The sequence below is a fragment of the Pelecanus crispus genome, chromosome 2 (assembly GCF_030463565.1).
Source record: "Pelecanus crispus isolate bPelCri1 chromosome 2, bPelCri1.pri, whole genome shotgun sequence".
NCBI lineage: Eukaryota > Metazoa > Chordata > Aves > Pelecaniformes > Pelecanidae > Pelecanus > Pelecanus crispus.
In genome coordinates this window covers 171,309,155-171,453,333 of record NC_134644.1, presented here as the reverse complement: position 1 = coordinate 171,453,333, position 144,179 = coordinate 171,309,155, and the positions used below count along the sequence as shown (strand labels likewise).

At 42.4% G+C, this 144,179-nt stretch overlaps 2 protein-coding genes across 3 annotated transcripts; one reads left to right on the top strand and one right to left on the bottom strand.

The window, feature by feature from the left end:
• The first annotated feature begins 28,986 nt into the window (after positions 1-28,986).
• SLC45A4 (solute carrier family 45 member 4) lies at positions 28,987-94,658 on the top strand. 2 transcript variants are annotated; one of them, XM_075704808.1, is made up of 8 exons: positions 28,987-29,017; positions 57,515-58,135; positions 84,471-84,659; positions 87,707-87,886; positions 87,996-89,071; positions 89,170-89,269; positions 90,244-90,455; positions 91,311-94,658. In XM_075704808.1, the coding sequence occupies exons 2-8, from the start codon at positions 57,892-57,894 to the stop codon at positions 91,671-91,673; spliced, it is 2,364 nt and encodes a 787-aa protein (XP_075560923.1). In that variant the 5' UTR covers positions 28,987-29,017; positions 57,515-57,891; the 3' UTR covers positions 91,674-94,658. The 2 variants fall into 2 exon arrangements, with proteins under 2 accessions (XP_075560923.1, XP_075560924.1); XM_075704809.1 differs by lacking the exon at positions 84,471-84,659.
• Positions 94,659-101,142: 6,484 nt separating this feature from the next.
• Positions 101,143-141,209, bottom strand: DENND3 (DENN domain containing 3). The gene is made up of 23 exons (XM_075704534.1): positions 141,126-141,209; positions 135,811-136,084; positions 134,992-135,107; positions 134,337-134,476; positions 128,640-128,751; positions 126,891-127,010; positions 125,181-125,399; positions 123,664-123,785; positions 123,037-123,192; positions 120,178-120,274; positions 116,364-116,467; positions 115,864-116,045; positions 114,757-115,278; positions 113,249-113,511; positions 112,523-112,693; positions 111,449-111,578; positions 110,856-110,963; positions 108,952-109,091; positions 107,826-107,986; positions 106,094-106,227; positions 104,874-104,989; positions 104,607-104,744; positions 101,143-102,093 (listed from the first exon to the last, which is right to left on the bottom strand). The coding sequence occupies exons 1-23, from the start codon at positions 141,207-141,209 to the stop codon at positions 101,893-101,895; spliced, it is 3,810 nt and encodes a 1,269-aa protein (XP_075560649.1). The 3' UTR covers positions 101,143-101,892.
• Positions 141,210-144,179: the final 2,970 nt, after the last annotated feature.

Here is a 144,179-nt window from a genome sequence, read left to right as displayed (position 1 = left end):
TCTGGGAGCAGAGTTAATGACATATATGGGTCACTCCCACATGGAGAGAAGCAGAGGGCAAAGCTCAGGAGGAAGGGTAGGGGCAAATGGAGACACTGTGAAAGCTGGAATTTGCTAGCACAGAAACAGGAACATGGGTCCGGGTCTGAAACCCACTACTGAGTGATGGGACACGCTGTGTGGTGGCAGGAGAAGAGAGGTCTCAGGCTGGTGGATGGACCGTACTGCACCAATGTTCCCGTTAGGAGCCCTTGGCCTCTTGGCTTGTATTGCTGCATGGACTGACCTGCAGGACACAAGTCAGTCCTTCATCAGCAGCCTGATGGCCCACCCAAGCCTATAATATGGAGCCAGTCCCTGCAGGGAGGACAGCAAGTCCATGGCATGTAAGTGCTCCCCATTTCACCCAAATCAGTCTCACATCCCCTACAGCATTTCAGTTCAGCCCCAAACCCACCTCTTTCATGGTGGCGTGGCCACAACAAGCCTGAAGAGCTCAAAGAAGCTCCTCATGGTCTTTTTAGCTCTTTCTGCTATGAATTCATTGCCTTCCCCTTCTCCTCTCACCACCATAGCCTAAGAAAGCCCTGCTTCCCTCAGAGCAGGCTGCTCTGCACAGGATCTGACCTCTCTTTTATGTATTTCTGAATGCTCTGAATCCCAGCGGCCTCAGTAATTCCTGCTGTCCCCTAACCTACCCATCGTCCTGTCAACCAGCCTTGGAAAGTTTTCTCCCTCCTTACTTTGCACTTGCCAGAGACCAGCTGATTCATCCACTATCTGCCTCAGGCAACCCACGCAGCCGCTGATGATTGAGTTACTTAACAATTAAGCAGAACCTTAAACCTTTGCAGCACTTAACATGTATTGACTAATTAATCCAAGCACCTATCTGAGGTAGGTTAGTTCAGTCTTGCGTGTAGCTTCCAAACATGTCCACAGCTGCCTCGCGGGTCAAAGGCAGAGGCAGTTCTGTGGAGGTGAGAGGAGGTCCACCATCCCCATTGCCCACACCTCCAAGGGACCCATGCAGCACTGCCCCTCTCCATTGTAGGACCTGCTGCGACTTCAGAGGTCACTGGGCCCAGGGCACCATGTCCCCAGCCCAGGACTCTTGCAAATCTTGCCCTTGAATGGGCTTTGCTCCTGCACCTTTGGCCCTGCATGGTTGCTTTGTTCTCCAGCTCTCCCCCTCTCCCACCACCAGCGGGGCACCCTGCACGTCCAACAGCTGAAGCCAACTCACTCGGACAAGCAAGGAGCTGCCTGAGGCTCTGCCAGACCTTGAGCGCAGGTGGGGAAACCTTCCCCTGGGGTCCCGCTGGCAGCCAGCCATGAGCCCTGCCGATGCAGGAGAACAAACCTGGCCTTCAGGACGGTGACAGGAGAGCACAGCACGCTGCCCCGCTGCATTCTGCTGCAAGTGCTATCCAGAAGGAGCCAGGCTTTCCCCGCAGCCCACCATATTAAGCCTATTCACATAGGCTGTCTCAGCCACATCAAAACCCACATCCCAGTCTCGGCTGTCAGCAAGGAACGAGGCCAGGCGTGGGAGGGAGGGAACCCGCTCCTGGTGTGGATGAGCTGCAAAGGAGCTTTGTGCAGATGAGCAGGCTGGGCAGATGCAGAGACGTACCCAAGGTTACACAGAGTCCGTGGCAGAAGTCAGTACCTAGGTGACTCCCAGCCATGGGACTCAGGAGAGGGAAAGGGAGGAGGTTTGCCATAGCTACAGCTATGGGTAGGGACTCGGAGAGCTGAGCTGGGTTCCCAGCCACACAAGCCTTGGGGCCTGATCCTGTGAAAATCATCTAATTGTCCCTTTTTCCTCCAACGCAGTCACTTTTCACTAGCCAAGACTAAAGGAAAATGCCACATACTTGTGCCACACAGGTTCCCAACCATTAGCTAAGGCCAAGGCAGACAGGAAAACTCCTGGCCATGCCATGGTCCTCTTGCACTAAAGAGTACAGGATCATCATAGAATCATAGAATGCTTTGTGTTGGAAGGGGCCTTTAGAGCTCATCTAGCCCAACCCCCCTGCAGTGAGCAGGGACAGCTTTAACCAGATCAGGGTGCTCAGAGCCCCGTCCAACCTGACCTGGAATGTTGCCAGGGATGGGGCCTCTACCACCTCTCTGGGCAACCTGTGCCAGTGCTTGGCCACCCTCACTGTAAAAAATCTCTTTCTAATGTCTAGTCTAAATCTATTCTTCTTTAGTTTAAAACCGTTACTCCTTGAAGGATAGCCCCAGCACAAGGACAGAGACCCCAGAGGTACATGATGCTGTTTGACTCCCTGCCACCAAAGGGTTTCAGCCCATCGGAGTCCTCCGAGCAGCTCCTGCCCTTTCCCTGCCCCTCTGTCACCCCCGGGTTTCAGCACAGTGACACATCCCCCTCCCCAGCAGGCAGATGATGAGGCTTGAGAAATGCTTGATGCGAAGGACCTGGCAGCAGAAAGGCAATCTGCCGACCTGGGGAGCTGCGAAGCAGCCAGCCGGAAGAGACCTTACTCTGAACAACCTTGCTCAGAAAAGCCAGCACCAGCAGAGTCAGGATCTGCTCAAACCAGGTGGTGTCTGTAACAGCAAGGTACCAGCTTGAGTCAAAAAGCATCACCGTGCACGTTGTAAAAGCATCTCTGTTGCTCATAATGGTACCTACCCTTCATGTGCCCTCCAGCTCATGCTGCTGAGGACGGGGTTCCTGCCTACCCTGTGGATAGACCATTTGCTTGCTTTTTAACATACGTCTAACAACACCAAAGGGAGAAACTTCCTCAACCTGCAAAATTCACCCCAGAAAGTCCTGAGTTGTAAAGCAGAGGAACTTGCAGAGCAAGACTTTACCTCTGGGTCATAAACCATCACATATATTAGGAGTGAATTCTTTTTTTCTTCCTTGCCTGCATATGTGCTGATCTCATTCATCCTGGGAAAAGCACGGGGTGTTCTCATCCAGGCTATACCTGGCAAGCTGCATACACTGTGACAGAGGGAGCGAACTTCTGAGCAAGCTCTGCAGTGGCTGCTGCCGGGCTTCTTGTGGTTTATTTCTTGAGCGAGAGGCCGGCTTCTTCACCTGGCATTCTTGAGAGAGATGAAGGGTAAGTCAGCAAATCAGCTTCATGCACTGCAAACATCCTCTGCTTTCAGCCATGGCAGAATTAGCTTAGGTTGGGATTTGCTGGTAGCTGGGTGAGAAGCGTCTGCAGGGCTTTCTCCCCGCCACTTCCCCTGGAGGGAGAAAGCAAGCAAATATTTGTAACGTGCTGTGTGGAGGCAGGTTGCAGGAGCTGTGGTACCCGGCACGGCTCAGCAAGCACTGCCGGGGAAATCAACAGGGAACGTTCCTGATGCTATTTTAAACATTGGCAGAAAACGCTAGCTAGCAACACTGAATTTGACGGGGCTGCATAAAGCAAAGAGCAGCGACAGAGGCATGAGCTGCCTGCCCATATAGCAGGGATTCCACACACCGCAGAGCAAGCTGTTCACACCTACGTGTGGGCTGCCCGGTCGGTCGGTTTGTTGATGTATTTGCTAACTACGACATTGCTTTGACATGTCAACTGGCAAGCCGGCGTCTGGATGCCTCGGTGTCACGCAGGCACCTCCATTTCAGCCCTGGGGAGAGCAGCTTAGATCCTCTGGACGGGGTTAAAAATGAATCGCAGCTAAGCTGTTCCAAGGGATCCGCGCTGCCGCCAATGTGAGTGCTCCGCGCCCGCCAGTGCAGGTGGAAGTTGCATGCCTGTCTCCAAGGGGGGATGCAGCTCTTGCCGGGTGACTGCTGAAAAACACCCCTGCTCTGCCGGCTCTCTCTGGAGCCTCTTGCCTTGCTTGCCTGGGAGAGGATGGAAAGAGGGCACGTTGCAGGATTGCTGCAGCCGGTGGGTGCTGCTAAAGGCACTATGTGAGATTAAAGGTGGTATCTGAGAATAAAGATACTGCAGCAACTCCTAGCTTAAGAATAATGAATATTGCAGGTCTGGCTACTGCAGGAAATGTCCCCTTTGTAAATCGTGCTGTTTGGAGAGAGACGAGCAATTATGCGGATTCTGCTGCAGCTCATTTTGGTCGGGTTAATTTGGGAAGAGGATGTTTGCTGGCAGCTAAAGGGGCTGGTTAAGATGCAGAATCACCAGACCAGGCTAGTGTTTGGAAATGGTATAATAATCTCAAGGCAGGGGAACACGGTTCGGTACGATTTACCTTCTGAGATCGTCAAGAGGGGAGACATCTTAGTTTAGAGGACTCCTCTTGTCTTAATTAAAAAAAAAAAAAAATATTTTCAAAGATAGAGCCTATTTTGCAAAGCCCAGACACCACAATGATGGGCATCAGCTGTCTTGCCTGCCGGCTGAATGCCAGCCCTTTCCAGACACCCTGTTTGTGCAAGCAGAACGGCTCTGAGAGAAAACATTCAGTTGCAGGGGAGTTTTTTCACACCCTGGTTTTGTGCATGGGTGCGTGTGTTTGGGGGGCAGAGGCGTGAACTGCTGGTTGTACCCCAGGTCTGACTTTGCAGCCATGGTATTACTGTAGCTGTGACAATGGGTATTACACAGGGCCGTGCTTTTAACAGGAGAGCCCTGGCTGCGTTTAACGTGACGATCGTTCCTGGTGCTTTCAGTGCTCACAGTCTTGGGCATCTCATAGCTAAAGCTGGTGCCTGTTTCTCAAAAGCTGGTGTCAAATGCCCAATGCTACCGGGGGACGTCCTGCGTGGATGCAGCAAGGACGCGAGGTCTGAGACGACAGCAGCTCCAGCTGGGGTGACGTAACGAAAATGCTGAGGAGGGGAAGCTGGCAGTGTTGATTTTGGACAGAATAGAGATCGGAAAGGGGGCAAATAGCAGCGAATCCTCCCAGAGAGGAGACGACCAGGGACGAAAGGGGAGAGATGGCGTTTCTGCATGCTGGGACGGTTCCTGGGGTGTGAAGGGGGAAAGGGGTATGTAAGGACACACACCCACGGGCATGTGACAGCAGGGACTGCTCCCCAGGCTAACTCATCGGTGTCTGTGCTCACCAGCAAGAGCACAAAGCCACAACTGAGAGATTTTGTGCACTTGCAAGAAAAGGGACCTTTGCTCCTTCCCCACTTCTCTATTAAAGTTCGCATTGCAAACTCTGCTTTAGCTCTCCTTCCAGAGGGAAAAGAACAGTTGCTGTGAAGGCTGATTTTTTAAAGGCAGTAGCACAAGGAACCTAAAGCACAACCTTCCTCCTTCATAACTTTACTGTGTTCTAAGTTCCCAGTGGCTGCTTCAGGACTGATCATAACCAAACTATTCAGCAGCGTAGGGGCACTTCCTCTGCAGAAGTAGCAGTCTGCCATGGATCGCTACTTCATTTTCTTTCACTACAGTTTTTGCCCTAAATTTACAGTCTGTATTATTTTGTTTAATGCTGTTGAGGACAAAGGGCCCTCTGTACTGAGCAACCATATTAAAACATGCCTATTAAACCTCGCCCTGTGAAACCACAGGGGCTGACTGCTGCAGGCTTTGGTGGCAGTCATGCTGACGTTTCTAGTCTTGAAGATTGCAGGAACCCAGCGTAGGACAACGTCGCTATTGTAGGAAAGGCTGGAGGTCTGGTGGTAGGAGAACAAGACCGGTGCATGAGGAAAGGCTTGCAGATCTCTGGCTTGCAGAAGACCATCCAGTTGCCTTCACCTAGGGTGGAAAAGGAGACGGAGTGAGGGCTGTCCCTCCACGGCTTGTTGATAGTTTGTCAAGCAGTGGTTGGAAGGAGGCTCCAGCAAATAACTGGGCATTCCTGTCAATTCTTTCCTCCAGCACCTAACGCTGATTCATAATCTGGATCTCCAGATTTTCCTTCATCCATCTCTGAAGCATGGTCACTGCTTTACCTTGCAGGGATCGGAAACCTAGTTATGATCTGCTATAGAAGCCGGTGTAGCATTTTAGCCCTCCCACCTTCCCACCATGGAGGGACTGAACACCACTAGCAAACTGATCTTGGCTGAGCTTCTATCCCGGACTGACACCCCACAGCATGCCTCTCTCTGCCATGAAGCCGTGTGTCACTGCAAGCTGCTCTGAGAAGATGGATCCAGACCCAAAACTAGATGAGGGCAAAGATCTCCAACATCCCAGAGCAAGGGGGATTAGATCACATGCAAAGCAAACACCTTGCCAGCAGCTGCACGCATATGCTGAAGCAACCACATATCCCACAGCTCCAACACAAAAACACTGACCTGAACAGCAGCCAGATAAGTTTTTATGAGAATACACTGTTCTTGAGCAATTTTTCCAGCACATCCCACGCAAACAGGTTTTCCTTGAACACCGCACAGCAGCATTTACCATCTCATGCCAGCTTTTTTTTTCTAACTGTAAGGGGTGGGAGGGCTCTCACATATCACTTAGTGTCTCTATGCTGGTGAGCGCAGAGTGTGAATGGTATATCCTCACAGACACAAAATCCAGCACCACACCATTTCATGTGACCAGTTCTGCCAAAATCAGACAAGATCCCACCTTTCCGTGGAAATCTGAGGCCTTTGACTTGGCACATATATACCAGTATAATAACACGTCCTTCCTCTAGTCATCGCCACAACAGCCCTCCCAGTAAGGGCACATTGCCTCTTCCTAGTTTGCATGCAGTGGGCTGCGCTGCAGAAGCAGCATTGATCCTTCCACACTGGCACTAGCTATTGAGGTCCATGATATTTTGCTAAATTAGCTAAATTCTTGGTGGTAAAAAAGGGACATGGAGGGAAAATGGTACCATCTGTAAAGTCATGGGCATAGCTCACATCCCACACATTTCTGGCCCAACGTAGCCTGTGCCCACTCTGACCTGGAGTTTGAGCTACTGTGAGGACTGGGAGGTTTTAAGCCCTTATTTGGCCCAATTTATCAACTTCCACCACAGCACAGTACCTTGGGGCTGTATCGCCAGACACATTAATTGTACTTCTTGGTTAGTGGTGAGTGATAAGCACATGCTATTTGTTCCTAATTAAGAGAATGAAGTGGTTGGAGTCTCTCCCTTCCCACATGGGACAGCTGGAGGGATGTTTTTAGGGGAGAAGCTCTGCTCCTTGGCGGACACCCCTCTTTGATCCAAGCTTGCAATCTCAACAGGTCCCTCATTTCTGCATGCAGGATGGATCAGGAAGCAAAAGCAGCACTGCCTCTCCGGCTCATTCACCCCTTCGTACCTTGTATATTGGCCTGATTTGAAGAGCAGCAGAAAAATTGGATTTATTCCAGACAATCTAACAAAAATTTCCCATGTTGTCTCATTCAGTAGAAAACTGATATTCTAGTTCTTCCTTGATCAAATTTGATCACCCTGAAAAGTCCATTAATTTTAACCCGCCAAAAAAGGACTGGGGGATATAAAACTTCAGCCCCAAACAAACAACAAATTAGTAGAAATTGAGAATTTTCCTTTATTTGCAATGCGACACACTAAATAATGCTCAGAAGTGGCAAATGCCTAGGGAAAACTGTTTCATCACACAGTTTTACAAGGGAGAGAAGCAGCAAATCCTATAGTCATGCAAAGGTGGATTGAGCCCTGTCCCTGTGCAATGCTGGAGGCTGACTAAGTAACCTGCTAGGTCTCCTGTACTTATCCTGTCAGACCTATTTCAGGGTATTTGACATAATTCTTAGCTAATTGTCAGGCACAGGAGCAGCTTCTGTCTGGGATCACGACTGTGTCATTAGCTGGGACTCCTGTGTTTGATTGCTGTATTTAAGAACATCAAGCAAATACCTATTAAGAGAGAGAGCGGATGAGCCGGGTTCTTCTCAGTTTGTAGTCTGCGGGCCACTCATCACTGCCAGAGGACTCACTGTGCTTTGGCAGGGAGGAGAGGGAGTTTCAGATAACAATTCTCACACACACAAGCCAACAGAAAAAACAATGATAAACACACAGAGAAAAACGCAGCTTAACTTTGCTTTAGCGACCCATGAAAACCACAGCAGTGGAGCTGCGCAAGGGAGGATTTGCACGCTTAAGTCCAAAGATTAAGTGGCCGCGGGAGTGAAAAAACATTGACAACTGCTAATGTATTATGCAGTTCTTGTCTGAACATCCTAAGCATCTGAATTTTCCCCTCAGTGAGCTGCATTAGGCTGCAGAGCAGCCTGCTATCAGGAAGCTTTGGCAGTAACGGCGGAGAGGCTGGATGCTCTTGGCATCCATTTTGACAAGTCTATTGAGCAGAAGGGTTTGCAGAGCCGCGCTGGGTACCGAGGAGAACAGTGGCCTCTTCTGCAACCGGGCAAGAGCTGTGGCTCTCCACACGTTGTGCGGTATCCGCTTCGGCCTCTGGCACAAAGCCCTGTGAGCAACGGAGCCGGGACCACGTTTCCTCTTTGTATGAAGTCTGGGCAGACACATCCAGGTCACTCACTCCAGACAGCATTCACGACCTGCGTTTTTGCCGTCTTCCAGTTGCCCGGAGGGGAGCTCGGTGCCTTGGCAGCAGCCCTGCCTCTGTCCCCAGGGTCCCTGGGCTGCGCTGCCTGCTGGAGCATGGCCGGAGCGTGTGGCAGCTCAGGCGCTTGGGAAGAGGCCACCACGTCCTGCTTGGATGTGATGTGCCTCACGCCATGGTGCCTTTTGGGTTCATTTAGGCAAACAGCTCATTCTTCACTGGCTGAAGGGAGATCCAAGAACAGGATTTAACTGTAGCTCACCCTCCCCTTCCTTCTCCTCCTTGATCAGCTAGGAGGAATAAATGCAAAAGAGAATGAAGGTCATCCACGGCCAAGGCAAGTCCACGCTAATCTCTCTCTGGAGCCTTGGTGGATTCCAGCATTCAAGCTCTGGGAAGTATTGGGAAACTGATAATTGAACAGGGAAGGCCAGATTTTGGTAGCTGTGAAAAGGAGAGGCATGCTTTACCCACACCACAGAGAGAAAGGTGAGGGTTTCTGTCTGCTGCTGGGCTTTGGACACTAAGGTACATGAGTTGGCAGACTGGAAGACGAAAGACTGTGCCACACTTCTTGTCAGACAAACAGGGAGGGACCACACTGGAGAAAACACAATGGTTCGAGGATGACTTTCACTCACGGGGCAGCTCACTTCTGAGCATACCCCTCCTGTGCTTGCTCCTGTGGCATTTTTAGTAGATGCCCTTGTATGCATTTGAGAGGGAAAGAAATTCTGTCTGATAGTCCATTCTTCTAGCAGATCTTCCCTTCTGTTTCTGAGGCCAGCTGTCCATCTCAAAAAAGACTTTTCTCTGCCATCCCAGAGAGAGAACTGAAAGTGCAGGATCAGCTAAAAAGGATGAACTTGCTGCAAGCAAACCCGACACCCTCTGCAACATCCGAGAGACCGGAAACTTTGTTTGCTTTGTTGCTACACGACTGATCAATTGAAACCAATCAATGAAACACTATGGGTTAGCATGTTCCTCTTCCACCCCGCAGGCTCGTGGTGCTGCCTGATCTGAACAGCAGATCGGAGTTAGCACACACGCTAACACACACACAAGCACACTCTCCTCCAGTGAGATCCCAAGTCTTCCTGCAGGCTTGTTCTGGCTCTTAGTGACGAAAGGCCAGATCGAAGCAATCATCCCAGGTGACGGGACACCTCACAGATGTCTAACTATTATCACAGAATCATACAATATCATAGAATCACAGAACATCATAGAATCATAGAATCATAGAACGGTTTGCATTGGAAGGGACCATTAAACGTCACCCAGTCCAAACCCCCTGCAATGAACAGGGACATCTTCAACTAGACCAGGGTACTCAGAGCCCCCGTCCAGCCTGACCTTGAACAGTTCCAGGGATGGGGCATCTACCACCTCTCTGGGCAACCTGCGCTAGTGCTTGACCACCCTCATTGTAAAAAATTTCTTCTTTATCTCCAGTCTGAATCTCCCCTCTTTTAGTTTAAAACCATTACTACTTGTTCTATCACAACAAGCCCTGCTAAAATGTTTGTCCCCATCTTTCGTATAAGCCCCCTTTAAGTACTGAAAGGCCGCAATAAGGTCTTCCCGCAGCCTTCTCTTCTCCAGGTTGAACAACCCCAACTCTCTCAGCCTGGCCTCATAGGAGAAGGGCTCCAGCCCTCGGATCATTTTTGTGGCCCTTCTCTGGACCCGCTCCAACAGGTCCATGTCCTTCTGGTGCTGAGGGCCCCAGAGCTGGATGCAGTGCTGCAGCTGAGGTCTCACCAGAGCAGAGCAGAGGGGCAGAATCACCTCCCTCAACCTGCTGGCCACGCTGCTTTTGATGCAGCCCAGGATACGGTTGGCTTTCTGGGCTGCGAGCACACATTGCTGGCTCATGTCCAGCTTTTCACCCACCAGTACCCCCAAGTCCTTCTCCACAGGGCTGTTCTCAATCCCTTCATCCCCCAACCTGTACTGATACTGGGTGTTGCCCCAACCGAGGTGCAGGACCCTGCACTTGGCCTTGTTGAACCTCATGAGGTTCACACAGGCCCACCTCTCCAGCTTGTCCAGGTCCCTCTGGATGGCATCCCATCCCTCAGGCGTGTCAGCTGCACCACACAGCTTGGTGTTGTCTGCAAACTTGCTGAGGGTGCACTCAGTCCCACTGCCTATGTCACTGATGAAGATTTTAAACAGTACTGGTCCCAGTACAGACCCCTGAGGGACACTGCTTGTCACCGATCTCCATCTGGACATTGAGCCACTAACCACTACCCTCTGGATGTGACCATCCAACCAATTCCTCATCCACCAAACAGTCCACCCATCAAATCCATATCTCTCCACTTTAGAGAGAAGGATGTTGTGGGGGACTGTGAGAAAGGCCTTACAGAAGTCCCAATAGATGACATCCATAGCTCTTCCCTTGTCCACTGATGTAGTTAACTCCATCACAGAAGGCCATTAGGTTGGTCAGGTAGGACTTGCCCTTGGTGAAGCCGTGCTGGCTGTCTCGAATCACCTCCCTGTCCTCCATGTGCTTGAGCATATCTTCTAGGAGGATCTGTTCCATGATCTTCCCAGGCACAGAGGTGAGGCTGACAGGTCGATAGTTCCCAGGGTCCTCCTTTCTTCACTTTTTAAAAATGGGCACAACATTCCCCTTTTTCCAGTCAGCAGGGACTTCACCTGACTGCCATGACTTTTCAAATATCATGGAGAGTGGCTTGGCAACTACATCAGACAATTCCCTCAGGACTCTGGGATGCATCTCATCAGGTCCCATGGACTTCTGTATGTTCAGGTTCCTCAGGTGGCCATGAACTTGATCTTCTCTTAGAGTGGGAGGGACTTTGCTCCTCCAGTCCCCATCTTGCGGTCCATCCACTCGAGAGGTGTGGGAAGAGAGGTTGCCAGTGAAGACTGAGGCAATGAAGTTGTTGGGTACCTCAGCCGCCTTCTCATCTGTTGTCACCAAGTTTGCCAGTCTTGCTCATTGTTGGGGGTACACTTTATTTGACCTTCCTTTTCTGGCTGACATACCTGTAGAAACCCTTCTTATTATTCTTTGTGTCCCTTGCCAAGTTCAGCTCCAGCTGCACCTTGGCCTTCCTGATCCCATCCCTACACAACCGGCACTGTCCCTATACTCTTCCCGGGATACCTGTCCCTGCTTCCACTGCCTGTGCATTTCCTTCTTGCCCTTTAGTTTACCAGCAGGTCTCAACTCATCCATGCCTGTTTCTTGCCTTCCTTTCCTGATTTCTTACACCTGGGGATCAAGCACTCTTGCTCTCTATGGAAAGTGTCCATAAAGATCTGCCAGCTCTGTTCTGCTCCCTTGTCCCTGAGGGCACTTTCCCAGGGGGTCCTATTGACTAACTCCTTGAAGAGCTGCAAGTTTACTTTCCTAAAATTTTTTGCTCTTCGCCTGACCTATATCCCTCAGGACTGTGAACTCCACCAGTGCGTGATCACTGCAGCCCAGGCTGCCTCCAATCTTGATGCCACCGATTAGCTCACTTGCGTTGGTGACCATCAGGTCCCGTATCGCATCCCCTCTGGTAGGGCTGTCTGTTACCTGGCTTAAGAAGCTATCCTCAGCGCACTCCAGGAGTCTCCTGGATTGCCTACAGCTGCCGTGCTACTTTTCCAGCAGATGTCGGGGTGGTTGAAATCCCCCAGCAGGACGAGAGCCTGCGAGCGTGATGCCTCCTGTAGCTGGAGTAAGAAGGTTTCATCAGTAGGCTCCCCTTGATCGGGGGGCCTGCAGTAGACACCAACCACAAGGTTCCCTTTGTTGCAACCATCTCCAATTATTACCTGTAAGCTTTCAACCTGCTTGTGGCTATTCTTCAAAGACAGCTCTTCACACTAGCCATTTCTTGATGTAGAGGGAAATGCCTCCACCCCTCCTTCCTCACCTGTCCCTTCTGAACAGGCCCTTCTGAACAGCCTGTAGCCATCGATAGCTGCACGCCAGTCATGGGATTCATCTCACCAAGTTACAGTAATAGCAACTAGGTCACAGCTTTCTAGCAGCACAGTGGCTTCCGGCTCCTCCTGTTTGTTGCCCTACCTAAAGCTCAGCCTGGATAAAACAGAGTTTTTGACATCCCTTTCCTCCCAAGCCTTCTCCCTAAATCTTCTAACACAGTGACCAACATGATGTGTTACCTGCCATGCAGACAGAGCTCCCGAATGCCACCTCACACCTCTTTTTCAAGGTCCATGAATTTAGCCTGCAGTTAAACCTTGTGGATTTTTTCAAGCGCAGTTTCTGCAGCCCTGCAGGTAAATCTGTTGCATACCTCTTCCTTCCTCTGTTACTAAAGTACCTTCCATGTGCCCTGTTCACGCTTCACTCTTACCCATTCAGGATACTACCATGGAGATTTTTCTCTTAACCTCTCCCTTTTGTCTTGCTTCCCAGTCTGTATCCCTCCACTGGCTCCTCCCTTCCCATAACATCAAACTCAGGCCTTCACTCTCAAAGCCCTGTGACTTCTCTGACCATGGTGATTCCCAACAAGAAGCCCACGATGGCAACCTCTGTGGCCAACCTCCTCGTACCTTCTGCCATGTGTCTTTGGAACAGCTCCTCAGAAACATCCACAAATCAACACCATAACAGCCCCCCCAGTCCCTGACAGAAACCCATCTTTGCCCTCGCTACAACGCCCAGGTTGCCACACAACATACTGACAAATATCGCTTTCCTTCCCTGTGTTCCCTTGTTTGGCTGAGCCCACCTATTTTCCTATGTCTCAATCTTGGAATAGCAAACATAAGGGTTTGTTGCGTAGCACAGCTTAGCCCAGCTGCAGCTTCTCGTCCTATGGCAACAGAAATCAGCAATAATAATAATAGCAAGGTGGTGACTCATTAAAACCAATAACCTCAATAATTAAGCTTACTTAACTTTTCCAATCATATAAACAACTGAGAAAAAAAAAAAGATCTTAAGCTTTTCCAATATTTTTCCCAATTTATTCCAATTTTTTTACTTTTCCAGTTTCTCACACAGAAATTGTGGGTATCGGGCACTTGTCTCAAGTCAAATTTCCTCTCTTCCCAACAGTAAATTCATAGAGTGAGGTGAAACGTTTGCTTTGCCCATATTCTGTTAGAGCTAAAGACTCTTCAGCACCAATTTGCTTCTGAGCAAGGAGGAGCCCAGCTGCAGCCCTGCCTTGGTGTGGACACTGTTCCAGCTGCAGCTGCTATAGGGAAAAAAACAAAGGCAGAACTGTCCAAGTTTTGAGTTCCTGAAAAATCTGCTTAAATCAGCAGGGACAGAGTCTGTATGCAAATTTCTCTCCAGATCTGATGCTCGGTGGGTGCATCTCTGCCATCCACCGCTACATTCAGCTGCTGCTGGTTGAAGTTGTACCCTGGGTACAGCCTCTTCTCTGCTACCCCTGCTACCTGCCCCTCTCTAAATAACCCTTACCTGCCCATTGCCTCTTGCCAGAAGCAGAGAAGGAGGCACGGACCAAGACAAGAGCTGCCGGTGGGATTAGGAGAGGGTGTTTGTGGGACAAGGAGCCATCAGAAGGAGGAGAGCACTTGGCAGAAGGCACCTGAGGGACAGACGGGATGGCAGCCTGGGGGCAAGTGGGGCAAAGAGACTGGGACAAGGTGGCTGGTGACATAAGGAGAAGTCCTGATGGAAGAGGGTGGAACAAAGGAGACAAGGAGCCAGGGAGGAGGAGATGAGAGAACTGGGCTGAAAAGGGGACAAGACTGGGAAGAGAGGTGGGCATCAGATCCCCAAGCAGAGCCTCACGCTCCACTCCCCTTCTCCATCCTTCTCCCTGCATTTTGGGCTCACCAGGACCTTGTGTTCAACTGTGCCTTATTTTTAACTGCAGATCTCAGTACCCTGCTGCTCCCAGGCAGACCGGCAGCAGGAGTGGCTACTGAACCAGCGCTGCCCTGGAAATGGCTGCTTAGACCCCAGCAGGACAATTGCCCTGATGCCAGCACTGGGGAAGCCTTAGTGTAGACAAGACCTCAAAAACTTGACCCTCCAGGCTGTCAAACCTGCCTCATAGCCCTCACCCTCCCCCCGAATTAACCACCCAATGAGTACAATAATACGGTGTTAAAAATGGAAAGTGCTTATGGAGAGAGATCAGCTTGCTTTGTTATGCAGTTTTATGTCCCGGAGTTCCTTTTGATGTAAATGTGTGAAATTACACATTTATTGCAAGATTCAAATGTAGCCATGGCAAAGTGTTTATCAAACAGTTGCATATGGAAGTGTAAATCCATACAGGTTTCTGGCTGGCGAGATTAAACTGCCCAGGGATAGGACTCAATGTACACCAAGCCCAGGCCCTCCGTGTCCAAAAGGAATCAGCTCTGGCTTCTGTGCCTGGAAAAATTTCATTTCTTTGCATCCAAACTGTCTCCATTCAGCTGGACTCACCACCAAGCAGATGCAGAAGGGCAGCTAAAGAAGCTGGTGCCCACAGCAGACGCAGCATCATGCACCTCCCTGCACATCGCTACACCGGGCAAGGCTGGTTTAAACAAAATCCTTTGCTCAGCCTTGCAAGGGACAAGGAGAGTTCAGCCAGGAGCTGTGTAGTAGGTTTAAGTTACACCTCGAGCGATCGTCAGGCTGTATTCATAGTTACCGTGCAAGAAAACAGGCTGGGCAGCCAATGGCACCGTGCTCAGAGCAGCCAGGGCATTCCCCCACCCACGGATCGCTCATGTGACAGCGATCTGGTGACATCTGAAGAGGGGACGAGCGAAGCCGGCACGCGTCCTGGCTGCAAGTAGGAAAAGGCTGTGCCCTTACAGCCTCAAAAGTGTGACCTTGCCAGCCATTCCTCGGAAACAGAGCCCATCAATTAATTGTCCACAGCCACCAGTTACAGGCTAAGCCACAGTATCGCAGCCAAGGGAAGTCGGTCGCAGTCTTCTGCCTTCTCCCCTGGACACGAGGCAGGCTCCAAACCTCACGTAGCGGTGTTTGCACGTAGACTGTGCTCAGCTCAGAGTCCTATTGTGTCCAGACTGACGAAGGTATCATCAGGTAGACTGCAAAACAATCGCAAAACTGTTACTAAAAGAAAAAGGAAAAGAAAAAAAAAAAAAAAAAGGAACATGCACCCCAGCATGGAAACAGGCCAGTGGGGAGGAAATAAGTTTTAAATAGACACTGAAAGTTTGACTGAATTTGGCTGTAAATGAAAACAGAGTAGCGCAAGTGCACAAATTTGTCCTTGTTTCGCTTTTTTCTACAGACTTGAGGTGACTTTTTCACTGAGAAACACCAAAGTAGGGCACAGTCCTCCAGCAGGCACCCGGGAGGTATTCACAGCCCTGAGGCTTGGGTACCTGAGGCAGGAGCCCTGGCACCCCTCTGTAATCAGCAGAAAAGCAGGTTATCTCCACGACAACGTGGGGAGCAGCTTAGTCGGACACCTAAAACATCTGATGGTAATGCCCCCAAGCTGTCATATAGGAATTGACGGGATGGCTTCCTCAGCAGGATGTTCCTATAGTTAATTAACCTCTGATCCTTATTTCCAGCAGGAACATCTCTTGTTTCTGTCTCCAGCAAATGGCTCTTGTAGGGCTTTGCCTAATACATTACAGCCTGCTCAAACCTGGCACCTTCTTCTGCCGCGGGTATTTCTGGGGACCGATCAAATCCCTTTCAACCTTCCCTCCTGCAAGGAAAACGTACCAGAGCTCCACCACGCTCTTATTTCCAAACCTTCCCAGTAGGTGAAGTCCCAGATCACCCGTCCTCCTCTGTTTCTTCCTCTGCATCATGAAGTTTTATAGCAGAACCTCTTTACTTTTACTCAGAGACCATTTTAAATTGCACTGTTTCACAGGAAATTTTTGGCTTGAATAAAATATAGGCTGTCATCACTAAAGACAGCCCTTTCTCAGTAAACACGAGGCTTTTGATCTTAAAAGTGACAAATATTGTTTCTTAATTTAAAAAAAAAACAAGATTAATTTCCCCAAGCCGTTTTAGAAAATGAATAAAAACTATTGCTGTGCTAATTGCTATTACCCAAACAATTTTCACATCAGCTCCTGCCTGTGGCCACGCAGATATGGGTCATTCTGCATACGGACCTGCCACTCCTGGCTGCAGCAGATTAAGTATCTGATTGTTGGTTAACCATGAATTATCGCTAAAATAAGGGCACCACAGCCCTGCCGTTAAAGCTGCCTGATGCAATGCCCAGACTCCTGCAATGTGGGAGTGCCGGTGTGCGGCCGAACCGTCCAAGCCATGCTGCCGCCGCATCTGCTCCCCAAATTTGGTCTCTGCTGCTTGAGGTATTGGACCGAACCTCTCGAAGAGGGGAGGTGAAGCTGTTGCCTGTATCCCCTCGATTCCGCTTGCTGCACTGCCCTTTGTAGTGCTTTGATCTCCGTAACCAGAGAATACTAATGGGAGCACTAGAGGCTGAAGTGGCTTAAAGCCATTTTCTTTATTGGTGGATTAGTGCTGGGAGGGTATGAAATCTGCCGGCGCTCAGCTCAGAGCAAATCAAGAGCTTTCTGCTTCTCGCAGACACGAGTACGCGAAGCGTACCAGCCTGCCTCGCTACAGCACAGCTAACTGCTTTTATGAATGGAGTTAAAAACAACAGATGCTGTGAAGCTGTTGCTAAGAAGCTTTTTTTTTTTTTTTCCTGGTGTCCTGACTGCTCCGGCCAATATAAGCCACCACGCTCCCGAGCACCGTACAGCTCTGAAATCAAGGAAGTAGGCAGGAAAAGAAAAGCACAGGTTCCCTATCTGTTCTCAGCCTGTGTTTAGTTGAGCAATTATACAATTCCAGATTTGCGATTATTCCTGGCAAGGTTTATTCATCTCATGGGAGACTTTTGGAATAACATGGTGCTTTTGTAGGGAGTGTCAACCACCAGGCAAACGTGCCTTCCAGATCTGATTTTTTTTTTTTTTTAAATATGTAAGTAATTGTTTCTTTACAGTTTGGTCTTTGCCTTTTAATGACTCACATTTCTACCTTGTCAGCTTTCAACACAGGCCCTGCCCTCCCTCCCAGTACTACAATCCTCCCAGATCTCACCCACTGTGCCAGGTCACCCAGGGTAAAATCATGAAAGGCGAGAATCCATTTTGTCAGCGCCCTGTCCAGATGTTCTGCTTACGGAGGCTGCTTTTAGGGGGCTGCAGAGACTACAGGCACAGCAGTCAGAAGGCATAAAAACCGAGGTGCAAGCCTGCCTCTAACACATTCAAAGAGAGGTTTGTCTGTGCTTTATTATTTGGACAAATCCAGATGCATTTTCACGGAGACAGCGACAGACTCCGATCCCCAGCACTGCTTCTGTGCCAAGTGTCTCATTCCCATTCCAGCCTCCTGCGGTGCAAAAGTGCTCTTCAAAATAGAGAGGGAGAAAGCTTAAACATTCATAAAACTAATTCTTTAGTTTTAATCTCAGTGAAATATGACTGCACCTTTTTTAGAGGTTTTTTTGTGTGTAACTTTTCCCCCTTCATTCCTCTCCGAAAAATGTATTCAACTTGAGGCAAGGAGCAATTATGGAAAATTTCAGGCTGAATGGTTAAACCATGGCCAACTTGTAAAGTAATTGGAAACATAAGGATAGAAAGGAAAGTGTTTGGCAACACAGGATGAAAGGTGCTATGTAAGTGGAGGATTCTTTTTTATTGCAAGCTCTCCTCTCTCTGATACATTAATTGTGTTTTGCCTGATCCCTTGACAGTTCATTAATTTCTTGTCCAATTGCAGGCTGTTGAGTGCAGATAAATTTCAGGCTATTATGGGAACACCCTAGAAGTTTGTATAGAAAGGAAACTCTCTGTTTCCTGTATCATCCTTCTGGGGATCTTGAAAGAGTTCACAAAAGCCACTTAAGCAAACTTTCTTCGCTGGGTAACGGAAGGAAAGGAAACTGTGAACAAGCAAACAACATTCAATTCCATGAGACAAGAGATACTCATAGGTCATTAGAGAGAAAGTAAAGTCAATGAATGCCACACACACACACACACACACAAACTATCTCGTACTCTGAAAATAATGGGAATTTCTGCACCTGCGCACTATCTATAAAAAGGTAAATCATGCAAAGCGCCAGTGAGACGAGTGGTGGAATATCTGTCCCTGCAATGCGTGAAAAAGTTTTTTGCTGTTCAAATAATATATTGCGGGCCGAGTTGGAAATGCTCATGGATCAGCTGAACAGCTTCACTTTCTTCCTGTCATTAACAGCACGGTTGCCAGAGGTCTGCTACAACCAGCTCTGTATTTTTTGTCACGTACAGATCGAAAGCAAAGATCCAAACAGCTGTAAGTTTTCCTGGGGCTGGCTTCAAGCACAGAATTCAGATGGAGCTCAGAGGGCTGGGGCAAAACACAGCTTCAGGTGTGAAAATGCAGCCTCTGCCTCCAAGCTCTGGAAATATTGGGGACTCCAATTCATAGGCTTGTCCCTGTCTCTGAATTTTATGCCAGTTTTCTAAGGATGTGAGGTTGGCCCAACAGTATGCCCCCTTTCCTGACAACTTTTGGCTTCAGCTGCATTCCAGAGGGAGATCAAAATCACAGAGTGGATGAAATGCTGCAAGTTTGTTAAAATAAGTGCTTAGAGGAGGAGATTTGCAAGAGGCTTCTCTGGAACATGGATTTTGTGGCATTTGATATGAGTAAATCCACACGATGGAGAGACCTTGTATCTGCTTAAACCACAGGAAAACCTCTGGTTGATGTTTGCAGTCAACAGCAAGGCACAGACCTGTAAGAAGAAATGGTTTACAGGAATCCTTGGCTAGTGGCAAGCAGAGCAGGGAGGGAGGAAGGGAGTGAAAGGGAAGCAGTACAGCAGCATCTCTCATTTCTGGGAAGTTCAAAACAAGCCAGAAGGGATGATACAAAGCTGACATCCCCTACAAAACACACTTGTCCCTCTCAGAAGAGGAAGAGTTTGTGCAGCAGGGTGACTTAAGATCAGTATGAAAGGACCAGGCCATCTGTCAGGTCATTTTCAGGACTATCTATTAGGAGAAAATGATCTAAATTTCAGGTCAGTTCAGTGCCCCGTAGTCCCTGAACACTCCTCTGAACTTCTCCAGCCACACTCCAAGCACAGCCTCACCAGACCACACCGAGAGATCGTGGGGAACAGTGTTGCTCGGCAGAGGTTGAAAAATAAACCTCTAAAGGCAATGCATGGGCTTGTTGGGCATCTCAGAAGGAAGAAGAAAGGCAGAGTGAACTATGGAGCCAGCACCAGCAGGTCCCCAGTTCGGGCCTGATAGATGATAAGAAAAAATGGGAGGTGGCTGGTGTCTGCTCTGTACCTGTGGTGTCGTTGAAGAGAGGATTTCTGTCTCCAAGGGTGCTGACTAGCAATTTTTGAAAGGCATTTAAGAAAATATCAATTGTGAAAACATTTTTTCTGGCAGATTCTGCAACATATGCTTCTGGTCTGACCAAAACCACTAACAGGGAAAAAAAACAGAGCGAGGAAAATACATCAAACTTTTGCCAGATGGAAAAAAAAAAAAAATCATTCAAATTTGGATTAATCCATTCAGGCCAGTTCTTGTTTAACTGGGACTAGGGAGGGCCTTTTTTTTGCAGAAATACAAGTGATTACTTGACAGGAAAAATCCAAACTCCTCAAAAACATTTCTCCTGGTCTCGTCTCAAAGTTCTCTGCAGCAACAGTGCTTCCCTGGGGAGCTTGCTAAACCTCCCAAATAACCTCATTGCTAGGAACTTTCTCTCCTCTCAGTTTTATTAACTTCTTTATCTTAAGCCGTAATCTCTCGAGTCTGCTCTCGAGGCTGCAGATAATCTCCGTTCAAATAGTCACCTTCTGAGCTTCTGTCGTCTTTCTGGGCTCTGGCCCAGGTGAGTGCTAAGACATCCTTATGGAGAGCATCTGTCTGCACCCAGCATAAGTGCATTGCCAGTTCAGAAAAATGGGCTGAGACCCATTTAAGAAGAAAGGATCTTTATTTTGATTATTTCTATTCTGACATATTCAGAATTTCTGCATTTTATTCACTAATAATAGGAGGAAAAAAAACAGTAATACAAAACTTTTGGTCCTACCAAAGCAGCCCTGGCTCTTTGAGGTACTTAAGTTAGGAGCTTAGTTGCCAGGCTTCCTTTAAAAATAAGAAAAGAAGCTGCTGAACTGATAGGATTGCCCAAGTAAGAAGAGCAGCAGGAAAGCACGTCTCTATTACCTTCCCGGTTTGTTTGCTGTTGGCACAGTGCTCATACACACAGCTCTACAAACCTCCAGGTTGTGCCGTAGCCTTGGGAAGATCTGGGAAGTGTTTCGGGAAGATGAAGAAATTGCTTGGTAAGAAACTGGAAGTGCAGCTGCTTTTATAGCGGTCAGAAAGTGAGAACTGGAGGGTGACTTACCCTTGAGTACTGCGTCCAGCTCTGGAGTCCCCAGCACAAGAAGGACATGGACCTGTTGGAGCGGGTCCAGAGGAGGCCACAAAAATGATCCAAGGGCTGGAGCACCTCTCCTACGAGGAAAGGCTGAGAGAGTTGGGGTTGTTCAGCCTGGAGAAGAGAAGGCTGCGGGGAGACCTTATTGTGGCCTTTCAGTACTTAAAGGGGGCTTATATGAAAGATGGGGACAGGTGTTTTAGAAGGGCCTGTTGCAATAGGATGGGGTAATGATTTTAAACTAAAAGACAGAAGACTTAGACTGGCTATAAAGAAGAAATTTTTTACAATGAGGGTGGTGAAACACTGGCACAGGTTGCCCAGAGAGGTGGTAGATGCCCCATCCCTGGAAACATTCAAGACCAGGTTGGATGGGGCTCTGAGCACCCTGATCTGGTTGAAGCTGTCCCTGCTCACTGCAGGGGGGTTGCACTAGGTGACCTTTAAAGATCCCTTCCAACCCAAACCATTTGATGATTCTATGATACCCTGGGAGACACAATATTATGTGAAAGGGCCTGACCATTACCTGCCAGCCTCTGCAAGCTGAAACAAGATTTAGGACTGTCGCATGAGTCAATGTGCATTGTTTATCCAGCAGAAAACTATTCCTTTTTTTATGTAGGGTTTCCCACCAAAGCAGCTAGATGAACTGACTCATCCTGAGCATACACAATCAGCAGATGAAAAGGAAAGGAAAAGTTTCTCCTTTTGGGATAAACTAGCTTTTAAATCATTTCATCTGTAAAGTGAAACTAGACCCCAAGAACGGCAGCGTGCACTATCCAACACTGTGCTTCAGGTAGAGGGACTTCCCCAAATCAAACACTGTATGAAAACTGATGGCTGGGGCAATATTCAGTTCTAGGAAAAGGGAATAATTGTTGAACACAACTGTTTTGAGTTAATTCCAAAAACTGTGAATTTGTCAGTTTTCACCCAACTTTTAGGGAGAGAAGCGATTAGAAGAACCCTAAAAAAATCTCAGTATTTTGCTGGGGATTTTAATTTCCACTCCAATCAACTTTGGACTCTAGAAATGCATTTTATTTTTTTCCTCAAAGTTTAAAATTACATTCACATGAAACACTTTGGGGTCTGCAGTTGTTGGTTGTGTTTGGAAATTCAAGCAATTAGAATAAAAAGTATTCACCCAATTCAGTTTCTCGGTCACAAATACAACAGTCTGCTCGGGGTTATTCTTGAAACTTGGGTTGCTTAAGTCATTTAAATAGATTTCTATTTCAGAAACAAAATGAGAGCCAACAATTTCACAATTAAAAGCTCGAGGGCTACAAAACTTGGCTTCACCTAAGACTTTTAACATTGTTTTTATTATCTTAATCACTAGGTTCTTTACATACTAATTTTCCATCCCATTGCCAACCAGTGCCAATCCAACTCGCTTTTCCATCACCCAGGTGAGTGTTACTCATGTTTTCAGGTGAATGTAAAAAAACCCCTGAATACAGTCAGCACAACAGTGTCTATTTTTGCGACGGCTCGTGGACCTCTGCTAATACTGAGTCATAGCAGCAGAAGTCGCTAGCTTAGGTGTAGCTCTTTCTGAGTTGTTTCCTAGGGTTTTCCAAAAATAAAGAGAACGCCGCCGGTTTTCCAGATGCAGTTTTGATGACACAGGGCTAAACAATTTTAAATCCTGTCTATGCTGGGACCTAGAATATTGCAAACACCAATTAGGCATGTTACCGATTAGGCAAGGGGAGAGATGAGATAAATCACAACACGTGGTTGTAACAGGCCTTAGCAGAGCAAAGAGTAAAGCGAGTCCTCCAGGAAGGCTACAGAGGCTTCAGGTCCCACCTGGGTGATCAAAACAGACGTGCACAATAACACCTGCATAGTTTAAATCCAGCTGTAGCTAAAAGGCTGCAAAACAAGAAGGCAGAGTGAATAGGGATAAATGCTCAGCTAACTAGAGGTCATGGTTTAGTGTCTAGAGCTATAGACTAAGCATTTGTGTTTTGACCAGATAAAATACGGTATTTTATTCTGCACTGGACTAGCCCAGCTGGTGATCATCTATAAATTAACCCATGAAACGTCGTGTTGTTATGAGAAAGCATTAAGGAACCAAGATCTCTCCCAGGTGAAATTTCAGTAAAGTTGGCTTTCCGGCAGGCTGCAAGAGTCTGTGCAGCCAGAAAACTAACTGGTCTTTTTTCTGTATTCACCAGCGTCAACTGGCAGTAATACTGGCCAGCTTTCACCAGGGTAAGGCTAATGTGAATAAAGTCACTTGAAAATCATCTCAGACTTAAACAGCCTCCTCTACTTCAGGCTTTGGTTCAGGATTTTGGTTCTTTGCAAACCCAATATGATGAAAAAGTATCCATTTTTCAATTTGACTTTGAGTAAAAATAGAGAGACCAAAGTACAAATATCCTTGTGCAGCAATGGAAACCTCATAAACATCATAGTCATGGTTTAATGTGAGGCAGCTTGGAAGGAAAACTGACTAATGTCAGCTCATTGCCCAAGCGGAGAGAAACAGAAAGAGTAAATAGCATTAAAAAAAAAAAGAGAGGTTCTGATCTCTCCATTGCAACGGAAGAAGTGACTGAACTGAACAAGCCCTGCAGTTCTCGAATGCTGTCTAGCAGCATTTTAACTGCTCTTGGTGCTTAAGTGAGAACTGAAAGCCGCTGTTCTTGAAGGCCTGGCAACTCACCCCTTGTCAACTATAAACTGCACTGGAGCTTAATTCCTCGCAGTTTTATTGTGAAGATAATTATAGACCACATCAATTCAAGAGGCTGGATAATTTTGCAGCCATTAATACCACTTTTTAGCTGTGCAAACCAGGAAAACAATGGTAGGGAACTCTTATTCTTCAAGGCATGAACTCACAATGAGACCTCACAAGCGGCAGCAGCAGCAAACGCATCTTACAGCCTGCATTAGCATCTTGCCAAGGTAACTGCTATCAGCTTGAGTCTCCACCATGAGCCATTTATTTTCCACATGGGGATGGTGTGGGAAGGTGTAGCTACTGCTTTTATTCCAGGTTTCAGCCCAGGAGAGAGGCAGAGACCCTACGCCTGCACCACCCTGTCTGCTTAGGACTGTTGACACTGCTCTAGGGTGACACAAGCCAAATGGCTCCAGATGGAAAAATTTGGGCATGAGACAGGGCAAAGGGCTGGGTCATGCTCTATACCTGCAGGTCCTGTCTGAAGCTATTTGCCTCTCAGAATTCAAAGTCCATTTTGGCTACCACAGGCAACCTAAAGTGACCAGCAAATCTGGCTGGCTGGCTCCCAGTCACAAACTCGCACGCAGTACCCTGCTGTCCATGACCCGCCTGCGTCCAGACAAAATATCTTTGATTGGCTTGCTGCAAGTCTACAGCCCTCATCTGACAGGCAGAAACCAGAAGCATCCCAACGCTTTTTTTTTTGGGGGGGGGAAGACAAGGGCCGTTTTACACAGCCATTAAAGCTCCAGTTTAATGACAGCTTATGCTGGGGGAGGGTGGGAAGAAGGATAAACAGCAGTTTGAAGCCCAGAGCACTGGTTTCCCATCAGATATCTCACCTTTTGTGCGAGATACCCTGGGGATAAGTTACAGGCCAAACATGTAAAAGTTGAGACTCATTTTTCATGTCCTTGTTTACAAGTGTCCTGGCTGGGAGACCTCACCTAGGCTTCTGGGTGCTCAGATTTGCTTCAAGCCTAGCCTCAGGCTTCCCAAACCCATGGCCACTCCCCATTAGGAGACACCTCTAAGAGTTGGCTGGTCAAATCATTAAGTCTGAAAGCAAGTCAAAACAATTCCATGGGCTTTTGTCCATCCAGATGAAGAATTACCTTTTTGTTCTTAAAGTCACAGCTTTCAAGGGTTTAGGAGCAGCAGCAGTCTCATGAGGTTTGGATAATCTAGGAATCCCCATGTTTCATATAAAGCAATTCACACTAGATCTGAACATTGGCAAACAGTCAGCTAAATCCATTATCGCATGATAATGCTCGAACATTTCATTAATTCCTAACCAGCTGTCCTCTGCTCCCTTACCCCTTTCATCATACAAACACTTCTTTAACTGTCTGAGGGAGGGGAGAGGGAGGATCAGACGCAGCCTCGTAAAATTCCTTCACCCGCTTTGCCTGCGGCAAGTTATTTCTTTTGACACGCATGTAAAATAATATTGGGGGTGTTGTTTGTTTGGCTTGGCTGGATGGTAGATTTTCATAACAATTTTGTAAGCCAAGTACCTGTGAAATGGAGTAGAGAGAACTCACGGCAGCTTGTTGATGATCCTGCCATCTGGTTAATTAATGTATCTCATTAAACACGGAAGACCCCTTGCTCCAATTTCTATGCCAAGACAGAGGGCGAGGCTTAGATCACCGTGTTGCTCTCCAGTGTTCAGAGGTCCAGTAGATTTTTTTTTTTTAAAAGTCCTTGGGTACTGCATGCCAAACAAACCAGTGGAAACGAGGACAAGCGAGGGATCAGTACCTTGGGGGTTTCTCCAACTACACGGCTCACAAAATGGAAACATGCATCGTAAGAGTCACAGAGAGATTTTAAGGTGACTTCTGGATGCTTTCTTTAGGGAAAGCTCTCGCTGAAGCGCCTCAACTCGCTACACATTGCCTAGGGTCACAGCGAGGAACAGGACCGCTGAGCGGGGACCTGCTAAAGGCAGACAGAGCCTCCGAAACGCCGGGAAGGAGAGTGTGCCTCCAAACTCGCCCTCAACCGCAGCTGAGGGGCTTTTCTCCCAGTCCCACAAACGTCAGTCCTTCTGCCGGGCAAGCGTAGCGCACGTCTGGACAGCACATCAGTCTCTTGACTGACACTTGTTTCTCCCCTGCCAAGACTCGAGGATGCATTTATTTATTATGGGTTAAATATTTGGAGTTGAGTAAGAACCTCAGAGGGAAAAGGTGGGTCTGCTTCCCTGGATTTTTTTTTTCCCACTCCCTCCCTCTCATTATAAAAAATTGGATTTTTTAAACTGTTTGTTTTATGGAAAATTACCCTTTCTGACTCTAGGCTCAGCTAAGGGCCGACACTTAACAACTCTCAAGCAAGAATCACACAAGGAAATACAATGGAGAAATATCTGGACACGTCTGGACATGTCTGGACATTGCCAGAACAGGTCTAAAATGTCAGGGCGAGGTAAGGAGCACGCTTCACCACAACAGCAGGCAACAAAAGGACAAAAAAAAAAAAAAAAAAAAAAGTAATTTTTTTCAGTTATTTCAAAGCGAGGTGTCAAAAAATCAGGTAGCCCAGGCTGCCACAAATCTATGGGTAACAAGAAGCACATCCTAGAAGTTGTAACTACACCTACATCTTGAGATCCCTTCTTGGTGTTTGCAGTTGTGTGAGGGTCCAATATAACTTCCACGGAAGTCACTGAAATCTCTTCTCTTCATTAGACTTTTCTACTACTATAAATATAGGTATATTTTGTTTCTTCTGTGAAAAAAACTTTAACATTTTATTAAGCTGTTACCACATACATTCAGTTGTGATACAATGGATGTTGTTTTACTGTCAAGAGTAGGTGTTACACTGGGCTGTCATCAGTATGGTAGCTTTATCTTTACCATTTGGCTAATTAAGATAATTATTTTGCCACTTTTTTTTAAAGCTAGCAATATTGTTACAGTATTTATAAACATCAGTAGCATGTCAAAAACCCCATCATTCTTTGAACAGACTTTGGGAATCCTCACCAGAGGATGGTTAATTTAGTGAGTTGTGCATGATTGTGGTCATGCATGCTTTTCAGTCCTTGGTCTGAATTAGCCTAAAAACAAAGACATATTGAGAACAGCGTTCTAGAATGAAACATTAATGCCATTTTTTTGTTGTTTCTTGCAATCGCAGTATTTTTGCTAGACTCAAGCTTCATATTGCTTTTTAATAGCGTGTAGATGTGTACAGTTCTTCCATTTTGCATCCTGTGGTTTTCCTTTTTCTTAAGTCTGGAATGCTTCGTGGTTTATTTATTCATGAGCTGCAGAGAAAGAAGTTTGCAATTAAAAAAAAATTGTTTTGGAATATATAGTTAACGGTGTGTCAAGAAACAGAAAACAATTACACTTATGCAACATAACGTGCATTTTTGCATAAGAAACAGAAAACAATTACACTTATGCAACACAACGTGCATTTTTACATGCCACTCGCACGCTACTTTATGCATCCCCAGTTTACGTAAGTAATGAAAATTAAATATTATGCTACCCTGCCCAATGAAGTCAGCACAATTAAGGCTGGGAGACGTAAGTAATTGGGAATAAAAAAAGACGCATGCCTGTGCTAAAAAAATATGGTCTTTTATCGCAGGTTTGCAGGGGGTGCTTACAACGCGGCAGGACTATGGCTGCAAATGGGACCGAAGGGTTTTAATTGCCTGGGGGTCGCTGCATGTTGTATATTGAGCGTTGTATGTTGAGCGTTGTGTATCGAGCCTTGTGTATTGAGCGTTGTGTATCGAGTGTTGTATGTCGAGTGTTTTATGTCGAGCGTTGTGTATCGAGCATTGTGTATTGAGCGTTGTGTTATCGAGCGTTGTATGTCGAGTGTTGTGTATTGAGCATTGTGTATCGAGCGTTCTGTATCAAGCGTTGTGTATCAAGCGTTGTATGTCAAGCGTTGTATGTCGAGCATTGTATGTAGTGTTGTTATGTCGAGCATTGTGTATCGAGCATTGTATGTCCAGTGTTACATGTCGAGCATTGTGTATCGAGCATTGTATGTCCAGTGTTACATGTCGAGCATTGTGTATCGAGCGTTGTGTGTCGAGTGTTTTATGTCAAGCATTGTGTATCAAGCGTTCTATGTCGAGCGCTGTGTATCGAGCGTTGCATGTCGAGCACTGTGTATCGAGCGTTGCATGTCGAGCGTTGTGTATCGAGCGTTGCATGTCGAGCGCTGTGTATCGAGCGTTGCATGTCGAGCATTGTGTATCGAGTGTTGCATGTCGAGCGTTGTGTATCGAGTGTTGCATGTCGAGCGCTGTGTATCGAGCGTTGTGTATCGAGCGCTGTGTATCGAGCGTTGTGTATCGAGCATTGTGTATCGAGCGTTGCATGTCGAGTGTTGTGTATCGAGCGTTGCATGTCGAGCGCTGTGTATCGAGCGTTGCATGTCGAGCATTGTGTATCGAGCGTTGCCTGTCGAGCGCTGTGTATCGAGCGTTGTGTATCGAGCGTTGCGTATCGCAGACGTGCCCGGTGCCCGTAGCGCCCTGGCACGGAGCAGGCGATGCGGCTTGGCACGGCACAGCCAGCAAAGCGCTGGGCTGGACGAAAAATCGAGGCGGCTTGCGGCCTCGATGGGTGCTGGAGCAGAGAGGCGAGGTGGGGTGGCAGGACGGCACCTCGCGTGTGGCCAGACCGAGGAAAAGGCGTTATTTTTCCTCACGACGAAGGAAAACTTTGACAACTGGTCCGCCGCCTTTGCAGTATCTGACGTACGGAAGGGCGTCCGCCCCAGCGCTTTCCAAGCTGTTACATTTGGAGCTGTACTTGGCGCAACTTTTTCGGAGCGGGGAGAGGGGCTCCCCGCCATGCCGCCACCGAGTTTCTGCGGAAAAGCGCTGCCTCGGCGGGGGCTCGTCAGGTGGCCGCCTCCAACCGCCCTCGGGTCTGCGCTCGGCGGACTCACCGGGCTCCCTTTCCGCCCGCAAAGCCCCCCCGGCCCGGGGCGAGGTGCCGGCGGGCTCGTCCCTCCCCGCCCCGGCAGCGGGACCGACCGCTGCACCTGACCCCGCCGCCGCCCCGGCCCCCTCAGGTGGGCCCCTGGGGGGCCGCCCCGGCGCCCCCGTAGCCCGCCCCCCCGTCGCCCTAGCAACGCCCCCCGCCCGCCCGCGGCCGCCCCCCCGCGCCACGCCCCCTCGCTGCATATTCATGACCCCCGGCGCGGGGAGGGGGCGGAAGCGGAAGCGGGAGACGTTTCCGAGGAGCCCCGGTATAAAGCGGCCGCCGGTGCCCGCTGTCGCCCGCCGCGCTCCTGCCGCCGTGAGTGACCTCGCCCCTCCCTCCCTCCTTCCCCCCCCCACCCTCCCCGCCGGCCGCCGCGGCCACCTCCCGGCACCGCCGCCTCCCCCGCCGCACGGAGCAGGTCCCGGGTGCAGGGGGAGACCCGGGGGCAGGTAAGGGGGGGGGGGGGTCCGGGGTGGGGGCGGTTGGGCTGTGAGGGGGGGTCTGGAGTGAGGAGGCGGGGGGTGAAGGTAAAGAGCGGGTGGGGAGCTGTGGGGTGGGGGAGATGAGGGGCTGGTGAAGGTGAGGAAGGGTTTGGGGCGAGGGGGAGGCGAGGGGCTGAGGAAGGGTTTGGGGCGAGGGGGAGGCGAGGGGCTGCGGAAGGGTTTGGGGCGAGGGGGAGGCGAGGGGCTGCGGAAGGGTTTGGGGCGAGGGGGAGGCGAAGGGCTGAGGAAGGGTTTGGGGCGAGGGGGAGGCGAAGGGCTGAGGAAGGGTTTGGGGCGAGGGGCTGAGGAAGGGTTTGGGGCGAGGGGGAGGCGAAGGGCTGAGGAAGGGTTTGGGGCGAGGGGGAGGCGAAGGGCTGAGGAAGGGTTTGGGGCGAGGGGGAGGCGAGGGGCTGAGGAAGGGTTTGGGGCGAGGGGCTGAGGAAGGGTTTGGGGCGAGGGGGAGGCGAGGGGCTGGTGAAGGGTTTGGGGCGAGGGGCTGGTGAAGGTGAGGAAGGGTTGGAGAGCTGTGGGAGAGAGATGGGGGTGGGACTGATGGTAAGGAAGGGCTGAGAAGCTTTTGGGTAGAAGGAGTTCTGGGGCTGGAGAGGTGAGAAGGGCATGAGGAGCTTTGGGGTGAGGGGTATGTGAGGCTGTCAAGATGGGAAGGGCATGAGGAGCTTTGGGGTGATGGGTATGTGAGGCTGCAGAGGGGGGGAAAGGGATGAGAAATGAGGAGTGAGGTGAGGGAGATATGGGGCTGCAGAGATGAAGATTCGAAAGGGTTGAGCTCTATGGTGAGGAATTGGGCTGAGGGAGATGTGGGGCTGCAGAGGCTGGGAAGGGATAAGGAAGGAATGGTAGGATGAGTAAGGAGGAGTTGGAGAGGCTTGATCCGGGTGTCTGGGGTAGTGAGTCCTAATGAGGTGAAGATGGGATGAGAAAGAGGTGGCTGAGTGCCCCTTTGGTATTATGTTGGGTGGTGAGTATGCTGGAAGAGGATTTGACAAAGGGACCAAAGATGGAAATTAGTGTAGCTTTTCAGACGATTAAACTTCACTAGTCTGCCATTTGAATAATTCCACACTTAATCTGTAACCTGATCTCAGTGCTTTACAATAAAACAGTTGAGTCTCACCTCATCTGATATGATGGTGAGAGAGTACTGGGGGGATAAATTACTTGGCACTTAACTCTTAAATCTCCTGTGAAAGCTGCAGTTTTCCTTAAGATCATGTTATTGGTGATTTGCAACTCTGAGATGCCCTAATTTACCATCTTTAGCAGGTGCCAAAACTGTTTGACCCTGAAAAATATTCTCCCTGTGGGGCAGTTTTCTGTTGTAATGACTGGCCTCCAGTATTCTCTATGTATAGAGGAAAGGAGGGGAGGGAGAGATTTAGCCAAGGCTCCGACTTGGCACTGGGTGCAGTGAGTGAATCAGTGTTGCTAAAGCTTGGCTAATGCAGTGAATTACAAATGGGAAAGGATAGGAAAGATTGCAGGCTGTTGAATGTTGGACAGAGGAGGTGGTTTCTCCTTCGAGAGAGATGTTCAAGAAGTGGACCTACAGGGATAGGCAGCACTGTAAGTGCAGAGCACCTTATGGGGACTCATGAGAACAAATTGCACTGTTACAGCATGTATCCTTACTGCTCTGTAAAAACTGCTCCAGCATGATATGCGTCATGTTCCACTGCCTTGATCAGACAGTGCTACTAAAATATTTAATGAAATATGGCTTGAGCAGGCACTTGAGCTCAAAGAAAGAGCGAGCTTGTGAATATTTCTGTTTCCCTCTAGAAGTCAAGCTTTTTCATAAGTATCTGGCAGAAGTGGTTGCTGATGTAATTGCACTGACATAGCTTGTGTATGCCTTCCTCCCTCACACCAGTGTTGCCAAAGATAAGGTCTTCCTCGCTTGGTTTGTTTAATGATTATACTGGATTGGTGAAAAGTTCAACAGGCCTAATTTTTCCCTTCCTAAATAAGGAAAAGGGCTTCAGATAAGACACTAAGGTATTTAGTTAACACTCTGGCTATAAATGCTTCCAGAAGTACTTTTTACTGTAAGTTTGAAAAGCTGGTACTACCTTAAGCTCCTAAAACTGCATCCAGTAGTCTCTGAGGCATCCAAAAACCTCTGTGAGTTCCTGTGCCTGTCAAAGGTAGTGGCAGCTGCTGTCTTGGAAGTGAGAGCTTCATTCCTGTATTAATGAGATTAAATTGGGTATTTAAGGGAGTTTTCATGACAAAATAACAATTTCCATGATGTAATGGATGGGATCAGTGGAACAACTTCTATTTTAGTTAGCTATTTGTAATATTGGAGGCCAGTTTACATGGCTCACGCTTCTCTGAGCAAGGAAATGATAGTGGTTCTTGCACTCAAATTATGTACAACTGAAGCATCTTTAGTAAAATTGGAAACGTATGGTTCTATAGATCATGCTGTTGTGTAATGCGTGTTAACTCCTGTGGGAACCTCCTGCTCTCTGGGAGTCTGTCATTGAGAAAGGAATGAGCAGTATCTGCTGATGTGACCTTGGTTGGATGCTATGGGGACTGCTTGCAATCGAAAGCAGTCCTCTCCATCAAAGCTGAAATGTCTTAGCAATTCAGTCTGTTTTAAATATGCTTGCTTGTACTGCCTTAAGCTGACATGGGAGGATGTCTTCTGCTGGAGGTGTCCTTCATTAGTGGTGAGAAAGTGGTTGGAAGACTGACATAGCTGGTGAAGTTGCTGTGCCTTCTGTGCCATGTGACAACAAAATAAATGAAGTGCAACTTTGTTCATGTGCCTTTTCCGTGGAATATTTACACGGCTCCCAGTGAAGGATGGTGTAGCCCTGACTGAAACAATATGCATGCTTGTATGTCTAAGTACATGTAACCTAAATTTTTCAAACTGAATCAAATATGTAGCCTATTTGAGGAGCCTTCTGAAGCAACTGCCTTTATTCTGCCATGTGGAAATACAGGCTCTGAGGAGCTTAGAGAAAGCAGGCTGAATTTGGACCCATCTCATAAGGCTGTGACCTCAGAGGTTAACTACCTTTAAACTCATGCCAGTCCTGGATTCACTGACAGCTAGAAAGTTAGGCCTTAATAATTTAATATTGCTCTGCTTGTGTGCTAAGGCTGGAATGTGTGGACTCTACCGCTATCCCTGTATAAACTTGTTTTAGATGGATCATTCCTAAAAGCTATGAGACTACTAACATTGGATGGTACCTGCAGAATATTTCTCTGGTGAAACTGCATCTAACCTTTGACAAACCACCTTGAAGTCAAAATGTGTTGCCAACTGAGTAGCTTAGAAAAGATGCTTAAGCTTTGAGAGGCATCTTATAAATGCCTAGGTGGGAAGCTGATGGCTGAAATGACCTCCTAGCTGCTAGATAATGCCTGCAGTTGTGAATACAGTTGCATGTAACACTTCTGTACTTTCAGCAGACACTGATTTAAGCAATAAACAGTTCCTTTGCACAGTAGCATTTGACCTTGCCTAGCTTAATCCATAAAGTCTGCCTGCGATGTACTGCTGTCGTTCTTAGTTGCACACCTCATGACTTCAAGCTTCAATTCCTAGAGAAGGGAGCCAATTTTGCCCACAGTACGTGGGCACCTCTACTTGTGCTAGGCAAAAGCAGTGAAATCCTTTCACATCACCCACCACAAGAAGCTGCAGCTGGCCGTTCTTTCTGAGCTTAACTAGCAGTCTGTACCTCTGCTCTTACTCCTAACAGTAGAAGCCACCCTGAAATACTTGCATCCAATCATCAAGCAGTGTGTGTTGAGCAACAGTCCACATGCAGCGGTGTCACGCTTGAGAAAAACAAGCTTTGCTTGCACTCCAGACTGACTAAATGTGATTGTTACTGTAAAAGCATGCTGAACAGAGGCAAAGCTACTAGAGTTGAATGGGGCTTTCCAGCTGATCTGCAAGGAGAGCTGCTGTGGAAGTGATGAGGCTGTTGTGGTGGCAGGGGAAGCTTTAGCAGCTCGCACAGTAACTGGTAACATGAACTGTTGTGCTGCATTTTAGTTTTGCAGGGGTCACTCCTGTCACCTTTACCTGTAATACTTGCAAGATCCCAGGCTGTGACCTATTCCAGCTATAGGTATAAGATTCATCAAAACTATGTGGACAATGACATAGCCTTGTGCGTGGTTGTTTCCATTACAGAATGCTTAACTGATTTGATAACTATTCTGTTAGAGCTCCAGGTTCTTCAACTTGCAGCACATTGTCAGCTTTACTAAACAGCTTCAATTCAACAGTGTGGTTAACTCGGAGTACAGAGTGCAATGATTGTCACTTGGCTTAATAGACCAGTGCTAAACTGATATGAGTGTTTGAAACAATACTTTTCTGACACAGCATTACTCCTGCCTAGTAACTGCTTTAACAAGTCAATAAACTTTCTAGCAGAGCTGTGTATTTAAGTTGCCATACAGAAGCAGAAAATACAAATGATTCTGGCAAATCCAGTTGCCAGGAAGTTGGAGCAGAATGCCTGCTGTTAGGATGAGTGACACCATGTGTGTAGCTTGACAGATAGCTGGTGTTTCAGCTTGAGAGTCACCTTGCAGGTGGGAGATCCTGGACAGCCCAGAAACCAAGCCTGGAAGAAGACACTGTTAAGCTGTGGAGCTCTGTGCTGTGAACTAAAGGCTTTATGTGCTTTTGGTAAGCTGCTGCTGGTCAGGTGACTGTTTCATGGTCAGCAGCTTATCAGTTACCCACACATCTTGCATTTGGGTCACAGCCCTACTCTGAGTAACCACCCAAAACTTCCACTGGTAAAGGATATTATGTCCTCCAGCTGGGACTGTGAGGGTCTCTTGAATTCTAGCACTGAATAGTTATTGCTATCTGAATAAACTGGTTATTCTGTTGTGCTTCTGTATCACAGTTCACTCCTTGGAGTGGAATAAGATACTCTGCATGAAAAAGAGCTGAGTTCATACTATTAAATCTAGATCTCCGATGGAGTTGCTGGAGACTGAATTTGCCTCAAGTTAAAAGCTGAACTTTAGGCATCTCAGCAATGGATTCACAACACTGCAGTGTCTGAGTCACTGAGTGGTTTGTGTGCTGTGAACTGCCATCTTAGGGAAACTGGCACACAGTAGCTTAACTAAAGCCCCTTAGTGCTGGTATTTCCAACAAGTGCTGTAAAGTCATTTAGACTGCAGCTGGCATGCTGCACTATAACAACTCAGGAGAAGCAGCCAGGTTTTCTCATCAAACTTGCTCTTGGCAAGTGACTGTGGCAAGCATCAGGATGCAAAGCTTTCATTGGGTAATGATTTGGTTTGGCTTAGGAGCTGCTTCTGACCTTGGTCTGGCTCTTACTGGCATGTAGTCTGCTCAAATGTGAATCTTAGTCTATAGATGATGGGAAGCTGGTCTCCATGACATGAACAACTAATAAAACTCTTAAAACCCAGTTAAAGCTGGGGAAGACTTTGTTTCTGGGACTCCCATCTATGAAGGATATTAAACTAGTCTCTTTAGCTGTAGGACACCTGGCGGGCCTGACACTTCAGGCTTGACTAGCAGTCTCTTTTTCAGTGTTTATATGAAGACTGACTAATCTGGGAGTGGACTGAGACCTACTTGCCTTGCAAGACTGAAATTGTCAGTCAATAGCTGCTACTCATGGAGCAAGCATAAAAGGGTAGTAGGCAAACAGAGCTTAGCCCTAAGGAATAGACGGAAGGTGCTTTAAAAATTGTAATGTGTAAACAGCAGCAGGAAAGCATTGCCCCTGAATTGTTTTGCTAAACTGTGTCTGAGGTGGATTTTATCAATGTTCAGGGGGGAGCAAGACTGGTGCTCTTAGAGTGGAGAGAGAACCTAGTTTCCTCATCTTGTTTTAAATGAGACCTCTAATGTTTTTGTAACTGAAATTGAAACCAGTGTTATGCTGACCCTGCATATTTTCTATCCTCTGCTGGCTGGCCTGGACTACTTCTGCATGCAGTATAGTTCGTTTATTTTGGAGACTTGAAAACAAGCCATTATCACCCTTTGGTGCCAGATAAATAAATGATCTAACTGGGGGCTGAACCCAAAGCACTCTTACAAAAGCCCAATTGCATGTCACACTTATCTTCTTCATTCTGTCCTTGAATATATGATCAGTCTTCCTGGGCCACATCCAGAAACCAGTGGCTTAGCCCAACAAGCAATGACTACAGAACAGTCAGATTTTTATGCCACTTAATTTCCTACCATCACTTATATGCAGCAAGTGGTCTTCCAGAGTACACTTAATCTGAGCACTGTTTAACCTACAACTTGCTTATCCATCATATGGGAGTACAAATAGGAAGAACAGGAATCAACTACTAAAGTAGTGTTGATGCTGGATCTTTGCTTCCAAGTAACAAGAGCTTCAGTTTGGGGTTTTTTTTTGTGGGGAAGGCACGCATGCAGGGTAAAAATACTCCTCCCCTTTTACGAGGGGAATATCTGAGCAAGTACACTGGCCTGTGCAGTCTGGCTCTGGGTAATCCCAGAGGAGTGATTTGACAGCCTGAACTATTGCTCCTTAGAGTAGTGTGGCTGGCCAGCTAACTCCCAAGGGTTCAAAAAATAACCCAAAACAAATGCACAACTTAAACGCTAACACATCTAGTGCACATGTCCTGTTTGTCTGAAATGTATCTGGGGGAATTGGCTAGTGAAGTAGGTTTGTTCTTTTTCTTGGCTCTTGTTCTGCTTTGAACTTCAGTGTAGAGAGAGAGAAAAGGCTTACACTTCTCAGTGCAGGAGCTACCCTGATTGTTTCCAGCATCACAGCATTTGCGTGGCTCTGGCTGCCATTCACATTGGTGATCACTGCCTAAAAGTCAAAACATTTAGCCCCTTCAGTGGGCTGAAAAGGGGAGTGACTTGACAGTTATCTGTATCCTTCATGTTCCTACAGTTACTGCTAGCCTTATAGTTGGAGCTTTTTCTACTGCTTTGCTTTCAAATCACCTTTCCAATATGTCATCTTCCAGTTAGGGTCTGTTCAAAACTATTAATATGCAGCTGCACAGTAGTAGATATCTCGGTCTACTGGAGAGATGTCATTGAACCAGATAACATGTGTCCTCTTCCAGATGGTCACTCTGGGATAGTTTGTGTGACAATTCACTTTTGAAAATAAGCCTTTTGACCCTGTAGTACTAGTGGGATCTCTAATCTTCTTTGTATGCATATGAGCTGGACTGGAGTGCTAGATAAAAGTATATCTACCACGGCCTTTCAGCTGTGTAGTAGTCCCCAGTTAAGCTGTGTATAAAAGGGCTTGGGTTCTCATCCAGTGAATCTCGTGCTAGCATCTTCCATAGATGCCTATTCGTCTAGTGGGCTTGATATTAAATTGTTAGTACCATTCTTTCACTAGTTAGGAATGGTGGAATATACTTGTGGGCAAGTAATAGTCTTTGGTGTAATGACTTAAGATAGAGCCTTACTGCTCTGTCTCAGGGTATTCTTAGCCTGTTCATGGCTAGATCTAATTAACATCACTTTGTCTATGTAAAACCTAATGTGTCTCAGATATGTTCAGTATAAACTTGACTCTGTAATCCTTGAATGAATTTCTTTGCATCTTCCTACCACTGCACAAGTCACTTCATGAAAGCTACACTCACACAAAGTGCTCAATAACTGCAAACTACTGAACATGTATGTTCATCAGACTACAAACTTACAGCTCATTCCAGCAGCCCAACACTGCACAGTATTTCCCTGAGCTGCACTTAGAAGCTTTCTCTTCGTCATTAACTATGGTCCTAAATTAACACTCTTTCCAAGAAATCAGTTCCAGTTCTGTTAAGGCTGGTTACTGAATAACTGGTTGTAATGAATGCCTAAATTTATCATTGGTACAATAATAGCTACCCTGTTCCCTTAGCTTCAGCCTCTTTCAGAAGCTTTTGGTCAACAGACTCACTGTCTGGGTGGTTTTGTAAGGAGTCTGTGTAGGTATTTCTAAATATCGCGCTTGCAGGATCCATCAATGAACTTGACAACAAGTTGCCTTAAGTGTGGATGACAACCTTATTCTGCCTACTTGGAATTTAGTAATTGATGTGTCCCTGATAGCATTCACTAATCTTTCAAGTTTTAGGGGCTTTTCCACTGACAAAGCCACAGGCTGGTAGGTGGCCTATGGTCAAACATTCCTACTAGACAAAGCTTTAAGTCCCTACATAGCAATTACTGTATTAAGACGGAATATGCACCACAGCGTACAAAAGACAAATTCTTTGAGTAGGGAATAAGACTTCACATTACATGCAGGAAGTGCTGCAGACCAAATGATTTGGAGATCCTGCCTCTAGGTAATGGAATAAGAAAGCTGCTGCAGTTCTGTGCTTCAGGCATTCTCAGTAAAATTGCTTTGTGGTTGAAAAAAAGAGTCCGATCTAGAGAGATGTTCTAGGAGTGCTGTTGGTAATAGTTTCCCAAGCTTTAATACTAAGGGTATATTGTCTGATAAGGGCAGAGTCTAATGTTAATGTGTTTAAATACACACCTCCACCATCCAATCTAATGTCCATCTTGCATCTCAGGGTGGAAGTACTGTGCAAATGAAAGCAACATTTTCTTTATCTCCAGTAGCAGCATTCAGTTTATTAATATTGCATCTACCTGTAAGCTGGAAAATGAGTGGAAGCCTGCCAGTGACAAATATTTAATAAAAATGGGTCCCTTCTTTTTTGCTTCAATGACTGTCCGGCATCCTTTCTAATTCTTACCTGGTCTGGTTATGCTAGTGCCATTACAATGCTTCATTTTCTTGTTCACTATTGATGTAGGGATTAAATAACTTCCTCTTTAATTGTCTGGGTAATAGTGACATCTTTTCAAATAACAGTAAGAATACGGGCCAATTCTTGGCTTTCACCGAAGAAATTTCTAAAATATTGGGCTAGACTGAGAGCAAACCAGGAAGCCAAGGCTGGAAACTTCTTGGCTCCATCGTATCTGATAAAGCAAGCAAGAGCCCAGAACTTTCCGTCATTAATTTGTTAGCCTTGCAGGACAAACTAGCTCTACAAGTCATTTGATGTGAGCAGCTAAGACTAAAGCTACACAAGTCTGTATATCTGAAAGGGTTTAGCCTTGTAATAATGCTGTCAACCTTCCAACCTTGCAGGAAAGAATGAAAATATAGGAAGCTTACATGACTGACTACATCGCAAATTGTTTATATCTGGGCTTGTAGTTTTAATATTAGATCTGCATTCCCCAGACTTCTAAGTAGAAGGTTAGACACAGGCTTAAACTGCAGACTGTGCAGTGCAAGCCTGGAAGTCTGGGTAGCTTTTCTTGTAAGTTAGGTGCACAGTTTCACTCAAGGCGTATGTGGGGTGGATGCATCCAAAGTGGCAGGCAAGTGTCACTGTTCACGATCTAGTGGGATTTGGAACATGGCATTAATGTGTAACTGCCAACACTTCTGAAATGAGTTTAATCACAGCAAATGGTAGTCACACCTGCTCCTCATGGTTGGAAGTGTTTAATAGAAAGCATGTGAGAAGGCACATACATGTGTTCAGTTTATTTTCCATCCAGCAAAGAAATCTGGGATCAGGCCACTCAAGATCTTACCCAGATGGCTGGGTATGTTACCCCACGTGTGTCCTAAAGTAAACCAGAGCCTGTTTTGATTGCACTGTGTTCTTCAGTAGGAATTTACATTTTGTACTGAACCTGGGAAACTTGTGTCTATGCTAATTTCAGTTCCATGTTTTGAAACCTGATAATTCTTTATTTGCAGAGTTTTGCACTCCATGCCAGCAGAGGTTTAAGTCTGGCTGAAGCTTATTGTTACAGGACAAGTATTCTTTCATCGGGGAAAATACAGGATATAGTTTCATATTTTATATTCAACCTTTCTCCAGACTTCATGTATGATGAGTGGTGAGCAAGGGCATACTAAATCCTCAAAGGAAGGTGAGCCGAGAGTTCTTCCTAGCCAAACATTTTTTGGGTTATCTGCAGTCAATGCAAACTGCAGTGTTGTAAATAGGAAGAACTTTATGGTAACACCATGTGAGTAGACACCACATGAATTCTTTTCCTGCAGGTTTTATTTTTTTGTAACAAATCAATAATTTGTTATCCCCTAACTGTCTACCCCAATTGTAGAATCATAGAATGTTTTGGGTTGGAAGGGACCTTTAAAGGTCACCTAGTCCAACCCCCCTGCAATGAGCAGGGACATCTTCAACCAGATCAGGTTGCTCAGAGCCCCATCCAACCTTGAATGCTTCCAGGGATGGGGCATCTACCACCTCTCTGGGCAACCTGCACCAGTGCTTCACCACCCACATTGCAGAAAGTTTCTTCCTTATATCTAGTCTGAATCTACCCTCTTTTAGTTTAAAACCAGTACCCCCATCCTATCGCAACAAGCCCTGCTAAAATGTTTGTCCCTATCTTTCTTATAAGCCCCCTTTAAGTACTGAAAGGCTGCAATAAGGTCTCCCTGGAGCCTCCTCTTCTCCAGGCTGAACATGCCCAAGTCTCTCAGCCTTTCTTCATAGTTAACTTAAACTCACTGCAGCTTGATTGAAAACCAGAATGCAAGCTAAGGATAGTAATTTGTCACATCATGGCTGTTTTAATGTGGAATTGCAACTTAAATTTAAGTATCGTTTGGCTTAAAAATAAAGGTTTAAAACAAAATGGAAGTGACCTTGTGAGCTATGGCTGTTCTACTATACAGTGATAGGAAATACATCAAACTTAGAAATTTGCTACTGGAAGAACAAAAACTTAAAGTTCTTACAGGATAATACATGCATTTCACTTAAATGAGATAACAGGCATGTGGTGTCCCTGTTTTGTCTATTAAATCTTGACTGCTACACAAAGCAACAGTAAGATATTTCAAGTCTATTTAGGGTCTTAAAACCTAAAACATTTAAGTATGTTATGCTTACCCACTCATTGCTTTAATCAAATCTTGTTCTTCCCAAAAATCTGGCAGGTGATTGTTCAAATGGTAAACACATTAGTTTATTGCATAAGCTGGTACTGTAATTGGAAAAGTAAAATGACTAAGCACAGCATTCTCAGTAAAGCTGCCAAAATAAAATGCAGCCCAGAAGGGCAAGCTACACTTTTCATTAAAATAAGCTTCAACAACCATGAAATTTTTCACTGTAAGGGCTTCCTTACTCTGACAGGTGACTAAAATGTAAGATGTCAAATACCTCCATGTGCTGACCAGTAACTTGCATCAGCTTTAAGATCTTTGTTAGTAAAATACTAAATGTACTTTCTTGTTCACAAGTGACAAGAATCAAATAGTTTTCTTTGTCAGCTTCCTGTGTTATCGCTGAAGGCACACGACTACACTTGTAGCATATATAAATGTCTGTGCCTTTGTGGGACCTGGTAGCTAGGCAGTTGTGTGTATGTGTGCACGTGTGCTCAGTTGAAGATGTGAGAATTGCAAGGAGCAACCTCAGCTTGTAGAGCCATGAGAAAGTTACCAATGAGTGTGGCAAGGAAGGAGTGAACCCACTTTTTGTCTTTCACGACGGATAATAACATTTCTGTTACTGACAGCATGTAGAGAATATGCTATCATCCTGGTTACAACTTGAGTCAGTCATTACTTGTCTGGCAAAGGAGAGATCGCTTCTTGTTGTTTCAACAGCTTTTACATTTGAAACCCACTGTCAAGCCTTTGTTTAAATAAGTAGAATATCTCATGCCCTTTGGACTTGTAGGCATGTCTGCTGGCTCTTGTCCTTTCTATTATTTCCTCCCCCAGCTTTTTCTAGTTGGCTGGATCTGTTTATGTACATCATGCTTTGCTGACTGAAGTGTTGAGGTTGAATGGTGTGCTTGATGAGGAATCAATAGTCATGTGAGGTGATCCTCGCCTCTAGTATAGGACAAAGGTAAGAATATCTGCTCTCAACAGGGTACTGACCTGGGTTCTGCTTCTCTGCTATAACCCACAGGTTGTCTTGGGGAAAAAAAAGTGTAATCCCTTCTCCAGTTAACCTGCTAGCAGGAGCAGTGTTTGAATGCTTATTTGCTGGGTTTTTTGTTTTTATTTCAGACTGTCCTTTGTGGTACTTACAGATCTCTGTTCAGTAAGCCTGCTCTACATGCATGAGCTGATGTCTGGGACCAACACTAGAAAGCTCCTGAAACCCTACTTAGAAATACTACTTTGGAGTCAGCTTTTCTTCATAGCAAAAGTTGTGGAAGCTGTTGTAATGTTCTCTAAGTCCATCTGAGTGTCCTACCCACTTCTGTGGTGGTTTCATCCAAGGTTGCCAGAGCTTTAATATAGGGGTGCATGACACCTACTACTGCTTATTAAAAAAACCTGTGAAATCCTACATAACTCCTAACTTATTAAAACCTTCATGTATTTCAGAGTAGGGTTTTTCCTGGAAGGCTTCCTGAGTGACCAAATTCAGGCAATTCCAGTTGTCTAGTATTGATTCTAAAAGTCTCTAGCTGAAACCAGAGGAGGCCTGTAACAAGCCATCCAATATGCCAAAGTGCTTGCAACAGGCCTTTTAGAAATTCTAGGCAAAATTAATGTCAGCGCAGTCTGACCTGGATAACTCTGCCAGTTGCTCAAAGCCTCACTTGTTTGATATTTTTGGTTTGCGTGCTCTTAACAGCCATATAGTTTAAGCAGGTGTAACACTTCAAATACTTAGGACTAATGTATATCACTATATCAAGGTAATAACTTTTTGTCTGCTCTTCAGGGACTTAGCTGAGTACATAGTAAAGTTGTTCCTTAACCTGAATGACAAGTTTTGTTAATTCCAATAAACTTTTGCCTATAAACACCTTGCAAACAGTGAGGGAACCAGCCCAAAGCAGCAAAATAATTTGGGGGCAAATGTGCTATCCCTTATCAACTCCATATGTCATAAATGGATTTAGCTAGTTCTGATGTTAAAGGACTCCTGTATTAACTATCTTCATGGGAACTGGGTTGGAAGCCAAGCCACTATCTTTTACCAGAACAAACTGATAAGAGAAACTATTCAGTTAAAAGTAGAGCAGTTCTTTAAAGAAATAGTCTGAAGATCTAAATCTCTTTTGAAAAGATGAGATTAGGTAATATTATGCAGTATTCATTCAAGTACTTGAGTTTGGTTTTGCAACTTCAACTTATCCCTTTGTAGGAATGATGACTGTCCTCCTGTTTTCCCCCACAGATGTAAGTCTGTGATTTCCTCTGCACCACAGAAATAAAGCATACCTTTCTGAAATTTAGCTAGTCAAAACCACCTAAGAGTTTCAACCAGGTGTATATGTGCTCACACCATACTTTATCTGATCTCTGCATGTGATTAGTGATGCTCCTTGCTTGGGTTGCTGCTGTGGGCAGTTGTCGTCATCTCCAGGAAGATGAACATCAAGTCAGATTTGAAAATGGAGAAATTGCTATATTATAGCAAGTAGAAGCTGCCAATTGTTGATCAGCAGTGACAGATCAGGGAGCTGGAAACCTAACATCTAGAATACTGTCAGGTCAGGCTCACCTTTCCAGAGGAGTGGTGAGAAGACTCTGCATCTGTTATACTTTTAGCATCAGAGAACAGAAAGCAATGAAAGCTTAAAGCAAAGAGCTGAATGCCCTTGCTTGTGGCATGTCTGTTCTCAACAGCTTCTGCTGAACCACAAAGAAGATTAAACCAGAGCAAGGAGTAGAGGCTAAAAATCTTCTACCATGCAAGCAGAGTAGCAGAGGTGAAGCCAGACTGAAAGCAAGTGGAGCAAGATGAGGAAAAGTCAGTGGTGCAACCACAAACTTTAAGCAGCATAATAAAGGTGTGTGGATGCCAGAAGATGAATGGAGAGCTATTTAACTAGCTTCATGAAGCCCACGCTATTGGTATGTTATTACTCAAGAATGGTCTAATAGTTTAGAGAAGGCTCCTGCCAAACTGTTAAGATGTATAAACAGATAGTTTCAGTGCATTAAAGGCAGCATTCATTGATCAGCTTTCAATTTGGTCAGTTCTTCCTCTGGTGTGTTCTGTAAATAGCCATACAGCCCCTGCGATAGGAGGTCTCTTAATGTCAGGTGCATGTTAGACTAATCTTCAAGACTTCTCTGAGCAAGACATTGCGGTTCTGTTTATCCTTCAAATCGACACTCAACAAATTTCACTTGCTACTCTCCAAGCTGGAGCTGGTATGCATTTTAAAAAAGGTAAAGAAGATACTCAAAGTCAGTTCTGGGGTCCTGAATTTAAGTTGTAGCTATTATTTCCATTGAAAGTATACTCATATAGACTACGGAGTCCCTTTATTTTGCTTCCTCTGAAGATGGCTTACACTAACTGCACATGCATTTTGATGTCTCCTTAATAAAGGCACAAAACCCAAACCTATTTTGTCAGGTGTTCAGGTTGCTACTTCTTGCCCTATCTCCCAACTGAATTTCCCACTTGGCTTGAGACTTCAGGATCTATCCAGTGTAACAGAATGAGAAAAACTATTGCTTGTTCTCTGACTCTAGTGAATGCACTTCAGAGTAGAAGATCTGATGCCTTTGAGGATATTAGATGTTTCGTAGGATAACCTGCCAACAGAGCTGTTGCACTGAAGTATCATGCTGTTCTGTGTACTGAAATTCTGGTGTTTCCCTCATTGTCCTGCTCTTCTCACATGCTGTAATACTTGCAGGCACTGCAAGTATTACAGCAGACCTACCTACCTTAAGAAATACCTGTGATAGTATCTGACCACAAATTCATTCTGCCTCTGAGAATGATCTCGAAAGGTACTCTAGCTGGTATGCAATTAGCTGTGCATAAAGAAATAACCACCAGATTAGCTTTGTTTTCTAAACAATCAATCATGCTTGTTTAGGCTGAACTTCTTGCTACCATGTTCTTTATGCCAGCAACCCTGCATCTAGAAAATAGCTCAAGCGCAATCACTTTGAATCTTACAGCTAAATTAATGTTGGCTATGATTTGTTGACTTTAAATATCCTTTTTTATGCAAAAAAACTCTCCTACTAGAAAAAGCCCACCTAGTCCAGTAGAAACTATTGCAACAATATTTTGTCCTTATGGATGTTCAAGAAAAGCTGCTTTAGCGTGTGTATGACTGATTCACTGAGGATGTTGTAGGTAATTTAAGGCTGCGTATCAGATAGTAACCTCCAACAGAAAATGCTTGTGAGAGACTAGATGCCTTTCAAACTGCATTTGCTGTTTGGTTGGGGTTTTTTTGGGGGGAGGGGAAATAATAGTTTGTAAGGCCAACCAATATTCAAGCTCGTTAAATGCAGGTTAGCATCTCTATTGCATGCATGGCCTGCTTGTGGTAGCCCTGGCTGGCTTCTAACAAACAGTTACAGTGCAGTGGGCGAAACCATTACACTGATTCCTCTTAACCACTCTGCCACTGGAAAATGTCTCTGTGGGGATTTAAAGGGGCACAAGATCTATACTTTAGGTCATACAATAATGCCGATAGTTGCATGGGTGAGATCTGCCCTAAAGGATTCCTTAGGTCATATGTCAAACTTCCCTTGAAGGATGGCAGCTGTATATTTTGCAGCCAGCACACAGGAAAAGTTGATGGACTGACAGAGCATGAGCAAATTGTCTGAATGTGACAGGACTAAACCTAGACTGTGAGATGTGTTTACTTTCATTTTTGCCTGCTGAAGGTGTGTCTCAGGTGTAGGAACTGCTGTAGTGACTGCACTGATACAAGTGCAGACTATAAAAGTGCTTCAGCTTTGGTACAGAACTGCTGCAGCTCTCATCCCGCAGTGGTCCAGATGTACGCTGTTAAAGCGGCATGGGTGCTGGAGCTTGTGCACCCTGTTAGAGGAGAGTGGCTGATGGTCCTTCCCAAATTAGGTAAAAATGCCAAATTCTGACAAGCCTTTGCCAAGTGTTTCATAGTTCTACAAAGTCACAAAGGGAAGAGGTCTGTGTCCTCTAAATATTTCCCTGCTAGCAGGTCTTTATGTATTGAGTCCAACTGCCAAGCACTTAGAGCCTCTTATTATTTTAGTGTGTGTCAGTAACTATCTTACCCTGCCAGTTCTAACAGGGTTGCAGCCTGACAAAACACATTCCTAAAATAGCATTCGTTCATAGTCCAAAAATCAAAATATGTCCTGATCAAGCTGCTTTTAAATGTGGCCACCAGCTTTCTACAGGGCTGCTTATAAACCAGCTGTCTAAATCATATTACTTGCGCTAAAATTTTCTAAAATGGATGGTTTATAAATACACTCGATTTGCCAAAGTGCTGTCTGTTCATTACCTGTATTTCTTTCTCCTAGAAGGTGTAACTCTTAAATGGTATGTTTCACCTGCTTTGCTTAAAGTAATGCTTGTGGAAGTGTTTACTGTATTGTGTTCCTAAATGCTGTAGATATGGTCTGAAATCAGTGTGGTGATGCAACCCTTCTAAGCACTGATTTATCCATATTATTGGCCGAACAGTATTCCTCTGGTATTCTTAAGATTTATTAATTTTATTAATTTCTCATGTTAAAAGGGGATTCTTAATTTTGGTTCTTTATCTTACACCTTAAAATATATGGGCTATGCATCACTGCTAGGTCAGTTCATATGTTTATTTAAAGAATTCAGAAACTAAATCAAGTAACTATACTTCATGGCAAGTAACATAAACACATCTGTTATGCTGGTATTTGGGATGGTCTGAAAAACTGGAGCAGGGAACTGCTCAAGTGCTCTAGCTATCATTTTTATGGAGTGTGCTTTCACAATGCTTGTTTGTAATTGCTTGTGCTTCAACAGGGAGGCACTGAAGATGTTTACCAAACGTGCTGTACCATAAAGCTGCTGCTCTAACCTATAGCTGTTTCTTCTTTCAGTACCACCTAATGCATTGCAGGCTTGAGGTCATGTGGCTGAGAAGATGTGATTTTACCGCACCTTTTGCAGCATGGTTGCATTGGAAGGAGGCAGGCCTCCTTGGATGCCAAGGAGGAAGTAAGAAGGAAATAAAAATTTATCTCTAAACACCTTTATTCCTTTCTTTCAATACTATAGCAGTCAGCTCCACTTAACACCTCATCAGGGGATGTTAGAATATTTTACTTGGCTCAGATGGAGTGAAGCTGTGTGAAGTTGGGGTGGGGAAGAGGTGGAAGGGATCTCTCTCCTTTATGCTGACAAGAGAGAGTTTCCAGCAATCATGCCGAATCTGTGTGGGCTCCAACTGCAGGTTAGGCTGTAAATGGTTGCTTATTGCCAAGCTATCACAGTGATGATGTACCAGTTGATCTGTGAGTCATAGAATCATAGAATCGTTTGGGTTGGAAAAGATCCTTAAGATCATCAAGCCCAAACATAAACCTAGCACTGCCAAGTCCACCACTAAACCGTGTCCCTAAGCACCACGTCTACCTGTTTTTTGAACACTTCCAGGGATGGTGACTCCACCACCTCTCTGGGCAGCCTGTTCCAATGCTTGACCACCTTTTCCGTGAAGAAATTTTTCCTAATATCCAACCTAAACCTCCCCTGGTGCAGCTTAAGCCCATTTCCTCTCATCCTATTGCTAACTACTTGGGAGAAGAGACCAACACCCACCTCACTACACCCTCTTTTCAGGTAGTTGTAGAGAGCGATAAGGTCTCCCCTCAGCCTCCTTTTCTCCAGGCTAAACAACCCCAGTTCCCTCAGCCGCTCCTCATAAGACAGCACAATGAGAATATTTAGTGCAAGATGATATAACTAGTTATATATAGTTGTTTACAAACCCTCTGGAGAATCTGATATGTGAGAGACCCTCTTCTGTGTTGTTTTGGTTTCCTCTGAGGGAGTAATTATTTCCTCAGAGTTAGTAAAATCTGGCCAAAGCCTAACTTCTCTATCTTCATTGGAGGGTGAACAAAATTCTATGGATGCTTTCAAAAGCTTACTTTAACAGAGTTTTCTGAGATTGAATGATGGTAATGCGTTTAAGGACTGGTAATTGGAGATAATTCTAATGAATTAGACTTTGCAGATGTTAATGATATGCTAGAGGAAGTCAGCTTATGATGATCTATGCTGTGCTCTTTTTTTGTCTTGATCTATTGAATAGCTTCTGTAATTGTCTAATGCATATTCTGGCAGTATTTGGGTTTCTTAAGCATTTACAGCGTGACGAAAGGAGCCTGCAAATTTTCAGAGCAGTGAATGTAATTAGTTCAAATGTCAGTACATGAAAATAAAGCATTGCGCTCCTCATAGTAGGTACAGTAACATCTGCAAGGAATATCTAACTTTGCATATACAAAGTAATCGGTCCTGGCTTGACTATTTTTTATGGATGAATATTCATGCAAAACACTAGTCTCAACCTATTATAGAAAGTATTGCTCATTCTGGAGAGTAATTTGCAAATGGTTGCACTGGTATGCTGCATTTCCCACACTGCGCAATCAGGAGGACAGCCTTGGTACAAGAACTTGCAAAAAAAAATGCTAGTGGCAATGATGTGCTGATAGGCTTATTCTTGCACCACCAGCCCCACTGGGTTAGACATTGTCTTTTCTTCTGCAGGAAGGTTGAGATTGTTCCAGTTAATCCACTTGGTAATGTATTAAGATGTTCCCTGATGATAGCCTTAATTTTGTTTTCCTCTGTTGTCCTACCTCATTGAGACAGAGGGAATGAATCAATTTAATTCTGATGGGAGATAACTCTCGTGTTCAACATGATTTAAAAACTTGGGATCTTTTAGTAGGGCATGCCTAAGCTGGGCCATGCTTAGCGTGTGCCAGACTGAAGTTTGACTGCGCCTGTCTGACCAAATTAGTGGATTTTCTTAGTGAAAGTTATTTGCAGCAGTGTCAGACCATAACAGCATATTTGCATGCTGGCCAGAGTGATCTCCATCCCCATGATTTTTTGAGTTCTCTGTGCTTATGTGGTGACTAGGTTGTTATTTTTTGGTTTTGAAAGTACTTAGCTGTTAGAGCTTGCTATCTTGTCCTTAACCTTTATCTAATTTTGGGAGTAGAATCTGCTACTTGGAGATCCATCTGTCATGAATAAGGCATGTTTGTGTCTTTGCTGTAGTGTGGAACTGCTTCTTAGTGCCTGTTTCACCAGCATCACCGGTCCCAGCTGGTACGTTTTCTGCTAGCTGGGAAGGCTTCTCTGTTGCTGTTTATGCCCATACCACCTTAGCTGTTTACTTGTTTAATGTATCTGTATTAATAAACATGAGGGTCACGGGAGCATATATGAAGCTTTTTACCTAGCAGCAAAACAAAAAAATAAGGTTAATCAGATAATGCTACACCCCCCACCCCCCCCCCCAGGTTAAGAAAATTAAGTATTTCCTACTAAAAACAGCAGCAGCAGTGATTTAACAATGTAATCTGATCTAATATTAGTAACAGCCTGTGCCTTTAGGGAGCAGTATAATATCCAATCCACTGAATAAAGTCTGTCTCACATTATATTCTGGATCCCTTTTAAAAAGATGGCTTCCCAGAATTGTTTCAGTAATTTCATAAAGACCCATGGTTTCCTACGTCTTTTTACCAGTAATATAATCAGGCTGGGGAAATTACATTGGCCCCCAAAATCTAAAGAATGAGGAAATAGAGCTGTCTGACAAAGATGCTCTCCCTGATGTCATGAGGACCTTCATCTCTCTACTTTATGTCTTAAGTTTTCTATTCCTCCCCACATGTCTGGGCAGCAAAAAGCCCATCAGGGGAGTTTGTCATGCACAGACTGCCACCTGTGACTGCATCGCCATGTCTTCCAGCATGAGCCACGATCATACTCTTGGTCATTTTCTGAGTAAGCTGGAAGAGGGTGGAAAGAGGGTCCCAAGAAAGCAAGAGGGCTTCTAGTCAAGGCCATGCTTTATGGAAAGCAGTAGCCAGGAAACCCTCTGGAAGATTTAATACTGGCAGAGCTGGAGTTGGAAGCCTGTTTATGTCAGGCTGGGATTTTGTATACATACCAAGGAAAAGGTGCGAAAAGTCTTCCATTAACCCTTTCAAAATTAAGTGGCACACACCCTTGCTCTTATATTTTGGGGGGAATTATTGTTTGGATATTTTTATGGATTTGTTGGCGGAGTCGAGGATGTCAGATGTTCAGCCTTTAATAGCAAGAGAGCTTCCAGAATCATTTGCTTCTCTTGGATGAGCATATTTTTCAAAAGTTATGTCCCAGCTTAAACAACAGCAAGGCAGAGGTTGTAAAAGACATCAACTGGATTACAGTGTGTGAAGAGTCCTGAGGGCAGGCAAAAGTTTGCATTGCAAGAAGTGGAAAAAATGCTGCTTCTCCATGTGAGGTGGATTGCTCCATATCATCTCCATTCGCAATGTGCTACGGAATGATTTTCCCCCCTCCCAGACTTTGCTTCAGTGGCCTAAATTGTGTGGTAGCCTCAAAAGTAGGTCATGATGCAAAAGCACTGTGCTGGTTCCAGTGGCTTTTTTTTTTTTTAAACCAATCCCAGGTTTCAAGATGAACTTGTTAAAAATCTCATCTAAGCCTTCATTCAGTGTCAGTGGTAGGGTTGCTTAGGCACGGTATCCTTGTAGAACAAGCTGGTGTACGCTGTTGTGTTTCAATGCCTTTGATTATCTGAATGATGGATTAAATGTTAGGACATGTCAAATGTGGTTCTTGATTGCACCCAGTTAGCCTTAACCTTTTTCCTTTGGCAGGCATTTAGTGATTCAAAACAGGTTAGTCCAGTTCAATGTAAGACTATTTTAAAATTAGAGGTTGACTTTCCTCTTGAGATCTGGAGTAATGTTGCTCACATATAGGACTTCTGTTAAGTAATATGTGGTGTAATTGCATTTTTAAAAAATTATTCCTGAACAAGTATAGTCTTCCCCCCCCCCCCCCCCCGATAGGGTTAATACAGTTCTGTTTTTAGAAAGCAGTAGCTAAAAATCTGTGTTTGCATTTAACTATGTGGGAAATCGTAATGGGAATTTAAACAACTACCTGCCTGTAATTGCTGCCTTTTGAACCAAAGGCCTCATGACTCACATGATGGCGCTTCTAGAAAGTCACGGGATTTTTTGAGTCTAAACCTTTATGAAGGAACAATATAATCTGTCCACGGAAGGATACAGGGATACAGCCCCTTTGCTGAACTTCAAGTCAAGTAGTTGCACTCATTTGTCCAGCTAGGCCAAAAACTCCAGGTATGTTTTCTAGATTCTTTTCTTCCTACTGCAGTGGCTGAACACTTGAGTCTTGACATGGGCCAAAGAAACTTCCCCTGTGGCCAGTTCTGTTACTATAAACAGCTGCTAATAATTAGCAACAGAGCCGCAAAACAACTGGGGAGAAAATAGCTGCCTGTTGGCTAAGCAAGTGGTATTCTGCCTTGCATCTGGCAAGTACTAGGAGGCAGCATACATGATAGCTCTGACAGCATGACTGGAGATCCTTCTTCTGCCTTCTGAAAAGGAGGTGTCTTGAGCTGGGCACGCGAGTCTGCTTTTTGACCTTGTAGCTGCAGGGGTCCACCGACAACTTCTTTTCTCTGTGAGCTGCAATTTCACACTGGCTTCGGGTATTGCTACCCAAAGTAATACTTCTAGCTGCCCCTATTTCTCCCCTCCCCTATTATGTTGGTATGGATCCATGCAGCCACGCAATCAGCTAAAACCAACCTGACTTTATAAAAGATTTTTTTTAGCTTCTTGGACGTGTTTTTGTCAGCTTAGTTTTCCATCTAGATCAGTTACACTGTCTGGTTCACTGCTTCGGCACTTGTGTGGCTGTGCAGGAAGAAGGGGTGGGAGTAAGGAACCTGGGGCAAAGAAAAGGAAGAGCAGACTGCTGCTTTTAGAGGAAGTACTTGTTTATGACAGCTTAAAGTGATTGAGAAACCTATAGTGTAAGCAGTATAATAAACTAGTAACATATTTTATCTGATATTCCTATGCAAGCAGCTGACTGTAAAACAAAACTACCCTTGCTAGCAAAACAGGCTGTCCTAGCAAAAGTAGTTTGCTGTTACAGTTTGAAGCCACGATCAGGGTTGTACTGCAAACAGTTTCTGGTTTCAGCTGCTACTACATCTGTAGTGGAAGCTGCTGTCCCTATGGCAGATCTGTAGCACAAAATTAGTCCTGAGGGAGTCATCTGTACAAAATGGGTTGGATCAGCATTGTATGGAATAGTTTTTAATGTATTTTGAGAATCAACACATTTTTGTGAGGTGGTGTGGCCATGCTTGCAGAGGGATGGACAGCCTTGTCTGTAAGAGCTGCTCTTTCACAGCAATGTGCTGTTGCTCTGTCACCGTGGTGGAGGACCAGAGGATTTGAGCTCAAAATGTTAGTAATTATCCTTGGACAAATGCCATTTTACTCTTGAAAAGGCACAAGTCCAAACGATGTATCATTTTGCAAGCCAGTCAAATGCTGAAGTGGAACCCAGTGTCCATTTTGCATATAATCGTAGAAGGAATAATAAGTGATATTTGTCTGCAACATAGGGGTAGAAGTGTTCAGCCAAACGTTTTAGTCTGAGGAAAAGGCAGATAAACTCAGAATGCCTTTCTTTCCAATGCTAATGTTAAAGCTATACTTAAATCAGTCTAGATAACTTGAGATGGTCAGATTGCTTGAAAACCTTAGCATAAACCAACCTGGCAGAAAAGTTAAATATTTGACAAACAAATGGAATGACTGGGCAATTACAGGCTTGCCAGCCTAATGTGATTCACAGGTGAAATAGTAAGGTTACTAGCATGTATGTCTATGGGACGTACTAATTGAAGAAGGGTAAGGTGTAAGACTCTGGGAGGAAAAAAGCTTGTCCTAATAGACTGGCAGCTTCGGCACTCTTAGACTTCTTTTTTTTTTCCAGCCAAACATTTGAATATTTAATGAAGTAGAAGTACACCTACCTTGTTTTGTTGTTGTTTATGGTTTTCTCGAAGTGTCATGCAGAATGTCACATTAGGATGTTAGTGATCCAATGACAACCAGTGACCAGAATCATTAAAGCCTAGTTAAATTCTGGAAGAATGGGTTCTTAGCTATTTTCCCTTACGAAGTTAATGGTAAGCAATGGAAAGGCATCTGTAGGCAATGATGGCTCAAGGTATCTCCTCATCCTTCCTTTCAGTGTGAAGAAGGTAGAATTCTTTTAAACTGTAGAATCTTTGTTTGGGCTAGAGTATTTTCAACATTGCTAGAAAACAATTCCTGTGGAGCAAAACTGAATGCAGCTTTTCACTATGATTTGAGGAGACTTTGATCAATCTGTATACTTGCATGTAAAATAAAGTAATGATAATGGGAGAGGCAGATCTTGAAGACATGAGGTGGCTAGATAAGTTACTGGAAGTTAATGCAATAAACTTTAAAGACCAGGATGAGAGAAGGGGATAGTTTGCCTCTGCTTGATGCCCCCCTTGTTCCCTTAGTTACTCAATAGTGTTTGGACATAACTGTTCCCATCCTTTTCAGTTTGCTCATTCCAGTTTTTCTTAGGCTGTGCTTATTTTTCCCTTCAGAACTTAGTATTTTGTAATTAGTGCACACCTACCCTGTTGAAATGAATTTTTTCTTACACCAATAAATGCCTTAAGGATTGCCTAATGGCTTCAGAGGAAGAAAGCCCTCCTAAAGAGTTGACATTTTCTTATGGTATCCTTTTGGGCCCATTTAACTGTATCTACCTGCCAGGCTTTATTACTGCTTAATAAAGTATGTGTGTTGAGTACCTGAAAAATTACTGCACACTCCATAGCTTAAAGTCATTTGCTTTGGCACTTCTTCAGAAAATCTAGTTGCTTGTTGAACAGTGCATTCCTGTTCCTTGTTAGCAAGAGATATCTGGAAACATGCATTAAAAAAAGTTCAGTCTTAGAAGATTTAGGCAGGATCACCGTTAACCCCATTTCTTTTGGTATTGATGGGTGTACTAGCAATCTTCTGACCTCCAGATGATGGTATGACAAATGCAAAAACATAGCTTGTCGATATAAGTCCTAAATTTACAAAACATGCTGGGAAGTGTGATAGAAGTCATTTACCCAAGGCATTGTGTTGCATAATTGTCTAGCATGAGCTTTTTGTGCATCTCTGGCATCTTAGTACTCCCTAAGGAAAAGAAAAGCACTGAATTTTGTGGGCCACAAATATGACCTATATACTCTTCCTCTTCTTTGGAAAATCCTGAAGAAAGGCAGTAATTTTCCTCTGGTTCTTCGATGATTCATGTGCTTTGTCTGTGAACGCTACCGATTTGAGGCACAGGATTATTGTGATATAGCCTTGTTAAGCCTGTAACATCTTTTTTTCGTGCTTCACATAGTCATGTTATTACTTATGCCTAGACGAAAGATAGATGGTAAAAGTATGACAGATAAGATTACAAGTAATTTGAGCAGCTTTTCTAAAATTTTGCTTACAGATTAGTTTTCAGAATATATTACTTGCCTGTTTTGTTGAAATATTAACTACTGCTTTATAGGTTTTGTCATTGTCGCAATGTGGCCAAAGGTCGAAATAAAACATGTGCAATTAGATTGAAGAGCTAGTGTAATCAGTCCCTTCCTCCCGTACGCACTTTGCAAGATCGGGAATATTTCTGTATGTAAACTAATCTTCATACCTAACCTCTGTACAATGGCCAACATGAACCCCTTTTCATGGCTGAAATTCTTCATTCTACTTCATTATTCTTTGTTAGTCATGAAAATGCCTTTTAAAACTTTATGGAGAGTATAGTGAGAGTTCATGGCAGAATGGGGGACCTGGTCTCAGCCTGCTGAGATAAATGCTGTCTTATGTGCCAGTTTGCATTTTTAAATTATTTCGTTTAGCTGCTACGTGGCTGGATGGTCAGAAAGGTACAGATGAAAGGGAAGCTGTCTTTCTGAAACCTGTTGCTGCCATGCCTCTCGGCATCTGTTTGAGGAAGGGATGCCAGCTCTCTTAGTACCTGGTCTGCTTGAATGACAGGGAAAAATGTAAGCCTAATTCATCACTTCTTTAAAAAATATAATAATGCTGGCATGTTTCTTAGGTGGACTCCTCACGCCATGAAGTCTTTGAACTGCATGAGTGAAGGGAATGTATTGGAAATTACCATGGATATTCAATACTGAAATTAAAAAAAAAAAATTATTGTCAATTAAGGTTTGGTTTTACTAGCCAACAAACATGAAAAAAAAACAACCACTTGTGCTAGATGCAGGCATGGGAGTATGCCTTCTTTGGTATTTTAATCCAACTCCTCTTTAGATGCCATTTACTTTGGAGTTTTTTGCTGCATAAAAGCTTCTGTAATATTTACTTCCAAGCAGGTAAATTAATTTGTCTCCCTTTTCGATAAGGAAGAATGCCACTATTCAAACCTGCCAAATTCAAAATGAACTTGGAAAAAGCAGCAGCAGCAGAATCTGGATCGGTCTAAAATGAGTATGAACACAAGCTAGCAGGACTTACAGAAGAACTGGAAGACCTTTCTGAGAGGCTCTTGTTATTCTCTGGCTCTTGTATTAGACATCCACTTGGAGTCAGATGAAAGTGCTGTGGGAAGACTAGCGTTATGCTTGCCACAAAATTGGCATAATGGAACAGTAATTCTCTGTTCCTTTAGATAAAACCTGTCCATTGTGCCTCTTGCTACTGCACTTGAATACTGACTGTAACTGCTTTTTCTGGCATGTTTAAAATAGACTGTTCTTATCTGTGTGAATTACAACTTAAAAGTCTACCTCCATCTATCATCCATTATTCCTGTCTCTCAAATTACCTGATCACTCCCCATCATCTTCCACTTCAAGAGTAACTTTTTCAGTCATCCCTTAAGAGTTTTGCTCAAATGGGCTAAATCTCAGATATCCTCTTTTGTCCTGCCTCTTTATCCTTTCCAGTGACAAATGCTCCCAGCCTGGTGTCATCCTGCTTGCGTCTGCAGGCTGCCCCAGTGCGTTGTAAAACATTTTGGTGTGATGAACTGCCTTCCTCTCTGTGCCTCATTCTGCTAATACTGCGTATTAAATGAGGTGTTTAGGGAAATTGAGTTAAATCCTTCATAGTGACAGGAGGGGAAATTAAGCATAAGAAAATGCTAGAGACTTTAAAGCCATCTTGTACAGGAGTATTATCTATGACCCTTAGTCTGTAATACAACACGCATGGTCTGAATAATAAGAGCCGATATGTAAAAGTTAAATTCCAGTGAATGCAATTTTGCCTGAGTCTGCCAGCAATTAAACATTTTATGACTAGTCTGTAATTAAAATAATTGCTTCTACTCTGGAACCTGTATTTTGTAGGTTTTACTCACGCAGAACTTGTGTTACGAAAAGTGGATGTGTGTGGCTTTTTTTACATACACGCAGTACTTAACATCAAGTTTATGACAAACTAACAGCCTTTCAAGGACCGAGTTGAAACCTCAGACACTAAAGCAAAGTAGGAGAATCACATCCCTTCCCCTCCTGATGAGAGTTCAGTGCTGTGCTAACTACTGGAAGGAGGCAAATGAACTCTGCCGTATGCAGGAGCTTAGCAAATCCAAACCCTGACTGGTGGAAAGGAAAACCTTTATAAAAACAAGGTGCTTATGAAGAACATGTTCATAAGTACCTGTCTGTGCCATAATTCAGTAACCTAGGCAGTGCATCTCAACTCCTCCTGTTAATTGTGAGTGGGTGGGGAAATGCTTTCTTGAGTCCTTTTTGTTCTGAGCAATTTAATGCATATAGATTAAAACTTGGAACTTAAAGCTCTGCTTATAGCACTTGTGTTCAGCAAGTTATTTTAACTTATTTCATGTGATTTAAAGGTTTGACTAGCTCAAAAGCAAATTACAGTATGAAGTTGTTACTGAGGTGATCAAATCTGCCATAATTCAGTAACCTAGGCAGTGCATCTCAACTCCTCCTGTTAATTGTGAGTGGGTGGGGAAATGCTTTCTTGAGTCCTTTTTGTTCTGAGCAATTTAATGCATATAGATTAAAACTTGGAACTTAAAGCTCTGCTTATAGCACTTGTGTTCAGCAAGTTATTTTAACTTATTTCATGTGATTTAAAGGTTTGACTAGCTCAAAAGCAAATTACAGTATGAAGTTGTTACTGAGGTGATCAAATCTGAGAACTTCAGTAATCTTGGGGAGCCTGGGAGGAGAAGCAGCCCAGACCAAAAAAGATGCTTCTGAATGGAAGAACAAAATACATGCAATAAACCTGCTGGGAGTACAGCTCGAAGGAGGGTATTGGCAGAAGGGAGTGCTCAAGGTGATGTTCCCGTGCTGCACTTTTAGTAAACAGTGTGTTGGGTCATGCTGAAACAGAGCTGCTGTTGCGATGTGCTTTAAACCCCAAACATGTCATCTTTTTTTCTTAAGGCTCATTTTTAGGTTCACCACTTAATGATCTGGTTTATGCTCTAGCCCACAAAGAGTTTTTGTTGCCACAACTGAAGGGGCAGTGAACTGCAGCGTGGGGACTTCTCAGGCCAGCTTTGCTGCCAAAGCCAGCATCTCATGCAACCATACCCCCGAGGGGGTTTGTCCTGGGATATGGGTTCAGTCACGCTGCGTGCATAGATGTGAATATGCGTCCTTCTGGTACAAACATTATGTAATCTGACTTTTTATAAAATGCTTGCTTTTTTCTCCTAAGTGCTTAAACACATTTTGATTGACTTGGTACAGTATGTACATCTGCTTAGGCTTTGGGGCACAAAGGACAAGGAAATACAGGAGAAGCTTGTATTACCCGGTTGGAATATATTTTAATAATTTTAATGTATGGTGGAAGGTACTGTACCATTCTACTTTCATGGATTTCAGAAGCCTCATGGGATGTGGGAGTAAGATGCTCTGGTCTTGTGGGCAGAAAGTGAAGATGGATGCATATGCTGTGTATATCTTCATTAGAAGTTTAAATATTTAAATATCAGTCCCCAAAGTTATATTCCTAATGGCTTATTTTTGCTCATGCTTGCTTGAGGAATACCTTTGTTATAAGATGGTGTGATAGTTACTGCAAAGTAACTGGCTACTTCCAAAAGGCTAAACAGAGATGTGTGTGTGGCCAGTCAGTAAATGGTAATTGATGAATCATCTTCCTGGCATAGTACTGGAATATCCTACACTGTTTCTGAAATGGAACCTGCATTAAATTTCCCAGAATTTGTTAGTCTTGTGCTTGACATTCTGAGGATCTCGGACAAATACAGTGATATATTCTTGTGTGGCTTTGTGTGGGACCACAAACTGGAGGAACTTAGGAGTACAGTTAAGCATCATGTGACTATGAGGAGTAACTGCATTTCAATGGAAAGTCCAGGGGTAGGAGGGAATGTGGAATAAAAGACCCTACACTAGGCAAGGACAATGGAAAGCATTAAGCAGGAAATAGGGTATATAGTTAAGGGGGGGGGGGGGGCACAATATCCTGAAAAATGCTATTGAAATTTTTAAATGCTTGCTTTTTGTTGCAGATTAATCAGCCACTCGATGGGGATTAACAGTGGAGCACCTCTTTGTGTCGCCTTTCCACCCCTCTGTAGCAAGAATAACAACTTCAGCACTTCTTCAATAATAATTATGAAACTGGTATTAACTGAATGGCAATTATGGATTTTTAACTCTAACTCACAGTAAACCAGCAAGCCATATGTTGAAATTCCTACCAAATAGCTTTTCGTTCTTAATGTCTCATATCTATACAAGAAGTTGCAAGATACTTGTTTGTACAAGAGGAATATAAGCATTACTTGCCTGAGGAACAGAAGCTGAAAGAGAAGACACGCTAAGTTGTTTGTGGAGTTATGGTAGTATTATTTATATAGATATAACAAATATATATATATTTTTTATGGTAATGAAAATGGCTCCCCAGAATGCTGACTCGGAATCTATGCAAGTTCAAGATCTACCTGTGGCACAGCTTCAGAAACCAGAAAACAAGGAGAATGAAAGCAGGGAGGAGACCATTAGTGAAGGATCCATAGACCGGATACCAATACGCCTGTGGGTGATGCATGGTGCAGTAATGTTTGGCAGGGAATTTTGTTATGCCATGGAGACAGCTCTGGTAACGCCGGTATTGTTACAAATTGGTAAGTAATTCTCATTTTTGTTAATCGAAACTTCCTATATCTTTTTGCATTGATTGAAGTCAGAGGAAGAAGGAAGTGGGGTCTGCCAACTAAAAATACACAAGGTAAAAAGGATTTGGGTTTTTTGTTACTGGCTGTGCCACAGATTCAGTTGTGTGACCATGTTTAAGTGGAAGGATTTCTAGATGCATTCATCTTCTGCCCAATACTGCTTCCACCTGTAAAAAATTTAACCTGATTTAAGTCTAAAATTCTTTACTAAGAGGTAAGTGTCCTAGAAACAACATTAGACTATAAAGGATTGCAGTGATGCTTTTGTTTTCATTTACAGAGAAATGCTTCAGGTTACAGTACTTCAGAATAAACAGACAAATTGGCTTTTCCAACTACTAGTGAAATATTGCATTTATTTCAAACCACTAGTGATTCTTGGTTTATGTGATTAATCTGTCTGGTTTATAACATGTGAATACATATGAATAAACCATGATACCAATAGCTTTAGATAATAATGGGAGGGTAATGGGGTTTAGAATAGGAGTAGACAGTGTTAAATTTTGTGGTGAGTATTGTAATTAGGTTTCCAATAAACTGCTTACAGTATTAAAAGTATCTGGTATTACCCTTATCAAATCCAGAAGATCATGTTCTCTGTCAGGTATCAGAAAACATGACATGAAACCAAATGGAAGTACTGGACTGAGCGGGCTTCTGTGAGTGAATAAATCAACAATGTGTGTGCACTCTATAAGTGTATATATAATATATGCATATTGTGTGTCTGCTAATGTTTACTTTGGCTTACACATGTCATTGTACCTTACAACATGCTCAGTTGTGGCCAAACAGAAGCACTCAACCAACTCTCTAAAATAATGTTAATTGAATGCTATTTACAACATTGTTTAAAAACGTCAAGGTTAGCACCTTAAATGAAACACGTGTATTTTTATATTTGATATGACAGAAGGGCATAAGAGATTGAACCTGTGAGCATCCAATGTACAAATTCTTTTGTGCAGTCTTCATGCAGTTAAAAATGTGTTTTCATATGAAATTACTAGTCAGTTTACTTCGAATCAGTGGGTCAATAATGAGTGCAGTTAGTGCCATGAGAGATGCTGATGAGTTATGCCTCGAAGTTTTTGAGAAAATTTTCATTTTCAGACCTTATCAAATGTCCTTTTTGGATCTATTGGTGGCATGGTTGAAATAGATTATAAGTGTTCCCCCAAATAGGAGTGTTCTGATCAAGCTGACCTGCTGAATAAAACAATTGCAACTTCATCTAGGAATGTTTAAAACTCTCTCCCAGCTGAAACCAGGACATGTCCATAACTTGTTTTGAGGTTTTGTCTTTTGGGTAAGTTGTGATTTAGAGACTTAAGTAATTTGTACTAGCGGCGTTGGTTCAACTGTTGTCTACCGTGAGTGCAAAAACTTGCATCTTGCTTTGCATGGAGAAGAGCTCCAGTTTTGTAAGTGACCTGTGCTTTTTTGTTCGCTTTCTTGTTTATGCTGGCACTTGGATGTTTAAAACGTATAGCTGGCTAAGCTGACTTTAACTTACCATAGAGTAAGGTCAGACAGTATAAATAAACCATCCTCTTAATTACTGACCGTTCTACTAGGTTACATTTCTTTTGTGAGCTCTTCTAGCAGATCTGTTTCCTCCAGATAATTGAGAAATACCTCTTCCTTCCCTAACCCCAGTGATCAAAATAACATTGGGATTTGGGGGAAGGGAAGAAAAGAGCTCTCACTTGTAGAAAAGCTAGCAAATCAACAAAGCAGTGCAAAAGACCGTGGGGATGCAATGACGATGTTCCATACTGCATAGATAAGAAATGGAGGCAGCTGGTTACAAATGTTAGTGCTTTGGGAACTAATTGAAATCCTTCGTGCTCTGGCTCACGTTCCCTCAGCAGGGGAATAAACAATGTTGGATTCACTGAAGGGTTAAGTTATTCACGGGTGACTTATCTAGCCTGTTTGGTAATTACCTCTTACATGGTTCTGTTTACCTTTATCAACCTCAACATCTGTCTGCCTCAACATGAGCTATATTTATTCCTCACTGGAGGGGATTGCATATAGCTGTTGAACTGCTGTAATGCTCCCTTTGCTTCTTGTTTTGGTAAAAGCAACATTCAGTTGTTTTCTGTGAGGTTAAATTGGCTCGAGAAACTTATTTTTGAGAAATGGCACCTGGGGAAGTGTGGTGACTCAACCAACTAACTTTGCTCATAATAAATTCAAGAACCAGAAGCCTTTTGGGTGTGCAAAGACTCTTCCTTGCAGACGTATGTTGAATATTAACGATTAAGCTTTATGGTGTGTGCTTGTGCTCTATACTTCAGAGAAAACTTTGGCCACTGAAATAATCTGAGGTTCTTATCTGATATCACCATTAAAACCTTAGGCACATTAGTATGGTGTTACATACTTTCTGCTTGCAGGTATTTGACTTTCCTAGCTGTTTGTGTACCCTGGATCAGAGCTGCAGTTATGATTTGCCAGGTCAACGACCTGTCCTACTTGTTCTGTAAGCCATGAGACTTCAGCAACTGAAGGAGCTAGTCCTTTGGATAGTCCCTTTCCAGTTCAACAGTGGCGGAGTTCTCCATGTGTTTAGATTTCCTGAAGTTTTGAATTCTTAACAAAAGAACTAAAGGCAGCAGAGAGCTGCTTGGATCGATGGATACTGTGAATTGGAAAGGTCTAGAAGTGCCTGAGTTGCTGTTCCCCTACCAAAATAAGTTCTGATTTGTGACTTTGATCGCTGTCTTTATTGCTGTGCTTAGATTGATGTTACATTGCCTTGTCAGAAATGCAGCTACAAATCCGTAATGGCCTTGTAGTCATAACTGGGCTTTAGTAGCTTAGCAACAAGAATGAGCCAAATATATATTACACTTTTTTTATTCTAACTTGCCTTTTGATTTCTTGCTATCTGCAGCCTAAGAATTCAAAATGATTCAGCTAACTTGTTTAGAAGAATTCAGCAGATATAAAAATATGCCAAATATGAGAAGTGGCAGACTGGCTCCAGGTGAAATTATATTAGTTGGCACTTTCACAAGTTTTGATCTCTAGAAATCTTCATTAATCTTTTTAGAGACCCGTTCAATCAGCAGTTGCTCCCAGCCAGCATTAAAACTGCTAGAAAATAAACTGTCAGCGCCTTCAGCACTCTAGGTTTACTTGTTCATCAGTCTGAGATTTTTTTGAGAGTGATTTCTTGTTACTATTGAGTATGTTCTGTGCATTAACACTCCTGTTTGCTTCCCCTGTCACACTTCAGCTACATACTATAAACTCCATAGGAGCAGGATGAGGCCTTTGTCTTCTGAAACATTGGGTACTTAATGCTGCTTATCTGTGAGAGGGAATTAAAATCCCTGCTATTGTTTATAAATGACAGTGTCTTTTCTTCTGTCATTAAACTTGGTTTCTAAGGATTAAATCTCTAAGTCTACTTCCAGTTCATAACAGTTCATGGAAAATTCGGATGCATTTTAGAAATGACTTTGCAAGGGATTTTAAGCGAGTAAAAGTGAGGAGAAACTACTGACTGGTATGGTGTAAACTTAGCAAAACTGTTAGCTTTTTAAAGAAACTTGTTCAGTGAAATTGGAATACACGGCTTCTGTTAACACCACTTGAAACTATGAATAACATAATTTGCTAATTTCAGATTGTTTCAGTTGTAATTCAAGCACAATTTGGGTGGTAATGCAACCAGTAAATCCATTTCAGTTCTTCTGAAAAGTGGGATCCATGTGCCTGTTTCATTAGGGCTACAGAAGAAAAAAAAAAATCTGTATTCTGTGACTTTGGGTGGCTGGCGCTTTCAGCATGAAAAACTTGCTGGCTGACTAATGAGTAGGGGTAGCTGTAAACATGAAGTCTCACGTCTTATATTTAATATGATAAAAGCTTTGCCAAGCCTTTACTGTTGCTTCAAAGGCTTTTTCCAATGCTATTGAGTGTTTTATGAATAGTTAATAGGCACAGAAGTGACTGTCAGCACCAGAACTGTTCCTCATTCCCCTGCATAAATTAAATATATTACACTAGTGCTTTTAAAAAGGAACTATGTACATTTACATAAGGAAAAACATGAGCAGTTTACATGTGCTGCTTACCTTTATAATGTCACTTAAATTTGGGGATGCTTCTCTGGTATGGTACAGAAATAGCCTTGATTTTTGTGCGTTTCATATCTGAGTGCCTATCTGTGATGGCATTACTTTGTTTTGCTATGAGAGTTAATGGGCTCTTGTAGTAAACATTAGCTAGTCTAGCATTAAATATTGAAGTTGGTTGTTTTAAGCTTAACCCTGAGCACGGTATTCTTTTTAGGCAATAACACTAAGGAATGGCATTTCTGGAAACTGCACATTTAAGTGCTAATTAATAGATTTTAATAAAGAGAAAGGCTGAGCTAAGCAGAGCAGAATACCATAGGTTATTTTTGTTTGGAAAAGAAACTATTTCTCTCATTATATGCTTTCAAATCAGCAAAATACTGTAGTTGCTCATGTTCCCTATGTGTCTCGTACATGTAGAAAAGCTGTTCAGGGGTTTGGTCTGTCATTTCTCAGTTAAAGCATTTAGACGTAGTATCTCCAAAAAAAAAAAAAAATCTAACATTCAGAATTCTTCCAGCCTAAAGCTTAGCAGACCATGCTTAAAGGGTCTTGAAATCTAGTTCATGTGAAATTGCCAGTAAGGAAACTGTGTGTTAAGCAATAGTTCAAACTGCTGATTCTGCGAAATCTCAAAGTGCTAGCTGAGAAGTCATTGTGCTGAAGAGATTTAATATTACAGAGTCAACTTTCAGTATGAAGTAATGAATCTCCACATTGAAATTCAGTGTTGATACTTGTCTGAGAAGAATGCATGTAGGTAAAGAGGAGATTATGGAGACGTATTTAGAAACCAAGCATGAAATGTTACAGCTAAGTTAGCTTTTAGGTATGTTTCTTCAAAGGAATTAAGGTATCAATTGCTGACTTAATTCAGTGTGGAAAGGGATAGCCTTCCTAAGGCTAAGCCTGAGATCAAAGGAAGTCTAAAAACCGTAAAGATCTGGTGGGGAAGAAGGGAACAAAGGGATTGGATGAGCTTTTAGAGGCTGCCTATAATTCAAGTGAAAAAAGACTGCCTGGCTGGAAAAAATCTCGCAGATGGAGAAAGTTCTTCAACATAAAGCAGCACTGCCTCTCTCTTTCAGCTCAAGTAGTCGAGTTTATTCCTTATCTCTGCCAGAGGTTACATTTATGTTAAGGTTATACGTATTTATAACTATCTTTCTACAAAGCTGCATCTTACCATTTGAGCTGTGCCTTACCTTACCTTGCCTTACCAGGAAGAAACCAAGTTGTTATAACCTGCTCTTTGACTCTCAAAGTTAAATTCCCGTACGACCCAGCTGCATCTGGGCTCCCAGGCGTAGCTGCATTTGATGCTGAGAGTGAATTGCAGGCTCTGAATTCCTCCTTGGAAGAATCAATGGCTTGAGAGCTGACCTGTCCCAAGAGGGGGCTGTAACATGGCTAACGTAAGGACAAGACTTGAATTTACAGTGGATCCAGAAAACCTAGAATAATAAACACTTAATTAAATACGTTTTTCAGCCTTGTTAGCTTTGAAGTTAGTCTTTAAGATCATGTAAAGTTTGTATTCAGATCTCAAGTGGTGGAATGTATAAAACTGCAAATATTGTGCCTGAGGCACATGTTAATTGCCCTATAAAACCTCCCCACCCATCATTTTTTACTTATTGACTAATTTTATGCCCACTAAGGGGTTGTGTAAGACTAATTTTACTGTACTTTTTTTTTTAACCAACAAGCAAGTCAGTCAGGCTTTCATATCATGTATTGCTCTTCTCTTACATAAAATATCTTTTGACCTCAAATCAATAGCAGCCCACTTTTTGAACACATGTGGTCCTTAGTGGAAGGTTTGGTTAAGGATATGTTTAAGGCACCTTTAAAAGAAAGGTGCTATACAGCTATTAAGATTTTTAATCCCGGGGGCAGTAGGAGCACATGCTTTATTTTCATATCAAGGCAAATGCCACGTGGTCTGGCAGTTGTGCAATAACTGTTACAGAGCTTTTTTTATATTAATGTTCTGGTTTTCTTTAACACTGAATCTGGCCTTCAGAGGCACAGCTGATAACACATGGCAGATTTTCAGCTGGGGTAACATGAGGATTCGTGCTGGCTTTAGGATTGTACAGACTATGTGACTTTGGATCAACAGCCTTACTAGGAAAGGGAAGTTAAGTGCGAAGGAATTCAGAGGCTTCTCCCATACCATGCAACATGTTTCCTGTTACTTAGAAGTAGGTAACTTTTTGTTCCTTTTTTTTTTTTTTTTTTTTTGGCTGAATAAGGTCTGCCAAAGAAGCCACTTCTAAAATAAGTCTCATACTTGCTCTGGTGTTATTTTCTCCCATTCCAAATCTTTTGACAGAAGTCCTTGATGTTTAATTGTGTACTGTGGGAATGTTAGTACTTTTTTTCCCCTAACATAAAGAGCGTTCGCAGTAAAAATTGTGTGAGAATGCTTCTTTGAATCATCAGACATTTCCCTTTTGAGAGCATGTGTGATCGGAGGTTAGTGCGAGTGACCATATATGACACACAAGAAATGCTAACAGGTCTGAGAACTGTGCACTGATAGAAAAAGCAAACTGCAAGACAAAGCAAACTGTATAAAAATGCAGACTGTCAGCTCTTAAGGATGGCGGTTTAAAAGCAATTTTTAATTTCGTCATCGTCTGTTCTTCAGATCCATTTTTTAACTCTGCAGTGATAGATATTTTAGTCTGTGATTTGTGGAAAGAGCTTGAGGCCTCCAAAAATAATCACTCCCTAAGAAGGAAATGGGCATCTCTACCCTTATGCAGATGCTTCTTTCTACCAGTAAATCTTTCCTGTCCAGCATGCTGCCTCCTTTTTATCTTGAGTAGCCAAGGTTTAAGAGAGACTAAACTTTTTGGAATGACTTGGGAGTACTTTGACATCTCTGTTCCCTTTCTTTCCCAAATCTCTTGTTCTCTCCTGCCCCAAGGAGATCTAGTAAAGCAGCAGAAATAAGAACCAGTTAATAACGCTGCTGTAGGCTAACAGTGCTGAACAGGTTATGGGACTATATTAAAAATTATAAGCAGATTTTGTTGTTGTTTTTAATTTGCATATCAGCCAATAGTTTTAAAATTTTCTTTCAGTCTATTGTAAATGTGCTTTTTACTTCGCTTTTATGTTGGGTCACTGAATTGTCTTGCAATTCTTCCCTCCCACACATATTGGACCCACCTTGTTGCTATAGCCAAGACAAGACTATAGGTGTTCTGCTTTCAAGGGCAGCTCTGGAGTAGAAAGGGACATGTATAGGACTCAAGGAATTGCAGGATCCCTGTATATTTTAGTGCTCCCTTAGGAAGATCTCCTGTGGGTAGTGGGGAAAGGATGGGAGAAGTAGGAGGCAGACTTTGGCCTCCTGAAAATCTGTTAAAATTGAGTGGTTTTAAACACCCACCTTTACGCAACCTCTTTCCTAGCCTAAACCCTTCCTCTTAATCTGCTTTCCACCCACATACACTCTCAGCCAAATTTACAAAGCCCACATCTTTTTATACTTCTGTCTAAACACCTTCTAGGAGAACAAGATGTCAGGTGAACCTGTGAATCTATGTGGATGCATAACGGCCGCCTGAGTTTCAATTTTCTGTTCAGGATTTGAGTTTGATCCTCACCTCTGACCGAAAGGTAACTTTGCCATAGCAATAACAGATGAAACATGATAGTGCTTCCATGCTCTTTATTACAAAGTAATTGCCACCAGGGCAATTTTCCAGCAGGCAATTGCCTGTTCTTTACTGTAAAAAGAAACCTTTCAGCTTTTTGGATGGGATTCTGGTGGCAGAGACTTGCAGATGCAGAACTGAGATTCGGGCACCCAGCTTTTGAAACTTGCAACACCAAGACTCAAATCAATGGTTTTTTATTGAATGTGGATTGTGAAACAGGTTATGAAAAGAGAATGGCTGAGAACTCCTTAATGAACAGGAGTCTTACTTTTCAAGGAAATAAACTTAAGGCCACTTTTGAAATGAAAAGAATGTCAACAGGCTGTTGCCAAATCACGTAATGCTTTAATAAAGCTTGCTTCAAGAGGATTGTCAAAGCTGCAGCCCCTTAAGCTCTATTCTCCTCTGAGTCTCCTGTGTGCTTGTTGCAACAGTATTTCTGTTGTGATGCACCCTCTGGGACTCCCATTTTAATCATCCTCTTTTAACCAAACAACAGTTGAGAAGGTTTCAGATATGCTTTCCTGCAGGCTGTTTTGCAAGAAATTATTGGAAAAGTTTTGAGCTGCTGATTCAGTTTGACGATAAAATTTAATGCAAGTCCGTTTACTAAACAGGGAAAAAACAGGTCATAGATTTTTATTTACATTGGTTTGGATAAATCCCCAATAGCTCATGTCACTCCATAAACGTACCCCTCTCTCTGAAGTCTTGAGTAACAGTGGGCACAAAGCAGCACAGATGCAGATTTTTCCATAAATAAATAAACCCAACAATATGCTGTATTAACATTTCGTGATCTTCAGTTGGAGCCTCATGGTGATTTTTTGCAGTGTAGTAGATGCAGAGCATGTAAACTGAATATGACCTGGTTTTCTACAGAAATAAATTGGATTTAAATGGGTTTCATCAGACAAGTAAGCTAACTTGCCCACAATCAGAATGACCTGAAAGCCTCAACTCTGCAAAGAAGAATAGGATGAGTAGGTAGTGAAGGAGAGGGAAAGACTTTTAGCTGGGGGCAGTGATGGGCAGGTAGTGGCTGGCAAGAGCACTGAAGTACGTAACAAGTGCTGCTAGACCTGGTAGGTGATTTCACTTGTGCTTTGAACTTGAGAAGAGATTCAAGTCACTCCTCATTTGGGGAAAAATGTGTAATCCCCGTTCCCACTGCTGGGGAGGATGTCTAGCAAACAATGTTTCCCCCTTCCAGTCTTTGGAAACTGTTCCACTTTATATAAAACAGCATAAAAGTTTGTGAAAGCGGGTCTTCTAAATAACTGTGCTGTCACTGTAGCATCTTTCTCAGCTGTGCCTATTTGTATTGAATCCCTTTGTAAAGCAGGTGCTTTATGAAGTTGTTTCAACCTTGAAATGCCCCGTGTCCACCTGGCTTCCTGAAAAGTAAAGATTTAAATGCAAATACCTTCTTGGGATTGGATAAACAGAAGGATTTGAGTCTGAGTTTGTTATATATAGGGAATGGTGACTGCTGCAAAGTTAGATGCCATCTTACCAGGCTGTGAGGAGTGAGGACAGAGCTGACGTTTTGTGTAGACACAGGTACCGGGCAGCTGAAACCGCTCAGACACTCCTGCATGTGACCCCACCAACATTTTGCGTAGCAGCTGGAGGGAGACTTTGGAGAAAGTCAGATGAGCTTAAACTTCAGAGGTAGAGCAGTTGAATGCTGAAATCACAGCTTCATCATCTACCTGCAGATCACTAAGTAAAAAGCATTTTAGAGTGGCAAACTTTCTGCAAATAGAGACTGAATTACCTGGAAGCCTGAACTGTGGCCATAAAGTAATGTCAAAACATAGACGTTACTGGGACAAGCGATCTTGAGAAACAGCTTCTATGGTCAGCTTAAGAAGCCTTAACACGCTTCCAGAGCAAGACTACTTTTCCCCACAGAAATGTTCATACGGAGAGCGGTGACTAGGAAGGATCAGTCCCTGCAGTGGCCTGGTCATGTCCTCGGTATCAGTTTTGTCTTTGGCAGGTGTCCCACCATGAGGCAGTGCAATCTCTTTTAACATGCTGATAAATTTTGTGTAGCGTTCTGTTCAGATCATCTTAACCTTGAATTTCTGTACTCTTCTGGATCCCAATTTATGTTCTCTCTGGCCCAAGTGATAAACTGAGATGGATCATTTTCTATGTGTTCTCACGTATAGACTTTAAAAACATGAGTTTCCTCCTTTTATCAGTTGTGCTGCTCTGTAAACAATGGTCTTTCAGTAATTCAGTCTATCAGAATTGAGGCCCCCCAGGATAATTTACAACTTCCAAAAACATCCTTCTGGCTTTAAATGAGCTCTTGATCTGGAGGTGTTTAGTGTTATATACAAATGTTATATCTGGACACTTCTGGAAATTAAAGCATTTATTTGGAGAATGGGAGATCAAGTTCACGCACTTCAGGGTTTATGTGTGTGGCGTAAACTACATAGTCTAAAATTAGTATTAAACTTTGACACTCTAGAAGAAATCCTCACGAATCTAAACCCAACAACATGCCTTGGGTGTTCAGACAAATGATTGTTTACCAGGGTAGATTAGTTATAGTGAATACAGTTGCGGCATTCACTGTGTTTTCCTTGCCTGATTTGGGAAGTCAGGCATAGTGTCTTACCAAGCCAGACATTTTCTGGCAAGGAAGAGTCATTACAGGCATACCTGCTGTCCTACATGGACTACATCAGGTGACTTAAAAATGATTGTTTATCGTACTCTTATGCAAATTAGACAATTTATGTAGCAATGGGATGCTGCTGCAGCCTTGGAAACATCTGATCTGGTGTTTTGTTCCAAGCTACAACAGAAACGAAGAACAGATGCAGGGTGCTATGCTCCTTCTTTCTCCCCTTGAGTCATTAGTCCATAAAACTTTACAAAAATAGGTTTCTGGTTACTAGACTTTGGTGTCAGTTTATCACATCTGCAGTGGTTCTGCGCTGTATTTGCATTTTTAGAAAAACTGCTTATTTGAAGGGTTTGGGTTTTTTCACTAAGGGATATATTCCTAATATTAATGCCTTTGCAACATAAATCGAGTGATGCTGACTTTATACTGACTTCAAATGAGAGCAGAAGGAAACTTTGTCATCTGGCTGAAATGAAAATTGAGTTTAAAATTTTTTTCTTTCCTTTTTGGTTCAACAAACAGCAGCATGCAAGAAACATGGTTTACAAACCTGAACTGGCTAGCATCTCCAGAGGTCATCGCTAGCAACCTGTGGTGAGCAGCAGTGTTGTCACCCTCTCCCTCGTGATTTGCTGGGTCCCCCCCAGATACAGCCACACTGTGTAACGCTAGAGAAGCTGAAGAAGTGCATGGGGGAGTTTTCAGGATATTTGGGGGTGGAATGAGAAAATAAGATGATGTAATCAGTTAAAAAGCTGAGGGTGGCTCTTGGTAATTAAGGAGTAGTCTTAATAAGTGCTTCCCCCTTCTCTGAGGTAGTCAAAGTCATGGGTCATAAGTCTCATGCCAGGGACTCCCATCGGTTTGGATAGCAGTCAATGTGTGCAAGAGCTTATGGAGATAAATGAGGGGGAAGATTATTTTTCTGGACTATGGATTCCTATCCCATTGACGTGGCAAATGTGTTTAAAATTTCAAATGTTTTTAAGCTGTAACCCTCAGAAGAGGGGTTTGGTACAACTTTGTCAGATATCGAAAGGATTGCCAAATTCAATCTTGAAAATTATTTAGGTTTCAGTCTTAAAATTTGATTTGGTTTCCTTTTTGGATGACTGAATAATGCTGTGTTGCTGACTACACCTGTAACTCATATAACTCATTTCATTCTTTTCTAAGTTCAAATGACAAGAAAAAGGTTACAAGCAGAGCGATGTAAAGTAAAACTGCTTTTCACAATATGATAAAAATACTTGTCTGTTTGGAAAAGAGTTCTGTTCTGCTTTGTCCCCGTTAGGGCCTAATTCTCATAGTTTGCATATTTGGAAAGGAAATGTTTGCTGGTTTATTTGCTGGTGTGCTCCACTTGTTTAACTTAAGATTTTATTGGTAAATTTATCCTTCTGTGCATAGCCTCATTGATTGTGAAACGTAACACATGCAAGTAAAGATTGCATGTAAAAGAGTCTGTGGTAAGAAGGTCTTTTTCATCTTGTGTGATTTCATTTTATTCCAACTATCAATTCCAGTTATTTGGTGCAAAGTGACTCCATGGATCTCATTATCCTTGGTGTAGAAATACAAGTAGTATAATTTTTAAACAGCTCAGTAAGGGTGGGGGAGCCACTCCTCTGGGATGCGGTAAGCTTGATACTTGGGAGCGCTGGCTCAGACTTGAGGGTTAAGTTCTGCTCTGGTTACAAAAATTTCCTGTGTGTGCAACTTTGTAGTATGACCCTGCAAGCTCAAAATACTAAGATCGAGATTTTTATATAGCTAGAGTTTAGAAGACTTCAATATGAAAGAAGCTCTGCTTCTAAATCTCTCTGGAACGCGTGTAGAACGTGTTTCATGTAAGTTAATGTTCAAGCCAAAACATAAAAGTTTATAGAAGAAGGTGTGTAGGAAAGTTTGAAGGTTTGAGGCAGGCTACATAAACACCAACACCATCTTTTTAATCAGCCCCCATAATGTCATCTGAGAGCATGGTTTTCTGTAATGCTTTACCCACAAGGCAGGCAGTTGGTGGCACGAATAGCTATAGAGGAAGACCACTTTTTTTGGGGGGGGAGGGGGAACCCACAGTTGATTAAAATTCTGTATATGGTAGTCCTGTTACCAGCGTTCCTATGCCTAGAGGTTGTTAAAACAACTGGTGAACTGCAGTGTTTTTCCTGGAGCAATGGTCTACGTGGAAAACCATGCCTGCAAACTACAACCTGCAGTTCATTTGTTGAAGCAAATAGGAAAAGCACTAATAGGATTTATGTTTCGCTTGATATAGCCACACGAGGAATTAACCTCAATAAAGGCAGCTGCATAGAGGAATGCGGTTTCTCTTTAGGAGGTTAGTATGGGTTAATTTCAAAATTCCTCTTTTTTTATAGTATGCAATGAATATAATGAGTTAGAAGAATCAGTGCATTTGTGTATAATTCAGCAACATTTTAAAAATAGCAAATAATTTAAGAGTGAATTCCTGTTCTCTGCTGACCTTCAGCTGGTAGGGCTTCCCAGTAGCACAGTTGTGACAAAAATTATCGCAGGCAGAGTGTTTATTCGATCATAAACAAACCTGTAGTCCCAAAGACTTTAGAAAGGCCAGAAGGTTGATTTTTGCAGTGTAGTAACAATTAACAATACACCTTTTGTAAGTCTGTTATGGGAATGATGGCTTTTTGGGAGGCTTTGTGTATTGAAAAGAAGGGGTCTTAAAGCACTTTGAGACTGCGTGAATGGCCTAAGGCATGTAGGTAGGATCAAATCAGCTTTATTCCCCTCTGAATAGCTTGGGCATTTCTAGCTGGAACAGTGGCTTTTAGAATATGAAGTTTATATGAGGTACCTATAATGTTTATCAGCTATTATATTTGTTTTGTTATAAGTCAGCTAGGGTAGTTATAGGAGGAGCTGCCTGCACCGTTTACTGACCCTTAAAAGGACTATGCAAATGGGATCCGGGCTGAAATTTGGAGATCAACTGTCTGGTCAGTAATCCCCAGGAAGATGAAGGTTCTCAGGTGGTATCCGCAGGGGAATGCGGGCCAAAAAACACCTTCTTGAGTCATCACTTTCATGTGGCTTCCAAGCATGTAGTCAAGCCTAAAAATTGGGGGAGAAGAGGCTGAGTTTTATCAATGTGCAAAGACAAGCTCCTTGCATTTTACTCTGCTGTGCACTTACTGTATTTTCTAATAAATGCAACTTGAGGCTGGAAATCAAGTGTTTTCTTTGCTGCTTGCAGTTCAGGGGCACGAATGTTGAGCTGACCATACTCTGCCTGGCTGCCTGCTCAACAAAAAAAAATACTTTTTTGGCTACCTTCAAGTCTGTTTGCCCTCCTTTTTCAAGTTCTGTTCCTGGATACACTGACCAGGTGCCATGCTGGGCTAAGTATATGCCAGTCATTTGTTTGGCAATGTGAACCAGATCCTTTATGATTTCCTAGTTGGGGGTTGGTGGGGCAGAATGGACACATCAGGAGTAAACTTCTGCAGTGAACAGGAGTTGAATATCTAGATGATGCCCAGTGTTTCCTTTGCTAGAATGGTATTTTAAAAGTCTTAACTCTGAGCGAGTCTCATAAAATCTGGGATGTCCTAGCCATGTTCTTCAGCTTGCCCTTGCTCTTAGTTATGTTAATCATGCTTCTGCCTTCCCTTGAGGTCTGGTTAGAGCAGTGCAGGAGGGTAGTCAAGGCTTCCCTTAGACAGAAGATCCTGGCAGCGCAGAGCAGCCCAGGACCGGAGCACCCAAGCAAGGGCTCAGGCTGCACCTACTGCTGCCTCGTGATGCTGCTGGGCAGCCCCCTCCCAGCAATGAGCAGCCCCATATTGAATAGGTCCCCATTAAGCAAGTATGATTTTAATTGAAAACTTGTTCTTAAGCAGAACAGAAAAGTTGTTCATTAACCGGATTTTTTTAGGGGGTAGGAGGGGGTCAGTTCAGTCTGAGTTGGACATCGATTTCAGAGTTTAATGGTTCAGGTTTGGCTCTACTTGGAGGAAAAAAATAGGTGTTAACAGCAGTTTTCGGTTAGGATTTGGTTCAGCTGTGTAAGTAAATGGTCATATTCCAGGGTATTAATGTGTTAATTGCCGCAACAAAAGCTCCACTGTTGATGAACAGAACAGGCTTGCGAGTTGGTGCTGAAACATTTTCTGCTGTATACGTAAGAGTCTTTTGAGGTTGGGAATTTTAAAGCGCGTTCCGAGCCGAAGTGCCTTTGTTTATACATTTGCCAATATTCTAGAAGTGTTGATGAAAACCCTACTGAGCTTTGGATAAACTGGGATGCTGCATATCTTCAGGCATCACTGTAATTGATGTCTGATCTCGCAGTGCGACAGAGCGGTGAAGTGCTGCAGCGTTGCGTAATGCGCGCGGAGTCGAAGTGGGGCATCGTGTACAGCCGATGCATTTTAATTACATCCCGTAAAGGCGAGGGAAGGATTAGTGTGGCGAAACAATTTATTGATTGCTGCATTCGTATATGTGTCTGCATACACTTAGACACTTGTGAGTGATGGGAGATGGATGCTGGCGTAGTTGCGTGTGACCTTTGAGTCCTCCTGTATCTGCCGCTTACTTAACTGGCTAGCAACAGGAGACAGCATTTGCAGCCTGGCAATAAATACACTGACATTGTGAAGTTAGCCCTGGGTGGTTCTACCAAGATAGAGAGATAGAGATATAGATATATATGTATAGTTGAATACAACCTGTATTTTTCTAGGACCCTGAAGAAAGTTCTCAGCTCTTTATTTGATGTAAACACCTTTATTATATCCCTAAAACTGCTCTTTGGTGGAGGGTTAAAAGGATTTTTTTTTTTAATTACTGCTAGTTCAGCACACTGGAAGTTGCATCAGATTTAATCTATATTCAATTTCAGCTCGTTAAGCACTGTGACGCAAATTTCTTCTTAGTGTCAAAGTGATATATTTCTAAATATTGGTTAATAAGTGAGAGAGGGAAGAAAAGTTAAAAACAAGTTTCCCAAGAGCCAAAAAAGACTGCACAGATAAGCTAGAAAACTCTGTGAATCAGTTTCAGCCGGTGATAGGAGCCCTTGGCAACGCTGCGTTTCCTTGCACTCTCTGGAGCTTAATTACCTGCTGCAGCATGGAGAAAGCTTGTTAGACACTGTCAGCGTTTGAGTATAAAGGGTTCAGCTTCTGGCTTAAGTAAACCTGGCACTTTTCACCGGTCTGAATGTACCCTGGCAAAAACAAATGCCATCGTTTTGGTGAGGATGTCATTCTGTGCAACCTGTAGGAATTGCTAAGCATTTTTACTATAATAAAAAAGTCAACAACAGCAATTGATTCTTTGGTCTTTCCCTGAGCAGGGAATGTCATATGTGTTGCCTTTGATTGCTCCTCTGCAGCAGCAGCAGGAGTAGCTAATACTGGCATACATGTCTATTAGCAATTGCTTGAGAAATTGGATAAGGAAGTAGAAAGCTGGATTGCTATAAGGGCAGTAAGCTAGAAATAATCTTCTACCTGAATTACTACAGGTTGCTCCTGTGGAAGTAAGTTAGTAGGAGGGTTAGAAACTTAAAAATCAATAATTAAAGCTTTAAAAGCATTACTTGACAGCATTTGTGATCACACTAAAAGGAAAACCACATTTGCCTGCCTGCAGATCAGTGCATGTGGTGTTTCTCCAATGCCTCAGACCTCAGCTGTTCTCAGGCTTTTGCTTCCTCTCTCCCCGTTCCACACGTACCTTTGGCTCACTTCTCTTAACATATGCTTCTCCTTCCTGACACAGCACCATAAAACTGGGTTATAAACTCAAAATTGTCAGGGAAGCTACATAAACCTTTCTACAACTTTGGCAGAATGGCAGTGTAGCAGCAGAGCTTAATGAAACACTGATGACTCCCACGGTTGCCAAATATGAGAAGGGGAGGACGGTTGTAGGAGGTTAAGAAGCAATAATTGAGCCGAGACAGAAAATGGGAAAACTGGATGATGAAATCCTTTAAGAGGCCTGTCACTTCCTTAATTCCATTTTTCACAAGTGTTCTTCAACCCAACATGGTTGCTGCTGGCATGCTATTGCATGGGTAATTTCAAAAGCTGTTGCTGTAGTGAAAGGCAGAATAGCTTTGCCAGAAGGGAATACTATTCTTCTACAGCATAAAAACACCTCCAGGACTCTATGTGGAACACCGTACTACTATTTCTGTACTGAAGTTGTTGGAGAGCAAGAGCATTGTTTTCTTACCAGTTTAGTCGATGTTCTTTCAAAATGGGTGGCTCTAGTCTAGTTGTAGGTATGCCGTGTAATAGTTGTGATGGTTTCCAAATTTTTGGAATTTGTTTCTGCTGTAGAAGTGTGACTTGTTTGCATCCAACTACTAAGGAAATTCAAAATTTGAAATACAAGTTTTAAGGAAATGTTGGACAGTTTTTCCAGCATCTCTGACCTAATTTCATCCTTTTAATATTCCTATTAATTATTTGTTCATATATCTCAAATCTCAGTCCAGCTTTTGTCTATAATCTTGTCCCTGTGACTGGGAGTGACTAAAGCAGAAATGTAGGTGCATTTTAAAGGCATGAATCTGCTGTAAAAGTTTTGGATGTCACAGCGATGTAGGTAGCAGATCCCCGTCTTGGAAGAGGAAGACAGACAGTGCTCCAGCCCTCTCCCCACCAAGTGTCTCTTTGGTCCTGTGGATTTTTCCTGATGCATTCAGGGTGGGCTGCAGCTGACTTTAGCTGGTAGCTTTGGAAAGAATTTTCTGCATTTTGCCCTTGGATATCAATCCTTCGAAGTACCGTGCTTTTTATGCCCTTGTAATATTCCTATTAATTATTTGTTCTGTTGATTATCACTCCCCTCAGTGCTAATAACCCCATCCAAATGGGGGAATCGTGCTTTATCCCTCCATTTTATCTCTCGTGTCCCACAACTGATTCCTCATTCGCACTGAAGAGGCACCCATATCCTCGTTTCGTATCATCCAGAGCCGTAACGGAGCAGCTGAGTGAGGCCAAGAGCCCAGCACTCGCAGCCGTTGCGCATACCCCTGCTGACAAGAGCTAAACAGGAGGCGGAAGGAGAGGATAGACTTCTTGCAACTGGGTGATAGTTTGTGTTCCAGAAAAGCGTGTTCAGATTGCAGAGTGCATGTACCCCTGCCTCTAAGATGTATATAATGTGCTGACAGCTTGTGAATGTTGCAGGCTAAGCAGAAGAGCTCTTATTTGACAGGCACAAGAAGAATTTCAGGATGTGAATTTTACCAGTGGGAAGATTTAAGCCACAGTTTTGATATTGCTCCTATTTTATGTGGTGTTTATTGCAATAGGTCATTTCTGAGACACTGAGCAAATAAAGATGCCTGACAACTTGATAGGCTATCATTTTTATGTAGGAAGCTAGCAGCAATTAAAAAGCTCATGGTGCTGCTTTTGGTCTGAGTTCTTCCACCTGCATGCTTGCAACCAAAATGATCACACATATACCGGTCAGTACCATTTTCCTCCAGTATTGTGCAATTTGCAGCTTGTCAAGAGTGGCTTCTGAACAAGCAGTTGGCTTGAGCAAGTGTTGTCTTATCATACAGGCTGGGCAGGCATAATGTGATGAAGAGCAAAATTTTCAGATAAAAATAAAGCCCAGTATTGGCTTCATTTCTTCTTACACCAGCAGCCGTAAGATGTTGTAGCATTAGGGGTGCAAATTAGAGGCTATCTCATCTCATATGATATCAGACTCTGATTTCAAGTAGTACTTAAAATTATTTCCTTCTTAAAAGCTTGTACTCCCACATTTGGAAGCTGCTCAAGTCATGGTAATGGGCACCAGGAGAAGTTACTGTGCTTTTTCGTATCCCTTCCCTGTTGGTCAGAGTTCCTATTTCAATCCAGAAGTTAGAAGGTGGTTTCTCATGGATGCAATAAACCCAATGTACAAGTGCTGACTGTACTGCAGTAGTGCTCAGACCACCAGTCAAGCCTATTCCAGTGCGTTGGTTCAACACGTATTGGCTCAGATATGGTTTTTTTGGCAGCTCAGAGTCCCACAGGAGCTCTAAGCCATTGGAAGCTCTCAAATCTGAGGGGAGGCAAGAAGAAGCAAAAGGATTTGTGGTTGAAGTTTCATGGTGATACAGGTGTCAAAATAGGCATGCAGCTTGTTGGCAGTTTCTCTAGGGGACCCAAATGTGTGGCAACTCTGTCTTTTTATTTTAAATACAAGGGAGTGGATATTGGGGTGCATTTACGAAATTATTGCAGCTGCATTCTGATAATCCCTGTTCCTCATACAGACACTCCAAAGATAAAATGCTGGAGTTTGCGGTGGTTTCTACGATTCTGTTGTAACAAGAGGAAGAGCAGATACTGGGGTTCTAACTTTTTCACAGCTTTTTGACAAGCATTGGTTTTGCTTGCTACTCTCCTTAAAAATATAGTCTAAACAAAGCAGCTTGTTTAAGCAACGCGTTTTAAACAGATCAATGTAAAATATTTTTAGCAGCACACAGTGTTTTATACAGGGATGAAATTGCAGAATACAAAGTATTTGGAGGGCATGACAGCTTCTTATGTTAGTTCAGAAATTTGTATGGTGTTTACTTTAAGAGTATAAACAAGTCTCTAGGTGATGATTTCTGACAAATGAAAATAGGAGCTTAGCATCCTATTCCCATATCAGATCTTATTGTTAAGCTTATAAAGAACTATTTTTCCCCCAATAGAACTTATCAAAAAGAGGTTTTGAATAGAAACTGCTGCATGTGACTTAATCTTTCTTCCATGTAACTTGTGACCTCACGCAGCCCTTAGACTGATGGTGACACAGTGAGCATTTCCTGTGAACTGTGAGCAGTGCTGGTCCCACTATTGTTGGGCACTTTTTTTGTCTGGGAAAAAACAAACCCTTATTTACTAGAAGCCAGTGTCCTGTTTGTTTGTAGCTGGCTGGGAAATGCCATATTACAAGGGTCTCAGTGGCAGCCGTCGCTGCTAACAGAAGCTGCTGTTGTGTTTTGCTCTTTTTCTCACTGATTTGTATGAGACTTCGGAGTCTGCCTTGTGACCTGCTCCAGATTCAGTTCACAGCACAAATACTAACCTTGTTTATCCAATATGTTTTTTTCCTCCTCAGTGTTTCCTCAGATTAGCTGTCACTAAAAGGCTAAATAATAATCCTCCAGTTATTATTCCTCCCCCAAGAGGCCACCAGGTTACTTTTCCAAGTTGGCGGATGGCGGTTTGCTGTTAGAGCTGCTACCTGGCAAGGCAAGCATGGCGGTGGAAAATTACAGACAAAATAAAGGAACACCATTAAATTGGTAATGGGATGCAGCTGCTTTGGCCTTTGAGTCAGCATGTGAGTCTCAGCAGCCTCCAGTAAAGTATTTGCTGCGTGATACTTCTCTTGGCCACACAAAAGTGGTCCCAGCCTAATTAGAGCCTGTTGCAGGTGGGTGTAGCAGCTCTCGGTGGTTGGGACATTTTACATTTGGCTGTAGGAGGTTGTGATGAGGCAGTCATATGGATGACAGGCTTGCTGTGCAGTACTGCCTTGAAATCCAGTCAAAGCCGTCATCCGTACATCTGCACATCAGAGACTGGATGCTGCAGGGCTGCTGGCTGGGCACACCACCATAGCCAAGTTTATTTAAAATACATGAGTTTATTTAAAATACATGCTGCATCTGAGTCCTTGCCACTAGATAGGGGTATCAGAAGGAACTTCCTGGTGTCAAAATGTCCCTTTATCTTTTGGTTTCTGCTCGTTTTCTTCTTGTCCTGGCCTGGATGCCTTCTTAACTGTCTTTCCATTTTAAAATACGGTCAAATTGTGTAGGTATAGCAGTATATATATATGGAGGAAGGAACCATTAGGCCATGTAATTATCTTCCTTGACTGCCTGGTGCCCTTGTAGACATCATTTCTATAAAGTTTTTTTATTGGAGCTCATTCTTCTTGTGAGGTAGCAAACATTTGGAAGACTTGTATTTTTTTACATAGATATACACACATATAAACACCATCTCTTAAGTGCTTCAATTTTCAGTTGTCTTATTTATTTTGCTTCTACTGCCAAATCATGCATGCCAACCTAAATATGCATATCATGTATGCAGACATTCAAGATACTAAAACCAGAACAGCCTCTTTTAAGGGAAAAAAGTATTTTGGGGTTGGAGTTCTCGTCTGTCTGGAGCTTTCTCATTTATATGAAAATGTCTAGCGCTAAAGCGAACCTACTGTTGAAATGATGAAGGTCCTGTAGACTCTGCCAGTATGAAGCATGAACTTTAAGAACAACATCTACAAGGCATGTTTTGAAGTCTTGCTTCATGGGACAGGGGAGGTAGTGCTCAGTGCCTCAGAAAGCTCTTTCCTGGAAGACCCATGGTAGAACATGGCTGTGAGCTTTCCAAAAGTCTGACTTTCCAGCAGCAATGCTGAGTACAGACATCAGAGATAACAACTAAATCTATGCAGAGAGAGAAGGCTCTTCTAGGCACCAGAACTGCTGTCTCGCAGAGTTTTGCTTCACTGGGTAGACTACGGCTTATCAATAACACATCTCAACTTGAAGATACAGAAAGCAAATGCAAAAGGAAGCTTTTGGTAACTAACTTTACTACCCATCGCTAAAATGATTGCTCTGTTTGCCTGCCCATACATTGTTCAGGTGAGGAGTCTGCTGTCTATCAGACAGGTTCAGGAGGGAGTTCTCCCACAGCAAATTAAGTTTTCCTGTCCTGTTTTATTTTAGCTTGCATGTGCACCAGCTTCCCACCAGGAATCTTCTCTAACCCCACTCAGTAGTTTTTCACTTGAGTAACCAACTAAATTCTAATGTGACAATATCACTGTTTACATACTTATGATAAGAAAAGTCATACACTTTGCTTAATAAATGATAACTATTTTGAATTCTGCATAACTGTATATAAAACACATATGATGATTTTATAAACTGCTAGCTTACACTTGGAATGCAATTTATAAGAGCCCTGCCACATAGGTTATGGAAGTAGTCCTATAGCAGGACTTCTCCAGCAAGAGAAAAAGCCAGTTGTGCTCATGTTGATGGTTTCTACCATTATACAACCGGTGGGAATTGCTTGTGTTTCACTTGAAAGTTATCCCTTTCCTGTTTACTTGGAGGAGCACTGAAAGGTTTTTAGAAATTCTTCCATTTTTCTTGGCATGGGGCTATTAATTCTTGTATAGATTTTTATCGTGGCCTCTTTTTCTAAAGATAGATATTTTGGCTGCTAAAGAGTAGTTCAATTAAAAAAAAAAAAAGGTGGTTTGTCTAAAGAAGGATTTCCAAACATAATGTTCTTGGTTTTTTTAAGTGTCCTTTTTACCCTTCCATAAAAGCTACATCCCTAGCTCTGTTCTGAAGTCATTGAGATTCATGTCTTTTGCAGAGTAAGCCATTTTCAATGTAAATATTTGGATTTAGGCTTTTATTTATAATACTTAGAAGCTAGGAAGATCACCCTTTTCAATCAGTGAAAATAAAGCCTTAAGAAAGCATTTCAATCTCTCTCCTCTGACTTATACATGGAAAGATAAGTCTCCCTAATTGTAGGCATGTAACAGAGATTGGGTAAAACCCCTTTTTTCCTTTCTTTTACTGGCCTATAAAATCAAACAGAATGCAGGCCTTAATCTGATTTTGAGTTATTACATGCAAAGTTGACCTTGAAAGTACTGAAGTCAAAATAATGCTGGCAGGAAAAATCACTGTGTTTTTTAATAATCTTAGGACATTTTTATGACAGTTGGTTAACTGTGGCTATATAGCATAAAAAAAAACCCCAACTATCTTACCAATTCAGAAATGTGCGGGTTTTACAGTTGAAGGAAAAATATTTGTAAAGAGGTTTTAATTCCCTGCAGAAGTTGTAATTTCAAATGGATTGTTTCCAGAACTTTTTTTTGTTAAAATCTGTATGCTCAACAGAGAAGTGCCAGCGTAGACTGGAGACAGGCGAAGTGGTGGCCACAGGGACGGAGGGACGGTGAGCTGCGCAGTCCCACGGTGTCCCTGGATATACAATCCTATTGCTTGTCCCTGCTGTAGTAGCATTTCCTGGTTGTTTCTGCTCATAGTCTCCATTAAAATGAGTTGGTTGTCTCTATGGATGTTGGAATATTAAAAGAGAGTCTCTTAATTGTATCCATTTTACTTACATCTATCGATTTAGGGTTGTTTATTCATATAAGGTAGGATGATGCTTGTAACACTAGTAACAGAGCTTTTGCTAGCCTTCGTCCCCTGTGTTTGTTTAAAGCAACTGTATGATTTACTGCAAAACCTTCCCTACGTCTCTCAAGTGTTTACTGATGGATGAGCTCGAGTGAGATATACCAGCTCATAATTCACAAGTCACAACATAATTCAGAAAAGAAACTTCTGTTCTCATCATACAGCCCCCTTGCAGTGACAACATCAAATTATTTCAGCTGTCAGTGATCGCTATAATAAAGATCAATGACGCTGGTTAAGCTATGGCTTCTAACTCTGTTTAAAACAGACTCGCTGCAGTGAGCTGGCGTCACACAACAGCAACCTCTGATGCATAACTGCTGCTCAACAGGTTGGCTCTGTGGATGCAAAATAGGACGAGTATTTACACATTGCCATTTCTTCCGTGTCCTAAAGGAATCATAACCTGCCTACCATTTAGTTTTGCTTGCCTTGAACTAAATGTTTCCGCTTTCCCATCATTAATTTTTTTTGGAGCAGACACACACACACACACACACACACACACACCCATCTATATGCCAGCGCAGGCGTTGATAAGTGTTAGCATCTGGAGCAGGTAAGGTGCCAGTTAAACGCACAATGCCTGAACCTGCTTGCTTGGGAAGGCTGTTGAACTCAGTGAAGTTAAAAAGGATGTTAAAACCACAGGGAGATGGAGGTTTTCTCTGCACTTTTATTTGGATTGCTGGCTTGCTGACTTGTGCCTATGATTAGAATAGGTACAGGCCCGTAGCAAGGAAAGATGGCTACCCCACGATGCTTTCCCCGTTCCCTGTGGGCAGGGTGCTCATCAGCGTGTTTGGGCTGACAGCACAGGTCGTGGGGGTTCAGAAGGGGCAAGTCTTTTCCAGTAACTCTGTACTCATCGAGGCGGCTGTCGCCATTAGTTTGTTCATTAGCCAAAGTTGAGTTGAATCACTTAGACCCTTGGCCTCAGACCTGGATTTTGAGTCCTGATGGTGAATTTGGTTATTTATGGTAAGTTGTGGGCAAAAAATGTCTTACTTTCCTATAATACTTCTGTATCACTGCAGAGTGCACCAGTCTCAGGGAAAGTGTGATTTATCTCGTGGAAGAAGTCGGCATCATTAGTTAATGTTTGATGGCACTTTAAACAGCAGGAGATTAGACTTCCAAATTTGCAGCATAGGCTATTTTGGGCAGGGATTGGTATAATCCTGCTTGGTGATGGGTGCCTCAGCGCGCTGCACAGGGAGCATAAGGTACAGGTTGATCTCACCAGCAAAGGTCGACTGCTACTTACACTCACGATACGTGGTTTTGAATAATAAATGGTTTTCCTTCCTAGGGTAAAGACAGAGTTTTTCAGTCTCGGCATCAGTTGGACTGCAAGAAATGGATTGTTTTGGTTTTAATGTTTTGCTAAGAAACATGTCAAAGTGGTTACCTGCCCTGTGCTGATGAATTGAGGGAGGCAGAGCTCCAAGGACCCGAGCGCAGCTGCTCTTCTGGGCCAGCCTGCCATCTGCAGGCCACTGCTCTCCATGCGGGAGAGGCGTAAAGCAGGGCTTTGGAGGTTTCTTTCCTTTTCCAGAAAGTGTTATTTGTAACAAGGTTTTTTTTTCTGGGTAGATATTACAAAATAAATCCGATTTGTTTCCACTTGATCCTATGAATAGTCACCTCAGTTCTGAAAAAAAAGCAAGGATGGTAGAAATAAGTAAGTCTCTTTAGCTGCTCTCTTTTATCTTTAGATTAATGACTAATTGCTTTTGCTTTTATTGTCCGTTGTTCGGTTTGATAAGTAAACATTTTTGTGCTTAGAAATGGGACATTTCATATGACAACTAAATTCTGTCCATCATTCTCAGTCCATTAAATCTTTAGCAATTCTTTGTGGTGGTGGTCTTAATGAACAGTACCACTATAATGTTCAACTCCTGTTGAATGTTAAACATTTTGCTGAGAAGGGGATATGTGTACACAACAACCAGGTAGCTTTCCAAGCGTCCCAAAGATCTTTGTTTTCATAGTCCACAAATGGATAGCAGATGTAACAAAGCTGTTGGGCTTTTACACAGCAGACCTTGGCTGCTGCTTCTTCACAGAGGCCGTCCCCACCAACACCCCCATCAAAAAACTTTCAGCACAATTCAGCAAAAGTGTGATTTTTTGGACAGTAGTAACTAATCTAGATGTATTGGGTTTGCGTGGCAAGGTTTTGGTAGCAGGGGGGCTACAGGGGTGGCTTCTGTGAGAAGATGCCAGAAGCTTCCTCCATGTCCGACAGCCAATGCCAGCCGGCTCCAAAACAGACCCGCTGCTGGCCAAGGGCGAGCCCATCAGCGACGGTGGTAGCGCCTCTGGGATAACAGATTTAAGAAGGGAAGAAAAATAAAACCTGAGCAATTGCAGCCAGAGAGAGGAGTGAGAATATGCGAGAGGCAGGACTGTGCAGCCCCCCAGGTCAGTGCAGAAGGAGGGCAGGAGGTGCTCCAGGCACCGGAGCAGAGATTCCCCTGCAGCCCTGGTGCAGCCCATGGGGAGGCAGCTGTGCCCCTGCACCCATGGAGGCCCCCGGGGAGCAGAGATCCACTGCAGCCCGGGGAGGAGCCCACGCCGGAGCAGGGGGATGTGCCCCAAGGAGGCTGTGACCCCGTGGGAAGCCCACGCTGGAGCAGGCTCCTGGCAGGAGCTGTGGCCCCGTGGAGAGAGGAGCCCAGGCCGGAGCAGGTTTGCTGGCAGGGCTGGGGACCCCGCGGGGGACCCACGCTGGAGCAGGCTGCTCCTGAGGGGCTGCACCCCGTGGAGGGACCCACGCTGGAGCAGTTCATGAAGAACGGCAGCCCCTGGGAAGGGCCCACGTTGGAGAAGTTCATGGAGGACTGTCTGCTGTGGGAGGGACCCCACGCTGGAGCAGGGGAGGAGTGTGAGGAGTCCTCCCCTGGGGAGGAAGGAGCGGCAGAGACAGCGTGTGATGAACTGACCCCAGCCCCCATTCCCTGCCCCCCTGTGCTGCTCAGGGAGGAGGGAGAGAATTCAAGGGTAAAGCCTGGGAAGAAGGGAGAGGTGGGGGGAATGTGCTTTTAAGATTTGGTTTTATTTCTCACTGTCCCCCTCTGATTTGATTGGTAATAAATTAAACTGATTTTCCCCGAGTTGAGTCTGTTTTGCCCATGACGGTAATTGCTGAGTGATCTCCCTGTCCTTATCTCGACCGGGAGCCTTTCATTACATTTTCTCTCCCCTGTCCAGCTGAGGAGGGGAGTGACAGAGCCGCTTTGGTGGGCACCTGGCATCCAGCCAGGGTCAGCCCACCACACTAGACCAGTGATTCCACTGTTAGATATTTTTTGTTTGTTTTCTACTTTTATTTCAGTAGCTTAAATGTACCTGTTTTTACCTTCTTATTGCCCAGGTATTTGAAAGATGTATGACCTGTGCTTTCCTTAGCTGTTCTTTTAACCATTGATAGGAAATCTTAACCGAGTTGTTCATTTGGGGGGGAATTTACTGTAGGTAAATTACTGATCAATTTACAGTTTTCAAAGGAGTAACAAAATTTCATGTGTAAAGTGAAATGTTTGGTGTGTGCCACCTAACCTTTAAATCGTTTTTGTCTTTGTTTTAGGTCTTCCTGAACAATACTACAGCCTCACTTGGTTCCTTAGCCCTATCCTGGGCTTGATCTTCACGCCGCTTATAGGTTCGGCTAGTGACCGCTGCACACTGAGCTGGGGCCGCCGGCGGCCTTTTATTCTTGCTCTCTGCATTGGTGTCCTCTTTGGAGTTGCACTTTTCCTTAATGGCTCTGTTATAGGTAAATAATGAGGAAATCACCGCATATGTCTCCTGCCAACATACCTGCTTTAAGACTTATGTAGGAAGTAAAGATAATGATAGGCAGTTGATTTAACTTATGTTTAGTGTTAAAATCGTTTTGAAATCTCTGCAACGTTGCATTTGAGCTATCCATCTTGCATGTTTTTAATCTTATTTGAAAGTTACAGTGTTGTACTAAGTATTGTGCAATTACAGCTGTAACTGTTAATACAGTGTTATTAATACAATGGTTGCCAGCATAATGTTTGCAGTCACTGAGATGAATTTGGTCGATCTTTGACATGGGAAAATTGTAGCAACCTGTTCACAGGGAAATGTTTCCTGTTGTGATCCATTTTCCCTTTAATGCATATCTGGCAACACATCCTGTTTCCAGCATTATTTCAAAAATTATCTTTTCACTTTTTCTTGTGCTTTTCTTAGACCTAGTATTGAAAAAGTCCAGAACACAGTTAATATTTGTTTATCAAAAACTATGTGGGAAAATAATTTTTCCTGAGCCCCCATCAAAGCTGGTAAAAATAGTTTCCCTTGAACATAGTTTACTACTGAACTTAATCTACAATCTCCGAACTACAATCTCTTTGTAAATTTAGGGTAGGAGAGGTGACAGCAAGTACGTTTGGGGAAATGTTTACATCATGGTTGGACTGATGCAAATGGAAGGAACTTAGCACCTAATAATACCCTCTTGGCTCTCTCTTTCTTGGGTTAGATGCAGCTCTATTGTGAAAAAGTTTCACTAATTGAGGGAAATGAGTAGAACATTACCTTGGCTCAGCATGTTAGATTTTTAAAGCCAGATTGGGGCGCCATATGATGGTTTTCAATTTTCTGCAAACGGCAGTAGACAAACTGTTCAGATGAATGACGTTTAGCTTATGTTTTTTTAATTTACCCAAGCAATAAATATTAATTATTTGAATTGCTATCACATGGTATCAATTGTACTTCGGAGTTATGTCTCCAAGATTTATTCCTCCTTGTCCAGATGCATGCAAGATGTTGGACTGCAGCCCTCTTACGATATTTTAATTGATAGGAAGCTCTTCCTTCCACACAGTGGTTTAGGTCGGTAACCATTGATACTGGCAAGCAAAGCTCATATGCAGTTTGTACGTTTATTTTGAAGTATCTCACCTTCTAATAAACAAGCAGAAAATAGTCTTTGATTTTTCTCTAATTCTTTGTTACACAGTAATACAGTCTATTGCATAGCTTTCTAGAAAACCTGTGCTTTCCAGACACTCCAGTGGTACTTTTGTGTGGTGAAATGTCTTTTAAAATGCAGGTTGTTGCAAAGCACCACAAAAGTGAGCTGTATGCTTTATGCATCCATTCCTGGGACGTGGTTGTGCTAGGTTTTGAACAAAAACCCTCTTCTGAACAGCACTTTAAACGCAGCTGTGCCTCTCCCAGGGGAGCCTGGAGCAAACTGAAGTGAGAGCCATTCCCTGGTCTTCTCTTAGACCTCCTCCATACTAGAAGACAGAGATTTGCCACTAACATTCAATTTACATCAGCGTAAGACAGCACTTGATCTACTAGAGCAGATGTACAACATGATAAAGCAGTATTAGTCTCTCTTTAATTGAAGTTTTTGAAATGGTGGCTTGTGTCACTTTTCAGAGAGAAAAGGCACTGCTGACCAGTCTCTCGCAAAAAGGGGTGTCTAGAGGTTTGCAGGGAAAGGCCTCATTTGTAACCAGATTTTCTTCTAGATGGACCCTGTATGTTTTCATTGTCTGTCTTCCCTTTTCATGTTCACACTTTTCTATCCTTATTCTCCAGTTACTTGCACTCCTAACTTCAATTTTGGGCTAGAGGAGATGCTACAAAAACTGAGGTGGTCATTGTATTGTACCCTTTTTCATAACCTGGCCTCTGGCAATAGGAGCCATTGGGAGGGGAACAAGGAGACCAAGAGCATGCTAAAAAAGAGGTTCTCCAATCCTAATAACAATACGGCCGCATCCCAGGAGAACAGCTGTGTATAGATCTTATTCAACTCTTGTTCTCTCCACTGTATGCACTGTTCAGGTTTCCAACAAATCCACAATTTCCAACAAATCAACAAAACACCGCTGGTGTTTTCTGCTGTAAGATTCAGCCAAGCATGGAACACGTATAAACTTCTTTAGCATTCGGAGGACTTGGTATAAATGAGGATTGAATATGCAGGAATCATAGCACTTGAGATTTAGATGATTTTTGGTGGCTTAGCCAGTTCATCTCTTTCCACAGTCATTTTCATCAGTTACGCTAATGGTTTTATCAGTGTCTTGCATGTGTAACATTCAAATCTCTCTGATTCAAGTAATTCATGCTTTTGTCAGTGGTTCATTTCCTGAAAAATTCTCCAGCTATATACTAATGCTGCCATTCTACTCTGCAGACAAAAAGCATTTCATCCTATGCTATCAACAGAAGCTGAATGACGGTTTTTGCAGTGCAAAATACCTTCATGTTGCTTCATCCTTAAAAAGTTTTGCTTATAAAAGTGCCCTAGAAAATATGAATGTTTAAGAAAAGCAAAGAGGAGAGAGGGGATTAAATTTCACTTTATCTGTTGTGCTACGACCATTACATGTTCAGCGCAGTGTCAGGACTGCTGTCAGCAGTGCAGTTACCTGTGTGTTTAACTAATAGATGAGGTATGACAGTTTGGTTTTGGAGGCTCTCCTCTCTCACCATGGCTGTCTTTTTATAAAAACAGCCTTCAGCATTTGAAGGAAAATACGTGTGAGGAACATGAAATAGTATCTAATGCTCTCAAAGGTTTAAGAGATACTTTTAAAATAACATTTTGAAAAATACATGTCAGTCCTAAAAATTTAAAAACATAATCTTCCTTCCCAGACCTTCCATGAAGCTGTGCCAAAGAGTTGAAATTGCCATTTTCCTCTGTAAAGGAATGTTTCCAGTGAGTGTGTTGGCCACCTTTCTCTTAAGGAGTTAAGCTTGCATTTAGTAGTTTTCCCTTTTTGAATGTTGTACTCAGATTTCTCTTCCGTTTTTCCTCAGGTCTGGCTATTGGTGATGTCCCGGACAAGCAGCCCATTGGTATAGTTCTCACAGTGCTTGGTGTTGTGGTGTTGGACTTCTGCGCTGATGCAACAGAAGGGCCAATTCGGGCCTACTTGTTGGATGTGGTGGACAGTGAAGAACAAGACATGGCCCTTAACATCCATGCGTTTTCAGCTGGTATGGAGTTAGCTGATATGTTTTTCGCAACTGTCAAGTCTTCCTGATGACCAAGTTGTGACTGCATTGATTTTTCCTGAACTCGCTTCTCTTTTTTTCTCTTCCACAGGTCTTGGAGGAGCAATTGGTTATATGTTAGGAGGGCTGGACTGGACACAGACCTTCTTGGGTAGTATTTTTAAATCTCAAGAGCAAGTTCTTTTCTTCTTTGCAGCCATTATCTTCTCTGTCTCCGTTGCTCTCCACCTTTTTAGCATTGAAGAAGAGCAATATAACCCTCAGCAGGACAGGATTGATGATGAAGGAGACACGCTTTCCAGTGTCAAATACAGTGGTAGTCTCCCCCCTCTGAATCGACTGAATGTAATTAGTGAGGAAGAGCCTTATGGAGCCTCTATGTTCCACGATGAGGTTCAGTCAGAGCATGATCTCAGTATGGAGTTCCTTGAGGTGAACATTGTAAGAAGCAAGAGTGACTCAGTTCTGCACATGCCCGATGCTACACTGGAAATTGAATCGGAGCTGCTTTTTCTGCATGACATTGAACCCTCCATTTTTCAGGATGCTTCATATCCAAACACTCCCCACAACACAAGCCAAGAGATCATGAAGTCCAAACTCAACCACCTGTCTGCTTTCCTCAGGGACAATGAGAAAGAGGAGGAAATGTTGCTTGATAATCGTTTAAATGAAGATAAAGTCCCAAACGTGAATGGCTCCCTACCAAAAGAGTTCCTCAATGGACACGCTAGGATAGGCATGAAGCAATCTAGTACTTCAAACTCCATGCGAAGGCGGAGGCACATGTTCTACCGTCAGCCATCTTACACCTTCTCGTACTATGGCAAAATAGGCTCTCACCGCTATCGCTTTCGTCGGGCCAATGCCATCATCTTGATAAAGTCCTCGCGCAGCATGAATGATATCTATGACATGCAGAAGCGGCAGCGACAGAGGTACAGACACAGGAATCAGAGTGGCACAACAAATTCAAGTGGAGACACAGAGAGCGAGGAGGGGGAAACTGAAACCACTGTCAGACTCTTGTGGTTGTCGATGCTAAAGATGCCAAAGGAGCTGCTGAGACTGTGTGTCTGTCACCTCTTAACTTGGTTTTCGATCATTGCTGAAGCTGTGTTCTACACAGATTTCATGGGCCAGGTCATCTTTCAGGGTGATCCAAAGGTAAGAGAGCAGTTACCATTGGCCAACGTGCATGTAGTTACTCATTTCTGAGATGTGCTCGTTACAAGAAAACGGCTTTGCGTTTGTGTTTGTTGCAGGCCCCTTCTAACTCAACTGAGTTGCATGCCTATAATGCTGGAGTTCAGATGGGATGCTGGGGGCTCGTAATTTATGCTGCTACTGCTGCCGTTTGTTCAGGTAAGAGACTGCACAATCAGACAGTGGAATGCACCTCATGGGTGTATTTGCAAGGTAAAAATAGTTTTGCTTCAGTTAGCATCCACCTCCTTGTTTGGGGCGAAGGATATTTGGAAAAGCATTTCACATGGTCATAAGGGGAGAGGCTTCGTTAAGAATCAATATTAAAAAAATCCTCCAAATGCGGACGTGGAAATATGAACAGATTGGTTGAGTGGCATAAAGCACAAAATTATATCAAAGGATATAGAATGGCATTTAGCTAGTCATCAGGAAACTATCATGCTTGTTAGAAGATTCAAACATATGTAAGAGGGTTTTTGCAAAGCCTGCTTTTAAAATCAAAGTTATAAATATATATTTCTGAAAGTCTCTTTCTTGCTCTCTAATAACAGATAAACCAACAGACAATTTAGGCTTGGAATACAGACTGAAATTGAAAGCTTTTGCCAAACTTAAATTCTGCCTTTTGCAGTACATGTGTCTGCACAGATCAGTAGCGTGGGGACTGCCTCTTTGTTAAGGCATGTCAAATTGAAGTTCAGGTGGGCAGCTTGTTTCTGAACACAAACTGAAATGTGGCTATAAACATCAGTTATCTGATCACTTTGTTTATCAAATGTGCTTGCATTAGAATCTCCTCTGCACACCGAGTGTACCTGCATTGATAGAACCAATGAATAGGTAAAATTAGTGAATGGACTGAGTGGACCATGTTTGAATCTCAAAGCATTTTGTTCTGCCTCAGACTTGTAGCGTGGGTTAGGCAAGTCTCTGAGCTCATTTGTTCCCTGGTTTGTGAAGCAGCAATACATCCTTTTCCAAGTGAGGGCTGAGCTATGCTGCTGAGACAAGCCAAATACACCGTGAGCATCCAAGTCCCAAAACAGCATATTGAGCTGCGGCGGCCACCTCAATACCATAAAACTTTGCTGAGTAAACTGATATTTATGTTTTATTCTTGATCTCTGCAGCCTTGTTGCAGAAATACTTGGACAACTATGACCTTAGTATAAAAGTGATCTACATCCTGGGCACGCTGGGTTTTTCTATTGGCACTGCAGTGATGGCTATATTCCCCAACGTGTACGTCACCATGATAATGATCAGCACCATGGGAATAGTCTCTATGAGTATCTCCTACTGCCCCTATGCGCTTTTGGGACAATACCATGATATTAAACAGGTACGTGGAATATTTTGAATATTTTAATCAAGGCAGAGCATTCACGTTTCTCTGAAGATCACAGTGACAAAATGGATTTATTAAATCCCCTTATTTGAGATACCTGCTTTGTTGGGATGTGTGCCAAAGCATAGATTCATCCTTGATAGTAAATAGCAAGAGCTGCTACTTAAATCAGATGGCATTAGCATCAAGTTGGCTCAGTGGGCTCATGATTGCTTTACCCTGTGCTGAGGTGTAAAAGGATTTGGATGATATGGTGGATGAAGAGAGATGAAATAATTCTTGGAGTATTTATTATATACCTAGTTGTTACTGCTGTTTCTGATGTGTTATGTTAGCGTTACTCAGGTTCTTCGCAGTCTTAGATACTGAGCTGTGTCTGGAAAAGCAGCCACAGGTTTGGGGAGACGTAAAGCAAACTGATTCTGCTGGAAACAGAGACAGATTTACTTTCCACTTTTTAGCACCGTTCCATTTGTATTACAAATTACAGGAGGATCATTTATTTTAACATGTTTCTGCATTGGGATCGGGAGGGAGATTCCTTTTTGTAATCATAACAATAACTTCCACCAACTGTTTCATGTGAATTTTTTTTACAAAACCTAATCTTGGAGCCAGTTCTCCCTAGGAGTGCCCCAGGAAATACCTGCCTCTTGGTGTAAGATGAGGAGGCCATTGATAAGTAGATAAGGAGGCTGTTGCTCTGGACTTGCATAGCCTGCGTGATGCAGACGGATGGCATAAAGTTGACCACGTGACTGAGAAATTCGAGGAGGATGATATGAGTGTTTTAAATATTTGATTTCATCCATTGTTTTGCCTCCTAACATGTTTCTTGTCTTTTTCCAGTACATTCACCATAGCCCTGGGAACTCAAAGCGAGGATTTGGCATAGACTGCGCTATTCTGTCATGTCAGGTTTACATCTCCCAGATCCTCGTGGCTTCTGCGCTTGGTGGTGTGGTGGATGCAGTTGGCACAGTTAGAGTCATTCCCATGGTGGCTTCAGTGGGATCCTTCCTGGGTTTTTTGACAGCTACCTTCTTGGTGATTTACCCCGAAGTCAATGAAGAGCCAAAGGAAGAACAGAAAGGACTAGGTCCTCCAGAGACAACCGAGGGCAACGGCACAAGCGCGGAGAAGCCGACTGTGCTGAAGCTCACGCGCAAAGGAGCTGCCGCGTCGGAGCTGGAGGGCGAGTCAGCCGTGTGAGGCCGTCGCTTGTTTGTTGTTCACCCACATTCCAGGGAGGGCAGGTGCAGGATCAAGAACTCTTTCTTTCTTTCTTTCTTTTTTTTTTTTTTTTTCCTTTTTCCTCCCGCTCCCCACCCCCCAACCAAATTAGGATCTTCACTACTTGTAGCTAAAATGGCAAAAGAAAAGGCAATTTTGTGCAAAAGTGTAAATGAAATTCTGTAGTCCTTAATATAGGCTTGAACAGGTAGCTATGATGCTAATTGCTTTCTCTACAACTTAGAAATGTCATTTCTGAACACTTTTTTATTGAAAATACATTTAGATTTCGAGTAAGTTTTATTAATCTGCATGAGACTCATAGTGTATACAATTAGCAGTTAGAAAAATTGTTTTCGGCTGTTTTTAACTGAAAATGGAAGCTATCTTGACTTATAGTCTCTTGCTATTTTTTTGTCTGAACATTTCAGATCTCACTAGTGTAATAGCTGAATGAAACGCTTGGACATCTTGATCAGTTTTTTTCATAGGCGTGATATTATTGGTCTGACAGCTACAGTTCTTTAACCTTAATTTTAGACTTCATGTTTTTGTTAGTGCAATTACTACAGAACAGTTTTATTTGCAATTATTTTCAAGAAAAACAAAAGCAATTACTGCAGTTTCTAAGAAACTGCTGTGAATCATTTTAGTCATACTGTTCAACAACTACTCCCAAGTCTGCTGCTTGTCAGGAGAGGGTGACATTGGGTGCGTGATGTGAACTGTAGATGGAAGGAGCAGCAACTGGGAGAGGTGACCAGCACTGGCAGGTTTTTTATCACAAGTGCTGAATTTTATGAATGTCGTTGGAATACGCTGTGACAATTTTTAGCTTGGAGTTTTGCGTGCTGGTGAACTCGGGGGGTTTCTTGGCATTTAAACGTGATCATCTGTGGATGAAGCTGCCAAGGAGAGAGGGCATCTCTGGGCTCAGCTTCATGGGAAGGGGCGTGTGGATTCTCTCTCATGGGGAAAGGAAGTCGTTGATTAATTGCACTTTTTATGATCCTTTAACCTCCTGGCTGGGAACGCAACAGCCAAGGTAAAGGCACAGTGTCAGTACAACAAGTAAACCGAAGGCCTACCTCCGTCACTTTATGGCATAGTCTGGGTGTATAAAAATCTGTCAGAAACAGTTTTTAGGCCTTAAAAATTCAGTCCACATGTGTTGCTGTTCCAGTCCCTGTGTTGGAGGAACTGTAGGCTGGAGCTCTTCCGAGCTGCTGTACCAATGTCATCAGCGCAACCTCCATGCCCCCTTCCTTGATTCAGGACATAGCTGCGGTGCAAAGACATTTTTCTGTGAAGAGCTTGAAAGAGTTGTACAAATCTGATTTAAAACAGTGTTTGGATCGCTAGCGGTGTGCCCCAATCCATGGGTAGCCAAAGCTCAGAGATCCAGCAGCCGTTTAAAGAAACTTTAGAAACCGAACTACCGTTTGTCATCTTCTAAGAAGTGTTTGTGATGCTTTTTACTCATTTTCGCATGGACCTCCAGGCTGCAGTCAATCCGTGTGCTAAACAGACAAATCACAGCTCGTTGTAAGATTTCTGCTGCCTCAAACTTCTCATACTACCATACTTTAAAATACATGTGTAAACCATGCTGCAATATAGTCATTCAAAAGAGGAATATATATTTCAAAATGAAAAGCAGTTTTTAATAAATTACTTGAATTGTCAATATATTTAAGAAATATACGTTTTGGTATATTTGAAGTTAACACGCAGTCTTGGCCAGCATCATTGACGAATTCCTGGTGGCATACGTGGGTTTCTTAGCTGAAGGTTTTCAGTCGGTGCCGATGTCCTATGCTATCAAGGGTGACAGCGGTTTTTTTAGGCTGATGAAATCACCGAGCACTAAACTACACGTATTTGCACAGGACTTAGGGGGTTTGTTTGTTTGTTTCAAGTGTTTTGAGAAAATCTTTTTTTTTCTTTAAGGTGAATATTTTTTTTTATGTAGAACACATACTGTGAACTGTGTTCAGACAGGGGAATAATACTACTGAAGAATATGAGACCTTATTGAAGAAATCAGTTGTGAGAAATACTTTAACTGAACTTGTGCCGTGAATTTTGTCATCTCAATTACATTTAATATATCCTGGTGATCTTCATATATGATGAGTTGTATTTCACCCTATAACTGGCATTCATGTAAAATACACACTGAGTTAGACATTTTTAAAGTGGTTTTAATATTTTATTTTTAAAGCTCCTTGAACATTCTGCTTTGGGTTAAACGAATGCTGTCAAGTACTCCTTATTTTAATCTCTGTCTGTGGAAAGGTTCTTCTACAGTTTAAAAATCTTCATCTTCTGGCCGGTGCCAACCCTTTTCCCCATGAGCTTCATGGGTCGGTGTGGTTTCAAATCGCCCTTACCTCACGTGGCACCTTCGTAAGCCAAGATTTCTATCACAGCACCATCGAGCTGACCAAGGTCTATCAGGAAAGAGAAGTTGAAGCTCCCTCTTGCCTCACACCCAGCAGAGGGAATGTGAAACTGGTTTGGGGGGTGAGCTCACACATTTATTTCTCTTTCTCAGTCAGGGGAAGGGTGAGGAGGGAGGAAGGATGTTTCGAACCCAGAGGGTTTCAATCAGAGGCAGGGCAGGTCCAATTTTGTCCCAGCCAGCTTTTGGCGTAGCCTCATTTCTAAGAACTGGATGTTAAAATCCGTATTTGGAGTCGTTTACGGGGCTGTTTAATTACTGTTTGTAACGCATGAATATGCACGCTGCCTTGTAGCAGGAAGCTCTATTTCACTCCCCTGTAAAGCCGAAGGAAATAATTATCCATTGTTAAACGCGCTGAAGTATTTTGTAGTATTGCCAGAAGAATTAACTTGGGGGAGCCCCTGCCAAAGTATCTCCTCCTGTTCCTTGGCCAGCCTGTGAAACCACCGCGCTGGCTTCCACTGTGCTGCCGGTGAGGGCTCCCGAGATCTTTCACAGTAATGAGAGAGTTTTCTTTCTAGCCCCAGCACTTCTCAGGGTAGAGTGGGCAATGATTTATTTCTTCATCTGTCCCTTACCTTATCTTTTGATGCAGAATTTTTTTTTTTTTGGTCATGATTAAAAGGTAAAGTAGTACAATTTTATGTGTTTATTGCAGCAGTTGTGGGAAGAGAGATTTGAAGGGGCTTTTTTTTTTATTCCTGGTGACAACAAGCATCATTTTTTGTTTGTTGGTATTACTGTGTAGTCAAATTCATCCTGTGTGCTCCATCTCTTACGACGTTTACTGAAGTAGGTTTAAGGTTTAGCATTTTCATTCTGCGTTGCTCTATCCTGTAAACAATTTTAACATATTCTGCTGCGGTCCTTCTGGTGACATGTAACACCTCGGACATGAGCCACCGTTAGTGCTCAGATTCTCGAGTGCTGTTGTCAGTAAGCTTCATGTCTAGAAATATTTCACATGAGAGTAGAGAAGCTCAAACTTTAACTGCTCGGAAAGGCATAGTGTGGATTTTGCACCATTGGGTTATTGCAAGAGTCCAGTTGGAACTGCACTGTTCGTGGATGGTAATTTCAGACTCCAGAAGCAATAATTTGTTAGGAATGTTTCTCTTCCTGCTGGTTAGATGACTTTCATAGAGATTTATTGCCTAAATAGCCTTTTAATAACATGAATCTGGTCGTTTGCTAGCGCTGGCAGTAAGCAGTTATGGAAAGATGTGGGTTGTTCATCATCAGAAGGGAGGAAGCCAGTAAATCCAATGGAGGTTAGTGCTCTTTGAAACAGACAATGTCTTTTTTCCCCTTTCACTTGGAGCCTTTTTCTAGACTATGAAATGTTCCCGGCACGGCAGGCTGAGGAGGAGGCAGCTGCAAATTTAGCCTCCCGGTTTTCTTGCCAGTGCTGACGCTGGTACGCGGACCCCATGATGAAACGGGCTTGCATGAGGTTTTCCGCGGAGGCATAGAAGTGAGGACTGAGCCTTTCTCATTCCTCTCCGGTCTGATCTGAATCCTCCCGACACTTGGAATGACAGCGGCAACAACAGTGATTATTGCCAGGTACCTCATTAAAACCTCAGTTCCATCATTAGAAACTCTTGTGCCCGCCCTTGGTTTGTGATGAGCTCGGCCTTCCTCCAATGTCTACCATTAAAGGCAGGATTTTCATGGCTTCCAGTGGGGTCTTGTGGCCATGCGGGTTGAGGTCACGTTTACGAACAAAGGTGGAGAAAGTCACAGTTTGTTCCTGGGAGAGCTCCCTCTGCATCCGGGCAGGAGGGGAATTTGGGGGCGGTCTTCCTTCCCGGAGGCACGTCGCGAGGATCAGCTTTCGTTTTTCGGTGGTCGCTCACGTTTTCAGTAATTTTGCGTAGACATGTAGCCGGGTTGCACAACACTCCGTTGTCCCTGCGATGAATTGTAGTTCAGTCACTGAGAGTTGGGGTTTTTCAGGTGCGTGTGCGTGTGTCTATGTATCTGTGTGTATATACATTTATATACACACTGCTCGGGCCAAAATACCTTTGGTGGTTGTGTGCTCGTCGTCACTGTACTCAGCAGTTTTTTCAACTGAGTTCTTCCAGGTTTCCCTCATCCTAGTCCGATGTGAGACGAGCTCAGCTATAAATATGTATCCTATTTAAATGAATAAGTAAACTCCTGCATGATATTCCAAGCACATGTAGCAGCTTCGGCATCTGAAGTATCTATTGTGAAAGAGAAGTTGGTTTTATTTGCAGCTGTTTTGTCCTTGTTTCCTTTTAATAGGCCAAATAAATGTAACGAACACCAAATGTTGCACAGAAATGTTATTAATGACTGTGTAGAAGAAATACCAAATTTTATTTTTCTTTGCAGAAACTTTATGGTTACAGAGAGTCCTCTAGCTGTTATTCTTCCTTAAACGACAAAGCTGAACGTTTGTAAAGCGCGTCGAAAATGGTCATTTTTAAAAAGTGGAGCTACCCAAAGTTTTCTGTTTCTCATGTTGCATCCAGAACAAGCCATTGGCAAAGGCGAGCTGCAGAAGCTCATGTATCCACTGGCGTTTGGTTTTCGAGGCTCAGCAGCCCAGACAGTTAGGAAATTGCGTTAGTTAACAAGAAAAAGGCTCAGCTGCCTTTTCGTAATGTCGCGCTAACATCTGCCGGGGCAGCAAGGTCTGCCCGTTAAGGTGTTCCAGTTTTTCCTTTAATTTAAATTTAGATCACCTCCTGGAAAACTTCTTGTGTTTGGTTCCTCAACCCAAGCAGTCCTGCGGCTCGCCCGTCCTTCAACCTCGCCCCGGGGAGCACGGGGGACCGCGAGGGCTGCCCAGGAGGGACAAATACCTCCCCCCCGAAGAGAGCAGCGCTAAAATTAAAAGGCTTTCGATGCTCTTGTGACCTGCTGAAGCTTTAGCGAAAAAACGGTTCAATTTGACATGCTCTTGACACATTTCTTTGTCTTAAATTTTGAGGTTGGGGGCGAAGCTCTAGGAGCATTTAGCCACTAGGCATCCGCTTATTTAGTCTGCACCTACTCAGTCCTCAGTGATAGCCAAATTGGAGTAAATAGCCCCAAAAAACAGAAAGACTTCTCTCTCAACAAATTGGCCACTCCCAATATTGATTTTTTCTTTTCTGATGTAACATGAACACTAAGCCCTTTTGGTAGCCAAATGACCAGCTTATTTTAAATGCCTCATATTAATAGAAAGCTGCATATAGGCATCTCATAGCGGAAAAAAAAAAAAAAAAAAGAATATTTAGTTCCTTTGTGAACTGGCCATATGACAACTACTTTTTTATCAACTTATTAAGTTGGGGCACTATAATAGCTCTTGCTGAGTTTAGCAATGTTTATAAGCATGTGTTAAACACATAATGTTAAGTTTTATGAGGAAAAAGGGATAAAGAAAAGTAATGTCACAGATGAATGTTTGAGTGCGTAGACGGCATAATGTATGTATGTTTTTTATTTCTACACTGTTGAGCTTATTTTCTGTTTTAAGGTTAAAAAAAAGATTTGTTGCATGAGAACTGTTTTATTGTGTTCTGCACTTTCTGTGCTTTTTGTATAATCTTGATTTTTTTTCATTTATGCATAGAAAAGAAAAATCAGTTTAGAAATATTCTACTCCACAAGACATTGTGTTCTGATCCATTGTTCTGAAGTTCGATCTTAATAAACATTTCAGTAAGAGTTGGTGGCTCGCGCTCCTCTGTCGTTTGTCGGGACCGTTTAGAGGCAGGCATCCTTTCCGTGACGGCCCCGCGGGGCTGGCAGTGATGCCAGCTCCCTGCTCCAGGTGAACGCCACTGCTGCTTCTCCTTGTCCCTAAGCCGTAGGAGACAAATAATACTTATTTCCACAAAAGCTTAATTAGTATTTCTAAAAAGGTGACTACCAAACATTAGCTGACAAAAAACCCCAAGCGTTAGAATTTGCAAATGTTTGATAAACTCGACTGAGCCCTGCTGCTGCTGGATGCAGGCTCTGCCAAGCAGCCCCGAGGCAGCCCCGCGCTGCAGGATCAGCCCCTACCCTGCACGCTGCCTCCTTGCTCCCGCACAGGCACCAGGCAGAGCTGAGCCCTCGTGCGCTCCCAGACCCCCACTACCGCCCGCTCCCCAGCAGCTCTGGCCTCGCTGCACGCCCCCCTCATGAGCACGGAGTGCACTGGGGATGTGGGAAAGGGGAAGTTGCAGCAGGGGAGTGGCCCAAATCCTGGGGCCAAGGGTGGCGGGTGGCTGCTGCTGCCTTTTCTGGGAACACGACAGCTGAAATGGATGCAGAAAGAGCAAGAGGGATAAGGAATTCATGACAGAAGGTTGAGGACGGCTTTTTTTGCTTCATTCGCTCTGAAAGGCTGACAGCAAAAGGCAGGATTCAATCGGTACTGATGGAGGAAGGGGCCTAAGTCCCAAGAGGAGACCCACAGCAGCCTACAAGTGCAGGCAGGAAGGCAGAGGAAGGGGCTGTTCCCCACCTCACTGCATGGCCCCGGCGGGGAGATCGCTGCCAGCACAAGACGGCCTGAATTTCCAAGTGGCTCCTGTCGCTGCAGCCGGGTTGTTTCTAGACGCAAACACTGCCATCCCTTGGTTTGAATCACAGAATGATAGAATATCTCAAGTTGGAAGGGACCCATAAGGATCATCGAGTCCAACTCCCTGCTCCTTGCGGGACTACCTAAAACTAAACCATATGACTAAGAGCGTCGTCCTGATGCTCCTTGAACTCTGACAGGCTCGGTGCCATGACCACTTCCCTGGGGAGCCTGTTCCAGTGATTGACCACCCTCTCTGTGAAGAACCTTTTCCTAATGTCCAATCCGAACTTCCCCCGACGCAGCCTCATCCCATTTCCTCGTGTCCTATCACTGGTCACCAGAGAGAGGAGATCAGCACCTCCCCCTCCGCTGCCCCCCTTGATGAAGTTGCAGACTGCGATGAGGTCACCCCTCAGCCTTCTCCAAGCTGAACAAGCCAAGTGACCTCAGCCACTCCTCCTAAGTCTGGCCCTTGAGGCCTTTCGCCACCTTGGTCGCCCTCCTCTGGACACACTCTCATAGTCTGGTGTCCTCCTCATGTTGAGGCTCCCAAAACTGCACACAGTACTCGAGGTGAGGCCGCACCAGTGTAGAGTGGGACAGTCACCGCCCTCAGCCAGCTGGCAATGCTGTGCTTCATGCACCCCAGGACACAGCTGGCCCTTTTGGCTGCCAGGGCACGCTGTTGACTCATATTCAACTTGCCATCAACCCAAACCCCCAGATCTCTTTCCGTGAGGCTGCTGTCTGTAGTCCTCCCATGTCACCTGTCCTTGCTTCCAGTGTCCACACGCTTTCCTTTTCTGCCCAAGTTCTAGAAGAAGATCTTTGCTGAGTCAAAAATTACCCCGATACTCCCCAACCTCTCACATCCCCCCGGAGCTCTGTCACCAAGCAGAGGAGTTCCCCTACCTGGGCACCCTCCCACAGGTGTGCTCGCTGCTGCCGCCCGGCACTGGCATCAGAGCAGGGCACAGCCTGCAGCCCGGCACCTGGGCGGCAGCGTGTTCCCGCCGGAGCTCTGTCCGGGAAGCTGCATCAGTCGTGGGGGTGCAGGGCTTCCTCATCACACTGGGTGAGACAAACCACCGTGCCACTGTGCTCCAGTCAGCCGAATTGGTGCTGCTGGTCCTCCTGCTCTGGGGAATGGGCTGGTTTTCCTGAAGGACGTTTGTACCTCGTGGCTTTGTCTGATGTGGTTAAACTCCTCTCCTATATACTGGTGTTCAACAGCTGCTATTAAAGAAAGCAGTGTTTTTAAAAAGGAGACATCTACTCAATAAATTAAGTTCCTATGCAATTAATTACCTGGAATCTTTTATCAATAAAAGTTCACAAGCATGAAAATGGACATTTGCCAGTTTTGTCACCTGACATTTTCACAAGCTGGGTACGAACCAGTTGAGAAGGCAAAACCAGGTTTAAAAAGTCTGGCAGGAATGAAAATCCATGAAGGCAGTGACAGGCAGGTGGCAGGTTGGTGTAGCTGGGTTCCTCTCTGCAGCAAGTGAAATTTCTTTAGCAGCACTTGTGTGTCTCTGTACAGAGAAATCTTTTAATTCAGTAAATAATTTATTTCACTTGCCACCACCAGCCAGACAGCTGCCAGGGGAGGAAATAGGGAACCTGAAAGTTACAGATGAGGGGCTCAAAGGAGGACACAATATCAGCAGAAGCTGGTTTTAGAAAGGAGAATAGAGAGAGAGAAAACCCCAGGCAATCACTCTCCGTAGAACACAGATAGGATGCGAGTCACTGCTAAAAACCATCATTCTTGTGTATTGAGTTACACAGGAAAAAGAACAAGGTACAAAGAGAGGCCAGAGTATCAATACAGTGTTTAATATTCTTAAATTGAAAAAAAAAAAAAAAAAAAACACAAACCTAAAAAGACAAAATTTCAGATGCCATCACATAATAAAACCTTTCATTGGCACACTGAAAGAGTTAGAAATCTAACACCGAGTGTTTCCAGTAGTCTACACCTCTATTAGGCCTACACTGTTTTATATTTATTAACAAAAGTAGCAGCCCATGTTTTCCTTCTATTTACAATATTTTAAATATTGTATTCCACTTTACTCAGCACTGATACAGATAAAACTATTCTGCATAGATTTATTGTTTTACTTGTAGATAATTGTCATCAATGGAAAAGACAATGTACATCAGGAAGTGATGAGGGAATGCTGCTCAAGAGAATCCTCTAGACTGCAATATGATGATGCTCGCTTCAGTAATTAAGGAGTAGTTTGATGACTTTGCAGAACTTAAAAATTAAGCAGGTTTGACACAAAATAACAGCAGTTTGTCTGACTACAGAAACGACGCCTGAAGGGAGGAGTGGCTGAGGTTTGTTTGCACAGTAACTGGAAGGTTGCTTCCAAAACTAACTATAACATATATGGAATTAAATAAATTAAGTGCTTCAGAAGGGGGGGGGGGGCGGTATCAGTTTCACAAACTGTTGCAAATGCCAAGTGCTGTGCATTATTTTTAAAGGAAAAACAAGTTTAAGAAGTAAAACAGTCATTAGAAGTATCACCAGCAGGGAGCTTTCAGTGCTCTCGGGGAGATCCTGTCTGTGTCTACATTTTAAATAATACAGCACCATAAATATACATACAGGGCTAATGGACAGTCTTCCCAGCTAAATCTAGCTGCTAGAAAGCAAGCTAGAAATCTAGCTGCTGTTCAGAAGGACACTCAGCATTTACAGTACCTCCATAAATCCAACAAACGCACTTAGTTTTTTTTTTTCTTTTCTGTGACCATTTCTAGCTATTATAGGCTGCAACAGTATCAAATCCCACTTTTCAGGCAACCCACACACTGCCCAAAAAGAGCTCCAGTGGAATTACTGAGCTGGCTTCGGCTCTCTCAATGCAATCTGCACCACGCAGCCCGGCCGATAACCCTGACCCTTCACAACAGCACAGGTCAAGTTTAAAGTCAGTGACCCCTCTATTAACATTTCCGTTTCTTTCTCAAACCTGCAGGAGCAGTACAAGGTGCAAGGAGAGATTCACTTCTCTTTTGATTTTCTACAACAACGCAGGGACTAAAAGAACTTAATAAATACAAAACAATAACACTGATAGGTGGTTGAAATAGATGCAAAATGCTGGAGCAAACACAGCCTGAGGTCTTCGCTTTTTTCCAGCACAGTAGACATATTTCGAATAGCTTAACTATTCAGCTTTCCAAATGGCGATCTTCCCTTCTTCCTTTCCAGAGCCGCTGAGGACGTATCTGTCCTCTGCTGAGCACAGCGCCTTTACTGTATCCGCATGACCAACCAACTCTTTCTCCACAGTCTTCTTCTCAGCACTGATGACATAGATCTTCCCTTTGCTTTTGCCTTGCGATCTTCCACTGCTGCCAACCCACATCTGGAGGAAAAACAAAACAAAAGAAAACCACGATCATTTTCACTACTTTACATTTCCGTCAAGGACACAGTCAAGGAGTTTTACATGCCACGTTGATACAGTGAGGGTTCTCTCTTGCTAGGCTGGAAAGGGGAAACACTGAAAATTTCCTATATATATATATATATCTGTTGGAGTTCATGTCTATCTCCTGGGGGGGCTTGGCCGCCGTTGACTCCTGGCCAGGTTTCCTCAGCTGCTGTCACATGAGCTGCGGGCTCCTGGCGGGTCTCTCCGCTGCCCCGAGGTTCCCCCGCTTCGGGAAACCCTGCTGTGCACGCCGCTAGAGCGCTCCGCTGCCGATCCTGCCGGCACCAGAGCTGCTTGCCTCGGCAACCCGACTTGCCTTTGGTTCCACAGACCCAGTGCAGAGAGTAAGACAGAAGGTGTCACTTTACCACTGTATAAGCCACAGCATGAGTGCTGTGTGCAGTTCTGCTCTCTGCACTGCAAAAGCAGAGCAAATCCAGGGAAGAGTAACTAAAACTATCAAGAGAAAGGAACAGCTGTCATATGAACAACGATGGAAAAAGCCAGGACTCCTTAGGCTGGAGAGAAGGCAGCTAAGGAGGGATCACACTAAGGTTTACAAAATCACAAAAGTGCAGATAAGTAGAATGTAGAACTATTGTTCAACACATCCCGCAATTAGAGAAGTAAGGGACACATGTGGAATCCAGTAAGAGTTCAGTTTCACTTAGAAGAAAGTACTTCTCTGTGCATGGCTGGCAGTGAACTTCCGGAACCTGCTGTTACAGGAAACTGTGGCACCAGCAAGTTTGAAATGAAATCAGATCCACAGAGATTGGGTCCAAAAATAGATAATAAAAGACTGAGGCAGAGGTGTACACTTCAGTACCCCTAAAGACCCATGGACAGTGAGGGAGCTTCAGGGGAATGGACTGGATGATCTTAAAGGTCTTTTCCAACCTAAACGATTCTATATGACTGCAGATACAGGCCAGGTTCACACGCCCTCCCTACGCAGCACTGCTATTGCCACCGTCAGAGGCAAAACATGGGGTCAGCTGCATCTGGTCCAACCCAGCAGAAAACAGCTGTGCTCTTCTGGTGCTTAGTTTTGTACAGGGTACATACTCACCGCTGTGTATCAGTAATGCCTGCCAGCCAGAAAGCATCCTATTTCAGACGGACACATTGTGCGATTGGTTTTGTCTCAGTTTTCTTAAAGATGAACAATGGCTTGTTTTTAATCAAAGCACTTAAAAGCAAGCCTGTGGCAGACAACCCTATCAATGTTGTTGTTAGCCTTTATCAGGCTGCAAGTTCATTCTCAGTAACTGTAATCATAGAATCGTTTAGGTTGGAAAAGACCTTTAAGATCATAATGTTGTGCAGAAGAGGAGTATGGGTGCTCCAGCTACTGCAACAGGCTCCAGACTCCCCCTTGGACAACCGAGGCTGCCAAGCTGTTGGCAGGCTGAAAGATGGTGCGTTGAACACGCAGGTTCAGAGGATGGATCACACAGGGATATTTTCCAGTTGTTCCTTTTGGATCAATGAGTTGGACTACAGCGTTAGTTAAGGTGGAACTGAGCGAGTAGTAAGTGGAAAAGGAACAAAGTTCTTAAGTAGAACAAAAGAGAGCTTAATGCCTTGGGGTTTCCAAACAATCCTCTAACTCCTTTGAAACAGGGGTTAAATACATCCAGCTCTACTTTGGGGACAGATATCTCAAAGGGTTTTTCCATTTCAGTTCACAAATCTAACCACGGGCTGAATACACAGAAAGCTTCCCTATCTCATGAGGCACTTCATGAAAAAAGTCATTTTTGAGGAAGGAAGGAGGGAAAACCTGAGAAAAAGATTCAGAAAGTAGCTTTCCCAATAGATATATATTAGCAATTTATTTGCAAATTAACCCTAAACCTGTCCCTGTGATATCATGACTACAATCATTTGCACAGCTACTGATACCACACAGAAAGAGCAGGTACGCAGCCTGAGGCCAATAATGACAGGGACACAAGATGCTGAGGTAGGAAGCCACTGGCTCCTTTGCTCTCTGTTGAGTTAGGAATGTGGTAACTAAACAAGAAACCGGTCATCTACAAAAACAGGCCAGCTAGTTGGCATTTATTGTTTGTCAATTAACCTTTTGCAAGGCTTAGTCTTAGGAGCCCTGAGATTAAACATCAAGGGACCTAAACTTGCAGTTTCTACAGTTCCCTGAAAATGTCAATGGCTAATAAAAGTCACCAAGCATTTAATTACTGATGAGGCTTTTGGCTTGTCATGCATTTTGCGGTATACCTGTAACAGCCGGTTGTGTTGGGCAGTCATTAGCTTCTCTGATTTCAAAGAGGAATCAATGTTTCAAACCAGTATGTATGCAACCACCCAGTAAGGAAGCTACCCAAGCTTCCAAGTAAGGAAGCTCGTGAGAGCTGCAAACAAATAAAACTTTAGTAAAGAATTCCACAACAGGCAAAACCAGTCCAAATGTCTCTCACCTGATTTTTAACTCTTATCATACAAGTAATCTCAGAGCAATCTTGAAGATGAATCTTTTGAGGTGTACTTGTAAAGTCTTTGGTGTTCCAAATATACAGGTCACTACTCCCTGAATAAGACGCCCACACTTCGTCTCTCTAAAGCACAGAAAGATATGTTTAACGTGAGCACTGCTGACAGGAAGCATATTGCGTTAAGTAACTATGGCTTGTAATGCCACATAGTTGTGCTTTGTTTAAATTCTATTAACAGTTTAAATACAATACCTCAGGAAAGAGCTGGAAGTTGAGAAAATAGGAAGACACATCCTTCAGGTGATGCTCAATTTTCATCTGTAGTTGAAATTCATAAGTAGACACTACAAGTATGCAACTTCCAGTACCTTCAATATTAAAGATAAAGGGTTAGTAATAGAAGTGCCTACTTCCTCCATCTCTATAAACCACGGAGAAAAAAGGCAAAATAAAATGGATGCATCTAACAACTGTCTTGTTTCCTAATCAACAGTGAAATCTTTGAGGTACTTCTTCCTGTTTTTCACAGTATCTATGTTTTAGATCTGTTCTTCCTCCCAATGCTAGTCGCTATACTGCAGTGCATACACTTGTTAGTTTAGAGTCCAAAAACGATGAGAAGAAACAAACTCCTTAAAATTAGGAAATGTCATACTTAGGTTCTCAAGAACACAATTATTTTCATCTACAGAACTGAGACCAAGTGTCTGTGCTACAAAGTTAACAGAGCTGAATCCTTACCCCACCACAGCAATGACAGCATCGCTACTGCCCACAGCAGGACCAGGAATTTCCCAAGGTTTTAGCTGCTGTTCTGTTAAGATATGTTTGGATCCAGGCTCTTGTGTATGGCAGTACTGAGAATCAGTGCAAAATTCTTGAATCGGTCACCATTTATGAAACAACTTCAAGACGATCTTTTACCCTAGCACAAAGCTTTACTTCAATCATCTGAACTCCTACAGAGGGGATGACATTTCTAGAAGTGGCCAAAAGGCAGGTCCGGGGATTTATGAAGTCAGGCCAATACCTTAAACTCTAGCTGAAATACCAAATGCAATTTGCAACTGCTATTGCCCCTCTCAACTTTAAAAGGACTTTCTCAAAGTTTTCCATTCCATTTTACAGGCATTGCCAGGGGAGGCCAGACAAATACAGCGAGGCCAGAAGTCACATCCTGCAGCAGGGGCAGTACCGCCAGGAGTGATGCAAGCTAGCCATCTATGTCAGAGTTTTGGAGGCCTTACCTACAGAAGGCTGCTTAAACAAACTGAAGTGGAAAATGAGGGAAGAACATCATAGAATCATTTAGGTTGGAAAAGACCTTTAAGATCATCAAGTCCAACCGTTAACCTAGCACGTGTACACGTAAGTCTGAGTTTGAGATTAATGTATTATTCTGTCTAATAAAACAGCATATTATCTGAAGATGTAATTTTATTTCTTTTTAATTATTTGAGGAATGAACTTACAGCACCACAGTTGGTCATTATGAAGCTTGATAGAAGTGAGATTTTGGCAGGGCAGTTGAAAGACACGGTTAACTTTCAGAGTGCTGATGTTCCAAGCAATCACTGTTCCATCTAAACTGCTTGAGTACGCTTCACTGTTGGTACAGATTAAAAAAATAGTAACAATAGTATAGTGTACATTCATGTTCAGAACAGAGTGCATATGCAGAAGAGACTTACTTGCAAAATAACCAATTTTACAGCAAGCCAAATTAATGTTCTTCATTTCAGAGTGGAAGAGTAAAGCACAGTAACTACTTCCAACAGAAAATGGACTGAAGTCCAAAAGCCTTCAAGGCCAGATACTATCACTACTTTAATAGCGAACAATTAGACTGGTTCAATTCTTTTAAACAAGGTGATCAGTGTTCAGCAGACAGGAACATGTCTATCCTGTGCCCACCAAGATGCCTAGGGAAGGATCTAAACTTTTTTTCTTCCCTCGCTATACTCTAGGTAGTGCATTTAAGCAACCAACACCTCTGGGCTGCAGCCAGGCATCCACCTTTCAAGCTGCTTATGTCTCCTATTGGAACAAAAGTATTCTAGTGCAGACATTTTTTTCTTCTTCTTAAGATTACACTTTACAAACTCTGTATCACTGGAAACACTGCAGGCTAATTCAGAGTTCTAAGTGAACTAGAGGACGCATTACATCATGCACGAGGAGTTACGTGCAACAAAAACTTTCCCTATAATTCTTCATTGCTGCCTGTTGGATTTTTTTCTCTTTCTCTCTCAAGTTAGGACAAGAATATTTCAAAACTGTTTTTCTTTGCTACTGCACCTGGGAAAACAAATTATACTATCTCTTTTTTTTTTTTTTTTTTCCCCCTTTAACACTTCTTGTCTTCAGATGAGAAAACCTTTTTCAGAAGGTTGCAACAACACCTAAGCAAAATTATGCTTGCTGCACCACTGGCAGAGCTATGGCTGATGTCTGGTCTGGCCTGGAAGTTGCCGCTCCCATGGAAAGACAGCAGGTTAAGGCCTCCAGCCAACACTCTCCCCAGTGCTACCAAAAGATCAAAAGCATTTTGCCTGAACAAAACAATAAATGTATCATTTCTTTTACAAACAGGCAGAAAAAAATCCAGAAGCATGCTGTAAACATCTAGCCAATGATGTGCTCAAAGCACAAATGAAGTGGTCTTTAAACTGCATCTGTACTGATTCATCACTGGATGCTGCCAGTTCCTGGCTACTCTCATCCTCGTCCAAAAAAGCATTCCTTTATCCTCTTTGTTCCAAAGTATATAATGCTCTTTCTTTAAAAAGGAAAGTCTTACTTTACCATATACAATATGGGAGCTACAAAAATGGGCTGAATGCGCTTATATTGGCAGGATAAGCCCTCCCGTTTAAAACAATAAATTATTTCTAACATCTCAGAAAATCAGTCACTGGTTTCCTATATGGGCTCCTTTTCCTTCAGCACAAGTTAAGTCTTTGCCTTTGTTTCAGACAAATAATTAAAGCACAATACTATATCATTTAGATCTTTAACTAGTCCTCTGCTCACTGTGGGCCAAATTGTCTAGGCTGGTGAATACTGTTCTAGCTACACAAAATGGCTTTTTATTTAACCACAGAAAGATTCTCCACACATCCATGACTCTTCAGGTGGTACAGACATCCTCCACATTTGCCTGTACTTGTATTTTTAAGAAGAAAACATTGTAATTAAATATACCTGGGTATTCCATTCTTCTTCTCTACAATGATGTCTGTAACATCAGAACGATGATCATTTAGTTGCTTATTACAAGACATACTGTGGGTGTTGATTATATAAATAATGGAGTCTTGAGAACCAATCCACACTTGACTCTGTTCTACCATGATCATACAAGTCTGCGGACAAAAAGCAGGATTAAATAAAATCTAGGAGGAAAAAAAAAAAAATCACTCTTTAATGTAACATGGAAAAAGACTATACTAAGATGCTACAGTTTTCTGGTGATTACAGTAAGAGATCAAGGCTTGGCGCTCCAGCATTCTATCCTTTGCTCTATAAATAATGAGAGAGGACAGATCTCATTGCTAGGTTTATCCTTCAGTAAATAGGATTAATAATGTATCTTGGTAACTGACTCAAAGCTGTGTTTCCTGGCCCAACCAAAGTAAAAGTTACAAAGAGCATCAGGGGAAACCACAGAAGTTCGTGTACTTCTCTCTTCTGGATTGGAAGCCGTCCTAACCATCTGATATAAACATATCAGACCTATCCAATCCATTTTTCTGTGTGTTCTCTCTACTGCATGTTCGTCACTCAGTCTGCAGCTCTGGTTCAGCTTCCCCTTTCACCAGGAGTTATTCTTTTCAGGTGGTCTTTCACGAGCAACTCTCTTTAACCTGCTGGTTGAGTCATCTTCTTTTAGAGCGCTATCTCTCTTTCAGTATCATCCACCTGGTTTCCTTACATCTTCCCCCAATTTCCAGTTCTTCAGCACAAGTGACTTTTCATCCATTCTTAGGGCTCATCTCATCTTCTCTTTATATTGATTCTCTCCATTATTCTTTCTCCTCAGCTGTTTCAAACCCACCTTCCTGCCCCAAGAAGCCATGCTGTTAGGCCAGCAGGCCCTCCTGATATCCAATCCATCACTTCCCACCAGCTGACTTGTTTCATTATGAATCCATTTTCTCTCCTTTCTGTTTTTCTCAAAACCCTCAATTTCTCCAAGTTAACTGAAGCCCAGACAACTCAAGTGTCTTTCTACAACTTTTAAGGAACAACAGTGATTCAGGGTCGTACAGGCTATAGCAATAAAAACGCAAAGCTAAAGCAGCAATTGTGATACGTGAGTCAGTCTTACCAGTTTAGAGTGGCCCATTTTGAAACAGTGTTGTTGAATAGACCAGGTAGATGCATCGAAGACCACCACTTTCCCCTCATTCAAAGCACACCATAGTTTCGGATGAGCATTGCCAGGTCTTTCTGAAGGGTCAAGATGCCCTAGAAATGAAGCAGAGAAGATGTCGTGGTTTAGCCCCAGCCAGCAACTAAGCACCACGCAGCCGCTCGCTCACTCCCCCTGCCCCAATGGGATGGGGGAGAGAATTGGAGGGGTAAGAGTGAGAAACACTCCTGGGTTGAGATAAGAACAGTTTAATAATTGAAATAAAGTAAAACAGTAATGATAATAATAACAATATAATAATTATAATAATAATAATATACAAAGCAAGTGATGCACAATGCAATTGCTCACCACCCACCAACCGATGCCCAGACAGTCCCCGAGCAGCGATCGCTGCTCCCCAGCCAACCCCCCCCCCAGTTTCTATACTGAGCATGACATCCTGTGCTATGGAATAGCCCTTTGGCCAGTTTGGGTCAGCTGTCCTGGCTCTCTCAGTTTCTTGTGCACCTGGCAGGGCATGGGAAGCTGAAAAGTCCTTGACTAGCATAAGCAGTACTTAGCAACAACTAAAACATCAGTGTGTTATCAGCATTCTTCTCCTACTAAATCCAAAACACAGCACTATGCCAGCTACTAGGAAGAAAATTAACTCTATCCCAGCCAAAACCAGGATGGAAGATTGGAGAAGTAAAACAAGATAAACCACTTTTGGAGATGTGTGGGAAAACCATTATTTGGCGGCGCAGCTTTCTAACAAAACACATCTGTGTCCTGGAACTTACATCACCAGTTAATGAATGACACAGCTTTCACAATGAATTTGTGCTCGTTCTCATCTATTTGTTGAGTTTACCTTATGGTCTTACACTTCAAAGTTATTCAGAGCAGAGGTAATCTTTTTCATCGATGACTAAGTACTTAGCTAACTGGGATTGCAGGAAGGCTTTTAAGCCCTATGAAATACAACTAATAAATCCACTCATTTATCTGCTGCATTAGAACTCCACTTACAAGCCTCATACTACAAAGAAAGAAAAGCACCACTAAACCCACCCACCACCCACCCACATGCACTAACTTTCCCCTTTCATCTCAAATTGCCCAAATACTAGGAATTACATGTGAACTTACATCAGAAGACTAGTAAGGTTATGAAGTTAATAAGAGTTAGGTATTTCCAGAATTAACATATCTGCTACCTAAATTCATGCCCATTGCACACAGTCCTTAACTCTTTTTTTTTTTTTTTTTTCTCCCAGTGCTTTTTGAATTAGTCATATATAAATGTCCCAACTGTCACACAAAAGCTCACAAGGAAATTTATAATGCTTTCTTCAGGGATGGACTTAAATTACATGCAATGAATAGTACATTAGATCGCAAACTATACAGTGAGAGTTACGGGCATATAGGTCTGGCTGGAATTTCAAGAGGTGGTACACTGTTCCCTGCACTGTGGTTCAACCAAAAACCCCCATATGACTCTACTGAAAAATAAAAAAAAAAACCCAATGAATATTGATCACTGGTGGAGCATCATTCATCCACCCTGCTCAATAAATGAAGCAGAAATCCTAAAAGGAAATCAGCACATTAACACATAACTGAAGTCTATTATAAGGCATATACACACAGGAAGACAAATTAAGACTGTGAAAGCTATGCCTTGGAGTATCTTAATATGCAATATTACTGTTCTTTTTTAATGATTTTCCATTTTAGTATTCAACACACAACCAAAGCATGTCAGAATGTGAACAAAATCAGGCAGTCATAATACCATGTGTTATGAGATAACATGCTTTATAGGCTAATTAAAGCTGGGCTAACATAAAGAAAGCAATACATCACCTTACCTGGCGTATAAAGCAAGACATCTATTGCCTGTGGAAATGTCTCACCAGCTGAGGGGTTGATCTTGTGCCTTAATGTCTCTGAAGTTGTTTTGGGGACCATCATAGGCACTAAAATAGGTTTTTAAAAGGTCATGAAGTGCACACTTAAGCCTGAAATAGATCTATAATTCTTATGAAATTACAATTCTGCACCATTTACTCACATTTCTCACTTTTCTTTCCCTCTAGCCTTAGCTGACTAGGAGAGCCCAAACACCATTTGTATGAATTCTGGTAGCAGAAGCATGCATACAACACCCAAGCAGTCTGAACAACCAAAACAAAAACACAGCAGCCAACACCAAGACAGACATGCCAACTAAGGTTCTGATGCACAAAAAAAAAAAAAAAAAAAGAAAAAAAAAGAAAAAAGAAAAAAACCCAAACCCCTAAGCTTTCTATTAATACCATTTAATAAACTATGTCTGTGAAAGTGCAATCAGACTAACGTCTTTTTATATTTCTACAGATAATCAGTTTGAAAACCGGAATATAAAGAGCTGAGACAGATGATGTAACTACAGCAGACTTTGTAGCACTGCTATGTGACTGACCTTCATTTTTCATTCTGTCAAAATAAGACAGTTTAGAGGCTGCATATATGGTTTTGGAGGACTGCAGGGCACCAACCACAGCATCCATCAGGAGAACATTTGTCAGTGCTTGCTGAATATACTGAGGATCCTAAAGACAAAAGTCTTACTATAGTTTATCTATTGCTCATTATTCTTACAAGTCTCAATGTTCAACAATCACAATGCATGTCATGTGTAGCACAAGCAGTAGCCAGTTGCTGCCCTGCAGCATAATTCATACTACTTACAGTCAAACCTCACTCCCACACCGCATGTTCCACTCCCAAGCAAGGTCATGGAGCAGGGAGCCAGGAGCCAACATTAATTCATTACACTAAAAGAAGTATCTCAGATCTGGCACAATCTTGATACAGGCTGCGCATACAAAACCACATGAACGGCACTGATGGAAAACATACAGCAGACATAGGGTGGATACACCCATTTTCAGGCTGAGTCTTTCTTCACGGGAGGGGAATACACATTATGCTTCATCTTGTCTAAAATGATTCAAATCCTTCCCAAAGAACCACCAAGCTACATTTTCACTATTAAATTCAGCAGTCATGAAGAATTACATGGTTTAAACAGAAACCCTGCTTGCACGATCCTTTCTCTCAAGGTTCCTGTGGCAGAAGAATACATCTTGCTCTATTCATTGAAAGGATCTATAGCCACCAGGGTTCCAGCATGGCAAAACTCTTTCTAGGCATTATATTTTGAAGCAATGTGGGGAAAATTTTCTGTTAGTTTGGATCACTATTTTCATATGTTGTGAACTTAAGAAACTATTTCACAGAACTAGTGAACAAATTAAAAGTTCCACGCCAACAGATGAGAAAAAATATTACAAATTTTTAAATGTAATCTTTTTTCTTTTTTGTATCATTCCAGAAGTATTATATTTAGAAGTAACAACAAAAATAAAAATTTACTACTTAACTGTTGTTTGCTGAAACCCAGAAATTCTAAGATTGATGCATGAGTTATTTAGAACAGAGACAGAAAGCACATACTTCATACTTATTTGGTTAGAAATTCCCATATTTATACCTTGTGATCATCCGCCATTTTCTTTCCAGCCCACATTTCTTTCACTATCAGGTACCAGAGATCACACTCAGTTTTAAGGTTAGCTTCAAAGACTTGTTTTTTAGATAATGTTTTAATCCTCAGAGTAGGTATTCTCAAAAGAAGGAAAGCTACAGTCGTGCTCTTAACATCCTGCCAATATAGGGAAACAAAGAAAGCAAGGAAGATACACCATGCAATCACAGATAAGGCGCAGTACGCATCTTACAGGGCAGTTTTCCCTATTGATAACTACAGGTAATGATTTCAATTGTCCATACACACCATTAAGCAGAGATGGTTTTATGAAAATGTAGGTTTCAAACAACATCACACACAACACTCACTACACAGTGCGTACAAGCTGCCTCGCTGACACCACAGTCAAATAAGCACACTTAATGCCCATGTTACTAAACTTCTCCAGCTCTATATGCCATGTGCTGTGCTTTGCACCTTCCTGTACATCTAGAGGTTATGACCTCTAGATTTTTATTCTATGTCATCCTAGCACCTAGCAAAACTTACTACATCAGCTCTGCAATTCTTGGTCCAAAGACCCAGAATTTTATCTAATCACTCATAAGTTACTGACTTCAGAGGTGTTTCCTACACTCCTCACTGAAACTTTGAGACAGATCTCTGCAGAATGGAACATGGTCTATATCCTTAGGCATGCAAGAGAACAAGAAGTTACTCGATGCTCACCTCTATATCCCTGAAAGCAGCAATCTGGACATAGCCAGGATGTCCTCCTTCAGTCAGAAGGAACAAGCGCTTTTGGGTCAGTGCTATTTTTCCTACACCATAGTTAGTTTTAACTGAGCAAGATAACTTGTAGACACATTCGTTTTTATCTAGGTGCTCTATTACTGTTGGTGGCAGATTCACCTCTTGAGCTTCTGCTTCAGTTTCTTTCCAGTAGTTGTAGAAATCTCTGAATGTTTCAGGATCTATTTGTTTCTGATGTCCTAAAAAATTTTTAAAACTTGTTTACTGTGAGAAACACAAATTTGCACAGAAAGATAGCTTTAAAAGATACTAACTTTCAAATTGTGCCCCTAACAGCATAATGGGTAAGTGAGGTGCAAAAACTACAAAAAATAGGCCTGGAAAACAGTTAAGAGACAAAACTGTTCCGAGGTAGAAAGATTCCTCTGCAGTTAGCCTAGGCCATAGGTCCCATGCATCTGGCATCCCCTCTTCCACCCTACTGTACAAAGGGAGGCAGCAAACACTGTGCCAGTCTTGCTTTTTAAAATTCATGCCAAAAATCCAGTCAGCCAATGGGAAAGGCCCTGTACTTCCCTACTGAACTGAATACTTTTCATTACGACTTTCCAGTTCTTTATTCTATTGAATGCTACTATATCACATACTTACCAACCTGGGATAAAAGCTAAAGTTGTAACAGTTAAAGACTTCAACAATAGGTATTCTAAGTAATTAATTATTCTAAGAATTCAAGTGTGTGGACAGCAGAATCTCAAACACACACAAATTCTTGCAAGATGTATGCTACCTCTGGCTTCAAGAAAGCCTTGCTATAGTCTTGCTATTTTGACCAATGTTTAATCCTTTGTGGCCACAAAATGAAGTTACCTAGTTACCAGAGTAACTAGGCACAGAAAGAGAACTGAATAGTATTTTATAAAAGCACTCTCAAATTGTGTTTTTAGAAATCAATCACAAGATTCAGATCTCATTCAGAAGAGAAGAAAGTTCTCTCAAATATAAACGTAACCTCTCCTTCTGCTATGACAACCATCCAAGAGGAAATTAACTGTAGCTACTTGAATTCTGGATTTTGTTAGTTTAACAGATTGCCACCTTGCCACATTACCTAGTGGTTTTACAACACAGAGTTATTTTCCATTAGCAACTAGGACAGTCTTGTATTCACTCTACTCATAATCTAAGCCAAAGCAGAACTGCACACCATCAGATAACAAAACTACCTCACCTACGCAACCTGAAAAATTGTAAATTGTGTGCCCAAATATAAGTAGATTCCTTGTCTTTATTGTGGATGCAAGTATAGACATACTTGTATACATTAAATCTATTCTCCATAATTATCCTAATTAAATAAAATTGTCCATAAAGCTCACATATTGTGAGTTTTTAGAGGCTCAGAAAATGTTGAATAATAATTAAAAAGAAAACCAACTGGAGACAAAAATTTTATGGTCACTAAAAACGTATCTTATACTCACCTACTGTTAGGGCATCAAATAACCGATGTATAGTGTCTATATCTTTGACAATCCCAGATTCCTGGATTCGCTTCACAAAATCATCCAGTTGCATGTGTGTTTTTGGCAATTCAAAGTTTTTTACGTGGTCATCTATTTTCATAACTTCTCTTTGTTTTTCCATCACTCGACTTATCAGCTTCTTCAGCTCAGGTTTGCGGTCTGCTTGAGAACGCTCAGAAGGAGGCATGGTTTCCACTATTTTTCTTACAAGATCAGTAGGGAAAATTCTTAAGTCTGTTTTATCTAGGTTCTGAAAGTCAGAAAGTGCATTTAGTAGTTTCCCTTGCATCAAGCTAATAAGCCCCCGGAGGTAGAAGTACCTTGCCAGCAATGCTGAGTTATCAGGTGGTAATGTATTTATAGCTTTGCTGAGATGGTTGAAGAAATCTGTATAGTAGGAATGAACACACTGGAACATCAGAGGAAAGTGAATTTCCGGGATTTTGAACGTACTAACTGATTTGGAGGGCATTTTTACAGCTAAAAACAAAACAAAAAAGTACATTGATTAGCATAAGCAGTGAGTAAAAGTGCGAGTATCTTCACAACCAGCCATACTACAAACACCAAAAAGAATCTCCATCACAGCAACAAGCAATTACGTCACATGAAATTCAAGTAGATTACAGTTGTGCTGGGGATGTGAATATATTTCGATGTCCATCATCCTTATTATCAGAATATTCCCTCATCTGATAATCTGATAATTCTGGGAAAGGGAAAAAAAAAAAAAAACAACCAAACCCTAAGCCTACATATAAAGGTAGTGGAGGGGAACTGGACATAAGGTGGGTGAGGACTGAACGTGGTAAATGACTCAGGAAGCAATGCTACAGTATCAATCCTATTGTGACTAATCAGTCTTTTGTGGTACAGCAAAACTTACAGCAGGCTACAAACTGATTTAATATGCAAGGAGGAGCACAGACAGGCCTCAGCTCAAAATGATGCAGCTCACCATTTCTTTCCAGCATCTGACACTGTTTCTGTGAAAATTGTTCAGTCATGTCACCCATAAGGACAACAGAAAATGCACTGTATTCGTTCAACACATTTTGCCCTTACCAATGCCTGTTTCTATTTTTCGAAGTGAGGAATTTCTAGTAGGGCCCTCTGGCAGCTTGATATCTTGCAGATTAGGCATACTGATTACCATACGCTTACTAATCATGTGCTGTGGATTAAATTGTTTAGAAGCCATTTTCTCCATAGTCAGTCTTCTCGGTGTATGAAACATCAAGTTTAATCTGAGAAAAATAAAAATAATAAAAAAATATAACTAGTTTTAAAATTCAGTATACATACACACCAAATTACTACTTGATGTTATTGTTTTTCTGTATAATAGTATTAAATTACAATTATAGTACCAATTTACAACTTCAACAGCCATGGCTAGACATGTTCATATCACCCTTTTACAGTAATCTTAATACAATGGCCTATCAATTAGTCATAATCTTATTCATAGATGACCTGATCCCACACCAATAGAGTCAAATGGACTTTTATCATGGATATCAACAGAAGATTCAGAACCAGAATAAGGAATGTGAAAACTTTACCTATCCTCTTCAGACTGAGTACTCAACTCAAGGTGAGCGAAAGCGTCCATCTTTCTGTTCAGACGAGCTTTAAGAAAAGAGTGAAACATGTAGGTCTCTAAAACCTGTGAGACACAAACTGGTTAACTGTGGATCATTTACAAATTACTTTTTTTTTTTTTTTTAGCATGTTTTGCTCATTTTTATTACCGTTACATATGCAAAGCTGAGAAATTCCAATTTAGCAATCACAAACCCCAAAATATTTGAAAGTTTCAACAACAGAAAACTAACTCTGTTTCCATTCACCTTCTGTACTTTCATGATATTTGCTTAGTGGCAAACGGTAATCTCAGACCACCCTCCAAAAGATGAAACCAAACAAAAAAGAGAAATACTGAGCAAAATAGAGAGTTTTAGCTACTGAAGTTTAGCAGTGTATTTTCTGCCTATAACTAAGTGCTGATAATATTGTCTGTGGTTTGGAATAAGACGTTTGGGGCACTGGAAATGAACATTATGTCATCAAACTGAAAAGACAAGTGAGTCATCTTTTCTCCCAGTAACCCCCAAAATTGTTCCCTGCTCAGGCAATTATAATGGTATCATCCAGCAATAATTTCTAAAAAGTCAAATTGCTACTTTTAGCATAGAGGACACCACAAAAAATGCCAAGTGTGAATTAAAAAAGTCAAAGCTACCATCTCTACTACTTATTTGCTACTACTGCAAATTAAAACAAGATGGAAGCTAGGATTTGAGGCAATACAGTGTGTGTACTATATAAATGTTAGTTCTAGCACAGGGCTCTTAGTATTGTTTGAAATAAACAATTCAGAAAACTAACCTGTTCAGAAAATCAAATGCAAACTTCATCAGGAGACAATATTGTTATTACCAGGATCCCTACCTTTATGTTTATACAACCTCCACCCTTTACAAACTTACTAACAGAAAGACAGTTGTATCTTTGTATGTAACTATGAAAAATTACTTTGATGAATTATATATCCCAGAGGCTTGCCTAAACTATTCTTATTAGTCCTGGACTTTATCACAGGAAAAACAAACAAACAAACAAACAAGCAAACAAAAAAACCCCACCCCAAAAAAACCCCAAAACAAAACCCACACCACCAACCCAAAAACCCCACTGATCAGGAATCAGTGTATTTCTATGATAAAATGATTCTAAAAAGCAAATGAGAAAGATTCATGAGTAATCTAGGTACTCTGAAATTAATGGAAACATTTCACCAACAAATACGTCATTCTTATTCAAGATGCCTCTTATCAATCCATTTGCAATGTATTCTGTAAAATGGCATCTACAAAAGCATTAAGGTTTCTGCTTTTAAGTATTTCTCCAGCAGATGGCATATTTTGTTGGCAATTGTATGTACAAGAGGTGACAAGCTGCAGGAACTGAAATGGTCCTTTCTAATGGTTTTTGGAGTTCTCTTAATGTAGTTCTAGATACCACTAGTAACTACTCCGTATTGTGTTATCTTCTAAGATGTACCTGAAAGCAAACCTGACACTATGTTACTTAGTATTTGAGTCAACTGCTCAAAGCTCTTCTTAAGCGTGCACTTCTGCATTCTAAATTAATTTTAAATTTCAATTCATAAAATTGCCACTATTTCATTTATAGACTTTGAAACTGCTACTGAAAATATTTTAATTATTTCTATTCATCTGAAATCCTCGTCAGGACATTTCCAATTAGTTTCTCTCTTGATGACATATTCATAGGTTCTTTTAATTTTTTCCTTTTTGTTTGTTTGTTTTTAAGAAAGTTTGCTAGCGTTACAAGTTTTATCCAACAAGCATTATTTCCTATTTAGGATTCATCAGTTTGTTATCTTTGAATTGCCAGATATTCCGCCAAGTTTGGCAACTACCGCTTAAGTAAAATGAGATACTCTTCTGATCATTTCCTTCACACACTGACGTCTCCTTTAAACGGATGTTCAGAAGCTTTTCTTATCATATGTTTGAAGTAGGAAACAGAACAGGAAGCAAAAAAGGTGTTTTCAACCACGGTCTGTTGATGTTAGTGAGGAGATCTTTTTGCCAGGCGTAAAACAGTTACTACAGAGAGCCAACTGCCAAGTTCTAGCAGCAAAGGAAGCCTCTGCAACTTTCACATGCACCCACAGAACATAATTAAAAGCCAATGTAAAATGGCAAATGCACTTTCTTGCATTCCTTGTTAAACCTTTACTTTGACCCACAGGTTTGTTAAACAAGCTACAGTATCACAAAAAAAAGTGAAGACACAAATCAGTAATATTTTACTTTTGAGAAGCTTAAATAACAGCACAACATGTCTTACAGTAGGTTAGAATAAGAACCTACTTAATAAAGTATCTGTTAAAAACTAGTATGTAACTTGCATCAAAGGGTGCAAGAAGCTGAGAGGTATTTTTTTTATATATATATATATATATATAAAAAAATCAGGTATTGACTATAGAATCACTTAAGGGTCTTTTCCAACCTAAATGATTAAGAACATCGAATCGAACCAGTAATCTAAAACTGCCAAGTCCACCACTAAACCATGTCCCTAAGCACCACATCTACACATCTTTTAAATACCTCCAAGGATGGTCACTCAACCACTTCCCTGGGCAGCCTGTTCCAATGCTTGACAACCCTTGCCGTAAAGAAATTTCTCCCAATATCCAACCTAAACCTCCCCTGGTGCAACTTGAGGCCATTTCCTCTTGTCCTAGCACTTGTTACTCAGGAGAAGAGCCCAACACCCACCTCACTACAACCTCCTTTCAGGTAGCTGTAGAGAGCGATAAGGTCTCCCCTCAGCCTCCTCTTCTCCAGGCTAAACAACCCCAGTTCCCTCAGCTGCTCCTCATAAGGCTTGTGCTCCAGACCCTTCACCAGCTTTGCTGCCCTTCTCTGGACACGCATGGAGTCATTTTGGAGCTTCAGCAGATCAAGCTTATGCTAACGGAAGGATCAAGCTGATTGGGGCAGGTGCAAAAGGGACTCAGGGCTTGTACGGAAAAACTCCATACCCCTACAGGGTTTCAAACTCATGGAAGCATCTAATAAGCTGAGTTAGCAGAATAGCTAAGAAAAACTAAGTGGGGATTTCAGGTTGTCCTTTAGCCTCCAGCACTATTGGGCCTGGCCCAAGGCTATGCACTATTTGGTATTACTTCATAGGCTTCACCAGCACATAAAAGTAAGCCACGGTGATACTACCTGGTAAAGCACATCAGCTACATCAACCTATGTCCTGTATGCCCTGTCACACTGCAGGCCCTAAGGACACCAGTGCCACTCACGTTCTCGGAGTCAGCAGCGTGCGTTCGCTGTGACGCATTGTGGGAAACAGGCGCACGGCCTGGAGCCAAGCAGGCATCATCAACTCTATGCCCTGTTTCTCAGGCTGCAGATAAAGCAGGTACTTCGATTTGTGTCATTTGAGCTCCCTTCTGCTGTGCTCACAGGTTTGCTGAAAACTCATGTCTACATATGGGCATCGGTCCAAACAGTTTGGACAGGTGCCTGTGCTTAAGATACAGTTTAGTTGTAGCTTTACTGACCATCTGCCATAGGTTAATCTCACACCCGAGGAATTACATTTAATTTGCTCTGGAATTACATAGTACCTTGCTCTCCAAAATGCTGTCTACCATTTTACCTGTTTATAGTAAATAAAATAAATTTGGTAAAGCATTCTGTGAAAGTTGGTGGTTCAACACCACCACACAGACCAAACTGCGACCATTCTATTAATTTTTGGCATTAATCCTAAAATACAGATTAGTAACAGAGAATCACAACATTTTAACACTGAATTTACCTTTTTGTAAAATGGCTGGTCTCCAATTGCCCTTGTTTTCAGAAATTCTTCACTGTTAAACACTCTATGTTCGTAGTTTAGATGGTCTTTTACCTCCCTGGAGACAAAAATAAATAAATAGATAAATATGCTTGGAGATTTGTAAGCAAGTTGCACTTCTGCAGTAGCAGCAGCCCACTGGTACTACTAGAAATACACTGCAGCATCAGAAGGCAAAACAGAAATATGCTGCAGTATCAGAAGGCAAACTCAGTTTTCATGAACAAGTTTGAGTTACTGAATCACAGAAAAAGAACACAAACTCTTATAAGTAAGACAGGCTACCTGCTGCCACTGCCATTTCAAATCAGCAAATTCACTTAGAGTCTGTGGGATCAATTTTAGTAACCCACAGAGGAGAATCTATATACTGAAGTCATGACTTAGGCTCCCTCCAGTTCTGGAATCACATTTACATACACAGTTCCTGAATCACATACAACCTATCTGGAGCACTAAAAAGACAAGTGTACCTATCCGCACAGGCAATTTGAAAGATGCGATGTGACCTCACAATGCCCCATTACAATGCATCTGTAACATGCACATGAAATATTACACATTATGTAATTTTTTGCTGCACTCTCAAACTCTGCTCATAAAGCCAGCAATAACTGGAAATTGTGTTAAACTGAAGAGACAGAACTATTGAAACAAAAGAGAAAGTGAGACAAAGAATTGATGCATATTTTAGTACATGAATGGTGACAGCAGGCAGCAGAAGCCCTATGCTATGCCTGGAAAACCAGACATCAATAGTAACTTCTGTGCCCTAAAGGCAAGCCAGAACAAGTTGTTTCAGGAGCAGAAAATGGGAGTTTTTCAGAAAAAGGCTGTTCTCTAAACTGAAGTCTGAGAGTAAGAAAAGATAGTTATTTAAGCTAGATATGTGCAAGTGGCTAAAATCAGGGCTCCTTTTATTATTACATCTTATTTCATCTACTTATGCTGGGTACTGAGGAGTAAGAAATTCCCATTAAAACATGTGAACAAAGAAAATAATTTGGTGAGCTAAAATTTGAATGCAAGTACAAAAGGGGAATCTCATACCCATGCACAGACCTGACAGAAGGCCTATACATCACTTGTCTTTTATAAATCAGTGATAAAAGCCCATTACCAGTTTATCAAGCCATATGGGTTCAGGAAAAAGATGGTTAGTAAAGTATATAGTTCTACATAATTCTACATAATTTAGCATTGTTTGCTTTAAACACGGAACCTCCACACACACAAAAATACTACAGTGCTTCACTGAAGACAGTAGCAACTGGGAGCACAATTGCATCAGAGATTTACTTTCCTTCATTCCTGGACGCTGGTAGATATAGCATTAGAAGACAGAAGAAACAAGGCTGAAAAAAAGAACAAAGAAAGAAAGTTTGAAGGAAAGGAGAAAGAAAGCAAGAAAAGAATCAACCCCTTTGCAAAACACATTATCTCTTAGAGAGCAAGGCGTCTGTTCATTTTTTTGTAGCCAAGCGTTTAGTGCGTTAAAGAGTTCAAGCTGTTAGCAGCAAAATGCATTTCTCCTCATCTTTTATCTGAACATATTGTTGCCAAACACTGAAATCCACCAAATCCCACAGTGGTAGCACATCAGGTTGTAAATGCATTTCATTCTCCTTATGCAGCTGTGCTAGCTCTAAAGCCTGTTCTATCCTCCATACCCAGCAGCTGTTGTCCCCCTGGAGGGCCCAGCCACTTGTACAAACACTCCCCAAGCTGATCCAACAAGATTTTGTGAGCAGGTTAACAGAGACCTGGTATTCAGACTATATAAATTAACCCAACACCTTCTGACTGAAGGTGTTAGGGAGCATTCACGTGAGCAATTCAGTAGCTGATCCAAAGGGGAGGCACCATCTCCAGCAAGAGATAGCTGGGGATGGTTATCTGCGCAGCTATTTGCAGACTTCTGTCCATATAATCAGATTCTTTAGAAATACCAGGTAGGCAGTTTCATTTTCATAGTCAAGTATGTTAGTATCTATGTAAAAAGAAGTTAAGCATATGCACACCAGCCATCCATTTGCTGCACTTTCTTGTACAAATCACTTACCACACTTTCATTCCCTCCCCAAATACAAGCAAATAATAGCAGGATTTACAACCAGTACCCAGATAAAGCCACTGTGGGTGTCAACAGATTAGATTAGGTTAAGAAACAAGGAAAATTAGCATAGCTAGACCTTTTTCTAGAGGCGAAAAAAAAACCAAAACAAAACAAAACCTACCCCATGTCATTATTAAAATGTCACTTCCAAACCACACCAAATACCCAGAAGTTCTTGTGCCAACTCTGTCCTTGAGCCGAAACAGCTCCTCTCCCTCCTTCATTCTCTTGTAGTTGCAATCTCCAGATATCTCACCCCTTGTCAGAATTTGTAGTTAACCAAAACACACCCAAGTGTTCTGAACTCCCAATCCTGCTTTCAGGTCTTCTACCCTGTCCCAGTTCAAATTCATTTTTCTCTAACAGGAGTGACTAAGACCGTTTCCAGTTAAAAATTAATATCCCTACTGGGCCTTAAGCTTTTCCTAATTATGAAATGTGAGGACACATTTCTCTTCCTGTAATCTTTATACAAGAGACATACAGGTTCAAAATTAGAACAGCAATCTATATGTACCCAAATATATTAATTATTGATATTCCAGCAGGCTAGCAGGACCTCCTTCTCACACTCCCTCACAAAACTTAAGAGATTTACAAAATATCTGTAAAGTAAGACAAAATAAAGAATACTGTCAGTGACAGTAGAAGTGTCTTAACCAGTACCGTATGTTCTTATAATAAAAAATACTCTATCCACTCACCTGAAGATATTAACAATTAACTGCAAAGTTGTTTGCTGAACTTCTGTATTCAGTTTCTGTTGCCAAGCCCTTCTATGCATTTGGAGTTCACTAAGATCTGTGCTGGCTCGGAGATGGCAGAGCTCTAGATCATAATGCAGCTGAAGACTCTCCACTCTACGCAGAGAAGAAAATTATGAAGTTACACCCTAACACCAATGATTTTTTTCATACCTTTTAAAGAAAAAGTCATTTAGGCCTCACACATCTTACAGCTAGAGAAAGTGCAAGATTGATTTGCAAGTGTTGACAAGCTAACAAGATTCCTGGAAGTCCTACTAGTACATGTAAATCACAGTGCACTCAGTCTTCTGTGTAAAGAACAGTAAAGTTCAGAGAAAAATCAGTATCAGTGACAAAAAAAGAAACAAGTATTCCAGGTATTGCAACATAATATGGTTATGATTATGACTGCTTAAAGTTACTTGTTTATTAATAAATTGAAATTTTCAATTTGCCCTTATCAAATACAGCATTTCTATGTGAATGAAATAAGATAATAATTAATAATACAAAACAAAAACTTAGAAAGAGTTCATCAAGCATGATTTATGCACTAAGATAAACACAAATTCCATGTCTTTTCACCTTTTTATAAAAGTTTCTGCTGCTTGTACTGGAACATCTGGAATTTCAGGTTCCTCTTCAGCTGTTTTTGAATGTGTAATATCTCCATTATCTATATTAATTAGAATTAAGTCTTCTGTTTCCTTTTAACAAAAGAAAATAGAATGACTGTAAATATGCTTATATTGTAAAAACATTTACTTCTCCTTTATGTACTCCTCGGACAACGAATTGTTTCAGCAAGAAGGTAAACCAGAAAAGGACCGACTTTTTTTCCCAACTAGAAGATCATATGGATAACTAAACAATTACTTTCAAGAAAAAACCAAGTCATTAAATTAATAGATATTAACCTCAGTACATAAACTAGTAGTATTAAATTAATACTGTATCCCTAAGCCCATCTTGAAAAGGTATACATTATGAAGATATGTACAAAACCACATATATCTATACAAAGAAACTCCCAGAAAGCTTTCTCCATTCAGCGTTTACTCCTGTACTTACCCTGTGGGATAACAGGGAGAAGGAGGGTTTATGTATTAGTCTCAAACACAGAAACACATGCTAACGTACGAAAAGTCACATGGAAGTAAAGCCCATGCTGATCTCTCAGTTTGCAATTTTAATAACCTTAAAGATCAGGCTGCAACACAGCGCCTATAAGCAAACATAAAATCTTTCAAATTATATCAAAGAAAAGTATGCTGTCTAATCTGTACTTATTTCTGATAGTGACATCATCTTATTGCTAGCTAAAATAAATATCTGCTTCATTTTAACAACTCTTTCTTCATTTTGGACTTGCCTAGATGGGCCAGTTTCACTTTGGTTTATAATTAGATGGATGCATCCAACATAAATGTACACAATTTTTCTGTGTTTGGTTTTGAGCGCTCACAGAAACCCTATGTGACACCCTTAAAAAAGTATACTCACATTAGCCCTCCCCTATAAAGCTGAGTTGTTCTTTAATCTTGGTTACCCAAAAAGACTTATGTTACCCACTGAAAGAGGCGTAGTTAAGTAAGATTCTGAAAAAAGATGACAAAAAACCCTCAGAAAAATTGAGAGTATTCTAATGTATTCTTTACATTGCTTTTTCTTTCTTTTTTATTAAATACTTCACTATGGGGAACAGCAGCATCATTAGAGTATTTTCAAATGCATGCTCAATTGTTAACCCCGATGCCTGGAAAAGGCACCTAATTCATCCCACACAACTCTCAGCAAAAAATAACCTCACCGATCTGAAGGGAAACTATACTATACAAACAACACGCAAATTGAATTTTTCCCCAAATGAAACTTGAAGTCACAAAAATCATGATATTATCCTGCAAAGAAAAGAAAGGTAAGGGATGCAACAGTAAGTTTTTTCCAATAAGCTAGTGGTCGCATCAGTATGGTTCCATTACCTTCAATTTCTTCACTTCTCACACGCCTAAATAACAAAAGTTTCTAGATGTATCTGAACGAAGTAAGGAGACAAATGCACTGAAAGTGAACAGCAAGAGTGGTAATTGTCTAAAACGTACCTTGCTAACTTCTTCAAAATGATCAATATGACATCCCATAAGAAAAGATGTTGGGGCCATTACAAAATCCAGCATTTGACGAGACAGAATAGGCACAAAAGTGTGCTGCCACTGAAGAGGATGAAGGTACAACATAAAGCATTCAGCAATGAGCGTCAACAGAGCCCAATCAGAAGAGAAGAAAACTATTCTCTGCTCAGTCAAAATACAGGTCATAATCTGGAAAAAAATACAAAATGCTAAACGTTTACAAAGAGTTATACCTAGAACATACTAGATATGCACAAGCATTTCATCTGCTTGCGAAACTCAGCCTCATGAGTTCTGTTTTCTAATAGCTACCTTACATATTTATAAACTGAAATAATGGCCACTTAAGAATTCTTACAAAATTAACAAGAGAGGAAAATAGAAAAGGAGAGAAAATTTAATTGACATTGAAAGTCAATGAGAGTTTTGCCACTGATGTCAATGAGGCTAGGATTTAGCTGGAATTACTGAGAAGACCTGTCACCTTTCTTTCACAGTATTAGACTGTAAAATGCCTGTAAAAAGTACCCAGATGAAGAATATAGGCAAACCTGTCTTTGATGATGAACACAAAGACTATCTAGGTTTCAGAGAACTCAGCCAAACATCTATTCAAGACTCTAGCTAGTCACATTCCTTATAGTGCCACTGGAGAGCAGTGCTTTCCCAGAGCAATTCAGGAAGCTACCTGGAGATGCCCACCTTTTTCCACTGCTAGAAAGGGACCCAAGGGCATCTAAGCACCAAACTCAGGTGCCTCAATTTAGGTGAGATGAATTCCAGCCAAGAAGACTAATGGTACACATGGGACATCTCGTAGAGGTGCTAACTCATAAAACTCCATGCTCAAGATGCACCAGCTGCAGAGGACCATTTAGGATTTAGAATAGAATGGTCTAGACTATTTCAGCTGGAAGTTTTATTCATAATGTGCACATGCAGGCAGAAGCCCACATGGGTGCAAGAATGGGCATATCCAAATAAATAAGCCAGTATTGCCTACTTTCAGGACTGAGGAGGTTTAGAAGCATCCCTGGAAAGAGGCCTCCAACCTTCTCTTTTTAGAGGAAGTGGAATCAATAATACTGATGACCTTGAGCAACCTAATTTAATGTCATAAGAGGCCTTTGAGCAGAGAGTTGGATCAGGAAACCTACGAAGCATGCTCCCAACTAAAATTATTGTATGATTCTATGCAGCACTGAAAAAAAAATATTTGCAAATAGCTTTTTGTATCTTTTTGTCTTTCTGCACCATTTACACTTTATTTATACAAGTGCCAACTGTTACCAGTCCATCCCACAGGCCCCTTTCTTACACATGAAAAAAGTCCTTATGAATCTTGTAGAAATGCATTTAATGAGAATTCAAAATAAAATCCATCAATCAGCTTCGGTATTTATATCTTAAAACATACTCTTACGAAATTTAGTACTTATTGCTAAACCACAGGAGAAAGAAATCCAATATGACTTAATCTAATCTGGTCTATAAATAACAAAATATCTTAATAAGAAGTACATTTTATTGTGCCATATCTCTAATATGCAGAACTAACACTATTCTGAATCCCTGGGTTTATAATGTTGTTTGGGTAACTAAATATCTTTAGTTTTTTCAAACCACAAATTACCAATACTGTCAATCTCGAATACCTTTTAAAGTATCAGTTAGTTTTACCTGCAGCACCTGTTCTGGCTTGAAACACAGCAACGGAAGATGAAGATCCAAGTCAACAATTGGACTGTCCGGATCCTCTCGTGAAGGAATTACTATTTGAAGTGGTTTCATATTAAATACCTGTAATAACAGATGTTTTCCATTTACTTCTTAATGAAAACATTCCCAAACACATTTAATTCGGGATTTTAGTTCCAAGACAAAATACTAACATTAATTGAGAGCAAGACAACAGATATTTGCAGAAAATTGAAATAGAGAGGGAAATATTAAAAGACATAATAACTAGCTTGAAAGATTAACATGGCATTTGTCTCCTTTCATTCTCATAGGTTGTTTAGCTAACAAACCTTTAAATACAAATATATTCTTTTAACAGAATTAAACTTGCTTTGTTATAAGCATAATAAAATAATGGAATTTATATTTGTAGATACAACTGGGAAATCAAAAGTATTGATAAGGTTCATACAGGAAATAGAAAAAATATGAACAAAAGAACTGAGCATAGGTGCTCATGTTAAGAGACAGAACAAGCCAGAACGAACAAGCTCTTTCAGCGTTTCAAATACTCCAGCTCAAATCTCCAGAGGCCAGATCCTGCACGTGCTCCATATTTCAGCACTTAGCAGCTGGTTCAGCCAATCATTCAAACAATTTTCCAGCTATGCTATTTTTTCCCCACTCCTAACCCCTCATCCCAGGGTCAAGGAAAGCAGCTAAGGAGAAGTCCATGGCTGAAGCACTGCTTCCCTAGGAGCCATCTCAGTAGACAAAAGAGAGAGTCTGCTGAAATCACTGACTCAGCCAACATACACCATGTCTTGGGAAGGGTTATAAAGAAGAAAATTAATTCCTCGTTTTGCTTTGCTTGCGTGCATTGCTTTTGTTTTACCTATTAAACTGTCTTTACCTCGACCCACAAGTTTTCTCCCTTGTACCCTTTCGATTCTCTCCCCCATCCCACCAGGAGGGAGGGAGCGAGTGGCTGTGTTGTGCTTAGTTGCCGGCTGGGGTTAAAGCACGACAACACTGTTCTGCTTCCCCAGAGTCATTCAGACACAAGGAAAGAACAAGTCCAGAGCTGTACGTGTTGTTCCAGCAAGTTATTTCTTTGGCCTCTTTTCTCTCACAGAGACTGCACTACTTCTCAGTCACTCCACTGCACATCTGCCCACCACACAAGATGACAGCCACGAGCATTCGCATCAGACAGCATGTCTCGATATCAGACACGAGATCAGGAACTCCCACACTTTGGTTGAGTGATAGTTACATGATTTACTGGAGTTTACAGACGTGTATTCAATGAGATGGCAATGGCATACTGTTCAGGTGAAAGGTAAGCTTACATGCTTATAGAGCAGTTACAGGCTGGAGCTTCCAACTGCTTCTAGTAGAGATTACGTAGGCTGCCCCTCTAGAAACCAAAAGCTAGATTATGCCGTCGCCATACCTACCCAGGCATCATCTCAGACAGTAAATAGTTGGCATGAGCCAAATCCTTCCCAGAAGGATATTAAAAACTAAACAGCATGACCAACTGGTATGCCAGTGCTCAAGCCTGCACCCTGGTACTAATAACGCATAGCCTTATTTTCAAAGCACAGGTATTGGCATCAGTTTTATTTCAGCAAGTAAAATCTCTGACGTGACAGTGAAGAATTTCCCCTAATTTACAGAAAACACCATCTTAGTGCTTTAAGACATAATGTTAAAGTAATTATGAAATTCAGCATCAGTACTTACCAAGTGGAGTGGTCCTGGTGGCGGGCTGGGTATTAAAAATAATTTTGCTGCAAATTCTTTTATGTGCTCCTCAACATCTAAATCCTTGAAAAGCCGCAGTTGCACTAGTAAGCTGAAATTAAATTCCAGAAAATTACTTATAAATAGTAACATGCAAACAGGAAAAAAAAGGACTTTTTGCTGATAAACTAGAACTTAAAAAAAAAAATATTAGGAGCAATGAAGCTATTATTCCAGCTAATTAATTTCTAATTTATTAGATACTTTAGCGGTTCCATTTAGTTTTAATTAATTAAAAAAACAGGACAGATGCTGCTGTGTCAGAAACAGGTTTTGTTACTTCCATGCATAACATACTACTGCATCATGTATATCAGAGGATGCAGATGGCACACTGGGTCTCATGACGGCACAGAAAACCTAGAGGTGAGACGCAGCTGAAGGAAGTGTCTTACAGAGACTGCCTGAGGAACAAAACACCCACAGCTGCAGCATCAGACATCAGCTCTGGGATGGAAAACAGCATCAGAGGAAAAGAGGGGTTGTAGACATGGGCTTAACTGCAGAGGAATGTGAAGCAAGAGTCATATTTAGCATAAGGCCTAGGCCTGCCTGAACACTGCTCTTTGCTATTGTTCCTACCCATACAAAGAACAAACACAGTTGTGCAAACCTATCAAATGTTTCTATTTTAGAAGTGTATTACCCTAGCTGTGTCAAAGCCACAAAGGTCACGTGGGTTATATTATATGCCAGATCAATCATTTAAACATACACAATATTAAGACTGCAAACCATTAAGTCCAACAGCATTTCTGAAATGTAACAATTAAGTTAGATATTTGTAGTCAGAAAGGGCTTTTTGTTCAATATAAGATTCACATGCATGTTTATAGTAAAAAAAAAAAAGATCCCAAACCTTTACAAAATCACAAATTTAAACCTGCAAACCTATACATACAGAAACTAGGAACTTAATCTGGTTATATTCCCCCCCTTGAGGTTTTATTTCAGTTTGCAGTTTTACTGGTTTCCTGCAGAAGAATACTTGCTCTTCAGGAAGAAAGTGGTCTAGAAAGCAACTGAATAGGTCAAGAGATATATTAGAATCCAGGACATCATATTTGTGTACGGCATTTAGATTCCTGAATAAAAATATTCTGTCGTATATTACTGAACTTTTAATTGGATTAATGAGACATTTAAGTTTACTAAATTCACATCTGGAAACTGCCCTGGGCTGAGTACTAGGCTGTTACACATATTCCCAAAAAGCCCATCAGCTATTTAGGGGTGCAGAGGAGGCAGGGGGAGGGAAATTTAAGAATTATCAAAGAAAACCAGATATGCTGTCACACTTAGTAACGACTTAGATGTGGCTTAACAGCGTAGGTAAACCTGCCTTTTTGTTTGTTTGTTTGTGGGGTTTTTTGGAGACCAAAAGCACGTATCAATACATCCAGTAAATGTTACAACAGAAACAACCCGACTCCAACGTTGAAAAAGCAGCAGATGTACACAAAGAACGGTAAGAGCTCCCTAATCAGTACACTGTGCCCATTAATGCAACGTAATAGCAGCTGACAGCTCTGCACTGCAAATGTCTGCTGAAATCAATGAAGTAATCTCTGAAACATTAAAGCAGAGAGTTAAGGAGTTTATCAACCTTACATTACCTCTATTAACTGTCCACAGACAGATGCTTCAGAAAGCCAGAACATCTAAGAACAGGTCCTTTGTACTGCCTCAATGCTGTGAGCTATTTGCACACTTCCACCTTTTCTCAAGGCAGCTGAAAGGACTAATACACAGGTTGGAAGATTTACTGTTTGAATGGAGCCTATTCATCCATCCAAGACAGGAGTTCATCCAGAAGGAGATTACTGCCAGGAATATTTCACTTTCCATGTAGTGTAACAGATTAAGGTAAAACTACCTGTGCAAAGTGCCAAAACCCCTCAATTTAAAACTGAACCTTTTCAAATAATGCTGTAGAATAATCCAACAGCCGCAGTGTTGTGAAACGGTCTAGATGCACATCTGCTTGCTTTGGAGAGAGGCAGACACACGCCATTCAAATCGTTCTGGATTTGGAAGCACTGTATGCTAGTAACATGTGAATTAGTTATAAAATTAATTACACAGAATATGAAGACCTTCGTTACTACGATGAAAGTCTGCAAGTTCCCATTGCAGTTCAAAGCACCTACATGGATTTATAATTTGACATTGCCTTTGTATCTCAGTTTGGTTTCAGTTTTCAGTTGTGATTTCTACTGTACTCTGCCATTTGAAAAAGTTTAGGAACCCAGGTTTTATCTGGGAATGCTTATGACGATAAAATACTTTGAGGACTCTTCTGAAAACAAGTACCACCCCACCTATAAGTAATCCTGTGCACTGCAGGTGCTGGAGAAAATAAGCTATGCACAGCAGAATTCTGGAGGAAAATGAAATCTTTTGCTGCCAAAAGGTCCTGAATGGAAGCAGAACCTCTTTAGATGCTACTTTAACATCAGGCCTTCATTAGTAATAATAAATAGTACTTTTTCACTAGTTCTCATGAGGAAAGGGTTACACACGAGAAATAGGTGGTTTGAGGTCCACCAGCAAGTATTTTCAAATCCCCAGACTCACAGAATGATTAATCAGTTGAAGCATCCTGCAGAACACCACTGAAGCATACCAAGGATACAAGTGCCCTGTTGAATGTGTTACTATTTGTTAAGTATACCAGACACTACTGCTTGAGTACACTCGGTCAACGAAAACACTTAATTAGATTTTTAACCCACTGGCCACCTGACTACAGCTAAGGCATCCGAATCAAAAATAACTCCCTTTCTGGTTTACAGGAAATAGTGACAATGTTTTGTAATGCTACAAAAAGCTGAAACATCCTCAGCTGTACAGCCGCTCAAAATATACCACTGAGGTCTTCACTGCAATTGCTTATATTCCATTCAGAACAGCCACACGTCCCAGCAGCTGTTTTATGCCATATGGAAAAGTTTCAGTAACAGAACCAAAATAAGGAAAAATGGTACCTCTCTACCCCTTCCTCCCACTCGAGTATACTCTAGCACAGTAAAACAGTTTTTCTAAAAAAAAAAAAAACAAAACCCCAACAAAACCAAACCCAAACAAAAAACCACACACACACCAAAAAAACCCCTCACGAAAAACAACATAAGGGCAGACATTCTGAAATTATCTATCAAATAGTATCAAGGAAAATATGTGGTGATCATGAAATTTAAAAAAAAAAAAAATCCAGAAGAAAATACCACAGAAACTTCATGAGTTGAGTTTCCAGCACAGTGGGAAACACCAGCACCAAATGCAGCTTTGTCACTTGCATTCCCCCTCTCCTGCCAGTTACAAACACTTGCATCTCGCATCCAGATGCGCCAGCAAAAAGCAGCGAGAAGAGCCGTGCAACTGTATGACAAATTCCCCTGTTAAATGACCAGGACAACACACAGTACTACCATGGAAGGCTGTTCTCCTGTGGACAACTCCCCTGTAATTATTCACATATTTACAAATCATTTAAGGCTTAGATGGTAGGTCACTGATAAATCTGAACTCTCCTTAGAAACCAGTACAGACTCAGCTTAAAGGGAAAAGCCATCCATAGTAGTTAGCTTGGACATTAATGCTTTAAATAGGTGCAAAACCCTACTATATATGATCAAGGCACAGGTGTTTAATTATAATGTTTAAAATACCTACCCAGAGGAAGAAGTTTGCATCTCTGCAGAGTTAACTCCACCTGGTTCCTGTCTGCTCTAAACAAATATGAGACCTAGAAATGTAACTTCTGGAATTTTCCATGGTTTTCCTGAACATTTTCCCACTTCTTCCTTAGTGGGCTATTTAAAAATCCACTCACAAATTGACTGCTTCTCCCAGCTCAGAGATGTCTCACTTCAGAGAAGAGATTACTCATTTATGAGTATACTATATAAACCACTGATGAACACCATAGCTGTAAAGCTGAATCTATACCATTTCCCACCCAGTGGAAAGCTAGTGTGTAATGAGCCCTCATAGAGGGCGAGTTCACAGTGTAAAAGGAGCATGAATCCCGTTATAAAGACTGGATATAAACAGTAAAGCACCACAGCTCAGGTATATAGCTGTTAAGAGTTACATATGCAGATCAGTGCTTACTTGAGATTTGAGACTATAAAAAGGCAGCAATGAATCAGCTCCTGCAATACCAACAGCTGATATACTTGACTTAAACATAAGGAGTGGAAAAAGTAATCTGGGCAGGAAAGGAGAAAAGGAAACTAGCACTTGCTTTTTATTTTACCGATTATCTTGATTTCACACTAACCTGTGAATACCCAGTTTCCATCATGTTGAAGTCCTTTGTTCACATTAAACCCCTTTACTAATGCTTTGAAAATGACAGAGCAGAGGTAGCATGAACAGCATCAGTGGTGTGTTTGCTCATACGTAAGGGCTGCCAGAGTGACTCGTTTCTGATATCACAGCTTTTTTGGAGGCAACATCTGAACTGCCCAAGAGGAAGGCACTGCTTTGTTCCTCCAGGGCTCTCTTCATCTAAACCAGGGAAAGCCAGTCGGTGCTCTAACCAGATCCAAGCCCACAGCATTGGGAAGAAGAGGTGCATGGGGTGGGGAAATGAGTGCTCAGGTCTCATCCTGGTTTGGAGTCAGGTTAGGGGCTAGTGATGCACATCAGCTAGCACCCAGGAAGCACACCCTTACTTGCTCATCCACTCAGGATACAGACCGCTGGTAGAACAAACTGGAAGATTCAAGCCCTGACCTAAAACCTTCTTTCAACTTATGTATAAGAAGCAAATACCTGCAAGAGGAAAACACCTAACTTCAAATTTGACTCTAGAAAGCTTGACTGGAATTTAGTGAAAAAAAAACTCTTCTACTTTTTGGACTACACGTCTGCAAGTGAGGATTACCCAGTAATGTCCAATGTACAGAGACAGGCTCCCTGATGCAAGGAGTTTTTAATCCACTTCAGAGTAGAAGCACATAGATTTTAACAGTTTAACAATAAAGCAACACACAACCTCAAAATAAGTTACATTACTAAATAACAAGACAGACCTATGTTCACTTATCTTTTAACTCATCTACACTGTGGAGTATTTGAGTGTTTCTAACCAGTGAAGTACTCTGTATCCTAAGATTTTCCCTCCTAGTTCTGTGACAGCCAAATAACCACTGTACCCTCAAGTGACTTGGATTATTTAGTTAAAGAATAAAGTGTCATTAACTGCTTATTAATACATATATTCATGTTCTTATGGCATTTATTTGGTGCATTATAAAGAGGTTTTTGTGCCTTCAAAGTGGTTTTCACCAGCATGGCGAAATTACAGTTAACCCTCTTCCAAAAAAACAAAATCTTTGAGAAATCTGTTCCCTGCAAATTAGTATTTTCTAGACCTACCAAAAACCTCAAAGAAAAAGAAGACAACATCATAACTAATTTCCTTGATATTTAGAACTTGCGCGTACTGTCTGGGTGACATTCACATTACATTTCTTCTTTTCCTCTCCCACATATCTCATACTGCCAAAACTCTAAACTCACGCTAGTTTTGGCACTATGCAGCCATCCTGACCACATCATGCAAATTCATGTATTAAAACCTACACAGTCATTTCCAGAAGAAACTCAGAGGACAGCAAGTCTTACCAAGAGAGACAGTCCTTCAGGGCATTAAAATATGGGTATCTGGATATAACACAAATAGCGAATGGTACAAAACAGACAGGCATCTTCGCAGTCTGCGCAGATTCCCAACGGGTCTGCCCGTTCGAGGAAATACAGCCATCCTGCAAGAAAACTACAGATTAATGTGCTTATGTTAATCATGAATTTATGGCCGATATTTTCTTGAGAACCCTAGAGATACGATATCCAATTCCCACTAAATTTCAAGGGGATTTGGATGCCTATCTCCCTTAAGCTCTTCAGAAAAAATGTCAGCCTACAAGACTTAGACATATGTATTAAAAAGAAATTCAGAGCAAGAGATACTTAGAAAGAACACAGGGTACAATCTACACCAAAAAAATGTCCAAGGGACCAAGTCTGCTCCTAAATATTCAATATTCCTATTGAATATTCCTAAATGAAATCCATAACAGCTTTTCCTAATGCAGTGCTGTTCCAATGTACTTAATTTACCATGGCAATATAAAGTATGATTTGTTCTGTATTCCTACTAACATAAAAACGTATCTGTTAACTAATTTCATAAATTAAACCTGACATCATTTTCAAAGTGTTTTGTTTTATTTTATATATTTTAATATGATTTAATAAAAGCATGAGTTAAATAACATACTTGCATAGGCTGGTAGTACTGTGCAACAACACCGTATGTTCTGTTACCACAGACATCTGTGAAGACCAGGAAATGAATGTGGTCCTCTTTTGATTCAGAAGTTATATAAAGTCCTCCTGCAATGAAGGCAGAAACCTTTTTTTTAACTACATATTTAACTACAGCTGCTTGAAATGCGATTCATGACAAATACTGCACATTTCCACTTAATTTCAAGAGAAATGTCTCATTTTAAGGGATTAAAATGCACATATGCAATCCATTTGATCTAAGGGTTGTTACAAGGGCTGTAACCTGCACATTACTGAAGAAGCAAAAATACTGTATAATTATTCTGCACTTTAAGTGACAAAACACAATATCTTTTTCTTTCAAGATATCTATAATGTCTGCAATAGTGACACGCATATTAAAATTTCTGCAATTAAACCTGGAGGAAACAGTCACTATTTCAGGTGTATCTTAATACCACATGAAAAATGAAAGAGTACTCAGTCATTTTTTGGGGGAAAAAAATTTGAAAGTGTGCGCACTTCACTCAAACCAAGATTTACCAATAAGGACTAAAGTGACTTTCATCTTCCCTCTCTTGCAGGTGTTGCAGCTACTATTGCTAATAGATCTGTTTCACACAAGACAGCTATACAGAGTAAGGGCTGCTTTCATCACTGACCTGCTCACAAGCAGACACATTTTTTACACTGTGAAATACAGAGAGAGAGAGAAGTTGATCATTAAAAAAAAAAAAATTGGCTGTACTATGGGTCAACAAATATATATTAAAACAGTTCTCATTAAGAAGTGTGAATCCTGCCATACCTGGGAAGCACAGCTGTGGCAAACCAATAAGATCAACGTCCTTTGGAACTGCAATATCTTCAGTGTCAGGTGCCTTCTGCTCCCCATTGAGACTCTTGACATTTTCAATCTTTGGTCTCTCTTTCTTCTTTCGGAAAGACCGGCGTTTACTTTTACTCAAGTTATTACCACTTGTAGTCACCTGAATATCATCTCTGCTGATAAATGGAGGCACAAACACAGAAAGAACTTCTGGATCAAGGGGAGGAAGACTTTTGGGTTTTCTTTGAGTACCCTATTTAAAAAAAAAAAAAATACAAACAACTCTTAAGTTGACACTCATCCTGATAGGTTTTTTTAAACAATTTTTTAGCCCTGTTTTCTCTTTACCCCTAAAATTGTGGGTTTAAAATAAATTTTTTTCTTCTTCCTAAATAATTAATTTTTCCTTCTAATTTCTTGCTTTACATATATTAATGCAAGGGGAACACTCTGGGCATTTGTCATCATTCAAAATGCACCATATCAGTATTATGCCTCTGGCATAAGAAAACCAACAAATATCAAATACTGTATTTCCTCCTTTGAAGTGTTAGGACATACTTAAGCTGTACTTAAAATAAATAAACACTGGTAGCAAGAGAAACCAGGCAACAAATAAATGAAAACAAAGAAAAACAGCTGAACTCCATAGATAAGTCTTTGTTCAATTTCAGGAAAAGCTGCGTTTTTCCTCTACAGGAAAAAAAAAAGACCAACCCACACAAGCTTTCACAAGACACATTTTAACTTTATAAGGCAACTAAAAGAAAGTACAATTAAAAATTACATTCACTGTTACAATAAACATAATTTTAAGACAATGTACAACATGAAGCCATGAAAATTTCTCTGTATACTGATGACTAAGTGGAACAGGCATCCCAAGAGCATGTATGAAATTACAACATCTTTTAGTAGGCAGTACTACTGCACTGAAAGCTCTTGCTGCCTCACTATGAAAAACCTGTGGAGAAAGTGATCCAAAGAGGAGATTTCCTTGTACTTGTGAGCACTTTTTGTATTCTTGACCATATAGTACAGACAAGCAGGTGCATTTTCAATTACTTCACTGTGATTTGAATTCTTCCTACACAGTCAAAACAGCAAGTAAAAGCTTTGTTTAGTCAACGGATATTTGGAAACAGGAAAGGCAAGCCTCATTGCGCTAAAAAGCTGTTTCGTTTTCAACTTTCTGCTAACTGATTCAAAGATAGATGAAGCATACATGCTGCTTTTACCTTCAGACATGACACATCGATATTACTTGTATTTCAGATATTCCTTGAGAACCAATGCTGGCCTCTCATCATTTCACTACTTTTTAAAATAACTGCAACATACAAAGCTCTATTCCTTCACTGAAGCCAATCTTCCACCATCCAAGTTTTGGAACAGAAAGTCTCAGCTTATTTCCTTAGTAGATGAGTCCACCAGTAGTCTTCTTCACATTTGAGCATCATAGGAAAAATGGGAAGGCATACTTACAGTAACTAGTACATCATGTAGGTATCTTAAGCTCCACCATATTCTGTAAGAGGACACTTGAAAGACAGTACTTCAATAAAAGTAAAAAGTGAAAAAAAACTCTTTTAATGAACACACGGAGTCTGAACTAGAAAGAAATTGGGGTGGAAAAGAGAAAAGTTCAGATAAGTATCCATTGGTATATTCAAAAGATAGCAATGACTTTAAAAAGCACGTTACAAATTGGGGTACTCAGTGCCATATCCTGCCATGCTAAAAACTTCAAGTGTCATTTTCCTTCGTTGGCAGCTGACATCCATTTCAAGTGAAGAAACTGGAAACACAGATAAATCCAACATGATCACTCTCAAAATAACACGCAGCTAAACATTTCAGAAGGAAATTAAGAATTAAGGCTCAGCCCTGAGGCTGTTACACAAGAAAAACACAGACCTACTCAAACACTAACAACCTCAACTTGGCAGATTTGCCCTGCAGAGGTTTTCATACAAAGTTGCTTTGACGGGGCAATCCCTGACTTACATTGAAGGCATCTCTGTGCTACAAGTGCTGGATGACAGCCAGCGATTTAATAGCCTCACAGTGTAACAGCTTCTAAAATGGCAGGTCCTTGATGTCTTGAACTACAACAGAGGCATTAAACACTTTTTTTTTTTTTCCACAGAACAGCACTGTCAGCACTGTCGCTGACCCAGTGACTTAGTCCTCAGCATTCATGTCAGCCTATATTAATGTCTACGGCCAAAGTCATATTTTGTTACCGTTTCAGTTCAGGGATAGTGAATAGGCAGCAACAGAACAATATTCACTTGTTTCTACTATTCTTTGAACATTTATTTTCTCTGTTTCTACTGTTACTTCTTCATTTTGAAATACTTCTGTCACTTTTTACTATCAAATGTCCTTGCATCATACATAGCTTCTTATAAACACTAATGCCTTTTCTTTCCTCTAATTCTCCAAGATTCCAGAAGCCAAGGATTATATTCCAACCCCATTCACTATGGTGCCATATAGGACACAGATAAAAGACAGACTTTTTACAATGAACACGCTATTTTAGACACAAACAAGAAGCAGTGTGTTGAAACCACAGATCAGAGTGTGATCTCTGCTATTTGGCGTTTCCTTGGTCTCGTTCTCCTCTTTCCATCACTGCAGAAGTTAATGTCATTTTGAATGTCATAAAAGAACTGGCTTCTTTCAGGAACAATGGGGCAGGGAAAAGTATGAAGCCTTAGAAAAATCAGGTTGGAAAGGAACTCTGGAGGTTCTAGTGCAACCCTTTGCTCAAAGCAATGATAACTTTGAAGTTAGATCCAGTTGCTCTGGGTCTCATCCAGTCAAGTTTCAGAAGTCCCTTAGGAAGGAGATTCTTCCTCCCTTGTGCTCCAGCCCTCATGTAGCTTAGCTGCTTCTGGTCTTGCTCCCATTTGTCAGCAGTTCTCCAGTATCAAGGTACCCAAATCTGGGACGGTATTCCAGATGTGACCTTAAGAGCATTAAGTAATAACAGCAATAGTCATAATTCCTTCCCTTTGCCTGTGAGCTACAGTCCTGATGATGCAGGCCGTTACACGGTTACTTTCCACTGCCACAAGCGCACACTGCTAACTAATGCTCAACGAACGCACCTCATTTCTTTCACGCAACTGAATACCTAGGGGACCATTACAGAAGAAGAAAAAAATTGGTTTGGTGGTTTATGTCTGCATTGGCAGGGCCAGAAAGCGTAATGCAGGCATTGCAAGAGACAAGATCTGTATCACTGACTGCGGTAGGCAGATACAGAACCCAACGATGCAGCCAACAGGAAGATCTGAGACATCTCGCAGACAGCTTGCATGTCACGCTTGCCAGATCAAAACCCAGCTTTATCGTGGAAGATAACTTGGGGGAAAGAAGTCTTACCAAAGATGGCTGTATGATCTTCACTATTGTACACCTCATTCCTACAAAAGACACACTTCCAACAGAAAAAAAAGTCATCTCTAGCTGAAAATAGCAGCCTTCAATCTCTTCAAATGGAAATCTTACAGTGATAATTATCTTGGCAATAAGGACAATTAATTGATGGATGACAGCCCAGGAACTTTGGTTTCATGAGCTTCAATAAAAAGCTGTATCTTTGTTCCTGGTATCCCCCGATAGGTCAGTCATATGAGACTTTTCTTACTTCAGGGGTGGGTTATATCCTGTTCCTGCCAACTTCATTGACTTTATTACTCTGTACTGCAAACAATTTAAGAATGCACAAACACACTTTCAAGGCCAAGATCTGAAGCACTACCAAGATTTTTACCCTGTTGTTTCATTTGTAAATACCATTAGAGGTCCACTACTTTCCATTGAAATGTTCTCATTTTCTGTCAATAAGCTCTCTTCTTTCTACATTCACTGAAATTAGACACAAACATATTCCACCATTTCCTCATGTACATAGTGCTACAGAAGGAAAAGGAAGTGGAGTAAATCTATAAACTCACCCTAAGACATTGATTGAAATCCCTGTAGTGTAACAGCTTGCAGGGAAGTTACTACAGTTAATACTGAAAAGCGTAGGGACTACTTTCCCTTCTGATACTCCATTATATACCTTCAGCAAAGAAACAATTCAAAACCTGTCGTGTGATCAGAATGGCCTCTACTTTTTGTAGCCCATTTCTTATTTGTTGTTCTACAGGTTTCTTGGAAGCAATGAGCTCAAACTGAGAAGACTGGAATGAAAAAGAAATTCCCCTTCTGTTGGATTTACTTCTGACGCAGATGCCAAAACCACACATACACAATGATTTCAAAAGTCTGGTGGTGACATTTATGGCACAACTATTTCCCCAATTTCAATGTATACATGAAGGCGATCCTGAAATTTGAACCTCTGCTTAGCTGATATCACTTAAGCTGACATCAGCAAAAGCTGTCTCCCGAGTGAATGAGCAGCAACAAGTTTAACAAAGACTTCTTTATCTCTTGCTATTAGAGCGCACAATCAAATTCAAGTTCAAGCAAGACAACCGAGATCCCTGGGAGCAGCTTGGCTTTTCCGCACGTGCTGGCACCACAGCTACTCCCACAGCAGGGCGGCTCACAGGTATCTAAGAAAACCATCGGCACATTTTAACAAAGCAAAATCAGGAAGAGGACTTTAATTGTTAACTCACATGTGAAGTGGCTAGAGTCGTAAACAAATTATAAACCACATATTCAAAGCAGAAACCAGCCCATCAACTTCTGCCGTATCTGAATCACTCAGGCTGTGCCAAATTCAGAGCACTAAGCTCACAGGGATTTAGACCTCGTGTTGTCCTAAGGATACAAGTTACCAGGCTTTACCTCTCACTTTTATCTCCAACGGAAGACAGGAAATTGGATATCATCCAGTACAGGATATGCACTGTTCAAGCATTCTGCTGTTCCTCCTTATATAAAGCTGCACTGCATCCTCCGTCTAAGCTCAGACCTTTGAAAAAGTGTAATTACTTAACACCACTACCAAAGCATTCCTGCTTTTGATGATCGCCCGTCAAAACAAGTTTTCTTTAAAGTACTTCAGCTCTACCCGATGATAACAGCAACAAGGCAACCCTTGTAAACTAACCCTAGTAAAACTATTGTTTTACTCAAGTGCGTACGGGGAGGGAGAGGCCCGGCCAGGGAGGAGCTGACCCGGCTCCGACTCGGGTTGGACCTCCGAGCAGAGAGCCGGGCTGACAGGAGCTGCCCCACAGAGCAGCCGGGCCAGCCGGCCGGCGGGGCACCGCCGAGCCCGCCCGCCCCGCGCTCCCTCAGCGCGCCGAACCCCCGCTCACCTGGAGGAGCGCCTTCACCCGCTCCCTGGGCACACCGACCAGCAGGCAGATCTCCAGCAGGCCCGAGGGCAGCACGTCCTCCATGGCACAGCGAGGCAGGGCCGGCCGGCACAGCGGGGCCGCCGCGGCTCCTTCCCCCGGGGCCGCCGCGGCTCCTCCTTGCCCCTCACGGTACCGCACGCTTTGATTGGCTGCCTCTCCCGTCGCTCTCAGGACTTGTAACCAATCAGAACGGCAGCACGGTGCTGCGGCGGCCTCGCGGGGCGGGCGGGGGGCGGGGAGACGCCTCTCCCCGCCCCCTGGCGGGCGGGGCGCGGGGGGGGGGAGCGGAGGTCTCAGGGCTGAGGCGCCGCCCGCCCCGGCGCCGCACGGCGCTGGCCCTCGCTGCCCCTCCCCGAACCTCGTCCCGCTGCCCCGCCGGGATAGCCCCGGGGAGGACGCTTCCCGACCCAACGGGGAGTTTATTTGTTCTCCCGGCCAGCCACGGGCTGATTTCCCGGTGGGGCCGTTGGCCCCGAGGGTCTGGTGAAGGAGAAAGGCAGCGAAGCTGGTGAAGGGTCTGGAGCACAGGCCTTGGTGAGGAGCGGCTGAGGGAACTGGGGTGGTTTAGTCTGGAGAAGAGGAGGCTGAGGGGAGACCTCATCGCTCTCTACGACTACCTGAAAGGAGGCTGTAGTGAGGTGGGGGTTGGGCTCTTCTCCCAAGTAGTTAGCGATAGGACGAGAGGAAATGGCCTCAAGCTGTGTCAGGGGAGGTTTAGATTGGATATTAGGAAAAATTTGTTTGCTGAAAGAGTGGTCAGGCATTGGAAGAGGCTGCCTAGAGAGGTGGTGGAGTCACCATCCCTGAAGGTGTTCAAAAAATGGGTAGACATGGCACTCTGGGACATGGTTTAGTGGGCATGGTGGTGTTGGGTTGATGGTTGGACTGATGATCTTAGAGGTCTTTTCCAACCTTAATGATTCAATTTGATTCTATTCTATTCTATTCTGAGGTGCCTCAGGGCTGCCTGTCGCCGGCGCATTGGAGAGGTGGGTATAAGTCTGAACTGTAAGCGCAGAGCTGATTGCGTGGTGCTTTCACCGCCGGAGCAGCAGCGTTCTCAGTGGAGCTGCGCAGCAGAGAAACAACCTAGGGGACTCCGGGATTTCTTTTTGAGCTGTTTAATCTAAATAGACAATGAGTCACTCTGTAAGTATTGGCTCTGTGTAGATTCACTGAGAGAAATTTGTTTCCTCTGGGACCAGTGCATAAAGTACCCGAAACCGTAGAGAGCAGTTTCGCTGAAACAGAAGGTATGAGGCATAGTTTCGTCACAGACACAAACTTTTTTTTGCGGACTACTGTTCATGTATTTTAAGTGCAAAAAATCCCAGTATGCATGGCTCCAGGCTTTCACAAGTTTATTATCAGTCCAGGGTTCAAAACATTCCTCAAATAGTACAAAGAATGCCAGAAACACAAGGTGTGGTCTTCATAGGGATTTTATTATCTGAATTTTTGTGGTGTTAAAGCTCAGGGTTATATGGCCTCCGGTGTTCTAAAATTTAGAGGAAGTCACAAATGCAGAATATAGGAAACTATGTTTATACAGCACTGACTAAAAGAAGGAAATTCTTGAAAACCTGGAAGTTCAGGGATCACTTCTTCAAAGTGGTAGAAGAAGATTATAGGCTCAAAGATTTATGTTAATGAACTTTAAGGTCATAAGAGATTGTTAAAATCATCTTGTTTAGCTTGTGTAGCCCAGGCCACAGAAATTCCTGTATTAAATTTGTAACTTCTGGCTGACACCGTGAGTTCCTGCAATAGGGATTACTAACAGTCACTGTTAGAAGTTAGGCATCTCATTTTTAGTTTGACTGTTTAGCTTAGCTTTCTGCCAGTGGATCATGTTACAGTTTGCCTGCTGTTTGAACAGATTCTTTACTACAAAAAGATTTCTCCTTGCAGAGTTCGAGATTACTAATCTCAATTTATTTTTAAGAGATTATACAACTCATACTTTTAAAATTTCTTTCTTAATCGCTTGTGTGCACCTTTTCTCAACCTCTTCAAATTTTTCCAATATTCTTTTTGAATTATGAACACCAAAAATAAGCTTTACTATTGCTGAATATACAGTCGTAAGTCACATTGCTATTTGTAACTGATATCCCCACCTAATTAAAACAGAGAAAGACTGATACATGAATCATTCAGAAAGGGTGTAATGTTTAATTGGTTATCGACTATAAGCCTGTAGGGTTTTCTTAGGGTTATTACTTCCAACATGACAGTCCTACATCTTACATTCATTGACCTATGACTATGACCTAGCATTTGACCACATTAAAAGAAAATTACAAATGAACCAAGGGTATTAAGCAATCCAGGTCACCCTGTAGTTAATTAATCTGTATCATGATTAGTTTCTGATTTCTTTGCTATCTGCAATGATAAATACTGGATGATTCTTGTTCATAATTAATGTAGCCCTCAAAACAAGGATACGGTGAAGTTGTTATCAAAACAGAACTACAAGATGAAAGGTACTAATGTGAATCTGATAAAATCTCAAGAACTCTGGAAGTAGGAAACCTGTTCTATGGGGTCCCTTGTAAGAGACAGAATAATTCACATAGAGAAGAATCCCTCTGTGCTACAAAAAGATTCATGTAGTTAAATCAGCTTTTTCCTAAGAAAAATTGTCAACTGAGGAAGAAATACCAGATTTTATTATATGGGGTTTTTTTGTAAGATCTCGAATGTAGTAAATGTGTGTTTGTTTGTTTGTTAACTACCTGATGTAGTACTTGGCTGCTTAGAGCTATATGCAGAAAAAAACTACTGATCTTGATATATCCTCAACATGGGTAAGGCTTTGTCAGACCTGAGGGCCACGTCTGAATAATTAAATATTCCCTTGGCATAGAAATCTAATTCAGCTTCCAAATACAGTATTTATGTTTTAGCTAGACCGCCTCTGTTAAGAGGAGAAAATAATTTTACAAGTCATGTGTTTACAAAATAAAATATAACCTACCCAATCAGATGAGAATCCTTGAGCTGGCT

Coding starts and splice junctions, on each gene's coding strand:
- SLC45A4 (XM_075704808.1), top strand. CDS start 57,892: ATGGTAATGAAAATGGCTCCCCAGAATGCTGACTCGGAATCTATGCAA. Junction 58,136..84,470: donor GCCGGTATTGTTACAAATTG/GTAAGTAATTCT, acceptor TCTTTGTTTTAG/GTCTTCCTGAACAATACTAC. Junction 90,456..91,310: donor AATACCATGATATTAAACAG/GTACGTGGAATA, acceptor GTCTTTTTCCAG/TACATTCACCATAGCCCTGG.
- DENND3 (XM_075704534.1), bottom strand. CDS start 141,209: ATGGAGGACGTGCTGCCCTCGGGCCTGCTGGAGATCTGCCTGCTGGTC. Junction 115,279..115,863: donor AAAAATAGAAACAGGCATTG/GTAAGGGCAAAA, acceptor TTTTGTTTTTAG/CTGTAAAAATGCCCTCCAAA. Junction 111,579..112,522: donor AAATGGCGGATGATCACAAG/GTATAAATATGG, acceptor TTTTGTCTTTAG/GATCCTCAGTATATTCAGCA.